General features: G+C 42.9%; 1 protein-coding gene across 4 annotated transcripts; it reads left to right on the forward strand.

The window, feature by feature from the left end:
* Nucleotides 1-33,799: 33,799 nt before the first annotated feature.
* Nucleotides 33,800-75,823, forward strand: LOC125431617 (norrin cystine knot growth factor NDP). 4 transcript variants are annotated; one of them, XM_048494591.1, is made up of 5 exons: nucleotides 33,800-34,008; nucleotides 35,816-35,911; nucleotides 56,156-56,197; nucleotides 59,368-59,723; nucleotides 75,002-75,823. In XM_048494591.1, exons 4-5 carry the CDS (start codon nucleotides 59,547-59,549, stop codon nucleotides 75,227-75,229), a joined length of 405 nt encoding a protein of 134 aa, XP_048350548.1. In that variant the 5' UTR covers nucleotides 33,800-34,008; nucleotides 35,816-35,911; nucleotides 56,156-56,197; nucleotides 59,368-59,546; the 3' UTR covers nucleotides 75,230-75,823. The 4 variants fall into 4 exon arrangements, with proteins under 4 accessions (XP_048350548.1, XP_048350547.1, XP_048350550.1 ...); XM_048494590.1 differs by lacking the exon at nucleotides 35,816-35,911; XM_048494593.1 differs by lacking the exon at nucleotides 35,816-35,911 and having other exon boundaries at nucleotides 59,474-59,723.
* The last annotated feature ends 41,142 nt before the right edge of the window (nucleotides 75,824-116,965 follow it).

A 116,965-nucleotide genomic window follows, 5' to 3' on the forward strand; every position in this document is an offset into this window, starting at 1 on the left:
GCTGCACAGATCATCACGGGCATACCTTTCAAATTGTTCCATTTTAGAATGACTTTATCCTCCCCTCCACCCCATCTTCCAAACAATGTCAAGATTTATTAAATGTGAAAAGTCCAACAGTGACCTTGGCTCTCATTTCTGAACTCTGAATCTCATGGGTCCATAAATCATTGTGCATGGCTCAATTTATAGACATGAACATCTGCTTATCATACAGTATTTAGGTTGCAGGTGTATTCTTCCAGTAAAATAAACATATGAATTCACAGTTGCTTGGGCTGTAAAACATGAGACAGATGCTAAGGAGTGCTCATCTGTAAGAAAACATTTTATTCGTATTAAAGAACATACACCACTGCATACCATGCTCTAAATGGTGCTGCGAAACTAAAATTATGCTATGTTTTGGACTTGGCAATCTTTAAGAAGTGCCACAGGCCTGAAAACAGGAGCAATACTCTGAGGTGGCCATTCTCATCCCTGGCCTGATATCTAGGAAGCTTTACTCTGCTCTATCAAAGTAGGGCAGGAGACTTCTGTCTATTTCTCACCTCCCAGAGTTAACACTACAGACACTTAGGTTTCTTAGCGTTCAGGGTGGCATACATTGTTCCTTCTCCCACAGTAGCTTCGCAACCTAAGAGGTTGGTCCAAGGTCACCCAAGAATCTTCATGGCAGAGTACAGATTTCTGTCATAGTGCAATACTCTAATCAAGTAGCTCATATGACATTTATGCACTAATCATGGGATATTATGCAGATCATTTGCATCTAACTTTTCTTTCAGTGCGAATTCAGTGTGTTGTGCACATGAGATTCCTTTGTGATCACCCAACCAGCCAAAAACTAGATATTTGCTTCAGAGAGAGAAAGAGAAGGAAAATGCTATCTCAGTGCTATCTCAGTACACAAATAATTTCTTATGTGTCATATTCACAATTCTTAAATGACAGTAGTACGATATGGAGATAATAATGGTAGCTCATTACAAATAGTGATTGGATTCTTAAGGGCTCCTAGTAAAAGCCAAACTGGACACAACAGCATTGCTAAATCCACCACAGGGATCCTTGCACCATTTTAGGGATAAAATGCTCTCTATTTACAATGCTGAGCAGGGACGTAGGTATAGATTTTTTATGGGGGGGGTTCGGGGTGGGGCCACACCCCCACCCACCCCTAGGGCATGGCCATGCCTCCCCAAGCCCCGCCCCTGGCCTAGCACTTACAAAAGCAGCTCTCCGAGGCTGGGGACGGCAGACTCCCCTGCCCTGCCCCCCCTGCCCCCCACCAGCTGGGCTCCCAGCCGGCAGCTGGCAGTTCCTTCTGCCCTCCCCTCTGGGCAGAGACATAGAGGGAAAATGGAGCCCGGTGCAAAATCTGAGTTTTGCAAAAAAAAACCCCTCCCGGGGAGCCACTGTGATGCTGGAATCCACCCCCAAACAGCATCACTTTCAATGGTGTTTAAACTAGGACAGATCTCAAATTCCCTCGCTTCCTTTAAATCCAACCTTAAAAGGCAGAATCTGGGGGTCCCTAGGCAGTTAAACAGAGCTACGGTGAAAGTGATGCTGTTTTGGGGCGGATTATCCCCCCCACCCTGAGAACAGCATCACGTTCAATGTAAGTAGTAGTGATTAAGAGCAGGTGCATCTCTAATCTGGAGGAACCAGGTTTGATTCCCCTGCTCTGTGCACTCCCACACAAGCCAGCTGGGTGACCTTGGGCTAGTCACAGCTTTTCGGAGATCTCTCAGCCCCACCCACCTCACAGGGTGTTTATTGTGAGGGAGGAAGGGCAAGGAGATTGTAAGCTCCCTACAGGAGAGAAAGGGGGGATATAAATCCAAACTCTTCTTCTTCTTCTAAACTGAGGACCTCAGATTCTCCCTTTAAATCCATGCTGAAGGGAATGGATTTAAAAGGCGAATCTGGGGAAATTTGGGGGGTGCCTGCTGTCAGGGATGCAATTGTTAAGCTAGCAGCACCAAACTTTTAGGGTATCTTTAGGAGACTCTTCTATTGATGCCACCCGGGTTTGGTGAAGTTTGGTTCAGGGGGTCCAAAGTTATGGACCCTCAAAGGTGTAGTCCCCATCTACTATAAGATCCCATTGGAAACAATGGGGGATGGGGCACCCCCTTTGGGAGTCCATAGCTTTGGACCCCCTGGACCAAATTTCACAAAACCTGGGTGGTATCAATAAGAGACTCTCTGATGATACCTCCCAGGTTTGGTGAAGTTTGGTTCAGGGGGTCCAAAGTTATGGACTCTCAAAGGTGTAGCCCCCATCTTCTATTAGCTCCCATTGGAAACAATGGAGGATGGGGGCACCTCCTTTGGGAGTCCATAACTTGGGACCCCCTGAATCAAACCTCACCAAACCCGGGTAGTATCATCAGGAGAGTCCCCCAAACAATCCCTGAAAAAATTGGTGCTGCTAGCCCAAACAATGTGCTCCCTTCAGGCCAAAACCCGAAAAAACACTAAAATGTTTTAAAAACTCACAAACGGAGGGGCGGAGCTTCAGACATGAATGGGGGGGTCTGAACCCGAGAACCCCCCCTCTTACCTACGTCCTTGATGCTGAGGGACCTGAACCATGTTGTGTGTGGCGGTGGAGGAGGAAGGGCTCCTGTCCTTCACTGTACCATTTTTAATTCTCTTGAAAAAAGAATGTCTGTGTCATGAGCCAGTCTCTGGACACTGAGGACTCTGATGGAGAGCCTGAAGACACTGTAGAACCAGAGCTGGCTCCTTCTGAGGAGATGCAGGCAGCAGAGACAGGGCCAAGCCTTTCCTTGCAAGCCAAGGCAGAGCCTGATATCAGGCAGCTGGGAGAGACATGAGGAATCTCTCAAGAGTGGCACAGAGAGCCAGCTGCTCAAAGGAAGAAAAGACAGAGGCTACAGCTTTACAGTCAAAGGAGAAGTTCTCGCATTGCTGCTACATATGGCAGAAGGCTTTGAGACATTGAGGCATCTGCATCTGAAGAGGGCAAAGCTCTTGCAGGATCCCAGCCTCATTAGCCAGGACTTCCTATATATACCCTGCCTTGGGCTCGGGTCTTTCAGGGTGCAATGAGTGTACTTCCTCGTAAACTCCATGTGCCTGGTGCCTGCCTGCCTGCCTGCCTGCCTGCCTGATCTCCTGCCTGTGCCTTGACTTTGAATTCTTAGGACCACGCCTTTGCTTGTCACTTGCTCTGACTCTGGACTGTTTGACTATGCCTCTTCTTGTTGCCTGCCTTAACTCTGGTCTGCCTAGCTAGCACCTGCCAGCAGCGTAGTGTGACAGGGAGTAATAGTTGATGTAAGTGTTATGCTTGAGTGTTTACCTGCTGCTGCCCTGTTAAGTGAACCTTGTGGCATTCTGGATAATGGAGAGGTCAGTTAGAAATGGCTGTTAGCAGACTTCAGTGCTGAAGTGATTTTGGTTCTGAAAATGTTAGTTCATGTTTGGTGTTCTTAAGGAATAAGTATAATCATTTTCTACACATCCTACGTTTTCACTGATTGGAGTGTAACAAATGACCCTCATCCCTCTGCTACAATTCTGATCAGGGTCAGACTCATGCAGTGGTGGTGAACAGAGCAAATTTCATCCCTAAAATGGTGACATTGTCCCAAGATTGGACACAGGGACACCACCATATCTAGTTTGGCTCTAAGAGTGTGACAGGGCTGAGTTTTAGAACAAACATTGGTAGCTCACACTGTCAACCATCATCATTGATTCCATTCAGAATATTAGATGAGACATTATTGCAGACAGAAGATCCTGAAAATATTAGATTAGACATTATTGCAGATAGGAGATCCTGAAAATCACATTTGCAAAGACAACTGGAATATAAGGGCAAAAGGTGCTAACAAGAGCTGTTTGTTGGGTGACAGAGAAGGTTGCTTAACCTCTCCCATTCCTGACTGTTGTCCCCTTTGAATGTCTACTTTTATTTTAAGTTCTGGTTTGAGAAAGTTGCCAAAAGTTTCTGACCACACCTGCATCAGATCCTGTGCCATCATTACACCATTTGCCTTTGCTTGGCTCATCCATACTTTCCTTACCTGTTCTAATAGCTGTTTTGGTCCATCCTCATTGTCTTGCTATTTAGCAATTAGATAGTGTTGATCTTTTTATACCACAGGAAGAATGGTTTAGGGGTGTATGTGTGTTTTGACATGGAGATCTCATAGCACTGTAATGCGTGGTATCTATGACACTTTTGATTTCCCATTGCATTCTATTTGCTTAAGTCAGAAATTAAAAGAAAGGTTTCCAGTCATTTGAGAAAACTGGAATTTGTTGTCAATAATCTACGAAATGAACTATTTCAGGAAGTTAGTAGTTAATAAATTAGGTACACACTTCCTATGAACAAGGCCAGCAAGTGAAACACTTACCAGTCTACCATGAAGCATAAGCTGCTAATGAATATGTCCCAGACAACCAGAGGTGGGATTCAGGTGGTTCCGAAGGTTCTGTAGAACCTGTTGTTAAAATTTAAAATATCACTTTTTAAATACTTAAAGTATTTTTAATTAAGTATTAATATTTTTAATACTTAAAATTAAAAAAGTGATATTAAAATATTTTTAAAATCCTTTTTAACAGTCATTATTTGAATCCCACCACCATTGGAACCTGTTGTTAAAATGTTTGAATCCCACCACTGAGACAACCATTTGCCCATCTAATCCATTTAGTTTGGCAGCGCCTCTTTAAGGTAGGAGGCATCTACATCTGCTTAAAGCATGTGCACTTTCATTGAGCTCTGGTACTCTGAAGAAAGCATCATATTTTTTCAAAGTGCCACAGCCATGGTTTGAAGAAAAAAGCTGATTTAGATGCAGTCAGACTTGGGCCTTGAATTACTTTGTGTGCTAGACTTGATCCTGCAGGTGTCTATTGAAGTGTCAGTCCTGCAAAGAGCCAGTCATTCCCAAAATTCCTGATAGACATAGACTTTGTATGCCCAAGAAAAGAAAATGGCCTGGCCTCCTCTTGTGCCTGTCACAGTAGGTGAAGGTTCTTCATATAATTATCAGACATAGCTTATTAAAAGTATGGGAGCAGGAGATGGTAAAAAAAACCTGGCCACCCACTTACCCAGTATTAGTCCTTCCTGACCATAGTGATGGGCTGGGATTTCCCAGCTCCACGAGACCAGATAAGATATTTCTTTTCGGTTGACCACCAACTATCATTCAAGAGAAAGGCACAATAAAAAGCAAAGTAATTTAATTTTGTGTTGATGCTTCAAAATGACCTGTTTTGATGTGTTGAGACTGTTTACTGAAAAAGAAACCAGCAATCAGAATGAGAACAATACAAGCAAAGATCACTGTTGTGTATTTTTCTGTCGGCTTGGAAATGTTTGGGTTTGTGAGAAAAGCTATAGAATTTGATATTGCGGAGATCTATTTGCTGGGCTGTCTTGTTCAAGTTATATTCCTTTGTGCTGACAAGAAATAATTTTGTGGTTGCTATGGCTTAAATCAGAGCTGTGGTTCAGTGTCATCTGTGAGGACACAAAGGGGAGGGAGGAAACCAGGCAGTGAAAAGCAAAATCAGCAGCCTGTGCGGGAGGGATGCCTGGCTGACTATCAAGTAGAGCTAGAGAGTTTCTCCATGGGTTGGTAATAGTGTGGAAATAAAGACAGATTGATGGACTTTGGGCTGCTTTTTAGTGCTATATATTTTCTGTACAGGAAGCATTGAGAAAGGCCTGAGAGAGCAATCTCAAAGAGTAATAAGATGTAATAATATGGATTATTATTCCAGATGGGATGGGATAATAGCAGATGTTATTCCAAGATCAGCAGTAAGCTTGTGATATCTTATTGTTGACTTCAGTGTGCTCAGAAAAGGGGTTTACAGAACTGGAAGGAGAAATGTCAATAAAATAATTTTGAGGAGATTCAAAGGAGAGAATAACTGAGCAGGGGTATGCAGGGTGAGACACCATTTTTTTTGCAGTTTGGAGAACCTGAAATCACCATGTGGCCTGAAATGGTTACCTAACCTAATGCCATCAGTATATTTTCTGCTGAAACAGCTGTTTCTGAGTCTTCCTCCCCATTCAGATGAACTAAATGGTGGTCTTCTCTTCTGAAACCAGCAAATGATGCTGGCAATTTTTCAGGTCAAATGGCTGTTAAAGAACATCTGAAGAGGAATCTTAAAGAAAACTCCATCACAAAATAGAGTGCAAAATTTCATGTTATTAAATGTTAAATATCCAGCTTAATCTAGAACAGGGGTAGGGAACCTGCGGCTCTCCAGATGTTCAGGAACTACAATTCCCATCAGCCTCTGTCAGCGGCCAGTGTGGCTCATAGCTAGATGAGAATTGATGACCAGTTCCTTGCTAACATCTGGAGAGCCGCAGGCTCCCTACCCCTGATCTAGAAAGATTTTTCAAGCCATGCATTTAATGCCTCTTGACCACATCTTTTGCAAAATATACTGGATTAAATTGCATGGAGCTCATTTCAAGTTTCAAATAACAATTCTAGAGGAAAAGAAATAATTAATGGCAGCTTCCATTTAACATTGTAACAACAAGTAATCGATCAGATCTTATATTCTAATAGCAAAGTAACTGGAGCTGAGAATGGACAAGACAGATCTTTCCACAGACCTGACAAGAGCTCCAGGTTTGCAGAAAAATGTGAAAACTTAAAAAACAAAACAAAGGGGGGGGGGGTAAATAAAACCAAAAATAATAAAAGGAGCACCTGTGTATCTTTAAGCAACAGATTCCTTCATTGGCTGTTGCTAGGAAACAAAAATTCCAGGCTTAGTTAGTAAAAGACAGGGAGAGGGGTCATAACTCTTTCTGAACCTATTTTGGCCTTTTCAGAAGGATCCAATAGGGCTGGGGCTGGCTAGGGTTGCCAGCTCCAGAGTAAGAAATTCCTGTATATTTTGTGATGCAGTTTGAGAAGGGGAAGGTTTGGGGAGGGAAGAGGCCTCAGCTGAATATCATGCCATAGAGTCTACCCACCTGGAGGTTGGTAACCCTAGGCTTGGAAGCAACCTTTGGAAAGCAACCTCAGATACTACAAGTTGCATGACAACTTGTCCTGACTGTTTGCTTCTGTTCAACAGCAGCCACCCTATAAAAGCCAGGTTGGCATAGCAGAGTAGGGTCTGGCAAATCCAGGTTTGAATCACCATCTTTGTATGGAAGCTCATTGGGTGATTTTGGATAAGTAACATAATTTCAATTTAACCTTCTTCATAGGGTTTTGTGAGGATAAAAAGGAGGAGAGGAGAATAATGTAAACTGTTCTGATCCCCATTATGAAGAAAGGTGATGTAAAAATGAATAAAAACATAATAAATATAGCTGAAGATAGGGGGCAGACAAAAGGTTGGTTGGGTAAATGGTTGTGGAAAGAACAAGACAGATTAAAGGAAAGAGAAACAGGGGAATATAAGGACAAGTGAGGTGTCATCCCACAAGACCTTGAGGGTGTCCTGCCATGCAAGTGGTCCTGGCCTAGGGTTGCCAGCTCTGGATTGGGAAATACCTGGAGATTTTGCAGAAGGACAGTGTTTGGGGAGGGGAGGGACCTTGGTGGTTTATAATGCCACAGAATACGCTCTCCAAAGCATCCATTTTATCCAGGGAAATAGATCTTGATAATCTGGCAATCAGTTGTAATAGCAGGAGATATATAGGTGCCACCAGGAAGCTGATAACCCAGCTTGCCCCAGTCAACAACATCACAAAACTGAGCAACAGTTTTCCTAGATAAAGGCTGGAGTGGGGAAGAGGAAAAGTTTGAGACATAGTGGCAGATAAAGGTAGGTTGGCTATTGGGTGGGAGGAAATAGGGTTACCAGCTCCAGGTTAGGACATACCTGGAAATTGGAGTTGGTTTGAGAAGGGGAGTGACCTCAGAAAGGTAAAATGCCACATACTCCACCCTCCAAAGTGACCATTTCCTCCATGGGAACTAGGGTTGCCAACTTCCAGGTTGGGGCACTCAGAAGCACTCAGAAATACAACTGATCAGGTGAAAGAGATTAGTTCCTCTGGAGAAAACAGCTGCTTTGGGCTCCTAGTAAGGCTCCATCTCCCAAGCTTCAGGAATTTCCAAACCTGGAGCTTGCCAAACCAAGACTGGAAAAGAAAGGCTGCCTTACATCATTGAATAAGAAAGTGGGGTTACAGTAGATCTGGAGACACACTATTGCTAACTGTGGGTGACTGCTGCAATGCCATCTAGTGCCCATAAGTGAGAATGGCTTCAATGGGGAAAGGCTCGACTTCTTCTTCAAAGATCATAGAGATTGCCAGTAATGTGAATGCTATGACTACCAATACACGGAATCTTCAGTCTGAAATAGACTCTATAAAAATTGTATTGAAAATTTTCCAAGTAAGGAGCTGGGAAATATCCAACAACTATGGCAGACTTGTTGGAGGAGTTTAAATAAACAAAGACTGATCTTTAAAAAATTGTACAAATGGAAGAAGACTTAAAGGTAACATAGGAGGAGGTCGAAGATCTGAAAAAAGTGCTAACTCTGTACAACTGGAACTTAAGGTGCATAAGCAAGCCATTCTTCAACTTGAATATCAAGGCAGAGACAAAACCTTAAGATTGAGAAGGGTAACAGAAAAACAGATCTTCAAAAAAATCTTAAAACAAACTAACCTCAACACTGGCCACATTCTTGAGGATAGAGGAAGAAAATATGAGTTCAAAGACTGAAAGTATCTATGAAGTGAATTCTAAAAAGCCAAAATCTTGTGGACTGAGCAGAGATATTGTCATCTTCCTCTATGCAAAGGATTTTGCTGATCAAGTCTTAGAGACCCATTGAAAATCATCATCCAAGATGAAGAGGTTATAATAATGAAATAACAATGAGAGTCTTGCAAAAGAGAAAGAATTATGCTTTTTTGACTGATGCTTTGAAGAAGAAACAAATAAGATTTACATGGCTCCAATGGGAAGGTCTTTTGTTTACTTACGAAGGAAAGCAACAGAGAATCACCACTACAGCAAGTGCCAAGGAATTCTACAAAAAGAACAACAAGGATTTTACTTTAAAATATCTAGCTGTTGAAATTGGGAAATATAAGAGAAAATGGATAAAATAGATTGAATAGATTTAAATATTAGATATTAAAAGCAATAGAGGAACATTAGATGTCTGTTTTAATTATATAATTTACTGGAGGAGATGATCTAGGGAAAAATATTGTATAAAAGCCTCCAATTTTATATATAAAATTGTATAAAAGCCTTCAAGGTTATATTATACTTTAAAATAATTGGGGGATTCAGATTTTAAAAGATTTTAAAGATTTTAAAAGATTTTAAAGCTTTGTGGTTTTGATATTAATGAAAAATTTACTATATAAGGGATAATTTCAACAGCAGGATTTGGGCGGGAAGTCAAATTAGTTATTTGTAGCTTTTACTTATGTTGTCTTAGTAGTACAGAGCAGCTAGTTCACTAATGTCTACTTTCCCATGTTAGTTTTGTTGTAGTTATAAAATCAATAAAATTATTTTTTTAAAGGCCAAGAAAAGATATGGTAGGCCATAAACAAAATTGGAGATAATTTTTTTGATGCCATATGGAATGAATGGTAACCAAACTCGATAGTGCAGAGACTATGCTATTTTTTTAATGGAGGGGAATTTAACCAGTTTTTTGCTAACCCACATTTCACAGTTTTCTGCTAACCCACATTGACCCTGAAGTCTTCAAAAGCATCTGTTTGGGGTGAGTGTGCCTCCTATCTGCAGATTTAAGTATCCAGAAGTAGGGGGCACAGGTGGTAATTAGATATATAGATTGATGACAGTGCTTGTGACCATGCTGAGAAATGCTTAACTTCTGATTTTGCAGGTCAAACAGTTCTTTAGGGGATAGGGGAAATGAAACCAGTATTTTTTCCTGGTTGGTGGGCCACTAAACAAAGTACATTAGAGCAGTTCATCAATACAATGGATTGTATCCATAGTAATTGAACATTAGATCAGCCCTGTTTAGATAGGTGAAGATACCTATAGAATGGGCAGAGGGAGTTTTTGGCTGATTACATTAAATATACACAACTTATTTCAGTAATCAAATCTCATCACCCTCCAGGCTCTTCTGTTCTCAGCAATAAGTTAATATTAGGAACAAGCATTTTTACTTATTTTAGCCACAAAAGAGGTAAATTGAGAATTTCCTCAGATTGCCAGGAACTGGGAATTTGATGAATGGACATTTGGCTGAACACAGTAAATTCCCAGCTAATTGAAAGCAGATAGCAAAAGTTCTGCACCCACTTTAGAAAAATATTACTTTCTTAATAAATAATTGGACATGGCAGTCTTCTGAAATATGAACTGAAAAAAGCCTGTGTAAATTTAGAAATAAGTTCTGTTATACATATTATATTGTGGTAAGCTGTGTACTGCATAGGATGGCTCAAAGTTATAAATCATTTTGATTCACATTGGGACACTGTGAAATCCAGTGAGAAGAAGTAGTCATTGTATTGTTGGTGCTTCTCTGTGATATGTTTTTGATATATGATAGTAGAAGAAGAAAAGAATGATTAATTCTTATTTGGTGCTGGTTCAATTAGATTGTGAAATTGATGAACACAAAAGTAGAACTATGATCTGAATTTCATAGGCTTCTTTTGGAAGCAATTGGCCTGATTTGAGATGCTACACTAATAGTGCAATCCTAAACACAGCTACACCCATCAAGGTGCACTGAAGTTTATGGCCTTGGTGGTAGTGGAAAGGACTGTCAAGGCACAGCTGACTTGTGGCGACCATGTAGGGTTTTCAAGGCAAGTGATATTTGAAGGTGGTTTGCCATTGCCTGCCTCCATGTGGACTGAGAGAGTTCTGAGAGAATTGTGACTAGTTGAACGTCACTCAACATGCTTCCTGTGGATGAGCGGGGAATCGGATACTGTTCTCCAGATTAGACTGGAGATTAGCCACTCTTAACCACTACACCACACTGGCTCTCAGAAGAGCATAAATCTGCTGAAGTTGGCACTGTAACAATAATTTTTGCATGAAAGCATAATTTGTGAAACACATGTCACCTGGTGATGGTGGCACAGACATGTTCAAAGTGAGAGAAAAACAAGATGATGGACAGATACACAATCAGTACTTTAGGACTTTATACATTTGTTTATTTAGGATATCTCTGTGCCATCTGTCCAGAGTCCTACTTGATGTGGCTTCCTGTTAAAACATGTCACAATATTAAAAAGCCATTAAAAACAAGTCATTTACAGCAAGCCATTAATAACAAGCCAGTTGACATAAACACAAAATTTTTCCATAAAATAGAAGCAGATGATCAAAAAGCTGGTAAGATAAAATTACTGTTTAAAAGCCTAGGTAACAAGATGTGTTTGGGCCTGAAAGAAAGTAAAGAAGGCTCCAGGTGAGCCTCAAGGGGGAGGGTATTCTATAGGCAAAATGCCACCACTGCAAATGCCCTGGGTTCTAGCTGCCACTTGCCCCACCTGAGGTCACCTGTAAAAGCAGGGACACAATATTGAGCAGCAGATCAGATCTTAACTGATGGGCTGGATAGTAGAAGAGATTATCCTTCAGGTATCCTGGCCCCAAGACCCTTAGAACCCTAAAGGCAAGAACCAGCATTTTGAATTGTGTCTGGAAACAGATAAATAACATGCAGGCATTGATCCTCTCCACCAATCCGGATTCAACGTGTTTTTTTTAAAAAGGTTAATGAACCTCAATGAACCAATCACCTCACCTTTGATTTGAAAGACTAGATGTGTAAGAAAAACGAGAAATGTCTCGCCGTCTTAGCATGAAACACTCTAACTGCAAAGGAGGAGAGTGTTGTGTATAGGGTAGGAGAGGGTTGTAGCACTCGCTGAAGTTGAATGTGAAAAAAGTGTGCAGCTGGAGATCAGACCTATTTTAAATACCGGAAATAATGCTAAATAACAGAGTAATGAAGGATGATGACAAACATCTTTCTGCTGGAAAATCACAGAGACAAGTGATTCAGATCAGAACAATGGCTGCAGAAGAGGTTATTTTCCACCAGTTGTCTGTTGAGAGCTATTGGAGGTACCAGTGAGCTGCCCCAAAGTATTAAGCCATGCACTCTGTTAAAGCAGTGGATGTGGAAATTGATGTCAGGGACATCGCAGGTGGATCAGTTGGTGAATCTCAAAACCAAAAAATCAATGTTTTATCCTCATTACAAGGTTAGTGAGCACTCTCATGCATTAGTAATCCAGAATGAGAAGATTCTGAGGGAACCTGATCATCTAGGACCTGCAAGCTTCAGGCCAGCCTAGCTATCAGTTTCGCCAGCATGGCCAATTGGCCATGCTGACAGGGGCTGATGGGAATTGTAGTTCCTGAACATCTGGAGAGTCAGCGAGGTTCCTACTCCCCTTATAGAGTTTTCCAGATGTTGAGGGACATCTCCCATCAGCTCTCACCAGCATGGCTGGCCAATTGGCCATGCTGACAGAGGCTGATGGGAATTGTAGTTCCTCAACATCTGGAGAGCCGCAGGTTCCCTACCCCTGATCTAGAGCATCATTGTCAAACTCGCGACTCTCCAGATGAATTGTGAAGAGGGAGCACCAGAACTGAGATGAATCTGTGTTTGACAATCAGAAAGTGGGGAGTTCTTCCTGAAACCTGGTTATTTTGCATGACTATCGCATGATTAATTGACCATGGGGAACTGATCCTGTGGTGGTAGCTATTGCCAAAGCAATTTTTTAAAAATCCCCACAATAAAATCTGCCACAGCCAATCAAAACCTTCCTGGACCAAAGCCCCACCAAGCTCCACCCGCTTTCTAAAACATTTGGTGGGTTCCCGGAAAGCTGTAATTGGCTGCCAAGACAGGAACTCCGGATTAGACATTTTATGAAGGAAGCCCCCCCCCCTCCCCCCAATTTCCTTCTCAGCTTGTCACAGAAGCATTTCTAAGCATGGCTGTTTATCTTTTTAAAAAAAATTTATATCCTGTCTTTTTTGCTGGGGCTGATGGTAGATTAAAGGATATGAAACAGTGCAATGAAGCAACATAAAATCAGCCAATGAACAATAGGACAATTACAGAATTAAAGAAAAATTCAAACAATAAACTAAGGAAATGTATTTGATAAACAATTGTACTCAGTTTCTGACAAAGCAAGCTCCAGACCTATGCCTAAATGCGTCTGGGATTTTATAAGTATGATGGGACTCCAGTTTGTGGTACTATAAAATGACTTTTCTATAATTTTTCCTCCAAAGTCATCTTTGCTGTATAAAAGGCTAATTTGCTATGGAATGATCAGTATTGGATAACTATAGAAACACTTTATCTAGAAAATGAAAGTGGAAATGAAGTATACGTTGACAGTGAAAACATAGTGGACTATATCTTCATCCCTGGTAATTGTAAAAAGAGTGGTCGTAGCATACATACTAATATGCTTTAAAGTGTACAATACTTGCAATGATTTAATGTCCTGCAAACTTTTACAATACTTAGATCTTCCCTGAGCATATACGATATTTCTAGTCATGTACAATAACATTTCCTTCTTAAATTAAACCAATCACTAGATGTTTGTTCCAAGGACATAGGTAAGGGTGGGGGGGGGGTTTCTTGGGTTCAACCCCCCCATTACATGTTCGAAGCTCCGTCACCTGTTAGTGGGTTTTTTGTATTTTTTAGTGTTTTTTTGGTTTCTGGCCTGCAGGGGGTACAGTTTTTAGGCGAGTGGCACCAAAATAGCAGAGATGTTTTGGGAGACTCTCCTGATGGTACTACCCATGGTTGGTGAGATTTGGTCCAGGGGATCCAAAGTTATGGACTCCCAAAGGGGGTGCCCCATCCCCCATGGTTTCCAATGGGAGCTAATAAAATATCGGGGCTGCACCTTTGAGGGTCCATAACTTTGGATACCTGGCCTAAACCAAACATCACCACACCTGATTGGTATCATCAGAAGAGTCTCTTATTGATACCACCCAGGTTTTGTGAAGTTTGGTCCAGGGGGTCCAACGCTATGGACTCCCAAAGAGGGTACCCCCATCCCCCATTGTTTCCAATGGGAGCTTATAGTAGATGGGGGCTACACCTTTGAAGGTCCATAACTTTGGACCCCCTGAACCAAACTTCACCAAACCTGAGTGTTATCATTAGGAGAGTCTCCTAAAGATACTCTGAAAGTTTGGTGCTGCTAGCTTAACAATTGCATCCCTGACAGCAGGCACAACCCAAATTTCCCCAGATTCTTCCCCACCTACCTCACAGGGTGTTTGTTGTGAGAGGGGAAGGGCAAGGAAATTGTAAGCCCCTTTGAGTCTCCTACAGGAGAGAAAGGGGGGATATAAATCCAAACTCCTCCTCCTCCTCCTAAATCTACCCCCTTCTGCATGAATTTAAAGGTCGAATCTGAGGCCCCCAGTTTAAACATTTAAAGTGATGCTGTTTCAGGGTGGGGGAGAATCCACCCCAAAATAGCATCAATTTCAATGTTGTTTTAACTGGGGACCTCAGATTCTTCCTTTAAGGTGAATTTAAAAGGAGAATGTGGGCTCTCTAGTTTAAACACCATTGAGAGTAATGTTACACCATTGAAAGTAATGCTGTTTAGGGGTGGATTCCAGCATCACAGTGGCCGCCCCTGGGTGGGGGACTCAGATTTTTAATTGGGCTTAATTTTCCCAAGATACACCTCTGCACAGAGGAGGGGGCAGAAGGGGCTGCCAGCTGCAAGCCCAGCTCATGGGGTGGGGGTGGGGGAGGGGAGTCTGCTGTCCCCAACCTTGGAGAGCTGCTTTTATAAGCACTGAGGGTGGGGGCAGGGCCATGCCCCAGGGTTGGGCGGGGGTGTGGCCTTGCCCCTGAGCCCCCCCCCCATAAAAATCTATACCTACGTCCCTGGTTTGTTCTTTAAAACTGTCTTTAATATTTAATAATAATACTTTAATAATTCTATGTCGGGCTTTCGATGACAATCAGTGCTACATCTTTGTACAAACAAGAGTAACAAAGGTTTAAAGAGTAGCAAAGGTTTAAAGGACTATGTATCTGCATTAATGCAGAATGATCTCATATTCACAGTGGATCATTTTAACCCCTTGCATTTTCTTGTGAAGGATAAACTATTAACACTGTACAATAATGAAAGTATACATATACCTGTGCAGCAGGAAGACTGAAAAATGCCAGCTTGTCAGTTGAAGGTAATGTTAAGAGGGCAGGCGAGGAAGAGTTAATGGAAGGTTAGTAAGTTACATTTGACTTTAGCCATTTGTCTGATCTTAAAGCATTGGACATATATCAGGAATAGAAGGAATACAGTCATTCAGATATTTGGACTTGTCAAGTAGAAGCTCATTTTTGTACCTCTGTAGTCTTGATTGCTTTGGTAGATTCTCTAAAGTGTGTGTGGGATGTGGTGCTCTAGTTACATTTAGGAATGTGACTGTGTCCTGCACAAAGCAAGCAAAAATGCTATCTGTGTTTATATCTGGTTTCTTGCTGCTTGTATATGCATGTTTTCTTCTAATCCTCTCCATATGCCAATACTGCATCAGCCAAATTCACTGATTTGGATGGGACTGTTACTTGGTTTGATCACTTCTACTTCTCAGAATCCTGCAACATCTTCATTGCCCCTGTCCTAATCTCTCTTTATAAACACACTTTCAGCTACACTGTTGAAGATCCGTCCATACTGCAAGGTCATTACTCACAAAATGGAATATGACATGATGTGAAAGCTTTGTCCCAAATGTTACTGTATGAAACAGCAATCGCAATTGAAACACCTGTGATGAAACTTGGGAGAAGGGATTGATGGAGAGTAACAGAGAAGGGCAACTGCAGATCAACGACCTTGGACAGAGCTTTTTTTCAGTGAAGTCAGAATGCAGGCTTGCTAGAGAGTCTAGAATGATGAGAAACATTTACTTAAGTGAGATCTATGCAACCTTCAGAGGAAGTTCTTCAATAAGATAGAGACTGACGTTTGTGTGTGTTATGTGGTGTCAAGTCTATGGAAACCCTGTGAGTTAACGGCCTCCTGAAGGTGCTATCATTAAAAGCCTTCCTCAGGCCTTGCAAACTGAATATAATGGCGGCCTTTATTCAGTCAATTCATCTCATGCTGGGTCTTCCTCTTTTATAGACAATTGGTAAAATTGATCACAAAGAATCTATAAATCCCCAGGGCTCTCTTTGGGCAGTGGGAAGGGAGGGGGGGGGTAGATGTGTGGCAGCCAGGCATGGTGCAGCCTTGCCACCCCAACAGATGTTTGTGCACTGCCCTCCACAAAAACAGAGGTAAGCTCCCTCAATAGCTGTGAGATGTTCTGGCAAAAGGGAGAATTCCTGGGCTGCAGGGACTTAGGAAGCCAAGTAAAATAAATTCTGTTTTTGGGAATGAAAGGCAACAGGTATATTTAGTATATATATATAATCATGTCAAGCAAAGTAATGAGTGGAAATGTGGATTGTACGGCACATCAAATTAGAATAGTTATCTCTCCAAAGACCAGCCGTTTTACCTCACAAGTTCATAAACATAAACAGAACTTTACTTAAACTGAGAGAGAAAACATGCAGTATATACATTAACAAAGTATCACAAATATATAGTTACATGGTTTGTTATGGTTTGGTTATGTTACAATATCTTTTAGCATATAGTCAGATCACATTTATATATCATTTGGTTTAAGCAGTATACAGAGTACAGAGAAACATCTTTCCACTCAGTCAATCAGGCAGTCTCAGAGAGTGTGTGAGGGAACAGAACACTACTAACGGATTCTAACTGTCACCTTTAGAATGTTCGTGCAGCTTCCCAGAATTCCATGCTGCTTTGCTGCTGCTGCATGCAAGCAAGGCTGGAAATTCCAACAGGGAACACCCTCACTGGTGGCAGCACAGGCTCCCACACTGGAAGAGCGCCAGTATTTATTTATTTATTTATTTATTTATTTATTTATTTATTTATTTATTATCAATTTTATATACCGCCCATCCGCTGAAGGTTATGTCCGCTGGATGATTATATACTGCCCGTCCGCTGGGCGGTTAACAGCATATCAAGACAACAAACAAGTGGAGCACGAAATAAGTTATAAATTACAAATAAATAATATAGGCTCCATGAACCTTAAATTAGTTTAAAGCAAAGTCAGAACTGTTTTTCATCAATACAGACTCATATCTTACCCTTCCTTTCCACTAGCAGGGGTCAAATCCACGCTCCCAAGGAACCAACAGAGGTCGTTTTCCCACTTACCTCGACCCCCCCTTTGCTGCACGCTACTCCCAGCATGCGTCATTTCTGGCATGCAGCCTCCTCATGCTTCCCCACGCATCTCAAGGCTTCATGCGCTCTGGGCGCTAACGGTCATCAAAAGGCGCCATTTTGAGGAGCGCCAGGAATGACGTGCACTGAGGGGGTGCGACAGCGACAGCGTCGGGGCAGCTGCATTGTCGCCGCCCCTGTAGTGGGGAGTGCTGGGGGACCCGCGCTACTTGGGGAGAGTAGCGCGCAGCAGCAGGTAAGTGGGGAAACGACCAGAGTCTATTTCTGAACAACTACCTCCCATTGAGAAAACACCATCTGAGTCATTAAATTAACAAAGATACAGTCAGGCAGCAGTCCATTCAATAGTGTTACAGATCACAATGTGACACTCGGTAAGAAGTCCTGAGGAAATATAGCCAGCAGAGAACTCTAATACCCACTAGAGCAACAAAAGAAAGTCAGGGAAGGAATGTTCAAAAAGAGGATAAAAAAGGAAAACAATCATTCTTCATTAAACTCAGGCAGGTAACTTGTCCAAATGGCATTTCTTTCAATATCAGATCCAGTGGAGGCAGTGTGTACTAGTTTGGCACATTTTGAACAGCTTTCCATGCAGACTTCAAGACAGACTCTGCTGCTGCAGCTCCTAGGTGTTGTGTATCGGTGCGGCATGCCACTGTAAGTGCCCCTGTACCAGTGTAAATGCCACTTATGCTGATCTGAGATGACAACTACGCTAATGTAGGAGTCACACCACTTCCAGACTCCATTTATACCCCCTCCCATTCAGGATTACACTGTAAAAGAACTTGTTACCACTCAATGGTGTAGATGGCATAAACTCCTTAAAATTTGTATTTTGGAATACATCTTGATATACATATGTCACATTTAGCATGACAACAACTTAGGAAGGGGACCTCCCTAGACCATGTACACACTACCAGAGCAACCCAGGATTACAGAAAACACATTTCAGTGACATTTGCTTGCAGGAACAGAGCCCGGAGAGAACATTAGCACTCACTGAGTATTTCAATGCAGAGCTGGGGTTGCCCCTTTAAAGGCTCGGGTTCCCTCCTCCCCTTGACGTGGCCGGCGGGTTTCCGGCTAGCTGTTGCCCACCCAAGACAATAATGGCCACCCCTTTGCTTCTGCCCTTACCAGGGCCAGAATCAGACTCTGCCCTTCCCATCCCTAGCGACAATAGTGGCCTGTGGTGATTCACAGCCTCCCTTTGCTTGCAGGAACAGAGCCTCACTGAGTATTTCAATGCAGAGCTGGTGAGTGTGATTCCGATGGTGCCAGCTTGTGCCTTGGGTGAGAAAGGGTTGTAGAGTTTTGCCTCAGTGTCAAGAACCTGCCAGGTCTAGTAATCACTGACAACTCCTGTGATGAAGAGTCATTCAGTGGCACTGACCCCTACCACAGCCAGCAGCAGAGGTGTTATGGAAAGATGCAGCCCTTGTGGGCCAGGCTCAAATCCGCAGCCAGGAATCAGTGCAGTGATCTATCATCCAGCAACCCTGAGTTGGCTACGGAAAGCCAGGAAGCAGTCTGCTCACCTCCCTTGTCACCAGGCAGCCCTCAGAATTGTACTGATAGTTTCACTGGGTTTAAATATTAGTAACACTGTATAGGATTGCAGTGCTAGTAATATATTTCACACCCAAGACTGTTGTGTAGTCTAATTGATGGATGCATATTGTTATCTGTTGTGAGAGATTTTGTGAGGGAATTGTTTTAGTCAGTGGTTTATGTACACGTCCTAGACATCCTAGAATCCTCAAGAGCATTTCAGAAATAACAATACCTGTGAAGTTTTTATTGTGTTTGTAGATAGATATCTATTGCCTTTAGCACAAAATACACTAAAAATCCTGTTTCCTTCTAGAGTTCTCCATTATTTATTTCTGTGATCCCTTGTCATTTAAAAATAATCTTAATTTGAATCAAAAGCTTTTATTTTTGTCTTGTTTATTTTTATTATTTTTATTTTTAGCGCTCAATGCCCCATCCTTTCCAGAGGCCACTGCTAGCATCGGCCAGGAATGCACTATTTTCCAATAGTCTGTTTACATGCTTCCTCCTACCCTAATCAGATTGTCACTTTGGCACTTTGATGACAATCTCAACAATTATATTGAATTTCAAGATGAGCTTTATTCACACAGTCCACTTAGGAAGTTTACACATCATGCTTGGATTTTTGCTGCTAGTTGTGTTTTCAGCAAGTTGCTAAATAGTTCATTCAGTATCAGATCATCTTGTTTTCTATATTGTTTCGTAACATCCTACTTACTTCTCAGCAGAGAAACATGGTCTTCACACTGAAGAAGCCTATAATCATGAGATACTTTGGCTGAATCCTACGATTGTCCTATTTCATCTTAGCAAAATTTCCCTTAAAGCAGTATATTGTATAGTGTTACTGTGGTCCCATTTATTCATTATGAAAATCTGTTGGAATTGCTATTCCATGATTCCATGAAGTTGCTACTCCAAGTCCTGCACTACTTTGCAAATGTCTATAGAAGAATTCTGTGGGTTGGCCAAATGATGTGATTCCCTCCCAGAGTGATCTCATCTTCTCTGTAAGTCACCTGAACTGGCATGGGAAGAATCTTCTCCAAAGGTTATCAGAACAGTGGAGGACTGGACCACAAAGAAGTGAGTTTATCATGCTGAGAATGTAAGAATTGAGCCTATTGCCTACATCTTCTTTGGCTGAGGAGCCTGGATCCTTTCAAAAAGCAAGGAGTATGGTAGTCCTTGAAAGACTACCACATTTATTGTGTCACAGGCTTTCATGGTCTGGAGTTCACATCTGCAGGACATCTTGTGAGTCTTTGTATAATGTCTTTGTGGAAGCACTTTTGCAAATAATGGTTGCAGATCTTTAGTTTTTGTTGCAACAGTGTAACATAGCTACATCTTTGAATTCAGTAAATTTAAAGTAGTGATTGGCCATTCCCAAATTTCCCATCATTATTTAGACATAATGTAATAATAAATAGTAGCAGTACCTGTGTTTCTCATACAAAATAATGCCATAGCACATTCCTGATAATTACATTGGTAATTTACTTTTTTTAAACCCTAAAAAATATGAGCATGCAGATATTATGTGCATGCATAATATTCATTTAACTATAAGTCATAAATAGATGTGGCAGATTCTAGATTGGCATGTTTGTGTTAGAATTCAGAAGTGATGGGATCACAATACATTTGATCAGAATGCTTATATTTCATGAATTTTGGATAACCTGGGGCAATGTACGAAAGCCAAAGGAATGTCATCCAAAAGTGTTATAGAATTCACTTTTACTGTTAGAAGGCCAAAACACTGTTTTTCTTTTTTTCCCCCTCTTTTCCTCGGGTTTCCTTGGTTGTGTTTTCAAAGGCTTTTTGCTCAGAGAAATCTCTCAGAGAAATGTTGTCTCCAAGAGAAATGTGTTGAAAACAGGCTGGTCATCTAAGATTAAAAGTTATTTCTATAGCATTTTTGGATAGAATTCTTCTAGGTTTTGGCACTGGATGTTGGCAGCAAAGCAAGCCTTCTCAACAGATCAGATGTCAACATTCAGTAGTCCAAATATGGCTCATGAACAATCTATTGAAGAATAGTCCTGTGTTGCAAATCACTGCTAATTGTACTTTTCCAAGGGCACTACTGTGTGATGTGCACCCTAGTTCAGCAGACAAACTTCTTCCTAATTTCTTACAGCATTGAAGATGGGAGTCATTACTTTGCTGCATGACAACTGCCAGTTTTGCTTGACTAGTATCCTTCAGACAATCTGAGGAGGAGCAGAACTGCTGTTCATTTTGTGGTAAGGGTTTAGCAGAACAGGCCCAGGAGCAGACAAGCATGTTTGAAATATTATCTTTCATGACGTTACCTTTAAGATCAGCACCAGAAGTTCTCTATTCCAACAGCTTTACAGGAGAACAGGGTGGTGACCAGAGACAAGGAATTTTCTGCGGAATGCTCTCTTCACCGCGATTTGTCTGGTGTCTAGCCTGTTAGGTTTCAGGAAGCAGGTAAAAGTTTTTTTATTTCCTCCAACATTTGTGCTTTTTACAATCTTGTGCCTTAGTTATTTTTACTACTTTTTATTGATAGTTTGAAATTGTTTTTAATTGCTGGTTTTGTTATTGTTTTGATTTTATATTTTGCTTTAATGCTGCTAAATGCCTTGAACATTTTGTAAATGGAGGAACCTTCTATAAAATATTTTAAATAAACAAACAATAAATGATATGGGTCAGAAATAGATTATCATGGATCAGTTATGCAAGGATCTTTTAATCATATGTAGCTTTTATAGTATGTGAAAGTTACAATTAAAGGGACTGTCTTTTGATGGCACTTAGAAATACCAGTCATGACAATGTTTTCCTGAGAGTACATCTCCTTCAGTAAAATTCAGTAGGATTCTGAGTAGAGCTGTTTAGGATTGCATTGTAAATTGTGTAGATCCTACTGGCAAGAGTTCACAGGGTGCTTAAATGATGTACATCTGCTCATTATGTTGCTGAAAATCTAATGCTGAACTGAGCTCTCATTTCATGGAAAACTCAAGACAGATTTTGTATGATCAGAAAAAAATGTAGGAAACAGACCAGTGGAGGTAGGTCTGGAGAAAAGGTCATCTCAAGAGGTGCAACTTTCTCTTGCCTTTTACTCTGGGTCAAGCTGAACCTGCTCTAAATTCTCTCACATATGGAAATATAAAAAGTACAGGAACCCTGCCCTCCATTGAATATGGTCATCATAATGAGAGATAACTGAAATGATTAATTTTCCCTCAATCACTTATATATTAATCAATTCATATTTAAAATGGCAATGCTGCTAATTATGTAGTACACTCCCTCCTGTTTTACGTTACATCATTTATAAATCACCTTTCTCACTTGGATTAAAATTGGTGACACAGAGTGAGTTAAATCAACAGTATGGTGCATTCAGTAAAAAAATACAACAGGATTAGGATGGTAAAACCAATTGGGAATCTACAAACAGAACTGAAGCACAGCATAAGCATAAGACTTAACATGACAACATTAATGATACAAATTTATATAGTAGGATCTTAGTTTCAGTAAGCTAAACACAGTAGAATAGACCATAGCCTCTAATAACTTTTTTCAGTGCTTTGTGAATTATTTAGTACAGTGCAACTCTACTAACTGTGTAAAAAAGCTCTGGTAGATTCCGTATGGTAGAAATATAATGGATTGATGAAGGGAAATATCCTGGTTTGGGGAAGAACTTTACATGGGTCCCTTCCCCAAAGTGGAATTGACCTGTTATATTTCCCACAACCTGGTTTAAAAAAAAATAATACCAAAATTGCGATATTTTTGAAAAATTCTGGGTTGAAACTGCTATCGAGGGAATGGTATGAGTACCCAACTTCTTTATTTATGTTTTTACCTGGCCACCTGTTCTCCCGCCTTACATCATGTCAGTTTCATTTTTGCTGAGCTGTTGACTGGTGTGATAGCCTGTCATTTCAGAAATGTCCCCCAGGCACATTTTCTCCCCTTAGCAGTGACTGTGAGCACCAATTCACCCAAAAGCATTCAGCAATGGATTCACAACAAATGGAGCCATCTTGAGCAATGGCCCCATTTCCTTTCCTTTTTATTTTTTGGGTGCTTAGTGCATATAGCAAGGCAGATTCACACCTTTGGATGTGGATGGGACATATTGTTTTGCTCCCTTTTTGGACAGATTTTATTATTTTGTATAACACAACATTAGGGGAGGTTGCATGCTTCATGTTTACATGTGTCATGGTTTCAAAGCCCTAATTTTTTTCCACACTGGAGAAATAGGAGGGAGAGGTTCTGCTTGGGCTCCCAGGGTTGCTGTAGATTCTCCACCAAATGGAAGTGTTCCCTTAGCAGAGGGAGGGGGCAGCTGGGAAGGGGGACTGTGGTAATGGAACAGTCAACCAGATTGCAGAACAAATGTGATGTTTGCACCTGCACATTTGCACTGTAAAAAAATAATGAGTTCATGTGAAGAGGCAGAAAGAAAACAGATTGTTTCCTTCACAGAAAGCGAGCACCCATGAGAAGGACAAAAATGGAATAAAATAGAGCTGGATTCAAAAATAACGGATGTAACTTGTTATTATTATACTGTGCAGAATCCAACCCTCTTGTGGAGAGCTAGGAGAGTGGGAGCCTTCCTAACCTCCTCAGGCAGGCCATTCCATAAAGATGGGGCCACAACGGAGAAGGCATGTATACGTACAGGTGTTGATTTTGCCCATTTGCAGGTTGGCACCAAATTCAAATCCTTTAACTGGAGATGCTCCAAGGATCTGGGTGGTGGCATAACAAAAAAGTATATATAAAAAAGTTTTGTAAAACAAAACTCCAAAGACTCAAAAGCAGAGTATGAAAGAAATGAAAAGCTTAAATTACTATATTTAGTTCTTAAGGTGTCAGACTAGGATCTTGGAAACCTAGATTTGAATCCCCATTCTTTCATGGAAATCTTTTGGGTGGCCTAGGGCCAGTCACACACTCTCAGCTTCGACCCTGGCAAGTATTTGGAGGGAGACCTCCAAGGAATACCAGGGCTGAGATGTGGAAATGGGCAACAGCAAACCAACTTCAACTGGCTGTTGCCTTGAAAACTGTAAGGGGTCACCATACATCAGCTGTGACAGATGGCATAAAAAATAGAGCATCATTTTGTACTTTTGCCCCCTTTAAAAAAATACCTAGATTCAGCCCTGCTGCAGACTGTGGGAGGGGAAGAGGGATGAAGCAAATATTATAATCTCTCAGTCGGCAGTGTCTGCTGCTAGACAGACAAAGACTAATGTTTTGTCTTTGTCTAAACACACTAATATACAGACAGGCAGCATTACTCTCTGGGGATGGAGACAAATGGCACATTCCCTCCCACTGCATTGATAGCTGATGTCTACTGTGGTGTCCTAATATGTGTGCAAGGAGTGCATGAAACTGCCTTATTCTGAGCCAGACCGTTGGTCCATCAAGGTCAGTCGGGCTCCTCTTACTGACAGTAGCTCTCCAGAATCCCAGAAAGGGGTTTTTCACATCACCTACTATCTGATCCTTTCCCCTGGAAATGTTGTGGATTGAAACTAAGACCTTCTGTGTGTAAAGCAGATGCTCTGTCACTGAGGGAATATGGAAGGGAAACAAACACTCCCACAATTAAATCTGATCCTAGAGGCATTAAATACAGGAGTGGTGCTTACTGCTGTTGTAAAAAGAGCATTAGCTAATCCAGCTATTTCAGAAAAAACTGCAGAACTTTTTACAGAGGAGTTTAATTATGAGAGGAAGAACAGCACAAAGATTTGGACAGAAGGCAAAAGAAAACTAAAAATTAAAACTTTTGTCCTTGCTTTTCATTTAAGGTGGGCTCCACTTGATTGGCCGTACTACCAGACAGTGTTCCTAGATGCGGCCTGACTGTCTGCTGGCAGGCCTGCCCGTGCCACAATTCTCCATGAGATGAAGCACTTGAGGAGCTGTGACTGTCTCTTCTAGCCAGCAGGGCATCAGGAACAAAACAGCAACGAGTTAGCTTTATTTTGGAACTCAGAAGCATGTGAGCTTGCTGCCTGGCGATGCCTACTAAAAAGGTCATTATCTTTTGGTAATCCCTAAATGGCCATCTTCCCACCAACCTTTTGGGACCTGTGATGCTGATAGAGATTGGAGCAAAAGCTGCCAGCCAGTTCATTGCCTCCTGGGAAGTGTTTAGCAGTTTTGGCTCTCATTGATGCAACTGAACTGGATCAGTATAAAAGACCAAAAGAAAGAAAAGGAATGAATATGAAAACATTCCCTTTTAAAGTATGCCATTTTTTTGAAGTGAAAAGTTTTTTAAAGTTCCAAGATGCTTAAGTTTATAACTTTGTACAACTTTATTCTGTTCTTTCTGTAAAACCCTTATCTCATTTATGCCTGAAGCTGGAAGGATTTCATATTATTAAAAGGGGGTTCTTTTTCTTTGAAGAACTTTGTAAAAATTGTTCAAGAGGCCAAAAAACTCATGCCTAGTTGAACCACAACAATGACTTCCCCTTAATTCATTATTTTTTGTTTCTGTTATGTCACACAGTAATTAAACTCTCCAGGTTATATGGACTAAACTAGCTCAAATACAGAGGAATTGGTTCCTTGTGTAGTTATGAGGGTGTGAATTTTGCTTGCTGTAAAGAAATTTCTGGAATAGAGCATATTCAGTAAAAATAAGAAGACGAATGTGGATATTTACCAAAGTTGACTTTTAAAATAATTTTTTCCAGTTTGTGACCAATGGCTGTGGGAGCCAATACTCACAAACAGGTATTTCACATCAAACTGAAGTATCTGAAGGGCTGACAATTATAAGTGATAAAGCATACTCTGCACTACAGGGAAGAGTTGATGTCAAAGGACAAACTGGGGCACAGTCCAGTGATGATACATGGACTGGAGCAATGATTCAGCAGGCCCCCAAACCAAACAGAAACAGGAGACAGACAGTGGGAGCTTGCTGGGAGCACTCACAAAAGGCAAGTTCAAAAGCAGGGGCAAGGACAGGTCAAGGTGAGACCATAAACCAGCCTGGCATTTGAGCAGCAAACAAGCATAACAGCTGTCATGTTGCTTAAACATTTCTTGCTTTCTGTGTGCTGTTTTATATAGGCCAGGGCAACCAATGAGGAACCAAGAAGTGCTGATTAGGCATGGGGGAAGGATGTTGTGCAGTTGCTAGGACTAATAAGCATTCAATATTAGGAGTACAAAGTGGGTAATGGGTACAGTTCTGGTATCAGCATGACACAGTTATCAAACTGGATCAGGTTCCTCAAAAGAATGTAGCTGAAGAGTACCAGAAAGTGCGGCCGCACCTGAAACGTGGCTGCCATTGCGGGAGGGAAGAGGGGCTCGGCGAGGGCTTCAGGCCCGTTCTGTGCATGCGCAGCCAATCCGCACATGCTCAGAGGGCCAGGCGGCTCGGGCCCGTTCTGCGCAAGTGCAGGGGGCCCGAGCCGATTGGAGGTGTGCTCTCACGATGCACAGGAGCGTGTCATCAGAGTGGGCTGGAGGTAGGGCCTATAAAAGGCCCTGCCTCGTGGTCCACGGCCCATCAAAGTAATACCCTCTGATAATAAGGTTGCTGCCCCCATGCAGTAGAGCAGGGCCACCAACATGAAACAGGAGGGATTCTACATACCTGTGGAGAAGAAAGATCAAAGAGCCCCACCCTCAGAATAGAATGAAGATTATGCTTGCAAAGTTCTCACTGTGATGATAATTATGATGAATGTAATCTCCAGTGGTTTCAATTCAGCCAAAGCAAAATTCTCCTGTTGAAGAGGGAATTTTCCCACACACATCCAACAATACTTCTATTGGACAATCAAAGCCAACTTAAGCTAAATATGTTGGGATAAGAGCTCCTGGTAGTTGGAGATTATCTCTTTATCGTAGTTAGCAGAGCGGCACGGGTGGCTAGAACACAGCAGAAGCCCTTACCTCATGTGCGTGCGTGTGCGTGATGAATCCCAATGTGCGGCAAGCTTACACAAAAGAAAGTCGGAGTCAGTTATAGTTTCTAGTCTAATAAAAAGAGTATTTATTAGTGAACTCCATTCTGGATAGAAAGGTAGGTAGATAGAGTCACTATGCTATCTTAATCTAGCTGGATGGAGATGGATGCGAGGAGCATCCATCCTCTCTCTAGGCATGGTAGGAAGAAGTGGGAGAAGGGGTCGAGGAAGAAGCCGGAAGGAAGGAAGTCCCTGAGAGTATCAGTCTAACATCAAAGGGATAGAACCAGCATGATAGAGTAAAGGTGTCAAATCCCTAGGTCCCTATCTAGCCACTAGCTCTCTAGTAAAACCCCCTCTGTAGGTTGAGGCAGGAAACAGCGAAACAAAGTCCTTCACTTCCAACAAATATGTCCTTTTAGTTTACCTTGTGGTCTTCAGTTTAGCAACGGGATGGGACTGATTAGAAATAGTGCTCCTGGTCTGGAGAAAATAGGCAGCCAACTGACTTCACCCCAAGCCCCCCAATTGGAGCAATAGGAGCAATCAGACCTATAACTATCCTAAATTGAAAATAACTTCTGGGTTAAAAAAAGCCATGTTGTCTTCTTTTTTTTTTGACTGGCAGTTTTGTGTGTTAAGTGCCATCAAGTCACCTGTGACTTATGACAATGCTATGAATTAATGACCTCCAAAACATCCTATTGTTAACTGTCTTGCTCATGTTTTGCAAACTGAGTGCTGTGGCTTCCTTGAGTGACTCAATCCACCTCATATTTGGTTTTCCTCTTTTCCTGCTCCCTTCAACTTTTCCTAGAATTATTGTCTTTTCCAGTGAGTCTTGCCTTCTCACACTGTGGTCAGAGTGCGATAGCCTCAGTTTAGACATTTTAGTTTCCTGGTGAGGAGTAAATAGGCTGTTTTTTTCATGGACAAAATGCCCAGTAGTAGATCCTGGATCTTACGTGCCATGGGGCTTTTCCCCATTTCCGATTCTGCACAGCTCCCCAATTCTTCCTGGGAGTCGAGGCAGGGTCAGTGTGTTATGCCCCAGCTGTTTCCCATTTGCACCACAAGCTATTCTGCAATCTCTTCTGCACATGCACAGACAACCTCCATTTCCTGTGTTCTGATTGGCTGATTCTCCCCCCCCCCCCCATTTCCCCACTTACTTTCACTAGTTTAGTTTTAAATGACTCTGAACCAAAATGTCTTCCCTGATGATAAGCGATGTGGCTTTCATTGCAGTAGGGAAAAAAAACACAGAGGAATACATTGTGAATCTTAGATTGAAAAGCAGGGTGTGGTGGCACCGCGAATGGCAGGGTGCCAATTCTCTCACACATCCAAGGATTTCAGTCAGAAAAGCGGGGTGTGTGGGTGCCGCAAACGGCAGAGTGCTGATTCTCTCTCTCACACAAGTTCAGTCAGGAAAGCAGGGTGAGCCTGTTGATTGGTGGGGCGGGCCTCAGCAGTGAGGCGAGAGAAATGGCCCCGGTTCTCTAGCCATGGTGTTTTCATGGCAGCAGAAGCACATAGAAACAAGCCGAGTCACACTGGGGCACTTCAAAAGAACCTCCAACTTGGTGGTTTTTGAAAGCTGTGGGGAAAGGGGAAAATGGCAGTGCAACAGAGGGGCAGACCTAGTGCAGCTTCGAGGACAGTGAAGAATTCCAGGCTGCACTGGGATATTCCCAGTGCTAACAATGGTACAATTGGGCGGTGAAAAAACACCCATAGACTCAGTAACAGTGAGCCAGTTGAAAAAGAAAGGAAAGGGGGAATTAGTATGTTCAAGTTTCCGAGAGTCTGGAGAATCCTGGAGGGGCGGATTTTGTTGCTAGAGTTTCCAGATTGTTCCAGTCTCTTACACTCACCCCAAATTGTTGGTATCATTATTACTGAAGTATTTTTATGGTACTTTTACATGCAAAATGCTATAGTGTTTCCAGAGCAGTAGCCATATTGGTCTGTTGTAGTCAAAATAACAAAATTGTCTTCAGGATATGGTTATATCTGGATGATATAAGATAGGAAGCCAGAAACAAGGATACAAGGAGGCCAGAAGACCCAGCAATCCAAGATTAGGTTACTGTACAGAGTACCTATGAAAGCAAGGTCCAGTGAAAAGAATAAATCATCCAGTCGGTATGGGTGTGAACCTCTTCCAACTGCCAATAAACTGGCAAAGTGCAACAAATAGAGGGATAATCACTTTCTAGTGAGCCAGTCTCAATGGAGCCACTACATGACAGTGACAAGTCTGTATATGAATTCCAGCAAAACTACTTGAGATTAGAATTTCTGATTTTTTCCCCTCAAGTATGGGTGGTTGAAACATTCAAGCCATGATTTGTATTTCCACTTTTAATGTTTGATTTGAATTCTCTTGCAATGAGATGGTCCAGTTTAGCCTCTGTAAACTGCATAAGAGTATTTTGGGCACATAGTAGCCCATGACACATTAAACAAATGTGTATATACTCCTTGTATGTCTACAGCACCTGTGAGTTAGATTGCTTCTTTGCTAATCTGGAACTGAAGCTGTGATCCAGTTGATGAGTTGCTGATGGAAATACAGCTAAGTGTATGCAGCTCCTCATGTGGAGCTATTTGTGTCAAGTAGCTTCCCATGCGGTTGCAACCACACCAAGAAAAAGATTCAGGAAACATTGGTATTTCGAAGTGAATTGAGTTTCTAGAATTATTCACACTTATGTGTTGATGCAGTAAATCAGAGGTCTGAGCTCTGAGCAAAACATGTGGGTCACTGTGGTTAGTAATTCATCTGTGAGGGAAGGATCAAAGTCACCTGGCAAGCTGAAGGTATGAAAAGCCCGACTGATTTTCATTTGGCTGGCAGGGATTAACAATTTGTTCAGGAAAACCTTGCTTTGACTGGAGTGACAAGAGACGTGTATGATGAGAATAGAAATTGCCAAGACAGAGATGTCTTAACCATCTGGAATCAAAGGTCAGACAAAGCAGGAACTAGGAGGGAGAGTTTTGAAGTTTATTGGAATGGGGCTCAGACTAACCCACTGTTGACAAGGCTTCTGATGCCACAGTGTCTTAATGATACACTGTTCAACTACCCTCCAGCCCAGTGCTAAGCTCACACACCATTTGTGACTCAAAGTCAGCCCCCAGATTTTCACTTGCACTGAGACAAACATCCTTGCTTAGCGCTTTCTTATGACTAGTTTGTCACAACTGTTTTAGCAAAATCATAAAGCCTAGGCTGCATTCCTGCCATTGTAATGTAAAGACATTTGTACTTTTGCTGCTGGACTTTTTCCTCTCCTTCTGGGTTGATGGCTCACCCATAAATTGTCGTTTTACAAGAGACAACTATTAAAAGGCAAAAATTTATTTGTTTGTTTGTTAAATTTAATTGACTGTCCACCCCCGGAGGGCTCTGGGCAGTGTACAGTGCACTTTAAAACAATATAAATAAAACAATCTACACTACAACATTGATTAAAACCTATTATCCAACACATATAATACAATAAATCAAATGGCAGCGATGGTAATTCGTTACATGTTATGAGGGCAAATTAAGGCAAATTAAGATAATGCATCTTTACAGTTTAGTTCACATATCTATTAGTAAACTGCTATTCCTTGTGTGGATAAAAAGCCTCACAATGAGGCCACCCATAAACAAGATCTCTGACTAGTTGGGAGTTTACCAGGTTCACACAAAAATATGACTATCTAGATTATCCCAAAGAAGAAAAATGTTTAAAACTGGCCTGTCAAGGACTGAATATCCTCCAGACAGGATGGAATGTTGAGAAGAACTGGGAGTCAGCTAAAGAGGGAGGGCAAGAGAAATCAGTCTCCTGAGTCCCCCATGAAGTCTTACAGAATTTTTGTTGAAGGCCAGAGCAGATTTTCAAATTGTTCTCCCCTCTTCCTTATGACTCCCCAAACTTGTTTGGGTTTTTTTGTTTGCTTTTTATGCCTCCTTTCTACCCAATCAGAATTAAAAAACAGTGAATATAAAAATATTGAAACATTGAAAAAATTAAAACTCAGTTAAAAATACAGAATTCAATTTTAAAATGAATAAAGAACATTAAAAGGAGGGCCAAAAACAATTATTGGGGGTATACCAAGCAAACCGGAAAAGTTTTTACCTGCTGGAAGAAGGCATCCATACAAGGAGAGAGATGAATCTCCTTGGGAGAGAATTCAAAAGTTTTGGTGCCTTAAAGGAGAACATCCTTTCTTTGGTAGCCACCTGTCTAGCCTCAGATGGCAGGGACAACTGAGGCAAGGCCTCTAAGAATGACTGGAGTTAGCAGATAAGTTCATATGGGAGAAGGTGGAGGTCAATACAAGTATTTTAAATTTAACCAAGAAGTAAATTGGAAGCCAGTGTAGGCAGAACAAGACTGGAGTGGAATGGTCCTAAGACCCACTCCAGTCAACACACCTGCCACAGTATTAATTACCATCTGTAGTTTCTGGATAGTCTTCAAGGGTAGCCCCATGTGGAGTACATTGCAGTAATTAATCTAGATATTATTAGGGCAGGCACACAATGGAAAGATCTTTTAAGTCCAGGAAGGGCTGCAGCTGGCTTACCAGTTGAAGCTGCTGAAAGGCACCCTTGGTCACTGCTCCCACCTATTTATCCAGCAGAAGGTCCAAATGTACCCCCAAGCGACAAAGGAGCTACAACTTGCTCCTTTGACCTGAGAGAAGACACCTAGCTGCAATTATGTCAATTGCCCAGATTATTTCCTCATTCCAGAGGTCAACCAAGGCATCAAAAGGAGCACTGCTCATGTCAGCAAGAAATCCCCCAATGCCATCTGAAAACTGTTGGACCTAGCAGGTTAAAGGGATGAGAATGTTCATGAGCTACAACATATTAGAAAGTCCTAGTAACAAGCATTTCAGCTGGTATACACTGTGCTATTGCTTGTACACCAGAACTGTGCATGTTAAACTTTGTTGTATATATGCCATCTTCTCTTCAAGAACTGGTCTTACATGCAATTACAACTGCTTATATCATTTTTTCCAGACTCTGGTGAAATAATTCTCTTCCAAGTAAAACATGGTAGTTAGTAAAATTGAAAGATGCGTTTTGTAAGATTAAATTTGTGGCTTATTTAAAAAGATTTTTTAAAAAATAATATTGATGTTGGAGACAAATGGTAAATCAGATGAACAATTAATTTTGGTTACATACAATGCTCAAAGGCAATGATGAAATCTATTAATATTCTGCTTGAATCACTGATTTGTGATTTAAAATTCTGTATCAATAACATGATTACTTTATTGACTGTTTTGTTGGACATATTTTCTGTGTGCAAAGAATAGATAAAATACTAAAAAAGAGGGTCTAATAAAAATTGTTATAGTTGAGGTTCTGTGTCATATCTTTTAGCACATATCCAGTGCAGACGGAATCAATGACCAGTCTATTGATGACCATTGCAGGAAGATTGCAGATTTTCTTTAACCTTTCAAAGGCAATGAAATGAGAAATGAAGAAGGTAAATATCAATAAGGGGTAGGGGGTGGAGAAAGTGGCTCAGATTCTGGTTAAGCCAATCTAAAACCCAAGTGGACCATTTGCTTTGCACACAGCCAAATCTGACCGTACAGCACATGAAGCCAAAGAATGTTTCCTTTGTTGTGTTCATGATGCTTACTCATCTATAAGCCATTCCCCTTTTAGAGGAGTCTATTTTTACAGCATAATTTCCATCTGTCTTTTGATCTTTTACCACATAAGAGGCTCTGATATTAACAACACTGCCAAAGCCTAAAGAGAGAGAGAGAGAGAGAGAGAGAGAGAGAGAGAGACTGTGACAGCATTGACTCAGGACTCCTGTCTACTTGGGGGTCAGGGCTGTTGTTCAGACAGCACTTCTGAATAGTAAGATGTATTCACCACTTGGCCAAGTGTACACTTTTGCTTTTAATTAGCTAGATGGCTGTTTTGTTGTTTGTGTGCTGCCATTAATCCTCCAAAACACGGCGGAAATATATGGAGGAATCTCAAGGACCATAGTGACAGAGCAAAGCATATTCCATCTGCTGTTTGTCTCATGGGAGTAAAGAACATAGTTTTACATTTCATCTAAACTGAAGTGAAATTCAGCATCTGTGGTTTGGTTTCATAGTAATTATAACTGGAAATGTATTGTTAATGTTATGTCTTTGATAAATATAGTGTAAGCAAAGAGAATTGAAAGCATGAATCCAATTTAAGTATGCAGACAGGGAACATGATAGAAACAAATGTTTGCAGATAAATACACATATTCAGTGAATTTCCTTTGTCTCTCTGATCAGTAAAGAGAGAGCTGGCATAAAAAGAAGACTTAACTGGTAGGGTGAAAAACAGTTTGCTTTGCTGAATGCATGCCAATCTGCTCAGAGTGATAGTTGGGACAATATAATACAACCTGTCTGAGCAATTGCAATAAGTCAGCACACCTCATGTATAAGATAAACCTAGCATCAGTCATTCAAGCTGCTGCCCAGACAGTCATTTTACCAGTGAAGGAAGCTACAGGCTTACCAAAACAAATGTGAGTGAATTGTGTGATGGGAGTTACAAAGCTTATGTTCTCACAAAACATATTTCCTTTTAATGACATGTTGCAAATTGTTAGCAGAACTCTAATGAGCATGTACCCATGCAAAGTGTGCATGGCATTTACTTAGGACAGAATTCAGTTTAGAACCTGAACTCCACTGCTTTCTAATGCTATGACACCAGACATCCCAAATTTCACTTTATTTGCATCCACTTTTCCAGCTCTCCAATGAGAAGTCTCTGCATATGGGAGCTTGACTTGTGGTGTTTAGTGATTTCTCAGATAACAAGAGCTTCACATTTCTGTGGAATTCCCATTTGCTTGTGAGCTGCTGCTGCCGCTAGCCTGATTGATATATGACTGCAATGGCACTTTTCCATTTGACATTCTCTCTCTCTCTCTCTCTCTCTCTCTCTTGCTTAAACAACAGCCCTAACTTTTGTGTGTTGCAAATATAAAAGGGAAGCCATGTGACAGAGGGACAGAAGAACAAAAGCATTTGGAAGTAACAAGACCTCTTTTTAGCTCTCACAGTTTAGAAGTCCAAAAGGAGGCGGGAGCAACACATTTTCCAAAGGTAAGTCAGCATGGAATTAAGAGCTTTCTATGGAACATAAAATATTTCAGGAGCTTAAAGTTAATTTTTCTTCTGATTTGACATCTCTATCATCTATAACTGGACTGTTTCATTGTTAATGCACAAAGATTTAAAAATTACCTAGGGGTTTGATGTTTGCATCTTCTGATTACCAATGTGCCTTTAAGTTTAGTCTCTGCTCCAGATGCAAGTGTACAAGCAATGAGGAATGAATGGTGTATCTCAAAATAAAATAGTTGCAATAAATTAATTTATTCTTGAACACCCCCCCCCCCCCAAAAAAAATATGTGCTGACTTCTTGTGGCTTTAAGCTGGCACTTATTTATAGTAGATTGAAGTAGAAGAGGAAATATTAGAATGTTGTGGATTCCCAGAGTGTGAGGGTATTTTCTGTACCTTCTTTGCCCCGTTAAAATGGGATTTTAGGAGCACAGGCAAAGCTTCTTGTTTAAAAGGGAGATTTTTTTTTTTGCAACTCGTGTATACTGATCCTTTACCAGTCATCTCTGGAAGTGCTTAGAACAGTTTGAAACAATAAGCAATATTTAGTTGTAGCTTTGTAGGACACCCTCTACAAGAAATGCCTTTTTGCTTTTGTTGTATGTGTGTGGGGGTGTTCTTTTTTCTTTACCTTATTATTTATCCAAACCCCTGGGGAGTTTTGCTGTGGAGTACACAGCACTGGTTATGGATTAGGATGGATTTAATATGTGCTTTTGATTGGTTCAAACCTGTGAGGAAATCCACAGTGTTTGTCTTGGCTGTAGTACAGAGGAGATATATTGAGCAGCCGGCTTACCCCTTCAGTACAACCAGTAATGCACTATGGCTATCTGTTTGGCAGATCAAGCCAAAGGATGCTTGGGCAAGGGGCACGGCTTTGAGGAACAATCTGCAGCGCCTCCAACATGAGCTTTTCAAGAAGTCTCTGCTGCTTTGGAATCATTATTTTGCTTTTGATTAAATTTTTTCCCTTAAGAGTACCATCACCATGGGAGACAGAAATTAACAAGGCTTTAAGACAAGTCTAATTGTGATGTGAATATTAATACATGAGACATAATGGTTGTGCTCAGAGGGAGGTGATTACAGAGGAGAAATCTGCCAATAAAACTTTATTAAAAACCAGCAACAACTCCCTGATATGAAGGTGAATATAATAGTTCTGCGAAAACTTAAGAATACTTAATAGCAAAACGCATCACAAAGTAGGTTCATGACTCTGTCTCCTTAAGCCTTCAAACAGTTGGAATTGGTTGAAGATCACGGGCAAGAAAATGTTTTCTAAAAATTGCATTTGAATTTGACAGAGCTGGCTGTCCTGTCAGTTTGTACCTAAGTTGTGCAGTTCATAGCAAAGCAAACAAACAGAATGGACAGTATATATACATTTAAATGAACTGTACGAAGATGTTTTGAATTTGAACAATGCCATATTCATGCTTGTCTTCCAATGGACAACAAGAAATCCAACATTCTTGTTAAGCATTATTGCACCGCCCCCTCTTTTTTCTTGCAATTGGTCTTCTAATGGAAGCAACCAAAGAGAGTACGGTAATAGAATTACAAAATAGGATTACTTAAGAAACACTTCTAGTTTATTTGTTCTGGAACAAATTGGTCCAGAGTACCTGTTTTTGAGTGAAGTTACAGAGATGGCTGTACTCAAAACTAACTGTTAGGGTATGAGTAGAAGCATGTCTAAAACTTTCAGAGTACTCATGCAGCTCAGATGTCCTCATACATGTGCTTGGAAATCATTATTATATGTTTATTCATATACAGAGGAAGAGGAAAATGCATCTGATAAATGGGTTATAAGAAGCAGCTTCCTATAGTCCCACTGACGGTCTAGAGGGCAGAGGCAAAGAGTTAGCACAGGTTATGGAAAATTACTTGTCTTTGTCATGCCACAGATGTTGTTTTATGAAGTGTCTGACTGATACATGTACATATGGACAGTTGAGAAGTACGTCACCAATTTTTTCAATTTGTGTCCTAAATTGTGTGTGCTACCATCTATGCTATCTCCTGAATTATATTCCTTAAGCTTTCCTTGTCTCTTAAACTGTTATGTGGCATTCAAGGAATGGTTTCTGAAAATGCACTTGAATAGGAAACATCAGTCGGATGTGAGGGCGATCTGGCTGCGACATCTGTCACCCCATTGATCGCCAGGGTTGATTCGGCTGATCTGGCTGGCTAGGCGGGTGTCCCCTACCTCCCTCACCGCTCCATGTGCGTCCCTCCCGAAGCTGCGCGCTCGGTGGAAGAGGACGACCATCCCAGATAGAAGGAGTGTACCGTTCTTCGGTCAAGGGTATACGATAGCTGCGCTCCCCTGCTAGAACCTCCAAACAAGCTCAAGGTCCAAGGAAACATCAGTCAGAAGACCCCCTGTACCTATGAGATTATTATCTCTGTTGCTCAAAGAAGCAGAACTATCTGCATAAGTTCTGTTACTATCTGTATAAGCTCTGCAGGTGTGAACTGAGTACTGTTCATGCAGAATTCAACATATCTTGGTTTTTTATAAAAGGCAAAAACATGATTTCTAGCAATTACTGCTTCGGAGACAGGCTGTATAAGAAGAGTTGGATTTATATCCCCCTTTTTTCTCGTGTAAGGAGACTCAAAGGGGTGTACAATCTCCTTTCCCTTCCCCCCTCACAACATGCACCCTGTGGGGTAGGTGTGGCTGGGAGAGCTCAGAAGAACTGTGACTAGCCCAAGGTCACCCAGCTGGCGTGTGTTGGAGTGCACAGGCTAATCTGAATTCCCCAGATAAGCCTCCACAGCTCAAGCGGCAGAGCAGGGAATCAAAACCAGTTCCTCCAGATTGGAGTACACCTGCTCTTAACCACTACGCCACTGCTGCTCCTAAGGAAATGCAAAGGGAAATCTCAGAGGAAGCATGCTGGAGCAGAGATTTTGAGTGATAAAATGGAAAAGATCCTTGCCTATCCTTCTGATGAGCAGAGGGAGAATCGGTGTTGAAAATAGAGAGAATTGTTTAGTGTGCTTAGTTTGCTGGGTTGCTGAATACCACATGCTTTGATGCTGAATTATTGGTGCAGAGGTTTGGTGTAGCAAATGATTCTAAGACAGAAAGTCAAAGATTGCTCTGCTTCAGGTATTTCATCCACCATGTTGGAGTACTAATGTAAAGCTATCCAAGTTTTATATTTGTGCCACTAATTCAATGTAATTTGTACATTGCCAGAGTGGGGATAGCTGACTTTCCAGCTTTGGAAAAACAGTCTCTGATGCTCTCCATTAGACCAAGGTTTAGGCTGTTCTTTCTCTGACAGAGATCCTGCAACTGTAAGCAAAGGCAATAATGTAACGGTGGAAAACCTTCTCCCTCTCTCTCCTTTTCTCAACCTCATCTGTGCCATGTAGAGATTCCTCAGAAGTTTGTCAGAAATCAGGTTTTAAGATGTCCTTTCTCTTTTTCCTGTCTTACTATACATTTGTGGAAAGTGCTGTCAAGTTGCAGCCGACTCATGGGAACCCCAGCAAGGCAGGTGATTAAGCAGAGTTAGTTTGCCACGGTCTTTCTCTAATGCAGTGGTTCTCAACCTTCCTAATGCCATGACCCTTTAATACAGTTCCTCATGTTGTGAGGACCCCCAACCCTAACATTTATCCATTTTACAGATGGAGAACACTGATGCAGAGAGTCTTAGGCGACCCCTGTGAAAGGGTCTTAGGCGACCCCCAACCGCTGCTCTAATGTGTCTTCCTTGGAGGGCTCCCTTCCAAGTACCAACCCTGCTTACCTTCTGAAATCTGATGAGATCAGGCTATACCATGCTGCCTTTCCTCCCCAATACATGGGGACATATGGACTAATAAACATGCAGTATAAACCTGCAATGCATGGGCTAATAAACATGTAATATTATCTTGGTTTCTCTTTTGACTGGCACCTCAGGAAACTTCCTTCCTTCTTTCGGTTCCAGTGAGCATTAACCATGTGAGTGCCTCCAACATCTGTCCAAGGTTCCAGGCACACGAACTAGGAACTATTAAAACTGAATTTACCTTTGTAGTTAGTGACTGGGGCGGTTTCCCCATGGACAAAATATCCTGGGATAGACCCAGGATCATATATCCCAGGGTGTTTTTATTCTGGTTTCTCCCTTTGCACGGCTGCCCACTTCCTTATCCCAGGATATATTGGCCGTGGGCAAAATTCCTTCGATGTGTGGGAGTCAGTGGGATGTATTGGATATAGTGGAAGATAAATCCATCACAGTTTTCAATTGGGTGTGTGTGAAGATATGAAAAGGGATTCTGTGGGGTGCTCATCTGAGGGCAATTAGAGGGAAAACCATTCTTTGTCTGAAGGAAGATTTGTCACAGCAGAGCTGGTAGATGGAGAATTTTAAAAAGGAGCATTTTGCAGTGCTGCTTTTACACACAGAGGGAAGAAGGCAGACCACACCAGGAGTGCAGGTAGCACAGTGATCTTTCAGGCATAAATGTCAGAAGCTGTGGCTGAGGCAGTATGTTAAACATGTTCAAAAACATTAAACGGAAACTAGTTGCTGAGCTGCCCTCTTCCATCCTGCAGTTCGTTCCAGAGAGAGGCATCATGATAACCAGTTGACCAGATTTTTTTTCATTGGAGAAACATACACATGAGATCAGGTTTACGAATTTGTACCGCACCTTTAGGCCCTATGTAGGGTTGGGTTCCCAATGTGGCTCCCAGCCATTCTAAAATAATGTAGAACATTTTAAAACAACGTAAAGAATAGTATCACTGTGGTACTTTTAGTTAATCAGACCAAAGATCCTCTGAAGTAGAAATGTATTGTACTGAATTGTCTCCAGAAGACATGAAGAAATAGTGCCAGCTTTAGCTTCCATGGAGGGAATTCTTTAACATGGGACCAGTATTTGAAAAATTTGTCCCATTAGGTTAGATTTTTTTTTACTTCCATGAATGCATGGTAGGCAGAGCTTTAAGGTACAGAAGCCCTGCCAGGAGGAAAAAAGTGTTCCCTCATACAAAAGTAAAGTCATTCTCTGCACTCAGACATGCAATAAAACAAAATTACCACTAGGGCAATACCTGGTGAAAGGGGCATTCCATATTTAGCTTGTAGAATTTACTACCACAGGATGTGGTGCTGGCCTCTTGCATAGACAACATTTTTTAAAAACCACAGATAAACCTATCCGGCACAGAGCTATTCATGTATATTAGCTATAATGTCTAAATAGAACCTCCATGTTCAAAGTCAGTATACCTCAGAATTTCAGTTGTTGGGGAACGGCTGTTGCCTTCATGCATTGCATTCAAGCTTGCCAAAGACTGCTCTTTTGAAATCAGAATGCTGTACTACATGAACTTTTTGGTGTTATTCTGAAAGGCTCTTCCTACATTCTTCTGACAATATGGTATCCATGTCAGGTGCCTGTCAGTTTTACTGACCAGAGCCCCTCCAGGTGGGAGTCACCATGGAGCAATTCATGCATGGCCAATCATAAAAAAATAGTTCAGGTTGAAAGAAAATATTCCCTTATTCTCTTCATGTCAAAATCTGAGTTTTGTCCTAAAGGACCAAAGTATGACTAATATCCTTTGAAATATTTCAACTGTCTTTATCTGTTTTGATTTGCATTTGTGCAGTCCACAGAAATATTTGCTGTGCCACCAAACAGCTAGTTAAAGCGAAATCTTGCAGAAGCAAGTTCTGTGCCAGTTTTCAGTTGTCTGTCCCTTGCCATGGCATTGACTATTCCATTGTTCTTGTAACCCGAGACAGGGCGGCTAAATACTTTGATCCAGCGTGTCTGTTTGAGTTGCAACTTCGTGTGTAGCTGTTTATGGGATTTATAGCTTACATATTGACTTCCATAATAAAATATAGCTAGGATTGTATGAGCTCATTTGTCCAATTCCCTGCAGACAATGACGTGGATCATGTCAATGTCTCACAATTCTGCTCACACATAGGGACGGAGAGAGAAAGAGAGAGAGAGAGATGCTGTTGCCTGGTCTGACTTAGGATCAGCTGTTATTTCCTTTTTATATGTGTCAGTGTGGAACATATTAAAATTTCTCAGTAACGGTATGCATGGAATCCCTCTGATGCCCCACCTCTAACTTAGCCGAACAATAAAAGCAAGGTTGTAGTAAGCCTTTGAGCAGCTGGTTGTCTATATATTCTCTCTTTTTTCACATAATCTAATTCAGAATAGAATTTGGGTAGTACTGGCACTACCCCTTCCAAGTCACACTGGCTGTTGTTCTGTTTGCTGGAATTTCATTGTGCTGCTCGTCTGATCACGGTGCTCTACAAATGACAGACAATGTATTCTTTCTTCTGAATGTTTTCCCCATTTGTCCATCAAATGCTAAGGCCAGCTTATACTAAGGACACTCTGAGCCACCAGGAATTCTACCATATCAATATATTCTCATGACAAAAAAACATCAATCATTGTTAGGTTATCTATTGATAAAGTTTTCATGCTTATTGTAACTGAGCTATAATCCTCTTTGGTGTGGCAACGTTGAGGGAGGGAGCATTGTGTTGCCCTTTAGTACATGCAAGTTTAGGATTGGAGTTAGTCTGGTTTGGCAAAGGTTAAACATACCATGACAATGACACACACATCTCTGCCATAGCACTGAAGCTCAGATTGAATGGAACATCATTCTTATTACTAGAAATAAATTGGCACCTCAGGACTTTAAACTGTTTTCACTCAGTACTTCTTTCAAGGAAACTTGCCTGAGTAAATTCCAGCTAAGAAATGAAAAGGCGTTACACCAGGTGTGATGCTCTACAGTAATTATGTTTTTTAATTTTTTTCAAAATCTACCTTCAATGTAAATCCTAGATGATTCTCAAGAAGCAGATTGTTTCCCATGTAAAAATAAATGAAAAATCTCTAACAATTTTGCTTGTGGCTACCTGCTATTCTCTGGATATGTTAAAATAGGAATTGTTACTTTGCTAGTGTAAATATTACTTAATAAATAGAATAATAAGCTAAAAATAATTGTGACAAATGTTTGTCTACCCTCCTCACTGATAAAAACACAGACTCGCTGTCAAGTGGCTATTTTCACAGATGAATATGTATTTTGATTATTTAATGCTATGGTGTTTGTAAAGTGCCATAAAGGCCCAGGCAACTTAAGGTGACCCTAGCAGGGGATCAAAATGAGAAATTAAGCAGAGGTGTGCTGAATACACACAAGGCATCTGCTGTGCAATGGGGGCAAATGTGAATTTCTGCAACATTTTTTCTATGGACATATTTCCTCAAGCCCCACTTTCACTTGCTATTCTCCCCACAGCAAGTGAGATTACTTCTAGCATGAATTTAATTTTGTTTTGCAGCCAACACAGGTAGATTTTGCCAGTGATCACAGCTTTGCCCCAGACCTCTTCCTTCCACCCATTGCCAGCCCACCTAGTCTCACCCTCACTCTCTTATTGCTTTGCATGCTTCCCCTTCACGCTCCCCCCTGTTGCCCACTTCTTCCACTTTGCTAAATGCTTGTATTGATACATCAAACAGCACAAGACACCCTCACTCTCTTGTACGACAGAAGGCGGGAGGAAAGGAGAGTGTGTGGGAAAGGGGAGGAGGGAGCGATGGAAGTTTTTTCAGCAGCCAACTCAGGCATTCCCCATACCTGCCATAGTGTCTGCTGGAATCTTCCAATACTTCCAGCCAGCGGAGAATGGGATGTCTGGGTGTGTGTGTGTTGTGGGATGGACGTTCCCTACTCTTTTCCATAGGCCAACAGTAAGCACCTCTCACTTCAGCAGCAGCTGAGGAAACTGTGCCATCCATCCCCTTCTCTCTATTGCTCAGACCTACTCTGGGATCTTTCTCCACCCTCACTACTGTCACTCCCTTTGCCAGCAATTACTCTATTGGCTTCAAATGTAATTTCCCTCTGCTGCAACAAAATAAAAAAAAACTCAACTGGTTTTAAGGGACTGACAGCTCCATCTTGCCAAAGCCTGATCATTACTGGCTATTATTGTGGAACAGTGTCCCCACGACCAAGACCAGCAGTTCTTTAAATTCTGATGTTACAAACAGCTTTGGCAGGACTTCCTGGAAGAAGCAGGAAAAGCTGGGAGATGAAGAATCACACATAACGGGAAGAGTCTGTATGTGTGTAGAAGAGGGATGTGGCCCCTTGCAAAGATGAAGGCTTTCCCCCTTCTCTCTAAATCCTTTTATCACTCAGGTCACCTTCCCTGTCAAAGCAGTTTGGCTTCAATGGCACATCTTGCCCCATTAGAAGCTGGGAAAGACAGGGCTTTCACCTAGTGCACCCTTCTGATTAAGTTTTCCCTGTGTGTGTGTAGAGGAAGGAAGGGGAACAGAATATCAGCAAGATCTGTACCTTTAAGGTTGTTGATGGGTGGAGTAAGGAGAAACAACAAAAGGAGAGGCCAGTTACTTCAGCAAACAGCAGAGGGGCAAGCACTGAGTTGTCTTCTTGCATGTAAACAGAGAAATAGAGGAGAGCCCTCTGTAAGCCCAGTGCACAGAGAACAGCCTTGAGGTAAGCATTCCCTGAGTGATCAGCCATGGTGTGCAATTGGCTTCCACTGCAGATTCTTTCTTAGTGGTCTTCCATCCAAGTACCGACCTTCTGAGATCTGTCAAGATCAGGGCATACTATGCCTGTTCCACATCCTGTCAACATTATTTAACTTAAAGTAATAATTGTTTACACAACATTTGGAGCTGTTTTCAAAAATACTCTCTCCCTTATCACCTATCTCTGATTGCACAGGATAATTTATTATGTCTATCCATTATTTACTGAGGGCTCCTAAGTGCCTCTGAGTGCTGTGTCTGTAGGACCTAAAATAATTACTGAGCAGTTTAGTGGCCAGGTTAGGATATGGAAGACCCAAGTTCATATCCTCACTCTGTCATGAAGTCTGTTTGGTGATCTTGAGCCAGTCACTAACTTTCAACTTAATCTAACTCTCACAGTTACTGGGAGGATAAAATGGGGAAATTGAGAACCATGTATGCATCTCTGAGTCCTTTGAAATAAGGGCTAGATAAAAAATGTATTAGGTGTGTTCACCAGATACCAAGACTATTCAGGTATATACCTTTTTGCATGTTGGTTCATATAGATATTTGGTATATGATCATATGGTGCCCATGTGCATTTGCCTGATTACCAAACAGAACAGAATAACATTAATCATGATATTTCATAATTAATTTGTGCTTCCACTTTTCTCTTCAAATAAAATACTTGGCAGCTGGTAGACTGAATAACATATGCATTTTAACAATTTTTAAAAAACTGGTGTGCAGACTGCTTCTTAAAATCAGGGAGTTTATCATTGTTGGCACCTTAGCACAAGGCAATGACAGCATTAGTCACTTGTTCCCACTGAAAAGCAGAACAAGTTCCTAGACTGTAGTAGCAGTTATTTTATTCAGGTCCTTAGGAGACTATTCAAAAATTCCAGGCAGCATGCAAAGAAACGATAAAGAAAGCCACCTTTTTGCCAAACAATGGTTTTATTTGAGAGCATGAAAACTCTTTGGGGTTTGTATGTGTGTGCGTTTGTGTGTGTGTTTCTGTTCCCTAGGCATGTATCAGCCAATCTGCCTCACACCTAATGGGAGGACAATCTTTTCCATTTTGGTTCTAGCTGGAGGACAGTTATTGCCCAAAATATCCCTGCCACTGAACTCAGCCTCTGAATTGAACAAAGAGATTTTTTATCATACCCTTATCTTAACAAAATCTGTGACTCCCCAACATGGTGATAACTAGTTCAATATTGCTAGTGAATAGTCTCAACATTTTTGCTGATTAGATTTTAATTCATCATTATTAAATTTCACCCTGCATTTCATGGTATCTAGACCCTGGTGTTTGGGGTCCTCTCCACCTTACTACAGAGATAAGATTCACCCATAGTGTCTGAAGAAGAGCCATGAAAGCTTATGCTAGAATAAAATTTGGATAGTCCTTCCCTAGATATTACAAAATTCATATTTATTTTTGAACTTAAGTTAATATTACTGAATTCAGTGATATTCCATAATTAATTTGTCATTCCACTTTCCCACCCAAAGAAAATACTTGTAGGTGTCAACAAAAGTAACTTCTGGTAGACTGAAAAAGCTTCAAATTTCTGAATCTTTGATTTTAGTTTTCAAATGCCACATATCATCTCACATTTGAGGAGGCCAATGGTTTCTGCATTAGAACAAGTGCTACTTAACTGCTATTTTAGGATGGGATTTTTTTTCTCTGTGTTAATAAACTGATGAATTGTTTGCTCAGATTCTTGTACATTCTGATGATTGATGGTGCCAAGGTACAGGATCAGACTGAAGACTGATAGAATGGCAACCTCATAGTAGTCCTAGATAGGACATTTTTTATGCTGGTCTCCTTTTATATGGAGGGCTAATTGTGCAGCAAGCATGGGCTATGCAGTCTATGCAGCCCTCTTCCACTACTTACACATGGTGATTCCATTGCAAGGTGAGTGCCTGACTGAAAGTATAGCTCAGGGGTCTGCAACCTGCAGCTCTCTCTCATGCTGACAGGGGCTGATGGATTTGTAGTCCATGAACATCTGGAGAGCCGCAGGTTGCAGACCCCTGGTATAGCTGTATGGATGCACTCAATGGGGTTTACCAAAATTAATAGATGAGGTCTCAGCCAAGTCTCAATTTAGCACAGGATGTCCTGTATTTTCTCTTTGACTGTGTAAATGGGGTTTGCTTGCCTAGAGCCTCTTCACACATCTTTACATGGAAGATACTTCTCTGAAAATAGAAATAGGTCTCTATGTGTAGATAAACCAATAATGAGCAACTGGGGCAGCCTTGGTGATTCTGGGCTTGTGCAAAAGTCCAGGATGGCACCCCAGAATCACTGCCACCTCACTGGCCCATTATGCATGGAACACTTCCTTTGGGGTTCTTAGCTGTGCAGTGGGACTGAGTGTGGTCTCCTCGCATTTCTCTGTTTACACACAAGGAGCCATACTCTGCCTGCCCTACAACTTGCCTGCTGAAATCCCGAGTCTCTGCTTTTTGTGGTTCTCTTAACTCTGCCCATCAACTCCTCCTTAAAGGTACAGATCTCATCACACCTAAACTTGCAAGATAGAGGGCTTTGTTAAAGCCCTTTAAATTGCAGTTATATTGATATACCTGCAATTGCAGTTATATCAGTATGCTAGCCCATTCCAAATATGATTTCCCCTCACCTAATGAAAGAGGCAACAATTCCCTGGACCTCATGCTGGTGAAGAAGGGGACCATGTAGATCCTTCACCCTTCCCATCCTCTCTCTGTCTCTGTCTCTCTCTCCCTTCCTTCCTGCCACTGCTGGAGAAGTGCAGTGCCACAGGAGAAGTGCAGTGCCACAAGAGAAGACAGAGGCTTGTTTTAAAGTAGAGGCTTGTTTGAAATAAAGTTTTTAAAAGCATCCCCCCTAGTCATCAGGGAGGGTGGCAGTAAAATGGGGAAAGTATGGTAGAGGCAAAAAGAGACCCTGCTTGCACTGTTCCTTACAAAATCCAACTCTCTGTTGTTATTGTATCAAGATATCAATATCATAATAGCATTTAGAGAAGCAGCAAGGAGCTGGCAACATGGAAGGAGGGTGAGGAGGAAGGCATGGAAGGTAATGCGAGGGAGTGAGAAGGTAAGATGACTGTGGCTGGAGGAAAGATGTCCGGGGCAAAGCTGTGCTTACTGGCAAATCTGCCCACTCTGGCTGCGAAGCAAATTAAATGTCATTCTAGAAGTGATCTTGCTTGCCATGGAGAGAATGGAAAATGAAAGCAGGGCTCGAGGAAATACTTCCATACAAGAAAACTTGCCATGATGGACATTCACCCACATCGTACAGCAACCGACACATTGTGCATAATCGTCAATAGCCTCCTCACCTCCAGGTCCAAACAAGGTGTAGTCCTTGTCCCAGGCAAGGTGGATAGGAGCAATCAGCAGGAGCCAAGCCCTAGACAGGGCAGGTGCAAATGGTGGTAGAAGCCTGCTCTTCTTTCTCTCCTTCTGAGATGGATGTTGAGGGTTTATGGATTCTCCCACACACAAGGGCATATCCCAGGCCAGCTGCCACTGCTGTCTATTGACTAAGACTGCCCCACTGAGCAACAATCTTGCGCACCAATTTTCCATTTTGTTTGCAATTTAGTGCATACATACAGGGTTCAGTATACACTATAACTGACACACAGGTTTCCTGAAAATGCTCACACTGAAATGTTTTCCATAGGAATTTCACTTGATAGGGCTTAACACTGACATGTTGCAGGAAGCTGTTTCTTCTTGTGAACTCTCTGTGGTGAGTACCAGCATCCAGTATGTTTGAATACAAATAAATGGCATTCGGGTCCAACATCACAATAACTGTAAATGAAGTATTGCTGCTTTACTGGAGTCCCCTTGGTCAGAGATGTTTGCTTTTCATTCCCCCACCCCCACCCCCCTTATTGAGTAAGGCCTGTGTGGATTTACAGTGCAGTCCTGAACTGAGTAACAGCCTTCTAAAGCCATTGACTTCAATGGACTTAGAAGGGCGTCGCTGTGTTTAGGATGTACTTCCAGTTACACTTGCAGATACCCAAACCTTTTATTTGTGAATAAGAGGAAGCTGACAAAATCTGGGATTACTTGAAAAATTGTAAAAGTTAACAAAAAGCCTGAAGCCATGACATCCACCCTCTCTGCAGCAGGCATTAAAAACAGGATACCAAAAGAGGTTGGCATCAACGTTTATTTTTCTCCCAAAAACAAAAATTGCAGAAAATGTGCAGGCTTTTAATGGTTGTGACAACTACAACCCTTATCCAACGGTTATTTTTTTTAATTGCTTTCAAAGTCAGTGAGAGAAAAAGAGTTCAGAAGTGATAAAAGATATCTTCTAGGACCAACTAATGTCACTGGAATGACTACCTTAAGATAGGCTCAAAACTTTTCTAGAGAGCTACAGAGGGACACTGTCTCTGTATTGGAAATGCCTAGCAGTCAGAATTGGGGTGGCAGAGAGGACACAAGAAGTAAGGCGACCCATACTTAATTTCTGGACAATTGTACCAAAACCCCCCACATTTTCTTTGGCAACAAATTGTTGTTTATACAATACTGGATTAGTATGTTTAAATAGCAGTCCAAATCTTCAACATATGTAAAGCAGACTACTTCTTCTGAGGCCAGTGCTGTTCTGCCAATTTACATCAGGAAGGAGCTAGCTACAAATGTTGAATTTGGTGTCTACATGAAAATTTATGTTGGGTGGGAAGTAATCTCCGTTTGTTTGGAAATGTCTTATACATTGCTTCAGTTCTCTATTTTCACCTCTTTCCCTCTGAGTGAATCACAGCTGCTTTATGACTTCATCAGGCATTTTAAAGTTAGACTACAATGTAGGGCGAGGGTTCCAAATGCACTGTTAGACTAATATCATTGTCTGTTCAGTCATCAAAAGGGCAGAAGTACTTAAATAAGGAAACATGAGGAAGAGGGACTGAAACAAACTTGTGGCAATAATATGTATGTACAGATAATGGGCATCCAATGGATACTTCTTCCACACATGCCACCTGAGCTTTTTTCTTGTTTATATGACTGTGCCTTGTGACTACTGATTCCAAGAGTTATAAGACTTCACTAGAGTGTGGATTGTGGCACTGAATCAGTGCTTAGTAGTTTGTGTGGAATCTTTGGTCAAATTCACATATGCCATTTTTCGTCTCTTTCCTCATGATTGTATGTGTGAAAAACAGAACTACAGTTTTTTTTGTGTCTGTTTCAGTATCTATTTATAGCTATGCAGAAAGGCTGACTCTTGTGCAATTTGCTGTACCTGACAATGTGTGTGAGCTCTGAGTCAGCAACTCAATAGTTAAATTTTCCCATAGTTTATAATTTGGAGCATAAGATTCAGCACAGAATGTACTTCAAAATAAATACAGCAATAATTGACATTAGGATACGATGAAACATTCAATATCACTGCACATTGTTCTTTACAATGATTTTTCAGACACATTCAACCTGAATACTTTTCATATAAACTATTCTTTTAGCATAGAAAATTTTGCATAATACAGCCAAACATTACATATGTTTCATATGAAGAAGTTTCTTAGGTTTTTGGATATTTGGTAACAGCAATCTGACTATGTTTTATGTTATCTCAAGGACTGATTCAAAATGTTACAGCTCCATATGGAAGTCCCTAAAAATGATTCACAGGGTGGCAGCATTTGCATGGATTCCATAAGTTATGGATTGCCCCAGGAGATGCTAGGCCAGAGCTCAGCAACAAAGCACCATGCCTAGTGCTACAGAGGCCACAAGTTTTATTTCTTACAGATTTTGCTTAACAAAGTTGGGAATGACTGGCACATAGCAGAGCAGGGTTCCAAAAGTCCTGTCGTTCAGATTTGGCAATTGTAAACTGTGTGGAGGATTGACTTGACTCAGAAAGAGGTATCTCCAAAGAGAAAAAAGGAACCATGCAACCTCATCATGCCATTAGAACCTAAATACACATGTGATGTTGATATGCTGAAAACTGGTAAAGATGCATAATGAAATTGAACAACATTCTGGCCACTTGCAAAACTTAAAACACTGATCTTTTGCAGATCTGCTGTTTCTATATGCAGGTGTCTTAAATTTGTGCATTTTCTGCATACAAAGTTATAGTGTGGATGTGAAAAAGTATCTGAAATTGAATTTTGTACATAGCTTATATCAGCTACAAAGCCTTTGGATGAGCTAGAAACTTTGTTCCCCTTGCAAGCAGAGCAGGTTGTGTAGAAACAGTATGCAGAGGTGGCTTAAATTGAATTGCATGCTGCCCAACTATTGAACAAAAGAGTATTTGCATACATGAGGTTTAGGGATGAATTACAGCAAGATGGAGATCCGTAATCAGATCATCTGTCTCTTTACATTTCAATTATTGCTGCTGAGAGGATGAAGTAGATTGGGACCATGGTGATAGAGGAGAGGCATTTAACTCTACATGTCCGTGAACTATTTTCCTGATGAGATTCTGAGCATTGAGATGCTGTATGCCTAATAAAGACATATGTAGAAAAAAGTATATGGAGGGAAGGTGGCATAATACAATCCAGTCTCATTAGAGCTCAGAAGCTAAGCATGGTCAGTATATGGAAGAGAGACTCTACAGATGAAGACAATTTCAAAAACAAACCACTTCTGCTTCCCATTTGCCTGGAAAAAACCCTTGCTGTAATTTTCACATATTGCCGTAACTGCCTACAATGCCTAGAATTCACATTATTTTTCTCCTTATTCTGTTCTGCATTAACAACTTTTTGTGGTGTCATGTAAAAACTGATCCATACGAAAACAAAATTGAAAAAGGGCAGTTAAAGTGTATTAAAGGGACAACTGTGATACCAAGTCTTGGTTAGCTCATGGCAATCCCATTCAGGTTTCATGGCAAGAGATGAACAGAGTTGATTGGCCATTGCCAGCACAGGATCAGTGCAACCCTGGGCTTCCCTGAGCAGCAGTGGCGTAGGAGGTTAACAGCAGGTGCATTCTAATCTGGAGGAACCAGGTTTGATTCCCTGCTTAGCCGCTTGAGCTGTGGAGACTTATCTGGGGAATTCAGATTAGCCTGTGCACTCCAACACACGCCAGCTGGGTGACCTTGGGCTAGTCACAGTTCTTCTGAGCTCTTTCAGCCCCACCCACCTCACAGGGTGTTTGTTGTGAGGGGGGAAGGGCAAGGAGATTGTAAGCCCCTTTGAGTCTCCTATAGGAGAGAAAGGGGGGATATAAATCCAAACTCCTCCTCCTCCTCCTCCTCCTCCTCCTCTTTTTTAAATTTCTAGATTTGATGAGCTTTAGTTAACTTCATATACAGTTTGGTGGCATTGTGATACTGATATCATACACTACTTCAGGCATTTTGGAGGGACAGGTGGTGAATGGATAGATCAATGAATGGATTTACTCAACTCTGAGTGCATTCATGGCATTGGTTCATTTGGGAATTATCACTTGATAAACTTAGTATGTGGAACTGTGCTTAGATTCTCTCTTCAGGTCAGGAAAATGCTTGTTTGTTGTCATAGTTATTGCATGAAATATTGGTAATTTGATTGGTTCTACAATACTAATCTTATTGTATTCTTTATTGAATGTCCTATTTTATTGATTATGTTGACTTTGTGTGGTGACTTCTGCACAGCAGAAATAAAATGTCTTGAGGAAGTTTGAAAAAGTGTTTTGAGGAAGAAATTTTTACAGCTCTCTCTCCCAAAACGTCATCAAACGTTTTATTTCTCTCAACCCGGATTTTTCAAAAATCACTGAACTAGTGATTCCCCCCCACCCCCGCAACTGGGTTGAAGACTTTTGCTGCCTGTTGAATGAACAAAAGCAGGCAGCAAACACTTTATTTCTGCCACACAAACTTCTTACTTTCATTTTGCTGTTCACCTCCACCATTTGTGTGCTGCAGCAGGGATTCTCTGAAGGTTTCCCATGGAGGTTTCCTCTGCTCGCAGCTCATCTGTGCGTGATTTCTGTGTAAAAAGTAAATGAATAAAGTTTCTTTTGCCTAGTGATTCTGTGCATGTGCCATTTTTTAGGGGTATATCTATGAAGTTACGATGTCACATTAGAGAAGCTGCAATATGTGCATATTTGTGTCGTCATAGCTTTGCAGACATTTCCCTCAAAACAAAAAAAAAGATAAAACAACACATGCATGGGATTGCTAGGCAAAACAAATTTTATTCATCTACTTTTTATGCAGAAATCATGCACGGATGAGCTGCAAGCAAAGGAAACCTCCATGGAAATTCTCGAGTACAGCTTCAAGTCCAAATAGCAGAGGCAGGCGAAGCTCTGCAGCAGCATACAAAATGGCAGGCACAACTCTGAAATTGTCTAGAGCTCCATCAGCCAGCAGACGGGGAAAAAAGACAGTGTTGGCTGGGAATGCTTGTGTTCTCTGCGCTGTGGAAATACAAAAAACCAAAATGGATCTTTTTAAAATGTCTACAGGATGGTATTATTTCTGATGTGCAGAAAGGACCTCTGAGTATGTGCCTTCTGACAGAGATTATCAGGAAGTTTGGAGTTGGATGCCACCAATATACAAATCACATCCAGATCTACCTTTGGCTTGGAAAGTAGCCAGCTCCCAGGATCTCAGCCTCATGCCTGGAAGCTATAGTGGACTTGGTTAACTGAGGGCTGGCTGAAACTAAATCCTTAAAAAATGGAGATCATGTGATTGAGTAGATCTGGCGCTCAAGGGTGTCCAGCTTTACCTGCACTTGATGGTTTCCAGTTCTTAGCAGTGGACTCTGTTAGGAGCTTAGAAGTTGGACTCGATTCTTCCCATGGCCTGCACAAACCTGTATTCAGAATGGTGAAGACAGCATTCTATCACCTATGCTGAGTCTATCTGCTGACCCTCTATCTGTCCAACTCTGACCTTATCATGATCCATGAGGTGATCATCTCCAGAGCTGACTGCTGCAACACACTCTACATAGGGCTGCCTCTGAGCATGCTTTGAAAGCTTCAGGTTGTCCAGAATACAGCTGCTAAATTGCTGACTGAACGTATAACATCAATACTTTGGGACTTACAGTGGTTATCAGTCAGCTTCTGATACAAAATCAAAGTGCTGGTTTTAACTTATAAAGCCCTAAATGGTCTGCCTGCATAGATCACCATCACAGGGCCTTCTGCAGGTGTGAAGCCTGCAGATTGTCTCCTTGTCAGCCACCAGCTCAGGAACATTTTCAATGGTTGGCCTTTCTGTCTGGCCTCAGCTCACCGAGGAAGTTTGTGCCTTAGGGGATCTTTCAGCATTCCACTGGGCATGAAAGGCTGCTTTGTTTTGTGTGTTGTTTGGCTAATGTTATAAACCAGGAAGCTGACAAGTTGTTTTATTTCTCTAAGCAATTTATGAGGTCAACTTTAGTTGGTTTTATTGCTCTATGAAAGTATTTATCGGCATTTGAATTGTATTTATTACATTTTAAATGTTGCATTTTTAAATGTTGTAAACTGTGCCAGTCCCCTGTGGGGAGAGGGTGTAGGGTGTAAAAACAAAAACAAATCAACAACAAATGACTCACCTTGAGCCCAAGAGAGCAAGGTTGATTATAAATAATGTAAATAACAAATAATAATCAAGGGAAACCAGTTGTAAGTACATGGGTTTTCAAAGATGTAAGTATATACTACCTCTACCACCTCTAGAAATTTTGATAGAAATTTTATTTATTCATTTATTTAGTTGATTTCTATCTCACCCTTCAAATACATTCCAGGGCGAGTTACAACAATTTTATGGTAGCAGCAGTTATTATTCACAAACAGCATTATGAGAATCTGCATATGTTGTACCATTCTGTAGGGAAATAGTATTTTTAAATGCTCTTGAACTTACGTTCCCTCATGTTTAGAATAAAATATTTATTTCTACCAGTTCTCAATTAAATCTTTAAAATAAACCTTAGAGCTTAAATCCAGGTTGTACAGCATGTGCTATACTGAAAAAAGGAGAGTTAACAAAGTTCACCAAGCAAGTTGCTTCCAGAGTGAATGAATCAAGATGACTCAAAAAAGAGAGGCGAATCATAAGCTTGAGGGTGGCTATAATATAGGCACTACGGTCTGAGGAGAACATTCATTCCTGATTCCAAATATGTCAGTCATCTAGACCTCATGCATAAAACTTTTCAGTTTCATGTTCAATGAATATGAGCTCTGTTTTTAATTAATTTTGGATACCCTTCCTGAGCATTTTTAATGGAGCCATGAAGTTTCCAGAATTTGGGTAGCTCAGCTGAAAGGGTTGTGCAGTTCCCATGTCAGACCTAGGTTTGCTAGCCTTCCAGCAGCACACCTGCAAAGTTTTTGGTGAGGTGGAGCACTGTGGATGCTGTGAAGGTCTTTACCAGAGGGACTGGAGGAATTCCTAAAGTGCTATGGAGGGGCAATTATGTGATCATCTGCAAGTGACATCATAGCATCCACAATGTTGTTTCCTCCCCACTATTTTTCATATCACTCTTTTGATCAATCAAACTAGTGCAAGAGTGGGCACTTGCCCACTAAAGGTGGGCAAATAGTGAACCTTGTGAGGCCTTAGGCTACAAAGAGGCTCTACTTTCTTGGTAGAAAGACTGCAGACATAACTACACATTACATTTCTTTCTTGGACATGTCTTGAGGTTGGATTGAGATATATGGTTTGAATTTCCAAATGCATGCAAGCTTGATTTAGATCAGGACAATGGAACATAAGATGGTCCTTAGGCTTTCTTCTGGGTGATATTTTCCTGACTTAGGGAGGTCCTGGAGAGCTGCTGTTTTGGGAACTCTGTCTATACTGCTGAGCTAGACATGTTTCTACATGTTATATTTCCCAGAAGAGGAAATAGCTATTGCCTGAGGCAGTTGATGGTTGGAGAAATGGGGCAGAAGGGAAGGCCTAAATGTTTTCTCCCCATTTGCCATGGTCTTAATAAAAAATTAGGCCTACATGTGCCTGGAAAGCATGGAATTCCTGAACTCATCTATTGACTTGACCTAGGATGCCCCTAGGCAAAGCATAATGTTCAATTACATTTACATTCCAAAGAACTATGCAAGTAATCACCATGTCTGGCAGATGTTAAATTAAGTTGTTGTCTCATTACTGTCCTAGATAAGGACCCTACATCAGCTAGGGCTGCTAGGTGGCTAGCAACCTCCCACCCTTGGGGTCCACGCTCTCACTGCTGCTTGATGGAACAGGGGTGCAACATGGGGAGGAACCTTGGTGTTGTATAGTGCTATGACTTTGAGTCCAATTTCAGATGACACGGTATCATGTGCTGCTCTAGGAGTTTCCCAAACATTCATGGTAAACACCATAAAGATAAGAGATAGAATTTAACCAGTGCTGTGACATCACTTCTGGATCTGAATGTATAAATAATATCATTGTATCATGAAATGCCAGTTTTTAGTCTCTGTCTCCTCATTGCTCCCAGAGGTTGCCAGCTGGGGGCTAGCAACCCGTCCCTCAGTCCAAGTGATTGTAAGTAGCCCCTGCCAGTTCTCCTGCCTGTTCAGACTACAGATAACAATTCCCCGGCAGAAATAGCCACTTTTGTTAAATGGTTTTGCCATTCTCCAGGTAGGGCGTGGAGATTCCCCTAAATTACAACTGATCTCCCCTGGATAAAAGGGCTGCTTTAAAAGGTGGAATCTATGGTATTATATCCTGCTCAAGACCTTTCCTCCAAAACTCTGCCCTACTCAGTCTGTACCTATAAATCTCCAGAAATTTCCCATCTTGGAGTACCACATCCTAGATGGGCCATTTGGAAGAAATGGAAATTTTATATTGGCTGAAGTGGTTGATGCTCAGACGTCTCTTCCTGTATAGTATACAGCAGAGACTAGGAGATACTGATTGATCATCACCTGTAAAGACACAAAATTTCAGAAAATGGTTGAGGATTGAGAGAGGCATGGGACTATTATTGGCTGGCATCTTTCTACGGGACTTCAAACTGGATTTTTCTGAGAAACACTTTAAGAGAATATTAAGAGTTATTTAGGTTGAGCAGAATGTTACTTCATAGCTGGTTATACTAACATGAATATTTGCAATCAAAGTGTTAGTATGACTAAACAGGACGTATGCATACAGAAGCCTGAAAGTGATATAAAGCGGAAGAAAGGCGGGGAAAAGAGATATGAGATGTAAAATGTGCATGTATGTTTAAAACTTGAATGTTGGTGACAGGAAGTAATCTCACAGGAAGAGGAGGAATTGGAGCAGCTGATTTTTTACCTGGCCAGGACATTACCCAATGTGACATTGTATGCCTTCTTAGATCCCTCTACTCTCCAAATTTTTCCCTCCTTGTTGCCAGGGAAGCCTACAGTGCCCTACCTGTCATCTCTAAAGGTGCCATAGGCAGGTCAGGCCAAAATGGATGCTGTGATTGTCCCATCAGACACTTCTCTGTGTCAAATCTTGATTTTGGGCTTTGACACTAGCAGAGGAGCTTTGCTTGGACAAGTTCAGTCCATCAGTATGCATAGCAACCAGCTATGCCTTTCCTGTAGCCTTAAGAGTTGCTATTTGGATTACCATGGCCACCACCCTGGGAAATAGCCGCAGCCCTGGAAAAGGCATACCTGTTTTCTAGCGAAAGAATATACAAATGCCAGCCAGTCTTAACTCAATCAGCCATCCTGAGTAATATGCTTCTCTAGCTAATCCTATCACACCCTTTCTGCCCCACAACCAGAGGACCACCCAACTTTGAATTGGACTATCTCAGAGTTGTAATTCCATCAATTCCAATCTAAATCTAATCAAGAGCTGGATGCTCCCTGGATTTGACTCATCAAGCCATTGTCCATGGCATTGTTCTCTGCAGAGAACTGAAACTCTTGTTTGTGTAGGAAGATTAGCAGAGGCATACCAGGGGTAAATGGCACCTGGAGAGAAATTGTCTCCGGATGCCCCCAGGCTCTGCCCTTCCCTACACCCCCAGGCCCCACCCCTGATGCCCCCAGGCTCCACCCCCCACTGCCCTCGACCCCACCCATGTCACCATGAACAGGGGCAAGGTCTAGGGTGCCCACCTCTCCCTAGCCTCCCACTGCCGGCTGGGCTCCCCAAGCCCCACCCCCAGCCTCAGTGCTTATAAAAGAAGGTCTCCGAGGCCGGGACTGCAGTCTCTTCTGGCCTGCCCAGAGGGGAGATCAGAAGAGACTGCAGGCTGCCGGCAGGGGGGGAAGGAAGGAAGGGGGGAGTCCAGGGAGGGGGTTGAGGGTGCTTGGAGGCAGCAGGACTTTCTGGTCACGTGGGGGGCCGATTTTGCGCCTCCCATGTGACCAGAAGAGTGGCACCCGGGAACAAGGGGTACCCCTTGTCTCTAGGCAGATACACCACTGAAGATTAGCATAGTCAAAGGCTCAAATTTTCCTATATCTTGCATGCCCAAACAGCAGCCCCTTGCCAGTATTCTCTGGACTATCTTTGGTTAAGTTACACTGCACCTGACATTGTCCTCTCTCTTTTTGAATCCAACGTAGGCGTTGGACTCTGCCTCATCAGATCTGCCTCTTCTAGATCAGGTAATTTTCACCCTTCCCACAACAACCTTTACTGTTCCAAACCTATCTCTCACACCTATCTAAGTCCTAGGTTTCCCAAAATTCTCTCTCTGTATGTGTATATTTTGCTAAGTTGTGTGTGAACCTTTTATTATTTTTGCTTTTACAATAAAATAGCTGAACGACCCCTATAAACTCTTCCAGCTTGAACCTCTTGAATTGCTGGGTTTGTTCCTGCTAGTTCCCCCACTAAAAGGAAACAAACCCCAGACCGTTCTAATTCAGTTAACATCCCCAGGCATGTTCCCAAAATTTGCAGCAATTCCTTAAGTCCAAGTTGGCAATCCATAAGAGATGCACATAGCAGGATGCTTATCTCTAGATATTTCACAAGCCCTATCCTATATCTGTGAAGCAAACTGCACAATATGTTCCTTCACGAGTTTGCCCATGTTCCCTTCAGCCACACAGCAGAAACATCACGTAGTTTGCTTCTCTTTTCAATAGCTTTGCTATTTTCGCCTTTTCTGCTATTGTTTCCTTTTTGTCAGTATCTAAGTGCTCAACTTCAACAGCACTTAAGCTGCAGTTTTAAATAGCTGCCCCCCTCAGAGAAAGACAATATCTCCTCTTTCCTTGGTACAAGGATATTATTTTCTGGAAACAGCACTAATAATAATAAGCATAAAAATACATTTGCCTATATGTTGCACTTTAGAGTGTTCAAAGTGCTTCCCATATATTATCATGATGTAATTCTTATAATAACTCAAGGGCAGAATAAATTTTGTGGTGGTCTGGAGATGGGGAAAATTGATCAAATTCTCCCTTCCTCTGAGACAATTTACTGGTTCATCATTTGAGCTACATGTATTGCCATACGGAATAAACAGGCCTCAAGTGTGCATAGAACTGAAACAAACCTTTATTGATTACAGAATTGCATTAACACACACATTTACACCCCCACAGGCATATATGACTATTCATCCATATGGCCAGCAATAAGGAGAAATCTCAAGAGATTTCTATTATCCCCATAGTGTGGATTAGTGGAGGGGTAAACAGCTTGCCTGAGGCACCTGGTGAATATGTCACAGTGTGAAGCAACTGGGCAGGCCTTTGCCCTTGTAAGTATCTAGGAGCATGCATGCATGCAAACAAAAATGATAACCACAGGTTATGTTATACAGGGATTAGAGGGAATGAATTTGTAGCTGAGAGCTGAAAGTCTGTTTCATGTATAGTTGCTATTTGCACAACAATCCTCGTCTTGGACTTTATGCCTATTATTAGATCTCAGTTTAGTTTCATATTGGCAGGCTTCACAATAAGAACAGCAAACAAATTAACAAAAAACCCTCTTCCAAATAAAACTTTCACTTCACATACAGAGCAGCTGTACTGTACTATGGGCAATAGAGTTGTTGTTCTTGATTATCTGTATGCCTGCCTTGAGCATCTCACCTATTTTTAGAGAGGCAACTGCTGTTACAAACTGTTACCTGTCTTACTTGTTTGTCCTTTAGTTTGAGGTAAGTGATAAACTTCCTTGAAATGATATAATACTTCAGAAAAACTATGACAATTGTTTCTTGGTGCTTCACACTGACTGGGAGAAAAGTTGGATATAAGTATATTTTAAATAAATTAATTTAATAAATAGTATTGTAGCCTGTGATGCTTGACTGGGGATTAGACCAATGGTGGGATTCAAATAATTTAACAACAGGTTGTTTACAAGCACCATTTTACCAACCGGTTCTGCCGAAGTGGTGTGAACCTGCTGAATCCCACCACATTAGACATTGAGAGAGGAAGCACAGTGCCTAGGTATTGCTGTCTTTCCTAACTAGAGTCTGCATGCATTGGTTTGTCAAGAGGAAAGAAAATAAACCATTAGGTGCTGAGTTTGCAGTAGTGGAGCAAGGCTTTGAAGAAGAGACAGGGGGACAACCCCTCTTCTCCTTGCCATCTAGGGAAAATCTTGTTTTCCCATTTGGCTTGATAGTAGTAGGAGAAGTGACAGGTCTTGTATACTAACGGAAAATAAATTTGGAAAGTAAGTGCAGTAGTTAAGCTGACCAGTTGGCAGCCCTTGCTGTTTTGTCAGGTGGCTCATGTATATGTAGATATCACCAAATAATGTCAAAAGTCTCTGTGAATAAACAGGAACTGCAACAGGACTTTTTTACTTCCACTTTAACTATCTGAAGATCTTCAAGCACTAGTCTCATTGTTTCATGAAATACTCAGCTCACGGGAATGCTGAGTGCAATTCCCTCCTCAGTGGAGTTAAAACAACTTGATGTGCTTAATTTAGTTTTGGGAGGGGGGGTTTCTGGCTCCCCGCTCCCTTGTTTAGGCTTGATGTGAGTATATATCTATTGAAACAAATCAACACAATCAAATAATCATTGCCTGTCATTTTCCAGGATGGGGGAAGAAAATCTTGTGGTACTTCATATGAAGGCAAAAGATGTTAACTAACTTGTATCAGTTTCTCTTTTTCAAACTCTCTGTTGCACTGTATAGATAGACTGAATGTGTGTATGTGTGCATACATGCTCTGTTTCTAAATATATATAACACCTGTACTTCTTTCACTTTCTTGTAGTTGCAATAGTATGCATGACTATATTCATGAATGTTCCATCTGTTTCAGTATGTTTTCTCAGGCATAACAGTGTGTAGTGCTGGAGCCCATAAAAGCAAGTATACAGCAGGGTGGATCTTTGAATACTTTATGGCAAAGCAGATTGTGTGGGGAAAGGATGAGCCTAATGAATATCTTTTCACTTCTTCTCTGAGTCAAAATTCCATCTTTAATGTAACAATAACTGAACATAGTCCCTAAGAATACATCTGATTTATTTCATTTGCAGTGCTTTAATTTTCAGCAAACCTCAGGTGCATTGCTAAATAATTGACATTGAATTGAACTAACTGGAGATTTGAGCCCATTAAAATATTTTTGCCATAATAAAAGCTAATATGCTCATTATTAGAGTGTTGATAGAAGAGGCTTTAAAGTAGCAGGGTGTTGACCTCCTTTCACTGCACCTACTGTGGGATGATGTTTGTTCAGTAAGTATTTCTTGGCCAACCCAAGCCCTTTGAGCATTATTATTTATGTCTGTTTCTCTCTAAAGGCCAGCTTTTTGTTCAGGATCATATTTTTTTTATTCCAGCCATGAAGTAGATGCTTTGATGGATTATAACTTCAACAAATGTCTACCCCAAAACTAGCAATGACAAACCAGAGACTTAAAACAGATCTTTCACTTTCCTCGAAAGGGACCGGGCCTCAGTCTTTAGAGTGCTTTTGATACTCTACCTCCCTCTACTGTGATTCCTGAGAAGTTCTTCAATGATGGGAAGTCATGTACTAGCCGCTTCAATTTCCATGCTGTCTCTTCTGGCAATCATGGGAGATGCAGATACTAAAACAGACAGTACCTTCATGATTGACTCAGACCCAGAACGCTGCATGAGGCACCATTATGTTGATTCCATCAGTCACCCTTTGTACAAGTGCAGTTCAAAGGTGAGTAGCAATAGATATAGATGTGGACATAGATAAAAAATGGATAGAACATGAAGGAAGAGTGTGGTTATATTCATCTGAACCAAAGATTGAATTTTGCAAATTTTGCACTTTCTTAGCACCATTAAGTTGTTGTTCCACAAATATGACTCCCTCAGAAGCTGGAACAGGTAAAATATCGTCAGATCCTGTGGTACTTCTGTGAGGCTCTCAATACAATCTTGAAAAGTTCAAATTTTTTTTTAAAAAAAAACAGGTCTATTTCAGTGCTGATTCTAGACATCTTTGCACCTTGAAGGGAGATGTCAAAATTACTTTCCATCATTTCTTTGAACTGAAACTCATGTTTCTGAAAACACAGAGAGATGAATCAGGATCCAAAGAGTGTAATCTACTGTTGAAAATCCCCTAGGCATTTGCTACGTGGCATGAAGATAGGGTTACCAGCATCCAGTGGGTCTTGAAGTTCTCACGGGATTACAGCAGATCAGAGCTGGATTTATCTATAGGCTTCGCAGGCTGAAGCCTGGGGACTCAAAATCTAGGTGGCTTCTGGCCAAAGTGTGTAATATTTTAGGCCTTTCTTACACATGCTGTCATAACACACTGTAGTCTCTAAACAACCCATCAGTAGTTTTCTTTGCACTCCATTTCAGAATAATACTGTCTTAAGGCAATAACTTGACAGTAGCATTGATTTCTGTATGGATGATATCCTTCCAGGACTTCACTGAAGTGGATCCCATTTTGTGGACCCCAGTTTGTGAACCCTGTCTTCCTCTAATCATGAGGGTGGGTGATTGGGAGGGGCCCAGGGCCCCTCTTCCTCTAAATCTGGCACTGCAGCTGATCTCCAGACTGCAGAGATCTGTTCTCTTGGAGAAATGGCAAATGTCAGATGGGGCAGTGTTCTCTATGGCATCATGTCCATGCTGTGCTCACTTCTCTGCCCAGACTCTGCCTTCTCCCTCAAATTTCCATGAAGTTCCCAAGCTGGAGCTGAAAACCCCACATGAGAAGTTGCTATTTGGACAATTTATTCTTTGGATCCTAATTACAGGGCCAGGTAGTGATGATTTTTTTCCTGGAAGCTGCTATTAGAAACAAGTGCCTCTCATTTTCTCATGATGGCTGTTTCACACAATATAACTTTTGGGTCCCGAGATACATGCCTGCATGAAGAAATGTATGAACTGGCCAATCATAACACAGTCAGCTCTACTTTTCTTGATAGTGGCAACAATTTTTCCAACCACTGCAATCACAGAAATTTGTGCTGACATAACTTTGATCTGCCAGATCACAGATTAAATTCCTCCACCTTTGTGCATTCCTAGAGAAGGCTGGAGCTGCCTTGTGAGGACACAAAGTAGATTATGTGTACTGGCCGATGTCCTTCTCAGTCACAGAGGGTCATTTGAAAATATAGCAGTGAAAAATGCTCATTTTTATTAAAAGAATTCCATTTTTAAATTTAAAAACCCATACTCTTAAAAAATAGTGCTAATAGCTATACTAAGTTTATAATGTGTGCAACAGACTGGAGTAAGCAATATGCATATAATAAAATATATATACAAGAAGTCAATTTGCTACATTCTTTATGACAACAAAAAGAGGTTTTTTTTCACACTAAGACTAACAAATTTGTTCATGAGAGCCCACCATCAAATGTATGAATGTATCTAATGAGGTTCACAAATGTTTATGCCATCATAAAGTGTTGCAAAAGTCTCACAATCCTAAGAAGACCTTCCTGGGTCTCACTGGACAGACTTGGGTAGGATTCTGAGCAGACCTGCTTAGGATTGTCTTTTTATTGTTTTGGTGGTAGTAGATTTACATAATTGTTCCTGTGGAAATACTATGATACTTTCTAATGTGCTGAATGAGTTATTTGTCCCTGAGCACACTAAAAAGACAAAACATCTTATTTTGCTCTGTGCTGAATTCCTTTTGACGAGGCTTAGTCTGCAGCCCTCATTCAGTTTCGTAAAGTATGTCCTTTTGTAATTCCCTTTTCGACCATACATGTGCAATGGAATTTTTCATGTGCCTCAAACTGTGATGGAATTAAAGAGACAGTTTTACTGACCATTTTGGAGCCATGCTGTTTATTATGGACACTAGTTGATATCAATTTACTTGCAAAGGGAGGTTTTTAAAAATGCAAGACTTTATAAACACACCTAAATTCATATTCATGGAATAATTCAAAGAAAAAATAACTCTGACAGCAACACTTGAAGCTAAAAGCAGTCATGTCATATGTTTTATCAGAATCAATTAAAATATCACAATTAGCAAGATTCTAAGTTTCACCAAAGCATTAAAAAGGGAGTGGGGGTGGGGATAGTGCTGCCACCTTTGGGTTGGAAAATTCCTGATGATTTTGGGAGTGGAGTCTGGGGGTGGAGTTTGGGGAGGGACCTCAGCATGCTGCCATTCAGTCCACTCTCCAAAGCAGCCATTTTCTCCAGGGAAACTGACCTCTGCTGATTGAGGATCAGTTGTAATTTCAGGAGATTTTCAAGTCCTACGTGGCAGCCGGCAACCCTAGTTGGGACATGATGTAACAGGGCACGATGGAGGTGCCTCAGTCTTTAGAGTCTTAACATGGAATACAGCGTATGTTGTAGACATGACTTGATTTGGTGTTGTTGGGTGCAAAATAGTTTCTATGTGTATCAAGTGCTACTGGGACAATAAGAAGGTACTTATTCCAGTGGTCCAGCACCATTTTAATAGTTCCTTATAATTTCTGTCTAACTTCAAGCTAGAAAATCTAAAAATGATACAACAACAACACAAGCCTTTATTGGCATATAAAACGGGACAAAGTTTTAAAACAAAACAAAGTTAAGAAATACAGTTAAAATTGCTAAAATTACTAATTTCCAGTATAAAATTTGCAACAGTTTCACAAAAGAGCACATCAGAGCTGTTCAGGAGATTGGGTATCTTATAACACTCATGCCACTGAGAACATTTCAAGAAAATTGAATTCATGTATTTCATGCGTATCTTATTGTACTTAGGGCATAGAAACAAAGAATGGTCAAGTGTTTCAACCGTAGTCCTATCACATGAACAAACTCTTTTAGAACGTTCCATATTCTTAAATCTTCCCTCCAGCAGAGCTGATGGCAGCACATTACATCTTGCAGTAGCCAAGGCTCTCCTCTGGGTGGGATTTATCAGCAGACGACGATATGCTGCCATAATTCCACGCTCGCATGGGATTAATAATGTAGTCAGAGAACAGGTTGTCTTGGCAGCACAAGTCAAATTATGAAAATCAAGATCCAAGAGCCTATTCTTAACTAGTCTGAAGGCTTCCACCTTTGTGAGCATAAGGAGTGATTCCAAGGGGAAACCAATGGCTTCAACCTTTCTAAAGATCAAAGTATACCATTCTGAAATAAAGTGATCTGATAACAGAGAGGGAATATAGCTATTGGATCCCACTAGAAAATGTATATGCAGCCAATATTTTATGGCCCTTATCCATGCCAAGGTTTCTAGAGTTGTTTGGCCCATCTCAATGCACAACGCAGCATAAGGCACACATCTAGGGAGCCCCATTAGTTTCCGAAGGAATTTGGAATGTAATAAATTAAATGATTTATTTATTGCCGAAATCCAAATGGGGGAACCGTACAGTAGCAAGGAGCCAATCCTAGCCTCAAAAACCTTCAAAGCCGCAGGAATGTATTGATTGCCTTTACTATAAAAAAAGTGATATATTGCTGTCATGTTGGTATGTGCCGAGGTAGTTACTGCTAGTCGCTGTGAGGACCATGACAAATTATACCTATAGTAAATGTCAAGGTATTGGAAATATTTGACCTGCTCAATTTTGTGGCCCTTAATTCGCCAGGACATGGGCTTCCAACTCTTAGCAAAAATGAGAACTTTAGTTTTAGCATAGTTAATTTCCAGTCTGTTCTCTTCGCAATAATTAGCAAAACTGTACATTAGGCGTTTAAGGCCAATACTGGACAAGGACAATAACACTGCATCATCTGCATACAACATTAAAGGAACATGGGTAAGATGTAATTTAGGACTATGCCCATTCACAGACACCAAAGCATGAGGTAAATCATTGAGGAATAAATTGAATAAAGTAGGAGCCAGTATGCAACCTTGTTTAACCCCTCGAGGAGTACTAATTCTCCTGGTTAACTGACCTTCCCCAGAGCATCTAACTTGACAAACAGTGTTGGTATACAACTGTTTGATCAGGAATAGAAGTCTGGGGTCAACATTCAATCTCAAAATGATACCAGAATCTCTTCATGCCTTAGTAGATCCCCCATCTCATGGCATCTTGTGCTGTTGTGTAGCTCCCACCCTGATTTTTCTGGAATATGCAGTGATGTGTAATTGCAGCCCTTGCTTGGTTCTTTCTCACAATGAACTCACGTTGCCCAGGTTGCTTCTCCTTCTCCTGCTCTTTATCATTTTATCCCACTCTTCCTTCCATACAGTGGCCAGTCAGGTCACATTACAAAAAAAATTAATACAGATCATAACATTGTAGTAAAAAAAAAGAGCCATCAGCCAAGGAGCAACACCTCCTTTTATTAGAATGTCCTAAAACTACCATCAATTAAAAATCAGTGCTAACCCAATCATTGAACAGCAGCATAGCTAAAAATAACCTTAGTGAAAACTATTGTCTTTGGCATGTAATGGAAAGCTAGAAAGGATAGAGTAAAGTGAACTTAATTCTTAAGCAAATGGTAGATCCCACATTTGTTTCACATATTCAATCTCTGTTTCAAAGATTAAATGCATCGTTCTCCCATTCCTATTTACTTAAACCTGTTGTACGCATCTTTCCACATTAGTATTTGGAACTGTTCTACTTTTCAGTGAAATCACTCTGGCAATCTAGAATCTGTTGGTACACATCCAAAGAACAATTTGTTTATATTTTCTCAAATGGTGGATATAATGAAGAGGTTTGCCTTGCCAGTAGCATTTGTGCAGTTATTGCTATCAGTTTTATTACAAGCTGTCCTTGCAGGGGGCATCTCATTCTCCCTTCCCCCAACATTAAACATAGCATGTAAAGGGTTAGGCTAGAACCTTTCTCTCTGATATGCTTAATTTTTATTTGCAGGGAATAATTACATGTGGGGAACATTAACAATGATTCCTCCCCACCTGACCCTGAAATCCTACCATCTCATTCTGCTGCATGGCCTTAGTGAAATCCTGGTACAAGTGCTGTTTTCTTTTTATTAGGGGGAGAATTGAGAAAGCGAATTGACTTCTTAACAGAGAAAGGAGTCCAGGTTCTGCATGAGTTAGGCCTTTGGAGAGAAACTGAGGGAAAGGAGGAAGGGTTGGCAACCACAGCTACAGGTGCCAGAGCTCCAGTCAGTGATTCTCTCAGGCTTTCCCTTTTCCATCTAACAAGACACAGCAGAAAAATACCCCACACTACTGCTGTTGAACCATGTTGAAATTGTCCAAGCACAACATTTCAAACAAAAACACTTTTTTTTTGGCATATACTCATATTTCTAAATGAAAATGAGTGGTTGGCCAAAATTCACTTGAAACCATATGTAAACCACATTTATTACATTTGGCGGAAATCAAAGCTAGGCTAGAGCAGTATGGGGGATAGGGATAAACTTCCTACCCCATAATGAACCCAAGCGGCATACCTGGACTTCATTATCAAAAGGGGCACAATTCAGAGGGAATGATTGCCCCCATTCTCCCTCATAGTTCAATCTGCTTGCTATCATTCCTCAAGAGTGCTTGCATGTCTCATTTTATGAGGTAAAAAAAGAAACTATAAAAATGCTCTCAAAATACACTTTAAAATACTTTAATGTATCTAAGAGCAAACATCTGAACCTTGCTGCGAATCTTGTTTGCACCTCAACTGAAATCTTTCCTCTCATACACTGAAACTTGAAGTGTGACCCTCCCGACCAGGCTTCAGTGTTGATTCCCTTTCAAACCCTTGCTCAGTCATGAAACTGACTGGGTGACCTAGACTAGTCACTCTCATCCTATCCTTTCTTATGGGATTGTGAGAATAATTAAATAAAAGGTAGGGAAGACACGTTCACGGCATGTAACTCCTTGGGGGAAGAACGAGAAAATATTAATAGAATAATCAGTATATCTTTCCACACCCCCATCTATGGATACTTAAACCTGGAGACTGCAGCCATAGGCATACAAGACAGAATCTTTATACAAACCTGAGAAAAGCACCAGATTTCCAAAAAAAAAAAAAAACCTTAAATCTAACATATGAATAAAAACTGGGAGTTAAACCTCCCAAATGATAGAAGCAACACCCCCAGCTTTAAGAAACAAATGTACTTAGTGGCCAATTTCTAGGCAGCCAGGGCAGGAGTGCCAGCCTTTAAGCACTGGTGTCTGTCAATAAAAGTTGGGAAAGAGGACAGGGCCCTTTCCAGGGTTGTTTTGGCCTTTGAGGGAGATTCATCAAGAAAGGCCAGGCAGCAACCACCAGACAATTTGCTACCATGCAGCTTGCATGACCTACCTAAGCCCAAGTACTTGCTGTTGCTTGACAGCAGCTGCCCCATGAAAACCAGCATAGTGTAGAGGTTACGGTTTCAGGATCTGGGAGACCCAGTTTCAAATACCCATTCTGTCATAGAAGTTCATCTTTGGCCACTCTCACACTTTCAGCCCAACCTATTTCTCAGGTTTGTTTTGAGGATAAAATGGAGGAGAAGTAAGCTGCTTTGGGTCCCAATTGCAGAGAAAGGTGGGTATAAGGAAGAAAGAAATAATAAATACAATTGAAGATGGAGGGACAGATAAAAAATTAAATTGGTGGGTAGAAGTCGATAAAGGTGAGGACATAAGGTAGAAGAGGAAAAGAGAAACTGAGATGACCCATATGTTCTTGTTGCAGAGCTTGGCTAGTATGACTACTAGTATAATTGGCCAATAGTTTTCCTAAGTGTACTTGCCAGGGGGACAGAAGGAGGGATGGTCAAAGGGCAGATAAAGGTAGGTGACCTGGTGGGTGGAAAGTAGGGAAGGAAGCATTAAAAGGGAAAAAAAACTATGGGGTTGTTCAGGAAAGGAAAGAGGAATAATTAAGGGAGAGGAAGGGAAAGAAATTTGTAAGCTGCCTTGAGTCTCCTTACAAGAGAGAAAGGTGGGGTATAAATCCAAACTCTTCTCTTCTTCTCTATTTTGTTCAAAATTGTTTTCTACTGAATTGGTTGTTTCTCAGAGAGATTTCACATTTCTGATGTCAGCCCTTTCCATACTAACCTTTTAAAATGTTTTCAGACAGAAAATAAAATTTTTCCTCTATGGAATTCCTCACTGTTTCCCCCTACTTGTTCCAAAAACATTTTATTTCCAGCCTCAAAATGTTTTAAATTATTCCCCTTTTTAAAATTCTTTAGCCTGAAACATTTTCAAAATGTTTTCACTTGCTACACAATCTGTTTATACCTTTTCCATGCCTCTGTGCATGGAGTTTCTCTTTGGTGCCATTTTATTGTTTTGCTGAGCTCACTCCACTCCCCCTTGTCTGTTTAACCATTTCTGTGCTTTTTTGGGGGGGTGTATGTTAATTTTTTTTGAAGCATCTATCATGTGAGCTATAGAGAATCACAACAAGAAGCACGGAAGCAACGATTCAACAAATTTAAAAAGGGGGGAACAACCCCTCATGGCAGCCATGAATTGTTTTGAGGGCATGTGTGCAGATAAACATTGTGGTAAAGTGGGGGATTGAAACCATTTTACACATGTTTTAGGTGTTTTGTGCAGAAAGGGCCTATACATGAGGGCAGATGATTTCTAAGACAGATTTTGCTCAGCCTGTTTAAGGCTTTAAAAGCCAATGCCAGCATCGGAAACCAAATCCAGTGGCAATCAGGAAACCAGTTCAGTAGTTTCAGTATTGGTATATGTTCATAACTGCTCATGGTTGTGGTATTCTGTACTAGCTGAAATTGTGGAATATATTTATCAGAAACCCCTTGGAGAAATCACCAAGAACACCTTGGTAGATTCCACACAGCATACGTATAACAAGTTGCAGTTGTTATAAAGGAACCCATTTTCCTTTTTTCCCCATTCGCATGTGTGCCCTTCATCTGTTCAAGTGATTGGAACCCACGGAAACAATTTGGGCTGCTTTCGCACCTTCGCGTGGAGACGCCTCTCTTTTTTTAAAAAAAAATTCCTGCAATACATGCACAACTGCTTAGGCATACAGATATGAACCCCTGTAGCCATGCCAATTGTCCCACAATCTGATTGGCAGCACCTGCATAGCTTCTCATGTGCAACACACAAAAGGAAAAGGGATCTTCCTGCAACAGCTGGGAAATAATGAACGTGTTACTGTGGATCTATATGGCAGTCATACTCACTGCCACAGGGAGAAAACGTGCTTGGGAGACTTTGTACACTGCCTGGCATTCGGAGAATCTGCCCACAACATGCTGGGCAATGTGCACAGAATGGCAGGAGGGCAGATTCTCCCTGACATAGTGGATGACGCAGAACCTAAAGTGGATGGGTGGAAGGGAAGGAAATAAAGTGGTTGCTGCCTGTTGTGTTCCCATGAGAGCATCTCCAAAAGGATCGCCGGTGTAGCAATGTTTGAAAATCCCAGGTTGAGGGGCCAAACTGGCCAAACTCATTTTGGGAATGGAACCCGTGCAAAGTTTTTTCCCCAAAAACAGTTTTTATAATGTCCTGCAGATGTTCCTTTGGGTATGGATGCTAATGAAGAGGCCTTGGTCTTCCAGCAGAGAATGCCGCTGGTAAAGCCGCCAGTCCTGTGTCATTGCTGCCGGCTGGGAGTCCAGGAGAGTAGGGAGTTCAGGATCACTATCGAGGTGCAACTGTGTGAACCTATTTAAAGCAGCCATTTCCATTTCCAGCCGGTCAACTTTGCTGGTCAACCACTTCTGTTTTGTGCAGATGTAACCAATCTTACATAAGGTTGCCAGCCTCCGGGTGTGGAGAAGTTGGAGTTCTGGAACTACAAATTATCTCCAGACTGCAGAGAACAGTTCCTTTGGAGAAAATGGCAGCTTTGGAAGGTGGAGCCTATGGCAAGTCAAGGATTAATCCTGCAGAACTGTCTTCTACTGCCTTCCCATTTTTATATGTGATTGTATCAGATTTCTGAACTGACTGATGGTCATGTGGGAAGGTTGACTTCCAACTGAATTTCAGCCTTCCTGTACTTCACAATGCACATGTGATTTCAGCCTCCATTAAAAATCTTTTTGTCAGTTAAATACGGCAAAATTGAAAGAAATGGAAAGTAAGCCTCTGGCATCATATGATAAATATGCATAACAGATATTTTGACTGTTCTTTCCAGAATTTCCATCATGAGAGGATTTCTTCATTTGCACCTAATGCCCTTTGTGGCCTTGGACAATCATTGTAGGGAAATACTGCATTACCTTACATAGCAAATATGTGGTGAAGAAACCATGGATGACTTTTCTTCTGTACAAGGATATAAAAATTGTTCTTTGGGGTGGGGGTCGGAGAGGGGTGGCCTTGTCTGTTGCATCTACATCTTCAACAAGTCTGGAGAGATGGGCTGCGCTTGCAATGCATAACAGGCCCTGTGGAGCAACATGTCAGCAGTCTTTGAAGTGCTACTAGGGTTGTGCTGTATTTCTCAGCTAAACAAAAGAACAGTCTATGGTACCTACCAATCCCAGCATGAAATCTCCCAAGGCACCACTCCTTGAATGTGTAAAGAGGAGACCCTGCTGAAGAATCCTGTGGGGGAAATCACAGAAGGGTGGGGGGAGAGAACTTGGAGCATGTCATGGGGAAGATGAGAGGGAGCAGGGACAGGGGCAAAATTGTAGACCACACTACATTTGTGGAACAACAACAACAACAGGGAAATAGTAACAAGGTATCCAGAACAGCATTTGCTCCAGGGAGCCATGGAGAGATAGGATGAGCCCTCCATATCACAGTGTGCCTGTGAGCAGGGTGGACTTGCCAGATGAATGAGTGTCTGGGTTGGAATAAGAGAGTAGGAGGATCCACAATGTCACTGCAGCCAGCCAGACCTGGGAACATCATTCTCCCTGATGAATCATTATTGGCATAGATATGAAACAGACAGATATACAATGATGCCACTTGGCTCTGTGGTCCCCCCTATGGAGAAAGGCTTCATTTTTTTGGGATGTCTCCCCCAACCCTTGCAACCCATGCACTAGCCCTCCAAATGACACTTACCTATCTGCTGATTGGGTTGCAACTCAACTGCATCTACTCCAGCTACATCCGCTGCTGCTGGATAGGGCTCTGACCCTGCAAGGCAATAGATGCCATAGTTGCTTGGTCAGCAGTTGCACAGAGCATAGTGAAGCAGCTACCAGTCACCCTATCAAACTCCAGTTGTTTCCACTCTCCCTGCTGGGTGGAGGGAGAGTGTTTGCTAAAACAAGAGTGTTTGCTAAAAACCTACCATGGGACTGCTAGCTTCTCTGCCACTATCACTACCAGGCATGGACCTCCCTTATACTGAACCAGACCACTGGTCCATCCAGGTCAGTATGTCTACTCACACTGGCAGCTGTTGCCGAGGGTCACACATCACCTACTGCCTGGCCTTTTAACTTAAGATGCTGGGAATTAAAACTAGGATCTTCTTCATGCCATACAGCTGCTCTGCCATTGAGTCACGGCTCCTCCCTATCATAGCCAGCATTCCTTGGATTATGTCCCATCACACAATCTGCGGCATTCTGCTGTGTGCAACTACCTCAAGTTGCCCTCACATGCACACACCTCTAACCTTGGTTGTATGGACTTGCCCAGAAAGCATGCAAGGAGGAAAGGGGAGACAAGTGTGGACTCCAGGGCTGGGCCTGGTGTATCCCTGCCCCTACTCATCAGTGCATGCTTGTTCCTTTGGTGTGCAGCTCCAGAGATGAGATACCTGTAAGGGTTGTGACCTGAGACATGTTAGTCACCTAGCAAGGTGGTTTGCTCCACCCCTCAAGTGCAAATGGTGATTGCCCCCTCTGTGGTAATAACTGCCCTCTCTGTTCGTTTGGAGTGTGCATGTCAGAGGCCTCAAACACAAAATCCCTTACTACATACCATGTCACATGAGCTATGGGTTGTCCTGGCTCAGACTTATGTAGTTGGGAGCATTCTCAAGCAGGGCCAGCTTAGGGAGCTAACTCCCACCATGGTCCTGGCTCTGTGCCTTCCTTCACTAGCTCAGAAGGTTGCACCACAGTGTTCCTTGGGGGATCTGCAGCATTGCCTCACAGGCACCTGGCTGCATCTTTTGGAAATATGCTGGCAAATCTCAGAGAGATGCCAGCTCAGTGGTTTGTTGGCTCCCTGAGCGCTCCCCTCCCCTCATTGTGCTGAAAGGATGTCTAGTCATAAAATATCTACACATTTCTAATATATTACATTGACACTATTAGTGTACAATGGCATCATATCATTACTAATAATTTTGGCAATTTGCTCTATTGAGCTGTGCACTATACAATGCAATAAACAGCTGCTGTGATTGATTTAATGGAGAAGCAAAGCTTCTAAAGCACATGCTATTTTCATCTCATATACACACTAGCCAAAATATACTTGTGCTGTTCTGGCTTTATGAGATTTCCATGATGAAACCTTACTCAAAGGTGTAAAGGACTGTGAGAAAAGTGTAAATCTGGGCCCACATTTTTTAGCCATAAAACAATACAAGTAAAATATCTACAATGGCTTTTCATAATGATTCATGAAGCCAATTGTAACATATATGTGTGGGTGTGTAGTGTAATAGAACAGTGAAGATTTCAAAACAAAACTAGCTTATTTTCTCATTTATACTTATTAAACGGAAAGATGTGATTTCTGAATATTGATAATGAGGCATAGAAATTAGAAGGGAATTATTGTAAAATTAAAAGAACATTGTACTCACTGTATCTTAGTCATTTTCTGTACAAGCAAAGTTACTAAAAACTAGTATAATCATCACTTGTAAAAATAGTTTAAACCAGGAGATCTCACCTTAAAGAGTTATGTGGGCCATAAAGGATCTTGACCAGAGCTAAGTGGGCTGCCCCAAAATGGCATTTGACTTCATTATGACTTTTGTAATTTGGGGGTCAGGGGTCAGAATGCTGTCTTTCATCTGCTCTTTAGGCTGAGAGGTGGTGTTCTGATTCCCTCCCCCATACCACATGAAACTTCCCCAATGCATCCTGGAATTGGCATTTGCACTTATTCCAGTGGAGAAATAGATTGCATTTGGAAGCACTTGCAAATATCTATTGGATCTCAGGGGCTTGAAAACACAACAGGAAGAAGTGTTTGGATTTATACCCTGTAAGGAGACTCAAGGCAGCTTCCAAACTCCTTGCCCTTCCTCTCCCTACAACATTCACCTTGTGAGATAGGTGGGTCTGAGAGAGTTCGGAGAGAACTGTGACTAACCCAAGGTCACCCAGCAGGCTTCATGTGGAGGAGCAGGGAAACAAATCCAGTTCACCAGATAAGAATCTGCTGCTCGTGGAGGAGAGGGGAATCAAATCAAGTTCTTCACATTGGAGTCAACCTGCTGTTAACCACTAGATCAGGGGTCTGCAACCTGCGGCTCTCCAGATGTTCATGGACTACAATTCCCATCAGCCACTGCCAATTGGCCATGCTGGCAGGGGCTGATGGGATTTGTAGTCCATGAACATCTGGAGAGCCACAGGTTGCAGAGCCCTGCACTAGATCATGTTGGCTGTCAACTTACTCCAAAACTACTTTCACAAATACCTAAAGTCAATAACAAACTTTCAGGGAAAGACAAAACACTACCTCCCATCTCAGAAAATAGCTGAGTGGTAGTATACTGCATCCCACCCCCCAAGTTTTTGCTGAATCTCTGCAATGCAGTGGGACATTGGGAAAGGATTCTGAGCGGTATATTTCAGGGTTCTGATCCCTTGCCTTGCTGCAACCCTGCCAACTGGGAGTGGCCACCCAGGTCAGTCCATAACTGGAAGCTCCTCACTGACATGGAGTGGAGTTTTCCAGGATAGGGAGGGATTAGAATGCCAACTCTCTGCTTAGAGTTGGAAATTTCTCACAGCATCCCAGTAGGACACAGTGGAATGTTTTTTGGGGAGGAATCCAGCCAAGGGTCATACAACATAATGCTGCTACGCTGTGGCCTGTATACGGTCACTCTGGTTTAAATGTATCTGTCTAGTATCCTGTCCTTTTTTCTGTCCTTTACTCAAGCAGCTTCATTGGGATAGCATGCTTCATTGTCCCCTCCTCATTTTACCTTCAACAGTACCCCTGTAAAGTAAGTTAGGCTAAGAGAGTGACTGGCCCAAGTTTACCCAGCAATCTACATGGTAGAGTGGGTATTTGAACCATAATCCCAAATCCTAGAGCAGCACTCTCTCCACTATGGACATACCCTGTCTAAATCGAAGGAAGTCAGTTCCAAGCATGGTTCCCACAGTGGTTGTGAGCTCAGAACAACAAATGAAACAAGGTCCAAAAATAGGAAGTACTGCCTGTTAGCTTGAAAGGTGTTGTTACTTTTTTGCATGAAGGATGGTGTGCTTCCCTTGTGGTTCTTGTTAGTCCATATATCTGAATAAGCTGCAACTGGTGCTGCGTTCAGTGTTCTGAACATATGGATGGCAGGTGAGTGGCTTGGGCTCTGATGGAAAATGTTGAGCACCTGCAAAGCAGTACATCTGGGAAAGCTATTGCTTTGTTGGTCAAAAACATTTTATGCATTGCCCATTGCCATGCAAAGGGAGGCTTGAATTGTTGATGCTATTCTTCCCATAATTAGCTGATTATAAAAGCAGCACAGTTACTAAACTTGTAGGACTGTATTTGTGGAACGCAAATAGTAGAGAACCTTCTAGTAAGCTGTATTGCAGAACTTTTAGCTACTGCCAGCTGCTGTCTCCCCTCATTCTTTCCCCAGCTCATATATGTTCTGCTACGGCAGCTAGCAGGTTCAGGCAGGAAAAGGGGGAAAGGTTTTTTCCCCCTTTTTGGACAGTAACATTATATATGTGTGGAATTGTTCTGAGATTATGAATTATGCTACATAACATAATTTGATTTTCTGCATCTCCAGTGGCCAAGAGGGGAGTTCCCAGTGGCTGCCATTCCTTGCCCTTCTTTATAAAATAGAAACAAAATAGATTCTGCAAAATAGGCCAATACAAGTGGGAACCCACAAGGACCAAAATCACCCAGTGAGCATCCACATCAAGATGGAGATTTGAACCTGGGTCTCCCAGACCTTACTCTGAAGCTCTAACCACTCATGACACTGGATTCCATAAGGTGGCTGCTGTTGAACAGTGGCGAGCAGCCAGGCCTAGTTGTGTCATGATAGTCAGGGAATATCAAATCACCCAGAAGTTTCTGCCAGGCCTAGGGTTGCCAGTCCCCACATGGAATCTGCAGATCTCCTGGAATTATAAGTGAACTACATATGACAGAGATAATCACCCTAGGATGATGGCTGCTTTGAAGGAGGAACTCTTCCCTACACCCTTCCTCCCCAGCCCCCACATCAAAATGTTCAGGAATTTTCCAATATGGATCAGGCAATCCTAGCAGGACTGGTCTCTATGAGTCTTCCCTCAAAGGTCAAACAGCCCTGGAAAGGGCCTTGCCCTTCCCTCTGCCTTTTAGGCCCCTTCCGCACCCGCAAAATAATGCGTTTTCAAACCAGTTTCACAACTGTTTGCAAGTGGATTTTGCCATTCCGCACAGCTTCAAAGAGCACTGAAAGCAGTTTGAAAGTGCATTATTCTGCCTGTGCAGAATGAGCCCAAGCCTTGGAATACTGTGGTTGTCCAGCAGCAGCCACTGAGGAATTAGTTGCTTAAAGCCACAGGCAAACCTTTTGTCATTTTTGAGGGTTTTTTCAGGTTTCACATTTTTCTGCAAACCCAGGGCTCTTTTCAGGTTTGTAGAAAGATCTGTCATGCCCTTTCACAGCTCCAGCCATTTAAGTGTTGGACAATTTCACCATTAGTATATAGCAAGCAAAATGCAACTTTCTCAGTACAGAATTTTCGTTATCCTTGAACATAATGTTACGATTTGTGTGTGTGCAGTGTTGTATATAGAATAATGAGGCTTAACTTTTAAAAAGTTGATTGTTTAATATGAACGAGATATTTATTTCTTCCGGTATAAGCCTTCCGGTATGCATAGACCTTGGGGCATCTTTCATGATTTCTTTGTCCTGTACATTACAGATGGTGCTGCTGGCTCGCTGTGAGGGTCGCTGCAGTCAAACATCACGGTCTGAGCCAATGGTGTCCTTCAGTACAGTCCTGAAACAGCCTTTCCGTTCTACCTGCCATTGCTGCCGGCCCCAAACATCCAAACTGAAAGCCATGCGGTTGCGCTGCTCAGGGGGCATGAGACTCACTGCCACCTACCGTTACATTCTCTCCTGCCACTGTGAAGAGTGCAGTTCCTAGGAGCAAATGTGCCACCTCAGAACGAGTGGGAGATTCGCAAGCTCAATAGCAGTATTTACACAATTAAGGATAATGAAGTTGGATAGTAATTGAGAACTACACAGAGTGAACTGTGATGATGCCTGGGAATGCGCTAAACCTTGAAACAGACCTCAGAATGTATGCTCATGCTGCAGATGAAAGCGTTTGAGAGAGGGGCTGTTTGTCAAAAACACATTTTTCCTGGAAAGATATTTTATTCGTTTCTCTAACTGAGCAGCTCTTTTGATCCTGAATAAGAACAGAATAAAAATGCCTCCTCATTTGAGTGTCCTGACATTAAAGTAAAAAACAAAAACAAAGTAAAGACATATCAAAGATGTACAGTGGTTGGAAATATATGGTAAATGCTTTATTCTAGACGAAAAGAAGTCTCCATTGGTCTATATAGATGCTTATTGTATCATTTAAATGTACCCGTTAGTTTATACTGGCTTAGAAAAAGACTCCATGAAAGGTAAAAATGATATTTTATGTGGTTGGGCAGCCAAGCGCTGGACAATTTATTGTGATTTAGGTACAGTAACAAAATAAATGACAGCAAATGTAATGGAACTACTAATGCAGCTCCTATACTGTTGGGAAGACAATGGCTGTTTCTGCATTGCACAATTATACTGGGTTATAACCAGTATCTTACAATCTGGGTCTATTTTATTCTGGTTTCTCCCTTCGCATAGCTGCCCGTTTCTGTGAAGGAATCAAGTGAAGACTGGGAGGAAATATTCCAGTTTGTTTTGCATGAGCTCGGGTTTTTTGTATTTACACCGCAAGCATACCCCCACATCCCCAGTGTCCCATATTCTGATTGGCTGTTGTTTTGGGGCAGCAGTGGAGGAAAACGAAGCCCTCTTTTTCCAGTTCTGGATAGGGCCCAATGCAGACCTCAACACAGCAAGCGGCAACAAAAACAATGAGGCACAGCATCACATCACATTCTCACTCACGTTCTCATGTTTTTGTGGAAAACGCGAGACTCCCCTGTTACTCAAGGTGGAGACATAGTCTCTCAATATAGTGGGAAATATTAGCTTAGAGCAGACTACTTTATTAATGTTGCGAGAGGCTGGATCTTAATATCAGTGTATACGAGGTCAGCTCTTAGAAGAAAATCCACAGAGACAGATATAACGCAAATTTGACAGTCTTTATTGTAGGGATAAGGGGTTTACAATCACTTGATTCAATGCAACAAACATGCACACACAGGGTATCTAAGATTTAAATAGGTTAGAAAATAGATTTGGAATAGAAATGGGTATGGGATATATGGGTAATACAACCTGATCATGATGTGAAGAAGATCTAGGGTTCAGAGCCAAACGGCCAGCGTTTGGTTCCAGGGGGCAATGCATTGGATACTGCAACAAAGATGGAAAGTGTCAATGTTACTGAGCGATTGGCCCTTTGGAGGGTAGGATATTTATAGGGTGAAGAACTATGGGGGGGTGTCAGGACAACTTTTAGGGGATGTTACGACAACCTCTGGGAGGTGTTCAGATGCATTGTTTGAGAAATAATAGAGTGCACTGTAAAGTGGTCAGAAGTAGTTAGTTATAGAAGGGACTATCTGGGTTAAGCTAATGAGGGGAGGCATTGACATCAGGAGTCTTCTTGTGACTGGAAATGAGTATCCATTCAGCAGGGCTACTGTATCATGTTGAGGACACATTCTTCCTTGGCTGTGAAGCTGAAAATGTGCTGATATGGCAAGCAAGCTGAGAGCATGAGAACAGGAAAACAATTCCAGGAAGTTTCTTGTAGGTGGACCTGGCCATTGCCAGAGAATGGGCTCCCCATCTCTGCAATGCCAGCATCACCCTTTAGGCTGGCACATGGGCAGGGGTACCTGTGAATAAGCACTCCCCCCTCTATGCCAGGATGGTATGGTGACAACCCCCCATGATGTGCCCACTAACATTCGGCCCAAGGTGCACATCTCCCTAGCTATGTGCTCCGAGCAACCAATACATGTACAGAAAAGAAAATGGGGACATTTTTGGACTCCACTGCTGATTAACTCAGGCAAAATGGCAACCAGTCGATACCATGAGCAGAAAATGTACTTGGGGAATGTTTCGGGAAGGGCAGGCTGCAACGGTCAGCGGCTCAGCAGAGTTGAAAACTGACATGATGTCAGGTGTGGAGATGAGGAAGTGGGTGGCGGGGCAGGGCGGGGTGGGGAGATCAGGCAGCTGGGTGGGAAAATAAACTGGTTTTACTCCAGTGGTGTTTACATGGTAGCTAGTTCACCACGAAATTTTTGAAAAGTATTGCCAAATTGGCAATTTTTGAAAATCCAGGATGAGGGAAATATTGTGGGATCAAACCCGCTTTAGGACTGGGAAAACTGGGATATTTCCCTTGCTCCACCTGGAATATTTGGACCGTGCAGAAACGACCAATATTATCCCTTGTATGCCTCATCCAAAACAACCAGAAAGGGGATAGGTGGACTCATTTTCATTCATGCATAGGCACAGGTTTCAGGAAAGGGTTTTCAGAAGCTGAGTAGACATATGTATTCATCACATAAATGCAACATCAAGTGATAACATTCATGTGTGAAACAGTAATCACATTTATATTCCACAAATAGCACTTTTATACCACTTGATCATCTCAAAGAACACCTTGCTCTGGACACGTGAGTGACGTACAAGTATTTATAAACAAGCCCTTTGAAACAGCTGATGGACACAAAGGAACCCCCCCCCCCCCCCCCCGAAGAGCAGCTTTGTTGGACTGTTGCAGCAAGGTCCAGGGTTTTGACATCTGAGACCTTAACCAATTTATTGTGCTATGGGCTTTTGTAATTAACAGCCTTCAGTTATATTCAGCATTAAAGACATGGGAGTCTTAGTTTAATACATGCATCTTTACAGTCATTAATTCAAATTTTTGTTACAAAGACAGAGAATTAGAGGAACAAATGAAAAATATACATGATACAAATATAGTAAATCCCAACCCTTTACTTCACAGGGTAGCAAATCATTCTTGCATAAGTAAGATTGGACTATTACCCTTTACTGGATCTGATCCATAGGCTGTAAACTGCTGGTTGATATGGGTTTTTTTGGTTTACATAGCAATGTAAGAGCTATGCCCTCAATGACAATGTGTTCTATAGAAGAGTTGACTAGTTTTAGAATAACTTTACCTCCAAATAAACCTGAATAGATACCGCATGAGGAAATAATGTACACCCAGAATTCCTCAGCTTCCAAATCCCTTTCCTACTCACTTCTATCAAGATCTAAGAATTGCACTCGTACTATTTTAGATGGAGAAGTCTTCCTACACAGCACTAAATATGAAAAAGTAAAGATGGGAACCAGAAATGAGCAGGCAAGCAGCCCATCTGTTCTATGTCATCTAATCTGTCTGGAATAATTGCCATATATAGCAACTAGGATTTTGACAATTACATCACAGAGATTCCATTAAATGCACTGAAGGAGTCCCCAGTGTCTCTCGGGGAATGGTTGCCTGGCTAATGAAAACAACAAATGAAATGGCCGGATGAATTTGTAGCCAAGCAGTTTTATGACCTACATGCCCATAATTGTGATCATCCAGGGAACATCAAACTGTTTGCCATTGGCTCTCCATCAGTCCTAAAGAAAATGGAGAATAGTGGCAGGTGTGAGCTGCTTTGTATAGCTAAATTCATCAGCAGAAAACTGAAAAACATTAGGTCATCACATATAGATGTGTTTCATCATTTGTGCCCCAGTGAAATGATTTTGATGGACTTGGAAATGTTGTTTAACAACTGTTGAGAACATTATTTCTGTATGTCATTTACATTCTGTTTTATTTATGATATGAATATAAATGCTAAATAGGTGGCAAAATGTAAAATTTATGTGCTTTTAGTTTGTTAATGTTTTGATATAAACCCTGCACAATTGAGTATTGATGCTTCTGTTTACAGTTGAAAAAAGGCAGAGTAAGGGTGACCTCCAGCAAACAGCTCATATTTTTAATGAGCAAGTTAGTCTGCCTTCCTTTAACAAGTCTTTTTGAATGACGCCACTGGTAAATGTTTCAAACACACTATCAACTGAGGATTGTTATCACATTAGAAAATGTACCCTCTAAACCCAGGCTGTAACACTGAACTAGGCAGAAGACTTCCACAGGCTCTTTTGGGGGGCAGAGCAGGGCGGGGGCGGGATATGATTAACATTGGTTCCAGTCCAGGGCTAGGGGTGTCCAAGGATAGTACTGTTACAAGTGATCAGCAGTGTACTTTCAGGTGGGACAACACTATTAACCTGCATAAAAGGGTGGGGAGATCACTATACCCCATTTCCTCCTTCCCTTTTCATTCCAATAATAGGACTTTCAAGAAAGTAGCAAAAACCTGCTCATCTGCAGCACAAGGTATGGATTCCAACACAATGAGTGCTTGATGAATATTGGTGGGTCTTTCAACAACTGTTGCACCAAGGAATCAAACACAGAGGCTCATTGGGTTTCTAGCACAGTAGTTGAATATTGGCTTATTCCATATATATTTTCCATTCAGAACAATTAAAATGGGCATCTTTCACTTGACACATGTCCATTACACTAGGATACCACTGCAGCATTAACTATTGTGGATGTTCTCAAAATTAGTCCAATAACTGAATAACATTACCTGGGTAAATGCAGTGTCTCATTCTTCAGAATTGGTAGCCTTTCCTCCACTCTATGACATTTGGAGATATTAATGTAGAACAATAATCTTTCCAAGCTAAGAAATTTTTTAAAAAGCACAAACAAAAAGCAAGCAAATGTGCTTTTCTCCCCCTTTGATAAAAAGAGAAGCTGTAGTCTAAAAAACACTTTCATCCTACAATCTTGACAGAAAAATATTAATAGAAAGACTTAGTTCATGTTTTCATACTCCTTTTGCTATTACACTAGAATAGTCAATGCTATCAAACATTTATGTATGTATGTATGTATGTATGTATGTATGTATGTATGTATGTATGTATGTATGTATGTATGTATGTATGATTTCGATTTTTATACTGCCCTACTATCCCCGAGGGGCTCCGGGCGGTGCTTTCTGTTAAAAAAATACTGATCATGGTCTCATTATGATGTCAAAACCTCTTAGTGGCCAGTTGACTTCAATGTCATAAATGTCCTAAAGCTATTAAATGAAACTAAACACATATTCTGAAGGGAAAGTGGCACGGTATAGTCCAGTCTTGTCAGATCTCAAAAGTTAAGGAGAGTTGGTACTTGGATGGGAGACTATCTGCAGAGGAAGGTTGTGACAAACCACCTCTGCTTAACCACTTGCCTTGCAAGCCTCCTGCTGGGGTTGTGATGAATCAATTGCAACTTGACGGCACAATAACAATGAGCTCATTGCAGAATTGGATCCTCAGTTCCATCCTAAGCAGAGTAGTAAGTCCACTGAAGTCAGTGATCTTGGATGTAACTCTGCTTAGGATAACACCGTTGAATGCCTAAAGTGTATTGTTTATGTTCTTTTGTATACAGCTACATTAATTTATATATTTACTAAGTTTGAGCATATCGGAAAAAAATGGTAAAATTCAGGTTCAGTTTTTTCTGACTGTAAAATTATCGAAAAACCTGAAAAACAGGTTTGGAAACCTGAATCAGAAGGGAAAAAAATCGACTCCGTTTGAGCCTTTGGAGACTTTTGGGGGATTGTAGTTTTCTACCTGTAGGTGGTGCATATCCCAGGGAATAAAACCTTCCCTGATTATCCAAACAGCAGTGTTTGTAGATATCCTGATGAGCCCCCATTAACCACTGGTAGCTTACTTCTCCCTTTCACCACCCCCTCCAAAGGTACAAAAACTCTGCAAAGATCTATCTCCCTGCAGAAACTCATGTCAGCCATTGGCTGGGAGAGAATCTCCAGGGTGCTCTACATTTGTTGCTCTGGAAACCCTCACATAGGACATGCTGAGACCTGGGAAGGAAGAAGAAGACTACAGGTAGGGGGCCCTGCTTCAGCAACACAGTAGGGGTAGGCTTTAAGCAGCCCCCCCCCCCCCCACTAGAAAGCCCATAAGAGACACGCAGCTGAGGTAAGTAAAGTGGAAGGGTGAAAATTCTCAGCTTTGGAAAAAAAATCAAACCGATTTAAAGGGATTCCAAGTGGCTAGTTGCTGTGGAAGAGTCCCTTTAAACTTTAAATAGATGAAACATGATAACCTGAATAGCAGTTCCAGTTATTGGGTTTTTAAAGTATTCAGCTCAGGGGGTTTTGTCTGTTTTTTGTATTTGGGGCCAAATCAAACCCGAAAAAGCTAAATCAGGCTTTTAAAGGGTTTTTGTTGTTGTTGCTGATTTGGCTTTTACTGAATTGTCAAGCGTAATATTTACTTCAGTAATGCTGGAGAGCACTTGTTGCCCGATTTGCTACTTAGCATGGGAGGATCTGACTAACTAACGTCTTACCTTTCTATTTAATGGGGACTCAAAGCAGCTTACATCAATCTCCTCTCTCATTTTATCCTCATAGTAACCATGTGAGGTAGATCAGGTGGAGACTGTGACTGACCAAAGGTAAGCAAGCTTCCAAAGCAGATTAGGGAACATCCTTCCCCCTTTTCTGCAAACTCTCTGAGGTAGGAAGAAAAAAAAGAGGTGATCATGCTACTTATATTACTGTTTATCATTCTTGATTTTTCATTCCCAGAATAACCTTGAGGTAAGATGTTGTTATACTGTTTTCCACATAAGGATTTGATTCTCTCTCTCTTTCTCTCTCTCTCTCTCTCTCTCTCTTTCTCTCACCCCCACCCCCATCCACCCACAACAAAATACAAACCCCAGGGTTCCCTAAAGGTGATAACTGGTTTTACATAGAATTGTGAACATCCTAGGGGAAAAAAATTCCTGCCCCTTTAAGAGCAGCTTGCTTTTGGAAATGGGCAGCTGAAGCTTTTCATGACATTGAGGTAAATAACATCATTTGATAAATTATCTCATTGAAACTCTGTTACAGAAACAGGATATTTTTTCTCCATATTATTGGCAACTTACTATACTAATATTCAGTCACTAGACTAAGGGTTTTTCAAACTACATTTGTTATCCAAAAGGATTGCCAGAATAAGGGAAAAGTTTGTGCCTGGAACTTGCAGAGGGAATGTGGCAGATGGATAATAATCTCTGGCATCGTCCTGTTACTTGTGCTACCACCCTGAGATGAGGCGGTGTTGGACTTTGGTGGGAACCTTCATTTCACATCAATGTTGATATTAATAGCCACTGTGACCACTGCTTTCAATCAGTGCAACAGCGCTGCCTCCTTTTCTGCTGGCTCCATGAACAACTGCTCCAAGGCACAATCATTTGTAAACTTGTCCTACCATAAACTTGGCATGCCTTAAAGCCTATTTTCTGAATATTACCCCATGATCTGAATTCATGCCAAACCTGTCTGGGCATTTTGGGGAGGGGCGGGGGAAGAAAGTACCATGTAGTGTAATGTAGGGTAGTATAGTATGATGGACCATGCGACTCTATCTTTAGCTTCCTTTTTCTTTCTTCCCTTCCACATTCCAAGCCAGATTGTGTAGCCTGGCAACAGAAGATTCTTCTGTACAACATTTCTCATCAGATGCCAACTAGCTTAATGCCTGTAGTATTGGCTTAATGCTAGTGCTAATTTCAGATTGCACAGCATCAGCAACAGGATGGTTAAATCTCAGTCAGATAAATTAGTGTTTTTCTGGGAGTTGGGAATGCTTTGGAGGCCAAGCTGAGAGAGATGGGAACTCTGAGCACATAATATAACCAAGTTCCTTGCTGGTATTGTTTATTTGTAAGAAATGCAGTAAAATGTTTTATATCATGACCTGTCAAAAGGAGGTTGTGATGTCCCAGAACACAATGCTCATTTAAACGTCTAGTGAACTTTGACGACCAGGGCACAGTTCCAACAAAGCAGTGATATGCATGCATAAACTTAAGCACAAAAGTTACTTTGTTGGTGAAACTGTTTGGCATAGCTGTTTAAAGATCTATGCTCCGTGCTTAGCTGTTTTGCCAAAAACAGTCTGTATAGAAAGAATAATACAATTAGGCACATCTTGAAAATATGTATGGAGGAGTTCAAAATTAAATTTAAATGAAGATATTGATGCACGCGGGTTCTGGAAATAAGTGTGACAATACAATATGTATTGCTGAATGGATGAGTATGTTCCTTGGCCTATCATCCCCTGGACCCAAGACATGGTCAAAAGGGACATGATGCAGCAACCTTGCTGAAGCTAAACAGGTTGGCCTGGTGAGTGCCTAAATGGGAAAGCTCCAGGGATTCTTATGTAAACTGCTTGGAGTTTTATGATGGAAGAAAGGTGGGATCTGATCTTGCCATTCTAAGCAAATCTAACTCATCCAAGTCCATTGACTTCAATGGAGTTAGAAAGGAGTAACTATGAATAGGATTGCACTATGCATACAGTATGTGTTACCACTATCCTCCCTTATGGAAATGACCTATCCCAGTAGTATTGCCTCCGACTCCATTTACTTGAAGTCTTTGCACTATGGACTAGTATGTTGATATAGCCAAATTATTTCATGCTGTTTCAAGTTCTTTGTTGGCTGAAGAGACAGTGCATAGGTAAGCATCTTTTTGATGATTCCAGAGCAAATGGTCTGATAACTACAAATTTTGTCTCTTTTTCTTGAAATTGTCACCAATGAAACTGGAATATTCAAGAATAAGAAATCTGGAAACTACCTCTGACTATCATTATAAAGTGCTTTAAAATAATATAATCAGTCTAATATAATTAACAAGTAGGGGATTGGCAAGGAGATCTCATTTCCCCCCCACTTCCTGTATTTTATTTTTCTGAAAACCCCAATAGACTCTCCTATTTTTTACTTCCTTCTCACCCACCAGACAGCCTACTTTTATCTGCCTCCCGTCTTCTGCTTACTCTCATTCCATTTCCCTAGCAGTCTCTCCCCATGAAAACTCTGATCAAGTCACAGTGCCAATCACTCGGCTGGGCCAGGACCACTTGCATGATGAAGAACCTGAAAAGACTTGCAGGAGTGGGAACCTGACTTTCCCCTGTAATAGCCAGGTGGTTTCTCAGCTTCCCACCCACCCTATTACACTAAGGTGACCAGATTTTCATGTTTTAAACATGGGATACGCGCATGCGGCCGCAGGAGCGCACTGCCTTTTGGGGCGCTCCCCAGGAAGGGAAAAGGGGAGCGCCCCAGAAGGCAGTGCGGCAGCCTTCCAAAAATCAGGAGAATTAAACAACCCCACGGGACGCGGGACAAATTTGCTCAAAAGCGGGACTGTCCCGCCAAAAGCGGGACGTCTGGTCACCTTGTATTACACCTCTAGTAGCAGTGACTAAATTGATTTTGGCTATGGCATGGGTAGTGAGTGATCAGTAAGTCAAGGTTCACAAATAAATGTTTTGGATTATGTGCTCCTATTATAGAGGAAGCCTGGAGAGGCAAAATGAGAACCTGGGGGCTTTTCTGCACATATTAATGCTTCACTTGTGTGCCTATATTGCATCCTTTTTTCTTTTTCACACTTGTTTTGCTCCCTCTAGTGGTTGTTTCAATATTTCATTGCTGTATTACCACCTTATTTCCAAGCACTTTAAAAGTGCAGAGAAATATGCCAGAGATATAGCAATGAAATATTGAAGCAATCATTAGAAAGAGGAAATCATTCACAGAAAAGGGGGAATAAACCTTGATGTGGTACAGGCACAGAAGTGATGAAAGTAAGATATGCAGAAAAACCTGAGGTGATTTGTACTATGTCTACCCTACTCTTCTCCTGGTGTGATTCACACCAATACTTTCTTTTCACAACATGAAAAAGTTGATCATCTCTTTTTTTAGAGGGGATCTGTACTTAGTGATTTGGTGGATAAGACAAGGAACGCAATAAATTATTGGATAGTGCAGCAAGGAACAGCAAAAATCCAGTTTAAAATACTTACAATTCACACCCAAGTTTTACTGAATGAGCAGGCTATTTTTTGCCAGATATTGATTTTTTGGAAACTCCTCCTGAAACTCAAGAAATCCCAGTGAAGTTTAGCATGTATCATGAGATATTTCCATTAGTCCTCTCACAAGTTCCTAACCTACTACTTTCTTAAGGTGACACAGGATGCCCATTTTATTCCTTCCTCTTTAGCAACCCTTGGGCCCTACATATCTATACTATAGATATCTGAGTCCTTTTCCTTCACTGGTCAAAGGCTAACTACCGGTACCTAACTAATCTCCTGGTAGTTTTCCCTGTTTCTTTGTTGCTTCTCCAAAGCCCCATCTGAGGCAATAATAGACTTTCCCTTCACAACTCTCCCTATATCTTCACCTTTCCCTGCTTCCTTCTCTCCTGCCCACCCACCCACCCACCCACCAAGTTGCTTAAAATATGCCTCCCATTTACAGCTCTATTTATTTATTTATTACATCCCATTTATTTCTACAATGGGGGAGCAAAGCAGCTGACAATATTCTCTTCCTGTATGTGCTTGGCCCAAAGTCTCCCAGTAAGCTTCCACAGCAGTGAGGTGTTAAAACCTTGATTTTCCAAGATAATAATCTGAAACTCTAACCATTGCACTGCACTGACTATTGTGTGTTTGTGTGTGTGTGTGGGGGGAGCTGTTGTTGAACAATAAAGGGCAGTGGGCCTGCTTGAATCACACAAATTTTGTGTTGTCAAGTAAATGGTGATTCTGCCAAACCTGTCCTGATGAGTCCTCAAAGGCAACCCCCCCCGCCCCCCGGCCCCGGAAAGATCTCTGCCATCTCCCCAACTTCTACCAACAGAAACCAAGGCTTGGTGTCTGGGAATACTATTGCAGTTGCTTAGGAACAACAACTGAGAGCACTTGTTTTTTAAAGCTACAGTTACTGCTTCTATTATTTTGGAAGGTTTAACCTTAATTTTTTTTTCATATATTTCTGAAAACCTGAGGTTTTTCTAGGATTTGTAGATGGATCAACCTTGTCTGTTCATGGTTCCAGTCTCTGGATTTAAGTATCCACAGATTTGGCCATATTGAGAATTAAATATATTGATAAGCATTTGACTAAATTTCAGTTTGTCAGTATTTAAATTTCAGAAAGGTGTGTAGCATGGCTGAAAAAAATATAGTGTCTATTATACGTACTTAAATGATAAAACAAAATTAATGTTTAAAACTGTAAAGCTCTGGCTAAAGGTGAATATTACCGTGTTCTTCTGTTTCTGGCTGTGCTTCTCTTTCATTCAGACTCTGCACTTAAACATGAGGCAACATCTGATAAAGAGGAAAAACATCTGCTCAGAGGGGAAAACGGATTGTGTGCTTCTTTTGCAGAATGAAATGTACTATGCTGTGTGATTGTATGCCATGAAAGCTAGTGAAAGATTTGCAACTGAGCACAGCAAGAATGGGACAAAGTCCCAACAAAGGAAGGACAGCTTTGCTTGGCAGATATTTTTTTAAAATACAAGGGAATTATTCATAATATCCCGAAGGCACCAGAATTCATAGTAACAGCAGGAAAATTGAACATATTGCTACAATGGTGTAGAAGAAGACATTTTATAAGGACAGTTTTATTAATATCAATGACTGTATGGGCTTTTTAAAAGTATTAAGCAAAAAAAGACAACTCTGCTAGAAATACTGCCCTCCAAGCTAGGGCCAGCTTCTGATAGTGGTAGAGTTGGGGCATTTGGCCAAGCTCCAAGAATAGCACTCTTCCCCAGCATGTTGCAGACATTCTGTTTCTACATGAAATGCTCAAGCAGCTTAGAGGAAAACTATCTATTTAATCATAGAATCATAGGGTTGGAAGAGACCCCAAGGGCCATCAAGTCCAACCCCCGGCAAATTCCTACCTCTTCCAAGATCAAGGAGAACCCCATCGTAGGTGCCTTGCCTGAGGCTCTTCAAAATCTCAGAGTCAATCCTGCTCCTAGCAAACAAACATATCTTGCTTGGGGTGCCTTTCAAAAAGTGCTTCAGGTATGTCAACTCTCAGCAGTTAAGCACTCCGGTTCAGGAAAATGGTGCTGGAAATGGAGCTGAAGTCCCTTCTTCATGCACATCTAGGTCTTGATCTGAATCAGGTACCTCATGCACAAGAGTTGAAGAGAAATAAGATGCACCTGAATAACCAGGGGCAGCCATTGCTGCCGTGGTGAGCAACACAGCAAGATAAGGGGCATGCATGGCCTGGCGGCAAGCTGCAGAACTGGGTGCAATGATTGGCTCCCACCGAAAAAGGCGGGAGGAGCCTGGGTATATCTAGACGCCTTCCCCGGTCCGCTACTTCCCGGGCGTGCAAGAACCAGCAAGGCATGGTCGTGTGTTTGGCGTCTCGCGTAAGGCCTGGAAGGAGACTGGCCTTTTCTTTCCTTTCCTTTCTTAGCTGATTTTCCTTCTTCCTCTGGCCCTCCTCGCTTCTCTCGCTTCAAATTTCTTTCTTTTCACCTCTTCTGGGCCGGTCTTAGCCACCATGGGGTCGAAAAGCGGCCAAGAGTGGAGCCTGTTGCAGAGGCGCGTAAGCGGTACATCGGGCAGAGCGCGTGCTCTGGCTGAATAGGGTAACCGGGCTCAGACTCACCCGGGGACGCCGGACGCACGGTCCGGTTGTTGTGCTGTTCCGGTGCCAGCCGCGAGGGCGTCAGCGGGCTCGGGCTTGTCTCCCATCGGCAGGGTATCGCCGGTCGGTATGGGGGGACAGTCTCCCTCAGGAGGGGCCCTCCCCTCGCGGTCCTGGGGTGCCGGCCCGGCATCTTCCCCGCCGTCCAACATGTCGGGCCATATAGGCACCGGATCCTGCCTTTGGTCCGGCAACTCCATGGACACCCCACAGATTTCACAAGTCCTCGGCGGATGGCTGGATGAAGTCAGCTCCACCTCGGGGGTCGGGGGCCCTGAGCCTGACCGCTGCCGGGCGCGGCGTGTCGGTGCGGCACGGGCGGGGGCCTCGAGCGGAGCAACGGAGGAGCTGCACCTTTGGCCATCGGTTAGCGCTGGCCACATCGGTGGATGCGCCCGCCGCCCCCTCGGGGCGCTGGTGGCAGGGAGGTGAGGAAGCTGGCCGCCAGGGCGTTCGCGTTCCTCCAGGCCGGTGGTATCCCCCAGCTCTTCGCCGCCGGGTGAGCTCCACTGGAGGATGATGTCGCCGCAGGCTACTGGGGACGCGGTGCGGGGGGAGAGAGTGCCTGCTCTCCCACCGTGGCTTGCAAAGCCGCCAGGCGCTTCGGGGGCGGTAAAGCGCCATCCCCTGGCCCGCCAGCTCAAGACGCACCGCTGCAACTCACCGGGTCCCACCTGCGGGAAGCTCCGGGAGCCGGCGCTGGATGGGTATTACGCGGGACATCTTTAAGTTCCAGCGGGCGGAGGGGGAGTGGGGTTTATCGGGTGGAAGGCACACAAAAAACGGAAGGACCCGCAGCAGCAGCCGTAGCCGAATTTTAACAACCTGGCTGCAGGGTTTCACCGACTCCCTGGCCCTCATCGGGGCAGCGTGATTCCCCTGGCGGCTCGGCACCTGGCAGCCTGCTACATGGCTCATGTGCTGCGGGCTCGGGCGCTGGCTATTAAACGGCGGCTATCGCCATTTATGAGGCCATCCGGGGCAAGAACGCCTCGCGACAAGTGCCTTTTCCAAGGGGACCTCATCCACCTACCAAACCTGGATGGTCGCGGGTCCAGCCCGGCCATGGGAGGGGGGGCGGGCGATCCTCCTGTTCTTACAAAACCTCGCAGATTTCCTACCTCGGGCGGGTGGGGGGCTGGGCGGGTTGTGTTGGGAATTCAACAAAGCTGTTTGCCAGCGGCCAAAATGTAGATTTGAGCACTCTTGTTCCTTTTGTTCCCGCAGCCACAGCAGGATCAGCTGTCCCTGGCCGGGCGGACGCCCTCCCTTTCGGCAGTCTTCGTCACCCGGCGCCGGGCCCTCCGGTAATAAAGATGCCGGTGGCCAGGGCAGTGCTCCCTACCGCGCAAAACACTGGGAGATGCTCGGCCAGCTGCAGTCTCTGGCTCCTACACCCGCTCAAGTGGGGGTGCTTTTGGAGTGGCTGCAGCGTTATCCAGACAGGGGGGCTGGGCGCGGCCTGCTGGGGGATGGTGGTTCTCTTCTGGCTTCCGTGATCCCATACCAAGGCCTGGCGAGGGCTTACTGCCAGCAACCCAAAATCTGTCCGCCATCTCCCTGGAGTGGTGGCTGATAAGCTCAACAAGGAAATCCAGGCTGGCCGCATTGCTGGCCTCTTTCAGTCACCTCCCTCCTCTCCCCCAACCTCAGGGTCTCCCCAACCGGCGCCGTGGTCTAAGAGAAAGCCCCGGGGGAGTTTCGCTTAATCTAACACCTCTCCCACCCCCGGGGCGCATTCCGCGAATCATTTCTCATTGACCCAGAGGTTTGTTCGGGTCCGGTTTCACCCTGGACAAAGCCATCCTCTGCATCAGGCAGTATGGTCCGGGGGCATCCCTAGCAAAGTGTGACATTCAGTCCGGCCTCTCAGCCTCCTGCCCATTTCCCTCGTGGACTTCGAGCTGCTGGGCATCCACTTCCAAGGCAATTCTTCCGGTATGTGTGGACAAGGCCATCTCCCATAGGCTGCTCCTTTGCCTGTGCCGCCTTTGAGACTCTCTTCAGCACTTTCCTTGAATGGGCTTTCAGGCAGCGGGTGCCCTCCCGTTTGGTGACCCATTACCTTGATGATTTCTTGTTTATCGGCAGGCAGGGCACCCGGGAGTGTGAGCTGGCCCTTCAGGCTTTCCCAGGTCCTGTCACGCCGTGCTGGGGGTCCCCTTTGGCTCCCAACAAGACAGAGGGGCCCGCTACTGCCCCTGCGCCACCTGGGCATTCACCTGGACACGGCCCTAGGCATCGCTTCGCCACCTCGGGCTGACAAGCTTACAGCCCTGGCCCTGCCTCCAGTCCGCTCTCCTCCTCCGGTACGCAGGGTGCTCTTGTCCAGTCCTTACTCGGCCACCCTTGGCACCTCGCTTGCAGGGTGGTGGGTTCCCGGGTAGGGCTTTCTCAGTTCCTCGCTGGCGAGGTCCTTGTCGGGCTGCAAGTCCCCTGACCATCAACAAGCATCAGGGTCTCCCCGGGCATGAAAGAAGACCTACAGGTCTGGTTGTCCTCTGTCCCAAACCCCTGGAACGGCATCTCTCTGTGGCAATCAGCTTTGGAACCTGGCCTGGAGTTGCAGGTGCACTCTGAGGCCTCTGGGGCTTTTGGTTTCTGTGTGCCTTCCCGGCTCTGTGGGCGCAGGGCCTTTGGCCCCCAGAGTGGCACACGCAGGGCATCACCAGGGATCTCACTTTTCTGGAGCTGTTTCCCATCCTGGTGGCGGTGCACATTTGGCACAACCTCTGGCTTAACAAACGGGTGCTTTTCTGGTGCGACACCAGGCAGTGGTGCGTGTGGTAAACGGACAGTCGAGCAAATCGGGCACGGGTCATGCGCCTGGTTCGGCAATTTAGTTCTCACCTGCCTCACTCCTAACAGCTCATTCAAAGCGGCTTTTGTTCCAGGTTTGCAGAATGAGATTGCTGATGCCTCATCTCGCCAGCAGGTGGATCGTTTCCTTCGCCTGGCTCCTCGGGCGGAGCTGCTCCTCGCGACAGTGCCGGCGTCCCTCTGGAGCCTCCTGGCAACGAGACGCCATCACAGGTGTTTTTGGAACCCGTTGGCACCGGCCGCGTGCAGGTAATACCACAGAGCCGTGCTGACTTCCTGAGCTTCTCGCCGCGCCCTCCGGGCGCTCGGCCTGCGGTGGGGTGGACACTGGCCTCCTCCTCCTTGAGTATTTGGTCCGGCTCCATGGGCAGGGGATGCACCCGCGCACCATGGGGGTGCACCTGGCGGGCATCGCTTTCTACTGCAAGGTTTCCGGTTTTCCTGACGTCACCAAGGCGTTTGTAGTCCGCCACCTAGTGGCTGGGTGGGCGGCGGGTGGGCACCAGACAGAGGGACCTCAGGCTACCAGTCACCAAGGAAGTGTTGTGGTCTGTCACTTGCGTTTTAAGGCAGGTGTGCGCTTCGCGCTATGAGCGCTTGCTTTTCGTCGCCGCCTTCCTCCTGGCACACCTCCTGGCTGTCAGGCCTGGGGAACTGGTCGCCCCTTCCAGGGATCGACCTTCCAGCACCGGGCTGCTGCAGCAACACCTCGCCCTGTCACGGGGACATGGCTCCACGCTTGGCTGCCCCTATTCAAAAACCGACCAAGAGGGCAGCGCGGGGCTTGGGTCACTTCATGCCAGCCCTACCGGCTGCGACATCACCTGTCCCCCTCCCCTTATTGAGTGGCTCTGGCACAGGCCTCCCGGAGTGGAGTGGCATGCTCTTGGTGCAGGCATGAGGATGGGTCCCCCCTCTCACCAGGTTCCAAATGCTGGCAGTGTTCAGGGCATGCTTGGCTCGAAGCCGGGCTACCCGGCCAGCGAGGAGTTCGGCCTGCACTCGTTTCCAGGAATAGGGGGGCAGCCACGGCCTTGACAGCAGAAGGCAGGGCCCCGGAGGATATCCGCAATTTGGGCAGGTGGCGGTCGGGGCCTTCTCGGGCTTACATTCGCCCACACCCACGACTTGTTGATTTCCCTCACTCAGGTGCCTCCTCCAGGGACGCCGCAGACTGTCTATGTCGGCAGGTGTGTGGTCGTGGGGCACAGCCTTGTCACCAACAGAGTCGGGGACTACGCCTGCAATTCCAGATGGGGCCGGCATCTCCGGACTCAAGGCTGCACGTAAGAATTTCCTGGATGGGGCAGGGGGGCACATGCTTTGGCATGAGCTAGAGCCCAAGGTCATTGAATACATTTTTCAGCTGGCTACACCGGACCTCCTGGTCATCCACCTTGGGGAGGAAGATCTCCCTGCCAGGGTCGGGCCTTGACCTGCGTTTTCGCGGTGGCCGCCCGCACGCTCAGGAGCTTTGCCAGGCACCGGCCTAATATGACCCTTAGGTTTGAGTCCGAGATGGTGCAGCGGGCCCATTGGAGTGGAGCGTTGAATCCCCTCTGCAGTGGACAGGGCCTGCAGAAAAGTCAATAAGGCGGCCGCCAAGGTGGTGCTTTCCCTCGGGGGGAAGGCGGTGGCGGAACACTCCGAAATCACCGGGGATCGTCATGGACCTTTTTTTTCAGCCGGATGGCGTCCGCCGCTGTTATCGCCTAAATGGGGCATGGACTTGTGGCTTCAGTCCAGTTCAGTTTACCCTTCCGTCGGTGGATTAAGATAGAGACAGGCTCAGGCTTGAGGGAGCTTGAAGCGGTGAAGGCTGCAAGGGTGGGCAGCTCGTGGCTGGGTTTGCAACGGTGTTGCACATCTGGGAGAGAAGCGAGGCCTTCTCGGCTGGGAGCTCCAGGCTTGTTCTGCCCTATGAGGGCCGGGGTGGGAGTGGGCAGGCTGGCAGGTTACCAGCAGGCCGGGCAGCTGCCCGACTAATTCCAGGGAGTGGGGTTGGGTTGGGTCCATTAGGCGGCCATGGGCTTAAGCCGGGTGCCCAGACACCCCAGCAAGCACGTGGAGGAAGACGGGCTGCAGAGTGAGCCTTGGGGCTCAGCCGGTGCCCGCCTCCTCAGCAGAGGCGGGAAGTGTGGAAGCCGTTTAGAAGCATGATTTCTGGGCTTCCCTTCCGCCAGTTTCCCATTCATTTGGGATGTGATTAATGCGACCCGTTTGCCGCCCAGCTCTGATGTAAATAGCGTTCTTGTTTATATGTTTGTTGTTTAATAAACGGGCTCGCGGCCCGATTCCTTTCCAGCCTGTCGTTGTGGTGTACTTGCATTGAGCCGCAGGGAGTCCTCACTCATCTACAGCAAATAAGATGCACCTGGAATAACCAGGGGCAGCCATTGCTGCCGTGGTGAACGCTAACAGCAGCAAGATAAGGGGCATGCATGTGCCTGGCGGCAAGCTGCAGAACCGGGTGCAATGATTGGCTCCCAACCGAAAAAGGCGGGAGGGAGCTCTGGAAGGTATATCTAGAGCGCCTTTCCCGGTCAGCGCCCTTCCCGGGCGGCGAGAACCAGCAAGAAAAGGCGTGGCCCACCCACCCTCCTGTAATTTAGGGTTGGCGGGATTTTTTGGAGTCCCTTACTGTCGCAGCGTCCTGGCGGGTTTGGTACAACGGTGTCAGCATTAATCTGGGGAGAGAACGAGCCTTCCGGCTGGGGCTCCCAGGCTTGCGCCCTATGAGGGCCGGGGGGTGGGGCGGGCAGGCTGGCAGGCCGGCAGGCCGGGCCGCTGCCCGACACCCCAGGGAGTGGGGTTGGGTTGGGCCGTTAGGCGGCCATGGAAAGCTCAGTCGGTGCCCGACACCCCAGCAAGCACTGGAGGAAGACGGGCAGGGGTGGCAAAATTCAGCTCAGCCGGTGCCCGTCTCCTCAGCAGGAGCGGGAAGTGTGGAAGCATTTAGGAGTATGATCTCTGGGCTTCCCTTCCCGCCAGTTTCCCATTCATTGGGAAGTGATGTGCGACCCGTTTGCCGCCCAGCTCTGATGTAAATAGTTCTTGTTTATATGTTTGTTGTTTAATAAACGGGCTGCGGCCCATTCCTTTCCAGCCTGTCGTTGTGGTGTACTTATTGAGCGAGGGAGTCTCACCATCTACAGCAACTGATAACTCACATCTGACTGTTACTCAGGACACAAAGTGAGGACTCTGAAAACAAATATGCATTCTCCAAGTGTAAGTCAGCTTTAAAGAGATGCATCACAACATCCTTTGCAATGTTGCTGAGGATTGTGGAGCAGAATTCTGAGACTGCCCCCTGATTCATTCACATTCCTGAAATACTACTGTGCATGTGATTGCTGGCATTGGTATGGCAGTGTTTGAATGTAATGAGATGAAACAGTTATGCTCTAAATATGTATCTAATTGCCCACATCTTTGTTCACATTGAATGAAACCAGGATTTCAAAAACTTGCATTGTACTTACCAAAGAAGGCTAAGTGTGAAGTCGGAATGTTTATTTATTTATGGTGGAATGCTGCAGTGGATTTTTTAAATTTTTATTTCCTTTAGTATTTTCTGAGTATGACATTTTCTACAAACAAAGTGTTTATGAACACATCATTTTGTAAACATAAAGATTTGTAACATAAGATATGTATAACTTCCCTCTAACAAAAGGGGGCGGGGGGAAGGGTTCCTGTTCCGGTATCAAGTTTAAGGCAACATTTTCTCTGTGCCTTTTATATTTGTTATATTTTTTTTAATCACTGGAGAGCGGGAAAACCTCTTATTTGGTTTTAGCATTAGTTTTAGTCTTTCTTAGCTGATATGAGTGTCGCTTTGATACTTCCAACCAAACACTGACAAGTGGTATATGGCATGTTAAAGACATGATAAGAGAAGCTTCTTGGCAGCCTAACTGAATTGTTGTTGTTTTATGGAATTTTAATTAGAGATATTTACACCATGCATTGCTAATTGGCACAATTTCATGAACTGAGATAAGGAAAAGGAAAGCATTTTGATGAAGCATCGCTGTGGCCTTACGGGCAGCCAGGTGCAGTAGACTTTTGTAATGGGCACTGGTAAAGGGAGGAGGTCAAGTGATAATGTATATAATAACAACAAAGAGACGATATGGGCAGTTCACCTTTTAATAAACAGACAAAAATATTAAGACTTTTTCCCTGTCAAAAATGGAACTATAATTGACATTCCTACCTCAAATCATTTGCAGTGTTTGGTGAAAGTTCTATTAACCCTAATATGCAAGAGTCACTTTCTGACAGGCAGTATTCTCAGACCAAGTATCCAGCGCCTGACTTTTCTGAAGAGTCAGATAAGGAGCTCTTAAAGAGCTATGCAGAGCTAACAGCTAACCCCAATTCCCAAATCTAAAGACTCACTTGTAGCCATTTCTGTATTCTTCTTTCTTAGCATTTTTCTAGACATGGAACCAACTGTTATAACTACTTTTAGCAGAGAGCTACGAATGTGGTTCAGTCTGACCAACTTGTTTTTTTTCAAGGCTAAACCCAGGGCAGTGAAACTGCAAGTAAAAGCCTGCTTATAATTTTTACCGGAAGTGTCATTAGCAATTCTAACGACCAAGTAAGTTCAGCCCTAGTTATATTGATCAAATGGAGGCAAACCTAATGAAATTGATATAGAACTACATACTATTTCATGATTGATTGTAAATTCTGATACAGAAGAGGAAGAAAACCAAAATACAGGGGAAGCAAGTGGAGAAACAGGCAGGTTGGCATGTATTGTGAACGGATATACTTGTTCAGCACTGTAGCTAGGGAGCATGGGCAGTGGTGGGATTCAAATTAGCAACTGGTTGTTTACAAGCACCATTTTAACAACCGGTTCTGCAGAAGTGGTGCGAACCTACTGAATCCCACCACTGAGCATGGGCGGACTGGAACCCTGGGTGCCACTTCCCATATGTCCCAAGTCGCTCTCTCCGTTCGGCAGAGGTGAATTTACTGGTGGTCCTTTGTCCCTCTATGATGCGGCTAGCCTCCACTCGGGCCAGGGCTTTTACAGCCCTGGCCCCTGCCTGGTGGAATGCTCTTCCTCCAGCTGTTAGGGCCCTGCGGGACCTTGGGGAGTTCCACAGGGCCTGTAAAACTGAGCTGTTCCCCTGGGCTTTGGGGGAGGCTGGCCGTTGAGTCTGCCCCTCTCCGTTGCCCTATGTGTCATCGGCTTATCTGAAAATCTGCCAGTCCCCACCCGGGGTTTTACCGGAGGTCATCATCCTAATTTATTAATTATGGAAAGGTTATTGCTGCTACTATTTTTATTGTTTTAATTGGGATTATTCGATTGTTTTAGTTGCAATGTATTGTGTTTGGTTGCCTGTAAACCGCCCTGAGCCCTTTGGGGGTAAGGCGTCTAATAAATCGAATAAATAACAACAACAACAACAACAACAACAACGGGTGCTCAGAGGGGCACAATCATCCTGCACCCCATCCTGAACTCCAGGGATTTCAAAGCATGGCACAGGTGAGCACCTGCGAACAGGGCTTGTCTCACCCCCAATCTCCATGTGGAAATCAGCAGCAGAGCCAACCAGGCTTGTCCTGCCCTCCCCATCTCCACATGGAGGTTTGGAGTGGGGTGAGCCAGCTTGGCCCCCCTCCCCAACCCCACATGGAGGTTCAGGGCAGCAAGGGCCTGCTTGAGTCTTGCCTCAGCCAGGCTCAGACTGACCACAGATGCTCTTGACCCTCTAGCGTTATACTGTTTGCTCCACCTCCAGTCAACTGTAGAGATTGGGGGTAGGCTGAGTCCTGCTCACTGGTGGTCAACTGGCCCTGCTTTGAACTCCCTGGGTAGGGAGTTTGGGATGGGGTGCAGCTGGGAGGGGGCCAGGCACCATTTTATTACGCTACACCCCTGTGCTTGTTTGTTTGTGCTTTATGTTTGGAATGTAAGTAGCCATTTTTAACCATCTTCAATTTTAAAAGTTGCTTTGTTCTCTCAACAAAGGATGAAGTAGGAGAAACAGAACAAGCAAGAGAGAGAGAGAGAGAGAGAGAGAGAGAGCCATGCAAAGTATGGGAAACCTTAGGGGATGGGCTTGCTTGATAAAGCAGGAGTCTCTCCACATCTTTTTCTTTTTGTTTCTAGAAACATTGACTACAAGGTACTGTGGCATCATCATGCTGAACAACTTATCCCTCTCCCATTGGCTGGCACAGGCAAGGAAAAGCACAGCTTAATTATACTATGCTGCACCATAATAAATATTACAAGGCAGGGAAGGCTGAGAGAAATAGAATGGCTGCTGTTCCTCATTGAATAGAATGTCTCGTTCTGCCCAGAGTTTAAATAGAGCTGAGAAAGGAGTCATAAACAATGGTCAGAAACTGCTCTGAATAGTCATATTTACTTGGCAACTTCAACAGAGAATTGCATAATCAGTTGTGGAGTCTGAGTGAAACGGCACTCCCCAAAGATAAACCTTTGGATCACACAGACTGTTTCCAGGCAAAATTTATTGTCATGGCTTTCCTGCCAACTCATTTTCTTCCCTTTCCCTTCTCTCCCCTTCTAATTTTATTCTGCTTTGACTATTGATAAGAACGGTTTCCCATTAGCTGGAACATGGGAAAAGAAACCTCTTCCAGAAATCCCTGGATTTTTATATTTGTACTCCAGACTTTCCTCCTTTATATCCTGATTTATGCTGCGATTTCCCCGTAACAAGCTGTCAAAGTGCCTTACAACATCATTCTTCCGTTCTCCATTTTATCCTCACAACAACACTGCGAGGAAGATTTAGGAATGCTCTAACTCCTTTCAATTTTGTTCATGTTTTAATCACCCCTTTCATGTCCTAATCACCACTCATGGCCTTGCCACCAACTTATCCATGATCTTATTGAAATCCTGCTGAACCATTTGTTGGAGTTCACTGGATGGCTTCTCACCAAGTGCAGCATGCATACACTTGACTGCAATTGATTTTCATTCATGCTCATTCTCTGTTACCATCTGATGGTGTTGTGCATCGGCATACTTTTGCTCTACAACCAAACTTACATGTGTCATTAATGTATTAGACAGTGAATTAATTTTAAAGGGGATCCTACCTTTCACTGTCACTAATTAATGATTGCTAATTGTTTGCTGTCACAAATATGAATGAATCAGCAGGGATTCTATGTGTGTACAGTTTTGCAAAGGACCCTGGGAGTAGTAGTTTCCTACCATGCTAGTTGTTTAGATTTTAAACCCCATGCTCACATCTCTTTTCAAACATGTCTAATGAACTCTTCTGCTTATTTGTTGGATGACATTATCAACAGTTCAATAATTTTTGAACTGTTGATAATGTCATCCAACAAATAAGCAGAAGAGAACTTTGAAATAATTGGTTGGTTAAATGCACACATGTAATGGCTAATGGTGTAAGAGCAAAAGCAGTCAAAATATAAATCTGCATAGGTGGCACATCAGTGCTGGTGGGGCATGGATCTCTCCCACTATTACACTTGCTTTCCAGATGACCAAAATCAGTTCCCATGGACTGGGCAGTTTTATGACATTTATACTCCACTGAAGTTTGATTTCCCACTCTTCCACACGAGTGGCGGAGTCTTATCCGGTGAACCAGATTTTTCCCCACTCCTACATTTCTGTTGGGTGACCTTGGGCTAGTTAACAGTTCCTCAGAACTCTCTCAGTCCCACATACCTCACAAGGTGCCTGTTGTGGGAAAAGGTGTTTTTAAGCCCCTTTGAGTCTCCCTACAAGAGAAACAGGGGAGGGAGGTATAAATCCAAAATTCTTCTTCTCTCTTTGGGACATTGACTGAGCTTTAGACCAGTAACTTTCTCTTTCTTAGCCTAACCTACTTAGGGATAATCCCTAGGGATGATATCACATCTCGTGATTACCTCACTGCATTTCACAAACATCAAGCCTGGTAAGTTCAACTGTTCAACTTGCTCATAGTGAAAATTACAATAACCCTGGGTAGGTTAAGAGAAAGTTACTGGCCCAAGGCCATCCAGCATACTCTCGTGGTGGTGTAGGGATTCAAAGCTGACTCTCCTAGGTTCTGTTCCAGCACTCTTTAGCTGACACAGTATAATCACTCTCTTTAAGTTGTTTAGGCTGAGAGAGAACAGCTGGCCTAAGGTCACCTTGTGAGATGCAGGTCTGAGCTGGGATTTGAATTGAAGGCCTCCCAGTCTTAGTTGAGCATTTGAGCCATTACACAACTCTAGCTCTCCAGTAGCTGGAAATGTGCAAGCTCAGTTTTCACGTGTGTTTCAGAGACTGATAGTAGAGTTGCCAATTTCCAGGTGGGGTCTGGAGATCTCTCAGAATTACAGCTGAGCTCCAGACTAGAGAGATCATTTCCCCCCGAGAAAATGTCTGCTTTTGAGGATAGACTTTTACTCTGTTTGCCCTTGGACCTATCCCCAAATCTCCAGGAATTTCTCAACCTGGAATTGGCAACCCTAATTAGTGGGCTAACCCTAGTAAACTAGTAAACTGCCTGTTTTGCCACCACTTGACACTGTTGTTATTCTTTTAAGACATGCTGTTTGAAAGGCATAGGCCATTGTGGGAAAGGTGCCCAAAATGTCTTCGCACTTCTGGCTTTGTGTTTAATCAAGAGAGTTAGAAGCAAGCTGAGGAAAGAAAGGTAATTAACAGTTGGCTGATGATCATCAGTTGCTGTGTGGGAGCTGCTTGCAAAAGCTTACAAAAAACAGTGTTGATTCTCACAGCTAGTGAGGTCAGGATGATTGAAGCCATGTGTGTACCTGAGCTCCTCAGCGATTATTATAAGTAATAACCCTGCCTGCATCGTCTTTAGCAGGCAGTGTTGATCCAATATTGTGAAGGTGCTTTTAAACAACCTAGTGGATAGATTTCAGACTGGTCCCAAGATGTAGCGTGGGCTGCTGAAGCACACAGTTAGCGGAGGCTTCTGCAAATGGAGCCTGGTTTCAATCCACTGGTGCTGAGCAGCCAAGTCAGGGGACAGCGAGAATCAATATTTGCTGCACATACATGATAACACTCAGTGTTGATTTGAGAAACCCCAGTGGAAGTTGAGTAAGATGGAAGAAAGGGAAATGGCACAAAAGCCAGGGAGACAGAAAGTGTACTGTGATTAATTGGCAACTGCTTGAAAGAGTGCTGGTTATTTCAGGAGAAATGAGGTTGGAGGAGAAGTGGTGAAAGGGGCTCCATTCAGCAGAGTGACACGGGAGAAATAAACGGCTCATAGAGAAACATCCTCAGCCACAGATTTAGCTAGAGCTGTATTTAGATACTGGCGGCATGCATTTTTTAAAATGCAAACATAAATGAAAAGCAAAAAGCATTTAAATGTGCTTCTGTTCTCATGTTCTTAAAGGAGTTTACACCACATAAAAACTAACATATGCATTCTCATAAATGAAATATAATTTCTTTTTGCTAAGATGTAATATTATGTACAGTTTGTTCAGTTGTTTGTATTTATACTTACAAGACAAGCATCTTCTTCTAGCTGCTAGCTCTCCCAACCATCTTTGCCATCTGTTACTCCTTCTGAGATGCTATTAAAGTTTCATTTTTAATTAACTCACAGGTGTCATAGCTGACAAATGAAGGTTTTCACAAAGAGATAAAAACTCTCCATCTTCAGCAATTCTTGATTGGTCATTAAGTCCAAAAATGGTTGTGAAACTGCATCAACCTTTTCTTAGAAAAATATTTCAGTCTCAGCAGACAAAATGTCCAAGATTTTGTGGTTAAAAGAGTATTTACATATCCCAGTAACTTCAGAGAGTAAATTCATAAATCTGTGTTTTCATGAAACAGGTATACTCTATGCATGCAATAAGTTGCTGGCTTTCAGACTGAGCAATGCCAGAGATTAAATAGCTTTACATTGAGCCAGAGTGTACATTTGTGAGTCATAAATATTACAAAAAGAAAATAACAATTCCACAACCTGCTGGGTCTTCCTTCATTTGTTGCTGTATGAATGCAATAACTAATCCTGCAACCAAGGTTTGACAGACCAGAGCAGCAGTCTGAGCAGACCTCCTTAGGTTTGTTTTCTAACAGTGAAACCATAGGGGCAGGTAGTCGTGCCACAGATGCAGATGGCGGTGCCGCACCACCTTGGATAGCAAGCCTAAAGCAACTCTGCCCCATCCCCTGTGAAAGTGGCCTAGGCTGTCCCACTGATTTTGCCAGCAAAAGTCTGTGCCAGCAAATGGGGGTTCTCCTAGGCCAGGGGTAGGGAACCTGCGGCTCTCCAGATGTTCAGGAACTACAATTCCCATCAGCCTCTGTCAGCATGATGGGAATTGTAGTTCCTGAACATCTGGAGAGCCGCAGGTTCCCTACCCCTGTCCTAGGCTGAAAGGGCTCTGGAAGTTGACTAAAGCTTGACACACCCCCAGGATTGCCCCCCTTGGTGCCAGCCAGAGAAGCGCTGGTGCCATGGCAACACTGGTGCCTGGGTCAGGCTGCTGAGCAGTTTTTCAACACCAGCATAGGTGCCTTTCCACTGGGAAATGTCTCTTATCCCGGAGGAAATGGCATTTATGCTGGCACACAGCTTCCTGAAGGTGGTATCAGCCCCACCTTCAGGATTGCACTGCAAGTCATTCCTGGCATATGTTCCAATGTCAGTCAGTCAATTATTATGGCTCACAAGCCACACAGAAGCAGAACAAACAACATTAATCAATTGATTACCTTAAATTATATCTCTAAACATATCATTCAACCTCATACATCAGACTATGAAAAGGGTTAGAGAGGTTAGCAGAGTGACAGTGCAATCCTGGGGGAGGAGGGTAGATGACCAGCAGCAAGGCCAGCACAGCCTCCCATCTTCAAAGAGAGTTGCGGCCAAGAGATCTCCAAAGAGATCACGTCCAGCAAGAAAACAGGAAATATTCCCCGAGGACAGTGAAAAGCCCCTGTGCAGCTACTGGGCAGCTCCACCCTTTTGGATGGTGTAAATTCATGCGAGCAAAAAGGGGCGCTCCCAGGCTAAAAGGGCTCAGGAAACCAACTACAGCCAACTCCACCCCTGGGAATGCCCCCATCAGCACTGGCATGGGCTCCTGTGCTGGAGGAGTGCTAGTGCTGCAGCAGCATTGACACCCGGCTGTCACATTGTTGCGCAGCTCCTTGGCGCCACATAAGTATGCTGCTACTGGTAGAGATACCACTTACACTGTGTTGAATGGCATTTACACTGGCAGTGGGGTTACATCACATCCATAATCCTTTTTGCCGCTGTTCCCCCTTGATTCCACTATAAATTATACATTGCATTTGGCTTGCTAGACTCCTTGTGATATCCCACTGATCGTTACTTTTTATGTTATTATGTTATGATTTTTATGTTACTAGTAAACATTTACTAAAATACAATAATTAACACACACACATGTTTACATTATCTGTTTGTAAAATCTCTGTAAAGGGAATTTGCATAGGAAACAATTGTCTTCCAATACGCTCTAATATTTCTTTCTTAATCCCGTCAAGCAAATTATACAGATTCCAAAATCTAATAAAGTAAAACCATTTTCTACTAAATTTATTTTGAGAACCATCTCTCTTTCCCCATATGGACTAATAAATTGTGAGCTTATCCATCAACTTCAGGTGCTTGCCAACTTTCCATAACCAGTTACTTCTGTCGGCAGCAATTTGTTCTATCTACACCCGTTCTAAAGATAGTCTCATAGCCAGTTCCATTTTACTTCTGCTATAAATATTACTTAATAAATCACTGAACAAAGTTCAGATGGATAACCTTTTATACTGTTCAAATGTATAACTTTTTTTATTATTTCTGTACCTGGTCATATTACAGCCCAAGATGTTTTTGACCATGACACAATCCCACCCCACATGTAATAATGTTTCATCACTGGTCACGTTTCCAGAAAAAGATGAAGCCTTCAGAAATCTTTGTCAAGCTAAACAGGGTGTAATTCATATGAAAATATCATCAGTCAATTTATATTATAGCCCGGAAGCTATACAGAAGCAGAACAATGTTAACTGGTTACCTAAAAATTATATCTTTCTACATGTCATGTATTTTGCATTTAACTGAGTTCATCAGACAGTGAGTAGGGAAAGAGGTTACTGGAGTAATATAAGCAGTTTTTTAAAAAAATACTTATGTTCAAAGAGATATTAGATACTAAATTCTCTTACTATCTTTTATATTATAATTTCAGAATTCCAAATGCTTAAATACATTAATATATTTTGTCATTTTTTTCTTTTTAGACCAGTTCATTTTAAAAATTATTTAAATTACAAGTATTCTATGATCAAGGATTTTTGAATGCTGTGTTTAATCTGAAGACACTGATACCAAAGGAACTTTGGTTTCCCCCCTCCTTTTAGTTGATTTTTAAGTTCACTAAAGTTCATGGAGCACCGCTTACCATAAAAATATGTAAACCTCAAGTATTCTGTTCTTTTCCCTACATCAAAGATCCCTGTATGGAGTGTTCCTTTAAATTCTGGACTGCTCTTTTCACATTAACCATCTATTTCAATTCAAAAGAAAAACATATCATCCAAATCTGAACATAAAGGAATAATTCCAGGTCCCATATCATTAAATTCTCATAATCTCTGAACAAATATGAAAGTGTGGTTAACATTTACACCTGGTAGTATTTAAAGTCACATCAGGGTCACATGGATTGCCATTCTAATAGCTTTCCCAGATGCAGGCAAAATGTTAGGAACAAGATCTACCAGACCATGGCCACACAACCCGGAAAACCCACCACAACCAGTGAAAGATACAGTTGGCAATGGTTTTTGAGTCAATCTTGGTTACAAATTTTGCATAACGTGGAACCAATATCAGTTCAATCAAGCTTGTTGACTGCATGTTCTGTAGTCCATGGTTGGTTGAAGACAGTATGGAGTAATTATTAGAATGTTTGAATAGGACTGAGGAGACTTGGGTTCAAATGCCTACCCAGCCATGAAATTCACTGGGTGCACCTTTATGAGTCACTTTGGGCCACCTATGTCCTTGAAACCTAACCAACCTCTCAGGGTTTTGAAATGCTTAGTTTAAAATGCTGGAGGCATAAAATGAAATCCCAGTTTTGACCAAACACTTTCTATACCAAGTATAGTGCTTCTGGAACAGCTTAGTTGTTGCACACTCATTGGTGCTGTGAATGCAGAAACGTTGACAGAGGCATCCAAAGTGTATGAATGGTTATTCTCTAGGTATCTTCTTGTGTCTGCCATTCACCCACATCACCATCAGAGTACATTTTGTTGACTTTTTTTTTAAAAAAGGTGATAGATATGCTATTATTCTGTTATGGTGGGGATGGGTGGATCAAGGGAATGGGAAGGAGGAAAGTCACTGGATGTAGAATAGAATAGAATAGAATAGAATAGAATAGAATAGAATAGAATAGAATCTTTATTGGCCAAGTGTGATTGGACACACAAGGAATTTGTCTCCGGTGCATATGCTCTCAGTGTACATAAAAGAAAAATACATTTGTCAAGAATCATAAGGTACAACACTTAATGATTGTCATATAGGTCTAGTAAGCAATCAGGAAACAATCAATAGTAATGAAAACATAAAATGTAAAATCATAAAATAAATGAAATGAAATGAAATGAAATGTGAGCAGAGAGTTTTACAAATCTGCACTTTCCCATCCACACAGTGATTGATCCACTCTGATCCCAGTTTTTTTTCAGATTTGATAAAATTCAGGGTAAGTCGGGGAAACCATCGAAAGAGCATGACTGGAGGTTGATGTTGTATGAATGTTCCAGAAAACCTAACTCCTGTCTGAGAAACAAGAAAGAACAAATTCCTCTGTGGAAGTATGCTGTACAGCATTTTGATACAGATATTTAGGATATAACTGAAATTTAATCAAACTTATGGCCAAATTAGATAAAGAATAAAGTCTAGGTTCCACTTGCAGATTTACTTTTCTACTTGTATTTTACCTAAAATTAATATTGAATGAGAGCATGTAATATTCTGCCTTTAGGTGGCAGCATTGTATTGTTGAAGATTGAAAGCCACTAGTGCTCCCCCCCCCCCCCCCCCCGCTGGTCATTAAAATCATGCCTTCCAGTCTCTATAGACTACTGGGGCAGCAGTGCCATTATTGCAGCATTATTGCAGTTTGATTTCTTAATAGTCTCACTTTGAATGGTAAATAAAGTTTACTGGGTAAGGCATTTGTTTTGAATTTCATTTCAAGGATGTCGTTCAAAATACTACAATGTGTTTCATGGCAAACCATTTAAATCATTAACTCAAATCAATGGATGTCATAAACAAAGACACTTATTCTGTGTAACTGTCGCAGGTAGCTTTCTTTCTTTCTTTCTTTCTTTCTTTCTTTCTTTCTTTCTTTCTTTCTTTCTTTCTTTCTTTCTTTCTTTCTTTCTTTCTTTCTTTCTTTCTTTCTTTCTTTCAATAGCTGCCACAAAGCCCCTCAATTCATAGTGGAGTCACAGCATGGTGCTTATACATTTTTAGATAAAATCACCAGAATTGGAAGATTTTAATAAAGTACAATGTTATGAAAAACTGCAGATTTTACTAATCAGTTTTGAAACTATATTCAGTTACTGTTATTTACTTGTAGCATATTACTTTTTAGTGTACAATTAATTCTTGACCTTTTAGTCAAGAGAAGCAATTAAGTTTATAATGAGCTGGGGATATTTGAAATCACCAGGCAATATCCCAAATGCCATTTTGTTCACTTTGGTCTGTAAGTTAAATAGCCCTAAAATAGATATTTTGAACAAAGGATATCACATATCAAGATAAATCCTTTTCTGAAACATAAAGAATGGAAGTAACAAAAAAGGAGGATTGGGGCAGAGGTATTGAAATGCCTTACACCCCCGAAATTACATCAAAGTTGTTGATAGTTCAATCTCTACTCTGCTGAGGAGCTGAGGCTACAAAGCACCTTTTACAGGCTAACAGGTACACGTAGGAAAAGAGGGGAGGGGGGATGCCTTATCTTCTAGCACCAAAGTCATCCAACTCCAGATACACAAAGGACCTAGCCAGTGAAAAACAAGTAATAAAAAGTCACATCGAAGCAACAAAGTTTTGGGGACCAAATGAGAAAGACTAGATGACTCTTTGGGAGAGGAAGAAAAGAGAATGGTCCACAAGGGGTGGGCAATGCAAAAATTATAAAAACTTTGACATGAAGATGTTCTCTTAACTCTGAATTCTCTTGGCTGTCCTGCCGTCTTATAACTGAGCTCCATTAAAATGGCAGTTATGATCACATGTTGATGATCAAAGGGGAGAATCCTCACTCCATGTCATTGAGGCAATGAGGCATTTTGAAAACTTGCAACTTCCAGAATGAATAACCTGTCCATACTCTAAACATCTTAACAGGGTTAGACAACTGCTGTTTTACCACTTTCCATTTGATCCTTGCTAAGGACACAGACCACATATGTGATTTTTAATCTCCTATTGAAGTCTATATGTTGAATGCTGGTAATCTCTAGATCACATTAAGCCCATTCAGTCTGCTTATCAAGGAGAAGCTTAGAGAGTGGGCATCTGGAGATACCCCCATCCCCAGAATGTGCAGATGAGGCACTAGTCCCTGCAATAGGTGGTAAAAGGATAGCAGGAGCCAAGAAAATGAAGCTTGTCTTCAGCAGAAAAGACCCTCACACTGATGTCTCAGGGGCCTGCCAATTATTCCAGTCTATTGTGAGCAAGCTGCCCTATTCCTGCCAAACAAGGAGACTAGCCTAGATCCATACCTGTTGACTATAATATCTTGCAAGCCTTGATGTGGATCAGCCCGATAGGTGGGACACCCTTCTGGAGAAAGATAGATCAATTAATCAACCCTAACCCCGCCCCGCCTTCAGCCAAAGCTGCTTGTACTCCATTTGGCATCTCGGGGCTCAGCCATTCTTTATGAAAACTGCTCTGTTGCATTTTCAGTTCTTCTTTGTGCTTCTGAATCACTTTAGTTTGCTATTTGAATGGTGTTGGGGGGCTTCCAAAAGGACCACTATTTTTTCCAGTCTTTTTCTGCGCGGCATTTTTGTACAACCTTGAAAAAAATCTTCTAAGATTTGCATTATAGTGCTGTTGTGATGTGTCCCTTTAAGGTGTTTTAATTGATGGGTGGAGTTAAGAAACCCGGGAAAAGAATCTGTAGCTGAAACCTGGAAGAGTTAAGACCAACAACTTCTGTTAGCTGTTCACTGTTATACTAGTTCACACTGTTAACCATAAATAAACCTGTCATGAACCTACAAGGATAATCCTGTCATCCTTCACAAGTGCTGTAGTGCTATAGCAACACAATTGACAAGCTGAAAAAGAACACTGCGCAGAAAAGGCAGGGAAAAAAATAGCAACACTGTTTGAAATGGCCAGAGTGTTTTAGAGACAATTCATAGATGGATTGAAGTGAGCTGTATGAAATGCCTGTCCCTGTATTACTTTACTTGGATTTGGGCCAACCACAGATGACATCTGGTTTAGAACCGTAATCTGAAAGGGGCCTTATGTCAGGGAAATGTTCCTGTTGGCAGCAGAGGATAGAACTCACAGCAATGGGTATGAACTGCTGATGGAAAGTTAGGGGCTGGACATTAGGAGAAAAATATGGCAAGTGTAATTTAATAGTGGAATCAGCTGCCTAGAGAGGTGGTGAGCTCCCCCTCACTGGCAGTCTTCAAGCAGTGGCTAGACCAGGGGTAGGGAACCTGCGGCTCTCCAGATGTTCAGGAACTACAATTCCCATCAGCCTCTGTCAGCATGGCCAATTGGCCATGCTGGTAGGGGCTGATGGGAATTGTAGTTTCTGAACATCTGAAGAGCCGCAGGTTCCCTACCCCTGGGCTAGACAGACACTTTAGGCTGATTTAGGCTGATTCTGCATTAAGCAAGGAGTTGGACTAGATGGCCTGTATGGCCCCTTCCAACTCTATGATTCTTCATTCAACACCATGTATGAAAATCCCTCCCCCAACCCAGCTAGGGTACTTACTGATACATTAGACAGACAGAACAATGTTCAAACAATCAAGATGGGACACAGATCTTACTTATATGTCTACAAAAGGAGAAAGACTGACAAAGGAGAATAACCCACCCCTTTTCTATCACACACTAAAGTGTTAATGAAACAACACATATCTAGTTGGAGACAATCAAGATTGTAAAGGACAAATTTTAAGCGTTTATTAAAACACAGACCTTGACCTGGATAGCTCCAGGCTAGCTTGATCTCATCAGATCTCAGAAGCTCAGCAGGGTTAGCCCTGCTTAGTATTTGAATGGGCAACTTCCAATAAATGCTAGAGTCATGAAGTGGAGGCAGGCAATGGCAAACCACTTTCAAGATGGCGCCCGCGACGGAGCTCGTAAACAGAGCTCCGCTTTAATAGTTTTATTATCCCACCCTCCTTAGTTCTTAGCCTAAGAGAGACTGTTTATTTATTTGCCTAAGAGATTGCTCTGTCCATCTGAACGCCTGGGAGGGTAGCAGCAATAACAGCAGCAGTAATAACGAAACAAGACCCAGAGGAGGGCTGAAGACCGGAGATTAATTACTAGCAGCTCAGGCCGAGGGTTCAGGCGGTGTCAGATAACGAGGGCGGAGGTAAAGGGCCAGAGAAACAACGAGGTGAGGGGCCAGAGAAACAACAACATAACTTGAAGTGCCGATATGAGTCCCATGGTTGCCCACTTAATTCCTCCGGCTTTTACCACCTACCGACTGCCGTCTTTCAGCTGTGATTTGGAGCTTCCCCGCCGCACCTGCGGCTTCCTTTGGAGCAGCCTTGGCAAGCTGCAACACTGTGGAGAGCAGTAGCCGGCGGGTGCAGCTGAAGAAGAGCAAGGGAGTGGTCACAAAGAGGAGACAGAATAACCTAGAACACCCTGGCTGGGATAGGACTGGGGCTGGTGGCAGAAACCCCTTCCTTTACCCCAAATACAATCAGCTCAGGGTGTTCTGGAGGAAAAAAACTAGGGTCAGTGCTTGCGGCCCTTCTCCTTATTCCCAGATACTGCGAGAACCTGGCCTGCGACCTCGGTGGAGCAAGAAGCTGGCAGCTTTGGCTGACCAAGTGCCAAGTGTCCCTGCGATCCAGAGAGGAGGCGGGAGAAACCTGGGACATTTCAGGGAGTTGGCGGGAGTTGGGATGCAGTGGCAGAGATTCCCCCCATCCCTTAGTTTAACCCGGAATCCGGCTGAGCTTGCAGTGGTTGAGCAGGGGAGTTCTCACGACCTGGGAAGGCAGTAGAGAGGAAACCAAGCAGACCGTGTTCCAGGAACACATTTCTCTTACACTGAATATTTGGGGACTAAACCTGCCAGGACTAACTATCGAGCAGAAGGAGTTTCCCTACTTGGCGATATTACAGCCCTTATATACCACCAACCCACTTCATTGTTTGTATTAGAGGTTCGGGAACTGGTGGCAGCAGTTCTCATCCTGTCTGCCTGCGAGGAATATGATCTAGCAGCCCTCTCCTGGCTCTAAAGTGGATGCTGCAGCAGCCTGGTAGAAGAATACTCAACTATTCTGCTACATGGACACTATATATATACTATCTATGGCCCACTGGGTGAGAGCTTTGGGCATTTACATTTCATACCATCTATAGCCCACTTGGTGAGAGCTTTTTAGGCAGCAATTACTATATCACATAAAAATGGAAATCCCGGACATTATCGCGTTCCTTTCTATTTAGCTTAACCACTTGCCTATAATTGCTATTGTAATTGTTATTTGTGATTGCTTTGTTTGTGGGGTTGTATTGAGGGGGGGTAGTTAATGTTAGTATATTGTAAGGTATTGGAGTGAGTTTGCTCCAGCCACATATTGTAAAATGGAGTACTGATTTAATTTGGTTAGATTAGGAATAGGACTGAGTCCACTATAGTGGAGGAGTCTAGTAGAAACTTAGATTAGGAAATGGAAGAAGATGGGGGGGAGGGAGAATTGGGGCACCATGAGTTGGGAGCTGAGGATCCCAGTACTAATGGGGCCAGAGGTAGAAAGTATATAGCCCGGTAAGCGGCTGGCCATATGATAGACTTAGCGGCCGCGAAGTAGATGTGCTTTCGTTTGCTTTCTGACCTCCGACCTATCCTAGAACGCGAGGATGGCTGGAGTTCAGGGATACTCTGCTTAGTCTCTGTGGTGCTGATTAATGCCAGGTCCATAAACAATAAGACGCGCAGTACTCCGGGATTTTCTGGGAGATCTGCAAAATGGACCTAACTTGTGTCACTGAAACTCACAAATGGGTACGTGAGAGGCCGAGACCGTAGCCTTAAGGCGGGGTCAGCGGAATTCAGCGTGCACCTCCACCAGTCTCGAACCCAGGGCGGGGAGTGGTGGTGTAGCAATGTTCATCCGCAATTCCATTCCCTTCAGGGCAGTCCCGTCCCGGAGATCACCCGGCATGGAGTGTGTCGGCCTGGAGTGGTTGGCCATGGAAGTTGGCGGTCACTTCTGGTGTACCCGGTCGCCTAGCGCACCCGAGGGGCGACCTTCTCTCGCGGCTGCCCTAGAGGTGGTGGCCGACTAGGCGTTGAGGGAGTTTCCCAGGCTTATTGTCCTGGGTGACTTCAATGTCCCGTATGTCGACCTACCGCCTCATGCTATAGCGGCCTCTTGCGGACCTAGTGTCATCCATGGCGACTCATAGGCCTCTCGCTTAATAAATTCTGGCCCCACCCATGAGAATGCCGGGCACCGCGGCTGGATTTGGTCTTTGGGTGGGGTTAATCTGAGTCGTATCCTCTATTGATAGAGTGCCATGGTCCGACCACTGCTACTGCCCTGAAACTGCTGACCCGACATGCTGCGCCGCCCCTGTCTAGGTGACGGGCTGGTTATGCCGCCCACAGAGACTTATGGATCAATTGGTTTCCTAGCTGAATGCTCTGCGGGACCCTGAACCCACGCCCGGCACACTTTCGATGAGCAAGTGGAGGAGTTGGAATTCCCGCCTCTCTGATGCCATCGAGACTGTTGCCTTCCCCAGTCGTCCTCTGCGCCCCCGCTCCACGGCAGGCTCCATGGTATACAGAGGAGCTCGCGCCAGATGGCAAGCAGGTGCTTTCAGGCGTCTAAATGCGAGTGTGGAGAAAGCTGCGTGTGAAGCTGCAGCGGCGGAACACATCCTATAGGGGCGTTTATGAAAGCCTATGAGATGGCGGCGAAGGAGAAGAGGGCTTTCTTCTCTTCCTCTCTACGCATCTACTGCTTGAAAGCTCCTGCGCCCGGCTCAATTGTTTGAGGATAATTACGATCTTTGACCTCTTTATCAGAGGGTTCTACAAAAAATGCGTGTAATTGGCTATTAGCTGTGAGGGCATTTATGAGCTTTGCGAAGACAAAGTTAGCGTTCAGCTCCGCCAGGACCTTCCTGCCACCCCTTAACTACAATTGAGTGAACTGGAGGCTCCCTTGCTGTCTTCTGGCCCTTGTTTGGCCGGTTTTCCCTGCTCTCACTCAGCTGCTGTTGACAGGATCTTGGCTGCTGTTAGACCTACTACCTGTCCTCTGGATCCGTGCCCTTCCTGGCTAATTAAAACTTGCGGGGAGGAGTTTACGACCCCACCTGTTGAAAATCACATCAATGACTCTCTTGAGCAAGGAGTCTTTCCAGATGGAGTTAGGAAAGGGAGGCAGTGAGTCATACTCTTGAAAGACCATCGTTAGATCCACTGGAAGATCTGGCCCAATGATGCCGCCCGTCACCGAGATCTTTCGTTTCTGGGGAAGGTATTGAGAGAGTGGTGTTGGAGCAGCGTTCAGGGTTTCCTGGATGAAACACATCAGCTTTCGACCCCTTCCAGTCCGGCTTCCGTGCTGGGCATGCTGGGGGCGGAGCCGGTTCTCGTCGCTGTCACAGAATGCGGCTCCGTTAATGCAACCTTGGCCGAGAAGCGGATCGGCGCTGCTGGTGTTGTTAGATCTCACTGCAGCGTTTGATAGTGGTCGACCATGACCTTTTGGCCCACCGCCTGGCCGCCTCGAGGAGTCCGGGGCACTGTCCTTCAAATGGATTGTCTACCACCGTTCCTCGAGGCGCGGGAGTCCAGCAAAGATGTGGTGTGGGGATTAAAAGCTTCCCAGAGGTGCACCCGCTTCATTGTAAAGGTGTGCCTCAGGGGGCATTGTTGTCCCCACTGTTATTTAACTTTATCTATATCGCGACCCCTTGCTCCAGTTGAGTGCGGGCTTTGGGCTGGTCTGCCATCGGTAGCGTGCTGATGACACTCCAGCTCCATTCTGTCGATGGAGGCGGGAGCTGTCACAGCCTGCAGCTCTACCAGCACCTGTTTGGAGGCGTTAAGCTGGATTTGGTTACAACAGAGCAGGTTAAAACCCAATCCATCGAAGAGCGAGGAATCCTCTAGGCTTGGCAGAGATTAGGGAATTCCAGCCGCCCGGTGTGGGAGGGTCTGGTCACGATGGCGCCGACCTCTCCGTTAAGCAGCCTGGGGGTCCACCTGGATTACGATCTCTTTCAATGGAGACCCAGGTGGCCCATACAACCAGGTTCGCGTTTTTCCATCTTCGGCTTGAGGCCCGACGGCTGGCTCCCGCTTCACTCTCAACAGCAGCGAAGCCTAGCCACTTGTGATCCATGCAGCGGTCACCTCCAGAGCTAGACTATTGTAACTTTCGCTTTCCGTGGGCCTTCCCTTGCGTCTGATTCGGAAGCTAAAACTGGTCCAAAATGCAGCTGCCTGCGATCTGCCCACAGGCAGTGCCATCTGGGATCATCTCCACCCTGTGTTGCACCAGCTGCATTGGCTCCCCGGTGAGTTCCGTATCATCTTCAAGGTGTTGGTGTTGACCTTTAATGCCTTACTCGGCCTGGGACCCTCGTACCTTGGGGACCGCAGTACCCCATATGTCCCGAGTCGAGCCTCTCTGCGGCTCAGCAGAGGCCAGCCAATTTACCTGGAGATCCCTGGCCCCTCAATGATGCGGCTGGCCTCCCGCCGGGCCAGGGCCTTTACTGACTCTGGCCTGCCTGGTGGAACACTCTACCACCAGCTGTTAGGGCCCCTCGCGGGGACAGGAGAGTTCAGTAAGGCCTGCAAGAACCCGAATTGTTCCACCGGGCCTTCGGAGAAGACCAGCAGCGTGAGGGTGCCCTGCTTTCATCCTCCCCCTGCTGTATAGGGTCCCTAACATCATCGGGACCCATCACTCTTCTTGGGAGGGTTGCATATGGGTTCGTGGGATACTGTTTTAGAATGAAAATTTTAAACTTTTATATATTTATGTTTATATATGCTTTTATATTGTTCACCGCCCTGAGCCCTTTGGGGATAGGGCGGTATACGAAATCAAATAATAAATAAAATAAATAAATAAATGTCTCTGGCCTTGAAAGGGGTTGCCATAAGTTAGCTGTGACCTGATGGCAAAAAACAATACAGAAGGAATAAAGGGGGAAATGACAGAGGATACAGATTCCAAAGAAAACCACAAAGAAGGTGTCATTTCACAATAATTCCAGATGGGGAACTATGTTAATCTGTAGCAGAAAAATAAAATGAGAGTTGGTAAAGGCTAATAAAATGTATACCAGCATAGGATTTATGAGTCAGAGCTCAGTTCATCAGGTGCACTGAAGCTAAACAAAATATATCAAATACCCATGATAGTGAGAGTCCTGTTCAGAGATGCTGAGCTACACCTCTGTTGGCATTTCAAATTCCTTTATTTTCTTGACATATTTTCAGAAAAGGAGGGGAGCATGGCCAATTAAAAGTGGGGGCAATTAAAACCCAAGACAGTAGCAATGTTTTCCAAAGGTCAGGTAGGATTGCGCCCAGAATTTTTTGAAATAGTGAGCCAAGCCTTCACCTCATGGACCAGAGGCATGCAAAAGATGCTGACTGGACCAACTGTTTGCTGTTTGGACCATCTATCCATCAAGATCACAATCTTTTGTCTGGGTCTCAGAGGGCAGCAGCCTTTCACATCACCTACTGCCTGGTCCTTTTAACCAGAGATTCCAGGAAAAGAACATGCATTGTCACTAGAGTACACTGTTAAGAATACAAAGAGAGAGGGAAGTTCCCTGAATTGTACATGACAGAAAATGTGCATGGTATATAAAATTTTGGCTTTGGCACAGAAAATGGCAGTAGTAAAACATAGCAAGAAAAGGAGCTGATTATCCATTTCAGGCACATTTTTTTATTAGATTCTCTTTACTAAGGACATCTTTTGTTTTATCAACAAGCTGCTGAATGAAGAGAACAAGGAAATGGCTATAAGAATTTTATTTTGTGTTTTTAATCCTGCAATTAAAGTCTTTAGAGAAAAACTAGCTCTTAAATGTAAAATGAAAACATTCTGTTGAAATAAGCAGGAAGCAGAACTGATATGGAAGATCTCACTGAGCACTGACTAACAGTGTGCTTTAATTTGAGGTCTTGAACTCATAATCTTGCCTATTAGCGTATCAGATTACTTGAGGGTTTATGAAATTGGATGTTTATACAACACATAGTGTGGTATGTCTATGTATAAATCAGGGAACCTGTTCAGGTGCTACATATAACAACACATTCCTTGATTTGTGCATGCATGGCTACCACTCCATGTACACATTTACTTCTTTATTATTTATGTATATAGAACATTTTAATACTGTCTCTCCAGGAAAGCTTCTGGAGGCAGTTAATAAATAAAACATGATAATACCGACCCTCATTTTACCCAGACCAACTTTATAAAAACAGCTAGATATTAAACTATTAACAAGGCATTTTTTAAAAGCATTTAAAAGCATTTAAAAAACCTATTCAAGGCATAAGCACAGCACAATTTTAACCAATTTACACACACACACACACACACACACACACACACACACACACCCTGTACTTACTGTTTGAATAAATGGAACAGGTTTCTGCTTCTCATGAGAATAGTAAAACTGCTTAGTGAAAAACTGCTCTCTGCTCATAACAAAAGTATTGCTACTCTGGTCATCTCTTGAAAGTTGGGTTTTCTCTAACTCACAAGAAATCTGGGTGGCACCATCAGCAGGAAGATAGAGTATGTGAATGCCTTCCCTTTGCACCTGGATCTCCCTTGCTACTGCTTCCACAGCGGAGTCGTTTTTGCCACCGTTGGGTGGAAACAGCTGAAGAAAAGGCCACCCCAAAAGTACAATCCAAATAGATAACTTTTTTGTAGTCACAAAAATAAACAGGAGGAAACCTGGAACTGTACTAGCTGCTAGTAAGAGCCAAATTGAAATGGAATGTGAAACTATTCTTGATATGAGGGTAAGAGCTAAAGAACATGCTAATTTGTTATTCCAGTCACATGCAACTCTAAAATGGAGCAAATAACTCAACCCTGGGACTATTTTGCTTTGGGAGAACAGTGTGGGAAGGGAAGGCAGCAGCCCATCTTCCTCACACCACAGTCCAGAAGTGAATTGACCCTGGGGACCTTTAAAATGCCACTCCCCACAGCTGCTGTGCTGGTGCAAGGAAAACAAGTTGGGTCCAGGGAACTTGGACCTGTCTTGTTACAGAATGTAATGTGCAGTTTGGCCCCCAGTACTTCCTGGTATGGCAAGCTGGAAGGGCCAGTACACGACAGACATGGCCTTTCATTCCAGTCCCCCATACCAAATAGGACGGCCATAAAACTAGGTGCTAGCCGCAATCATCTAATGTAATTAACACATATATTTCATTACATATCACGATAATGCTGGACCAGTAATTCCAAGTCTAGGCAATATCATGAAAGTGTCAGAAAGTGCTAGAATCAAAAACTGCAGTCTAATCTTGAGGAGTGGTGCTTTTTCCACTCCAACACTAATAAGCAAGTATAGCCTATGTATGTTAGAAGTCTAGATGTATCTAAGTGCACAAAAGCAACAGCACAAAGCAAGGTTGAAATCAGAGTCAACACTACTAACGAAGAGTCAATGCTGAATGAGACAAAAGCAAGAAACACCATCCAGGGCAGTTAGTGAAACAGAAGCATCAAACTTGATCTGGGACTGATCTTCATAGGCAGCCTTGCAGGTGCTGCTGTTATACAAACTGAGGCTGATTCTAGGCTGGAAGAGGTCTTAGTGTGAATCCTGCCCCAGTTCTTCCAACCATATTATTTTGGTTAGAGTCTGAGGCCCAGTATTAAAAGGTATGACAGGAAGTCAGGGCTATCATATCTGTCTTGTATCATTAATTCTATCATTCACGAAAGAAGTAATAGACTAGTGATACTGCACTAGTTCAATAGCTCAGTGTGCTACAACTACAACATGTGAGGCGAGAATCATATGTAGAAGGAGAGAAAGTGTGGCAGGGACAGAATAATGTTGTGCTTACTTGTTCAGATCAGCAGGAGCAGGGATTCCTTTTCTGCCTCTCTGCAAACATGGGTGGGGCCAGCAAAAAGTGTGTCTGTGACATTTAAATGTAGTGAGTGAAGCAGCCCTGAGAATGGATGCTGTGGATTAGATAGTTGCTAAGCACCAAAGCTAGCCTGATAGAAGGAAAGGTCTGCTGCTTGTTAATACTCTACATTGAGACAGATCTGGAAATGATTGGGAGATGAAAAACAAATCTTGTTACAGCAGGCTTATTTGATGCAAATGGAATGGCAGAGGAAGAAAGAGGGGCTTTTTGTCAGTTAGGATTCAAATGTATTATCTATCCATGTCATTAAGATACATTATGATATGAAATCAGAGAATTTATCCCCCCCCCCCCAGAGCAAGAAACTGACTGCTCATCAATAATTTTCTTTTTAATTACTGATTTTGCAAAAAAGGTCATAAACAATGAGCCATCTCACATTAAAAGGGAAGCCTAAGATTTGCTACATGAGTTACAATGTGATTTTACTACAAAATTTTAGCCATAGGCAAAGTTATTTGTTTTTATTTGTTGTGAGGTTTTTGGGCTATGTAACCATTGTCTGAATATCTTTATTCCTTGTGTTTTGCCAGCACCTGTAGCTAGTGTAACCTCAGCTTGTGGGTTCTGTGGGGCAGTACTTGGAATGAGTTGCAACAACAATTTTTAAACAACAAAATGGTTTACTTTTCTTTACAATTAACACTTTTAAAACATCAACATTTAACGTTACAATTCAAGGTCCTGTTCAGGTTGCATTTCAAGTCCTTC

This window comes from Sphaerodactylus townsendi, linkage group LG04, assembly GCF_021028975.2.
Source record: "Sphaerodactylus townsendi isolate TG3544 linkage group LG04, MPM_Stown_v2.3, whole genome shotgun sequence".
In the NCBI taxonomy this organism is placed as follows: domain Eukaryota; kingdom Metazoa; phylum Chordata; class Lepidosauria; order Squamata; family Sphaerodactylidae; genus Sphaerodactylus; species Sphaerodactylus townsendi.

Excerpts from the sequence above, each read along its gene's own strand:
- LOC125431617 (XM_048494591.1), top strand. The coding sequence starts at position 59,547 with ATGATGGGAAGTCATGTACTAGCCGCTTCAATTTCCATGCTGTCTCTT. Across the intron at positions 59,724-75,001 it reads TGTACAAGTGCAGTTCAAAG|ATGGTGCTGCTGGCTCGCTG; the intron begins GTGAGTAGCAAT and ends TGTACATTACAG.